We start from the raw sequence: 144,179 nt of genomic DNA on the forward strand, positions 1-144,179 counted from the left end.
AGAACTGGAGTGGCATGCTGGGAAGAGCAGCAGCCCATCCACGCCACACAAGCAGACTGAACGAGCCCTCCTTTTTTCCCTTCTAGTCCATGATTCTTTACAGTGATGAGCAGATAAAACTGGACCTCTCAACACTGGTCACAGGATGTAAAATACATCCAGCCCTCCTTTGGGTGGCCAGTGCTCAGTATATGGATAGGGCCTTTTGGCCCATCTGCCTAATGCATTGCAGGTCCAGCCTTTCTGAGCCACTTTTGACTAATGAAGTCTGCTAGACCAGGCATATAAGGGCTTCTAAAAATGTTTGCTGGAAGCACAGCATTTCTCTTGATGAAAGAGCTGGCACCATTCGTTGGCCAGAGAAGCAGCCAATCGAGGAAGACCTACTAAACCATTCCTTGCCTGATACCTGGAGACCATGACCTGGGGAATACTTCCCAGCCCAGGTGACTGGGCAGTCCTTTCCTCAGCCCTGCTCTTGAGCGGGCTGACAGCTTTTGCTGGCCAGTCCAAACAGCAGTATAGCTGCCCATCCTGTATGAAAGGGTAAGAGTGGTACTTTGGACTTACCCTGGGTTGGACTCCCAGTTCTGCACCTTACTCTGTGTCCTTGGGCAAGTCATTTACCTTCTCAGAGCCTCAGTTTCCTAATCTGTAAAAACAAGGACAGCAATAAGATTAAATTAATGCAGGTAATGCGCTTAACACAGGGCTTGGCTCATAGTAAGTACTCAACAGATGTTTGCTGTTCTATCACTTCCCAGCTCAAAAACTTTGAGGGGCTCCCCAGTGTTTAAAGTTCTGATTCCATCTTACCTTTCCAAGTTAGCCCGAGTTCTTACCAGCGCAGAGCAGAGGAGAAACTTGATCTTCTCACATTTTGTGCTACACACTGTACCTGCCTTGTGTTCCCAATACCTTCAGATGATAGGGAATGTCTAAGCTCATGGTACAGAACATCAGTCCCAGAAATTTCACGGATATAGACACCTTTTACAATTTCATGGCTAATGTAAGAAATAATTTATGAATTCTTAACAGGGCAGTTCAAGTGTCTTGAGTGGAGGCCCCCACGTGAGGATGATGGTAATGACAGCAACAATAAAGCACACTTCCACCGCTTCACAACTGGCAAACATGTTGGTGTTTGTTGGGACATCAGAGAGTCCCGTTCAAGAGTCCAGCTCATGGGAGGAGTTTCCTGCTCACATGGTAACGAAGAGTTCCCTCAACTGCAATGGCTGAGCAGGGATCATTCTGGTGCCACTGTCTGAAAGAATGGGGGCTGACCGGGAGACTGATGCCAGTAGCTGGTTCTGGGAATACAGTAGTAATTGAGTCTGGGATCAGATGGATTTGAGGGGAGAGGACTAGCGAATAAGATGTGGAATTCCAAGCGCCTGCTGCAGCACGAGGGAGAGAGGTTTGGGGAGGCCAAACGGAGAGGGAGTGAGCAGCGCTGACTCCCCAGCCTGAGGGCGAGTCCACAGTAGAGATGGAGGAAGAGTGAAACAAAGAGGAAACGGAGGAAGGAGAAACCCAAGGCTGGAAATCCCAGTTCCCAGTGAGGGAGTGTTGGGGTGAGGTCCGTCTTAACGAGAAGGTGGCTGCACTTGAATGAGGAGAAGCAGGCACTTGGGGGAGGAGGATTGGGGCCGCACCAGGGGACCCCACACAGTCTAGCAGTCGTCTAGAATGTTGCCCGTTTCCTTTTGTCTTAATATTTGAGGAAGCTGTCTGGTCCAGGGTCGTAGTAGCGAAGTGACTGGCAGGAAAAGCGAGGCTGCGCGACTGCGGCTGCTGGAAAGAACTGAAGGAATAAAGCGCTTCAGAACCTCCCTGTCCCGGCACAGAGCTCTGCTGTCACCTCCAGCCGAGCGGGGCGCAGTTTTCGGGGAGCGACGGTCCGATACCCCCGGCTATGGGGGCGTCTCCATCACGTTCCAAATGCCAAGGAAAAGTGCGGGAGGTGCGGGAGGAACGAGGATAAACCTGGTGTGAAAACGCAAGCCACTTTTGGGGTAGAGCTCCACAGAGGAGGGCGGGGGGCGGCAGAAGAGCAGGAAGGACCCGGGGCCCAGACCGCGTTCTCGGGAGGGGGGAGAAAACGCGCGCCAAGACGTCATCCGGGACCTGGCGGGACGCGCGGGGCGGGGCGCACCGCGGGGCGGGCTCTCTCTCCCTCCGGCAGGCCGAGGCGACGCCCGACTGGGTCCCTGTCGCGGAAGCTGGCCCGTCCGCTATGGCCGCGGGGAGCGCCGCGGGGTGGGCCGTGGGGGCCCTCGGAGTGGTCTGCCTGTTGCTCCGGTTGGGTGAGTGGAGGCCTCCCCCGGGAGCCCGCGGGGACCGGCAGCGCGGAGTGTCAGTGGCCCCGGGGCTCCGGGGCCGGGTGGACGGGCGCGGCCCGGGGCCGCTGCAGGGTGGGGTGGTGGGGTTGGCGTGGGGCACGCAGCCCGCGCGCGGTACTTGGTCGTGTCACCCACAGGTCTCCCTAGGGTGGTCAGCAGGAAACGTGGACCGCAGGCTCTGAAGCCTGTTTGGGAAAAAGAGGGACGCGATTCCTTCTCGTTCACCTCCCCTAGGCTCTTTCCTCCCTCTGGGGAGCCTTCTTAACCTCCACGATCCCCGATTCCCGCTCGTGTTCCTCCGGAAGGGGTGCCTTTTCAGTGCGACTCAAGTGACTAAGTTACTGCTTCCAGCCGGAGGTGCCGTAGCGCAGAACTTGAGGGGAACTTTGGGAGCTGGTCTCGGGCTGGCCTCCCTGGCCAAGGAAGGCGCTCTTTGCGCGTGCGCCGGCCTCCGCGCTGGGGGTGGGCGCGCTGCGGCCAAAGCCAAGTATGCCCGCGCCCGCGCGGAGGGCGGCAGTTCAGAGCTGCCCTGCGGCGGGAAGGCGAAGGTCTCAATTCAGAATTCCTAAGGAGTGTCGGCTGGTCCCCTTTCCCCTCCCTTCCGGACATGAAAGGACTAACATGTGAGTGTCTAGGACTGTGTTCATCCCTTTCACGCATCTTCAGCTAAATCGTCACGACAGCGCCATGAAATAGTTACCTTTGTCTCCATTTTTTACCTCCCCACCCTTATCAACCTCTCCCCACACAGGCCCCTAGTTAAGTCATAACCAAACCCCTAAAGCATAGTAACAACCCCCTTAACTAGTACTTCTTTTCTTGGAATTTCCTGCCACCGGCCCCTTAGCCCACACCCCTGATGAACCTCCCCTCTCCACTCTGCGTTCAGCGTTTATTGAGTGCCTTTGGGGTGCATGCATCTATGGCTTACAGCCTGCGGAATGGGGGGTTGAGATACGTTCAAAAGAACCTACAGCGTAAGGCACAGAAGTAAATGTTGTAAGAGAGGTAAAAGTAAAGTGCTGTGGGCGTGCAGAGGGAATACAGCAACATCTTTTGTGAAATCAGATATCTTTTGTGAAGCAGAAACTTCATGGAAGGGAGGGTGTTTGAACCTGGCCTCCGAGGACAGGCGGTATGTGAACATGCCGTGATGTGGGAAAAGATTCCAAGAGCAGGAAACCAGGAAAGAAAGACGGGAGCAGGGTGTAGAGGGTGACCCTGGGCAGTAGGGAGTCATCAGTGTCACTGGAGAGTTGCAGTGCCCACGGGAGCTTGAGGCCCCCTAGGGGAGCCCTGAATGTCCTCTTTGGGAGTTAGGATTCTCTTCTGCAGGCAAAGGAGACCTCTTTCTGGGCCTGACAGGATCAGAGCCATCCACTTAGGAAGAATTAATCTGGCAGCAGTAAAGAGAAATGATTGTAGTTGAGAGGAATTGGAGGTGGGGGACCAGGGCAGGTACCATCATAGACCCCAGAGAACTGTGAGGGTTTCATATGCTGGTGGCTGTGGGCAGGAGGGAGAGGCATATACAGAGGTTGAAGGGATAAGGTAACTCCTCCAGAGGCACAGGTCTCTCCCCGGTCCCAGAATGCACCTTTGGTCACTACTGCCTGCTCTATGCTCTCTCTTCAACTGAAAAGCCAGTTTACCCATCAAGCCACACCTCCTCTAGGAAGATCCTCTGAACTAGCTGGTTTCCCCCACCTAATTTATTTATTTATTCAGACGTCATTTCGTTCCGCAAGCATGAATATCGCCTTCTCTGAATAGGCTTTGCGCTAAGGGAAACCGTGTAGGTCTGCAGTGAGCCCTTTGGGGGCCAAGCCCACCTCACTAGGGAAAGCTGCCTAACAGTGATGAAGAGTATCTGCTCCCAGAGAGATGCCTGGCCTCTGACCTGGCCCCGCTCCTCGCAGTTAAAACTTCTGTAAGTTACCTTACTTCTGTGTGCCTCCATACCTTTGCCTTTAAAGAGAGCGCCACTCACATGAGAGAAAGGATAATAATAATATCTGGTTAATAGGGTGATTGTGAGCATCAGTCATTCAACACGTACTTATGGACTATCAACTACGTGTCAGCACTGGGAAACTTACATTATAGTGGGGGAGAGACAGTAAGGAAATAAAGCAGTAAATATGTAGTTGTTGGGTGGTGGTGAACATTTACTAATATAGAGATTACTAGTGCAGAGGCAAGGGAAATGGAAGTGGTTAATAGTTCCTTTTAATTTTCTAAAATTCTGGAAGATTTAAAATCTTTAGAATAGTTGCCAAAATAGTAAAGTGAACACTTACACACCTTTCTTCTTGAATCATCACTTATTAACATTTTATCACATTTGGGTTACATCTCTCTATATACACCCACACCCATCCAGTTAACTTTTTTTTGGTGTTGTTAAATCATTTGAGAATTGCAGTTCTTATGACAATTTAACCCTAAATATTTCAACATAGGTCTTTTTTTTTTTTTTTAATATTTGTTTATTTATTTTGGCTGTGCCACGTCTTAGTGGCGGCACGCGTGCAGGATCTAGTTCCCCAACCAGGGATTGAACCTGGGCCCCCTGCATTGGGAATGAGTAGTCTTACCCACTGGACCACCAGGAAACTTCCAACATAGGTCTTCTAAGAATAATATGTTTGCAGTTAAGCCCTGGCACCATTATCACAGTCAGGAAATATAGCTTGATACAATACTGTTTTCAGATAGGGTCCAGAAGCCGATCTTGGATCACACACCAGATTTGGTAGTCATTCCTCTTTAATCCCCTTAAATCTAAAAATCTAAACTGTTGCCAGCTCCTTTTTTTTTTTTTTTTTTTTTTTTTTTGCGGTACGCGGGCCTCTCACTGTTGTGGCCTCTCCCGTTGCGGAGCACAGGCTCCGGACGCTCAGACTCAGCGGCCGTGGCTCACGGGCCCAGCCGCTCCACGGCGTGTGGGATCTTCCCAGACCGGGGCACCAACCCGTGTCCCCCGCATCGGCAGGCGGACTCTCAACCACTGCACCACCAGGGAAGCCCAAGCCAGCTTCTTTTTTTCTTTTTCTCTTTTCTACTTTACGATATTGCCCTTTTTGAAGGGGTCTGGACTAGTTTTGTTTTTTTTTTAATAAAAATGTCCCTCGATGTTGAAGTACATGCTTAGATTCTGGTGTAAACATTCCTGGGCAGGAATTCTCACAGGTGTGCATCTCATCAGGCTGCAGATGCAGTCCATTTGTCTCATTATTGGAGACGTTAATGTTGATGATTGGTTAAGGTGAGGTCCACCAGATTTCTCCGTTGTAGAGGAGAAAATACAAGCGTGTGAGTACAGATTTTGCATGCTTGGTTCCAAACCACTGGAAATATCGCAATAAAGCAAGTCATAACGAGTTTTTTGATTTCCTAGTATATTTAAAAGTGATGTTTATACTATACTATAGTCTATTAAGTGCGCCATAGCATTATGTCTAAAAAAATGTACATACCTTAATTAAAAGATACTTTATTGCTAAAAAATGCTAACTACCATCTGACAGTGCAGAGTTGTCACAAAACTTTAATTTGTAAAAAAACACAATATCGGGCTTCCCTGGTGGCGCAGTGGTTGAGAGTCCACCTGCCGATGCAGGGGACGCGGGTTCGTGCCCCGGTCTGGGAAGATCCCACATGCCGTGGAGCGGCTGGGCCCGTGAGCCATGGCCGCTGAGCCTGCGCGTCCGGAGCCTGTGCTCCGCAACGGGAGAGGCCACAACAGTGAGAGGCCCGCGTACCGCAAAAAAAAAAACAAAAAAAAAACAATATCTACAAAGCACAGTAAAGCAAAGCACAATAAAATGGGTATGTCTGTAATACCTGATTCATTAAGTAACACTTTGAGATTGTGTGAATATCCTGTTTTCCAACAATCTTTCACCCAATGTTTTACAACCCAGTGGCGATTCTTCCTGCTAAAATGTTTGTAGATAGCAATTTTGTATCCCTATTTTGTTTATACTTTATTGACATTCTTCAGTAACAAAGGGCTTCTGCACCTCCCTTTTTAATTTTCTTTTTTTTTTTTTAATACTAGTAACGACTCGTGTATTATTTAAGATGGCATTCCTGTCATTTTTCATTTTGATGCTCAGTGATTCTGTATTTGGCAAGTGGGAACCCTTCCAAGTTTCAGTGTCCTTTTGCCATGTTTCCCTCAGTTTTGAGCACTTTCCTTACTTTCTGGTGTAGAAGGGTGTTCTGGACTCATTTTGTTCTTTTCCTGACTCAGCCTTGGAATCATTAGATTCCTTTTTTCCTTTTAGTGGGGGATGGTATTTAGAAATTAAGACCTGGGTGCTAGGTGTGCTCAAGACTCTTGGAGCCATAGCTTCTAGGCCCTGTCAGTTTTCAGTGCTAGGAAATAGTTTTCACAAAGTCAGGCATTTATCTTGTTACTGCAAAAGCTAATCCAACAATTCAGTTCTTCCTTTTCCTCCATTCCATATTAGTACCTCCCTTCCCCATGGCATGAATTCTATTCTTAGTAGCATTAGTATATTTTCCGAATCTACATTAAACACAAACTAATTCCATAATTGCTATGCCAATACTACTCCCAAGCACAAACTTTACTAAATACAGTTCAAGATTTCTTAGCAGTTCTTTTTATTCTTTCATATATCCCACTAAATATGTATAGAACACTGTATTTTCAAGTTATTTGAATTTTTCTTCTGTGTGGTTATGTTATCAAAGTGATACATAGTTGCATTAATTTGTTTCTCTTTCTATTCAGTTTTAGGGTTTCCCCCACCTTGATTTAATTTTTAAATATGTAAACTATTAACATGGTTCAAATCAAAACCATATACAGCTGGCCTTCCATATTTGCAGATTCAACCAGCTGCAGATTAAAAATATTCAGGAAAAAAAAAATTCCAGAAAGTCCCAGAAAGCAAAACTTGAATTTGCCACATTCTGACAACTATTTAAATAACATTTACATTGTATTAGGTATTATAAGTAATCTGGAGATGATTTACAGTATATGAGAGGATGTGCATAGGTTATATGCAAATATTATGCCATTTTATATGAAGGATTTGATCATCCTCAGATTTTGGTATCCACTGGGATCCTGGAACCAATTCCCTGTGGATACTGAGGGATGACCATAAAAAATATGCTCAGGGGCTTCCCTGGTGGCGCAGTGGTTGAGAGTCCGCCTAGTGATGCAGGGGACACGGGTTCGTGCCCCGGTCCGGGAAAATCCCACATGCGGGAAGATCCCACATGCCTCGGAGCGGCTGGGCCCGTGAGCCATGGCCGCTGATCCTGTGCGTCTGGAGCCTGTGCTCCACAACGGGAGTGGCCACAACAGTGAGAGGCCCGCGTACTGCAAAAAAAAAAAAAAAAAATATATATATATATATATATATATATATATGTGCTCAGAAATTCTATTCCCCCCCTTCCTCTCCCCCCATAACATATAATTTGTTTCAGTTTTATCTTTGTTTCTTTTTGCAGTTATAAACAGATACGTTTATTTCTAACTCCCTTTTTTAAACAACAGGTAACATATTCTGTGTACTCTTTTGTACCTTGTTTTTGTCAATTAACCATATGTCTGGAAAATCGTTCCATATCAGTTCATAGAGATCATCCTCATTTTTTTTTTTTTTAACAGCTTCATAGTGCTCCATGGGGTGGAGATATGATATTTCATTGTCACTCTCTGGTGGTTAGTATTTTATATAATGTGGTCAGGGGAGGGTCTCTTTAAAAGGGTAACAGTTGAGTGTAGACTTAAAAGGAAATGATGGAGCAGGCCAGGTTACCATCTGGGAGAGTAGTATTCCAGACAGAGAGGACAGCAGCAAAAACCCTGAGATAGGCTTCAGCCGTTTAAAGAACTTCGAGGAGGGCACTGTGCTGGAGAGTAAATAGGAAATGAAGTTGTACAAGTAGTCAGGGCTGGACCCTAGAAATAAAGTTTTGTGGGCCCTTTTTTTTTTTTTTTGGCAATATATTTATTTATTTTTTGCTGCGTTGGCTCTTCGTTGCTGTGCGTGGGCTTTCTCTAGTTGCAGAGAGCAGGGGGCTACTCTTCGTTGTGATGCACGGGCTTCTCATTGCAGTGGCTTCTCTTGTTTCGGAGCACAGGCTCTAGGCACCTGGGCTCAGTAGTTGTGGCTCGTGGGCTCTAGAGCTCCGCAGGCTCAGTAGTTGTGGCACACCGGCGTAGTTGCTTTGCGACATGTGGGATCTTCCCGGACCAGGGCTCAAACCCATGTCCCCTGCATTGGCAGGCGGATTCTTAACCACTGCGCCACCAGGGAAGTCCCTGTGGCCCTTTGAAAGACTACATTTTTTTTATTCCCAGTGAAATAGGAAGTCTCAGAGAGTTATGAACAGGAGTGAAATTGTGATGAGTGTTTAAATGAATGATTCTGGATGCTGGGTGGAGGATGGTCCTTGCTGATGAAAAAAGAGAAGCAGGGAGACCAGTTAGGAGGCTGCGGGAACAATGACTGGGTGGGGTGGGTAAGAAATGACTGGGGTTGGGGTGAGGAATTGAAGATAGCAGGGTGTGTTTTGAAGGTAGGGCTGGCAGGATTTGGCCCTGGTTTGCATCAGTGGGGTAACATGTGGAAAGGACCTAGGTAGCGCTGGGCAAGTAGCAAGATCAAAAATAGGAACTGTTGTATTAGTTAGCTCTCATTAGCAGCGCCTGCCTTATTCTGCTGTGGTTGACCTTTTATGGATCCTTTATCTTGCCAGTTGTCTCTCCAGCTAGATTTTAGATCCTTGTATGCAGGAACCAAGTCATATACCACTTCATATAAAGTTTCTTTCATTGATTTAAATGTATTTGTTTATTTATTTGGCTGTGTTGGGTCTTCATTTCTGTGCGAGGGCTTTCTCTAGTTGCGGCGAGCGGGGGCCACTCTTCATCGCGGTGCGCGGACCTTCTCACTGTCGCGGCCTCTCTTGTTGCGGAGCACAGGCTCCAGACACGCAGGCTCAGTAGCTGTGGCTCACAGGCCCAGTTGCTCCGCGGCATGTGGGATCTTCCCAGACCAGGGCTCGAACCCGCGTCCCCTGCACTGGCAGGCAGACTCTCAACCACTGCACCACCAGGAAAGCCCCTCTTTCATTGATCTCTTTTAATATTTTTAACAATACAAATTGTTAAATCTGGACATTAGATGATAAAGTATTGGTCAAACATTTCCCCATTTTAAATTATCATTATCTCACATTATTATGTGAGACTTGTTCATATGCTTTGCTTAATTAAGATTCAGAGAGCCTGTGAGGTTTTATTTATGAAAGGTAATCCAAATCAAAATAGTGTTGTGTTTTCCTCTCAAAAAACTAAATCCAGTATTATAATGGGGTGTATATAATAGTTGCCATGAATTAAGCACGTGCTCTGTGCCAAGTGCTGTGCTTAGAGTTTTAGATTTTTGTTTTCATTTAATTGTCACCAGTTTTATAAGGTAGAGACTGTTAAGGAGGAGAACAAAGTTGAGGTAGGTCAAGTACCTTGTCCAAGTTCACACAACAAATAAGTGGTAGAACCTGCTAGCACTTAGGTCTGTTTGACTCAAAGTCTATGTATTCTCAACCCAAGAATAGGTAAGCAACTTTTTGTTGATTGGTGCAGCCACAGTTAATCTCTTATATATAACATATATATTGTCCAACGTAATTTTGCTAAAGCATGTGAAATTATATGACAGCAAATTACCAATCACATAGATTGTATTCAATATTGTAATCTACAGTAGAGGGGTGGGGGAACCTTCTTTGGGCCATAGAATTCAGAATGGGGGTTTATTTATGTATTCATTTATTAACATTTTGCCATAATTATACTTTCTTTATACTCCCACACTTCACTCCTAAATGCTTTGGCATAAGCCCAATAACATAATATTTATAAAAATTAACAGTAATCTCGTAATATCACTTAACTTCTACTCTTACTCAAATTCCTCCAATTGTCAAAAGGATGTCTTTTTTTAAATACCAGGATCTAATGAAATTTCACATTTTTGCATTTGTTGCTGTTTTTGTTTATTTTTGACAGGTATCTTTTAGGAATTTTGAAAAAGACTTACAACTACTTTTAAAGAACTAGATCTAGGAATTTGTTTTATTGCTGTCTTTTTACTGTAATTAAAAAAAATGAATTGTACACTTCATTATTGTTATTTGTTTTTTCCCTTTTTAAATTGACTTACAGTATTATCGATACATTAGTTTCAGGTGTAAACATAGTGATTCAGCATTTTTTTACATTACAAAATGGTCACAATAAGTCTAGTTACCATCTGTCACCACAGAAAGTTATTACAGTATTATTGACCATATTCCCTATGCTATACATTACATCTCCATGACTTATTTATTTTATAACTGGAAGTTTGTACCTCTTAATCTCCCTCACCTATTTCACTCACCCTCTCTATCCATCTTCCCTCTGGTAACCACCAGTTTATTCTCTGTATCTGTGAGTCTGTTTCTGTTTTGAATGTTTGTTTTGTTTTTTAGATTCCACATATAAGTGAAATCATATGGTATTGGTCTTTCTCTGTCTCACTGATTTTACTTAGCCTGATACTTTCTATATCTATCCATGTTGTAAAAGGCAAGATTTCATTTTTTATGGATGAGTTATATTCCATTATATATAAATACCACATCTTCTTTATTCATTCATCTATCAGTAGACACATAGGTTGCGTCCATATCTTGGCTATTGTAAATAATGCTGCAATGAATATTGGTGTGCATATGTTTTTTTCCAATTAGTGTTTTTGTTTTCTTCAGGTACACAGAAGTGAATTTGCTGGATCATATGGCAGTTTCTATTAATTTTTTGAGGAACTGCCATACTGTTTTCCATAGTGGCTGCAACAATTTATGTTCCCACCAACAATGCATGAGGGTTCCCTTTTCTCCACATCCTCGCCAACACTTGTTATTTGTTGTCTTTTTTGATGATAGCCATTCTGACAAGTGTGAGGTAGCACCTCATTGTGGTTTTGATTTGCATTTCCCTGATGATTAGTGATGCTGAGCATCTTTTCATGTGCCTGTTGGGCATCTCTGTGGCTTCTTTGGACAATGTGTTTTCAGGTCCCCTTCCTATTTTCTAATCAGGTTTTTTTTGTTGTTGTTGTTGCTTTTACTATTGAGTTGTATGAGTTCTTTGTATATTTTGGATATTAACCCCTTATCAGATATATCATTTGCAAATAGCTTCTCCCATTCGGCAGGCTGCTGTTTCATTTCGTTGATAGTTTCCTTCCCTGTGCAGAACCTTTTTAGTTTGATATAGTCCCATTTGTTTATTTTTGCTTTTGTTTCCCTTGCCTGAGGAGGCAGATCCAAAAAAGTATTACTAAGATGGATGTAAAAAAAGCATACTACCTATGTTGATTTCTAGTCTTATAGCACTGTGGTTGGAAAAGATGCATCATGATTTTAGTCTTTTAAATTTATTGAGACTTGTTTTGTAGCCCAGCATGTTATCTGTCCTGGAGAATGTTCTATGTGTACTTGAAAAGGATGTGTATTCTACTGCTTTTGGATGTAATGTTCTATATATATGTATTAGGGTCATCTGCTCTCATGTATCATTTAAGGCCAATGTTTCCTAATTGATTTCCTGTCTGGATGATCTGTCCATTGATCTAAGTGGGACATTAAAGTCCCCTAATATTATTGTGTTACTGTCACAATTTTTCCCATTATGTTTGTTAATATTTGCATTATGTATTTAAGTGTTCCTATGTTGGGTACATAGATATTTACAATTGTTTTATCTTCTTGTTGGATTGGTCCCTTTATCATTATGTAATCTCTTTCTCTGTCTCTTATTACAGTCTTTGTTTAAATTTTTTAATTAATTAATTTATTTATTTATTTTTGGCTGTGTTGGGTCTTTGTTGCTGCATGTGGGCTTTCTCTAGTTGCGATGAGTGGGGGCTACTCTTCGTTGCAGTGAGTGGGCTTCTCATTGTCATGGCTTCTCTTGTTGCGGAGCACAGGCTCTGGGCACGCAGGCTTCAGTAGTTGTGGCCTGTGGGCTCTAGAGCTCAGGCTCAGTAGTTGTGGTGCTTGGGCTTAGTTGCTCCACAGCATGTGGGATCTTCCTGGGCCAGGGCTCGAACCCATGTCCCTTGCATTGGCAGGCAGATTGTTAACTACTGCGCCACCAGGGAAGCCCCACAGTCTTTATTTTAAAGTCTGTTTTGTCTGATGTAAGTATTGCTTCCCCAGCTTTCTTTTTATTTCTATTTGCATGAATACCTTTTTTCCGTCCACTCGCTTTTAGTCTATGTCTTTAGATCTGAAGTGATTCTCTTATAGGCAGCATATAGATGGGTCTTTTTTTTTTTTTTAAATCCATTCAGCCACTCTATGTCTTTTGGTTGGAACATTTAGTCCATTCATTGAAAGTAATTATTGATAGGTGTGTACTTATTGCCATTTTGTTCATTGTTTTCTGGTTGTTTTTACAATTCTTTTTTGTTCCTTTTTTCTCCTTTTGCTCTCTTTTCTTGTGACTTGATGACTATCTTTAGTGTTATGTTTGGATTCTTTTCTCTTTTTTGTGTATGTATCTATCGTAGGCTTTTGGTTCCCATGAGGTTCATATATAACTATATAATGAGTCAATTTTATGAGATTATTTTAAGTTGATGATCTCTTAAGTTTGAACACATTATAACAACCCTGCGTTTTTGCTGCCCACCCCACCCTCACATTTAATGTTTTTTGTTTTTTGTTTTTTTTGCAGTACGCAGGCCTCTCACTGTTGTGGCCTCTCCTGTTGCGGAGCACAAGCTCCGGACGCACAGGCTCAGCGGTCATGGCTCACGGGCCCAGCCGCTCCACGGCATGTGGGATCTTCCCGGACCGGGGCACGAACCCGTGTCCCCTGCATCGGCAGGCAGACTCTCAACCACTGCACCACCAGGGAAGCCCACATTTAATGTTTTTGATGTCATATTTTATATCTTTTTATTTTGTGTATTCCTTAACTTTTTACTATAGATATAGATGATTTTATCGCTTTTGTCTTTTAACCTTCCTACTAGCTTTTTGTGTGGTTGACCTTTACTGTATGTTTGCCTTTACCAATGAGATTTTTCCTTTTTTAGTTTTCATATTTCTAGTTGTGGTCTTTTCTGCTTAGAGAAGTCCCTTTAACATTCCTTGTAAAGCTGGTTTAGTGACACTGAACTCTTTTAGCTTTTGCTTGTCTCCTTCATATCTGAATGATAGCCTTTCTGGGTAGAATATTCTTGGTTGTAAGTTTTTTTCCTTTCATCACTTTAAGTACATCATGATTTACTTCTGGCCTGCAACGATTCTGCTGAAAAGTCAGCTGAAAGTCTTATGTGAGTTCCTTTGTGTGTACTGGTTGCTTTTCCCTTACTGCTTTTAAGATTCTCTTTTTATCTTTAACTTTTGCTGTTTTAATTGCAGTGTGTCTTGGTGTGACCTCTTTGGGTTCATCTTGTTTGGGACTTTCTGTACTTCCTAAACTTGGATGTCTGTTTCCTTTCTCAGGTTAGGGAAGTTTTTAGCTGTTAGCACTTCAAATAAGTTTTCTGTCCCTTTCTCTCTCTCTTCTCCTTCTGGCACCCCTATAATGTGAATGTTAGTATGCCTGCTGTTGTCTCAGAGGTCTCTTAAACTAGCCTTACCTTTTAAAGTTCTTTTTTTTCTGTTCAGCTTGGGTGAATTTCACTACTCTGTCTTCCAGTTCACTGATGCATTCCTCTGTGTCATCTAATCTACTGTTGATTCCTTCTAGTGTATTTTTTAAATTTCAGTTATTGTATTCTTCAGCTGTTTGAGTCTTCTTTATATTTTCTAACCCTTTGTTGAACTTCTCACAGTGTTCATTCATTCTTCTCTTGAGTTCACTGAGCATCTTTATGATCATTACCTGAAGTCTTTATTGGTTAGATTGCTTATCTCCACTCACTTAGTTCTTCTTTGGGGGTTTGTCTTGTTCCTTTCTTTGTCATATATTTCTGTCTCCTCACTTTGTCTGATTCTCTATGTTTATTTCTATATAGCGGATAGGTTGGTTACATTTCCTGGTCTTGGAGAAGTAGCCTTGTGTAAGAGATGTCCTGTGGGGCCCAGCAGGACTCTCCCCATCCCCTTTGGTGACTAGAGTTATATGCTTTAGGCTGCCCCCTATATGGGCTGCACACACTCTTCTGCTGTGGCAGACCCAAGTAGTGTGGGCAGCTGACTCCACTGACTCCCCTGACTCCACTGGCTGCCAGCCCTGCTGGCCTGCTGGGGGGTGGGGCTGGGTCCCAGCATGTCTCACTCTAATGTTTTTTAATTCATATAGGCTTTGATGGTAGGCATTGCTTTCTCTGTTTAAAAGCAGAAAGTTTGCCAGCATACATCAGCCCTTGTTTGCACAAGTTTTCTGTCTTTTGATTTCTTCTCATGTTGTTTTCTCTTGAGTACAGAAGGCTTTTTGAAGTTTTTACTTAAGGGCACACAGCACCTTAGATTCTGCAGTCACAGATAAAAGCTTCCATCTCAGGACTGAAGGTGAAACCTGGATACAGCCTTTTCCATTTGCTCAGACAAGTTGTTTTGTTTGTCTGTGTGGTACGTGGGCCTCACTGTTGTGGCCTCTCCCGTTGTGGAGCATAGGGTCCGGACGCACAGGCTCAGCGGCCATGGCTCACAGGCCCAGCCACTCCGCGGCATGTGGGATCTTCCCAGACTGGGACATGAGCCCATGTCCCCTATATCAGTAGGCGGACTCTCAACCACTACGCCACCAGGGAAGCCCCAGACAAGTTTTAATATGAAGTGTGACTAAAATAGTGATACTGTCCCCCAAAAAGCGTGGAAAACATTTTAGCAGTTCCTCTTTGGAGATAAGTTTCAGTGCCCATCTACCAGACTCAAAGGAAAATGTCTTTTAGCTACTTTATGGGCATGGGATTCTCTCCTTTGGCCTCTTTGTTTTCTTGTTTTCAGTCCCTTTCCCTTGTGCGCATTGGCCTTCTCCTTCTCAATGCTGCTCGTGCCTTTGCTGATGAGCTCTTAGCCCAAGGACTCTGGGGCTCAAAATGAAACCAGTGAAAGTGAGGGGACCTCTTGCCCAGAATCACTGTAAGAAATCATGTCTGCTCTCTGCCCCCATTTGAAAGTTATTAGTTCAGAGTTCTGTCCTTTGTGACCTTGATCTATTCTGTTTAGCAAGTATCCATCTCAGGGAACCAAATTATTTTGATAGGCTTGTTCTGAGGAAATGAACCTGTTTTGATTCCTAGTGACCTTCACTTTTCATAATGTTCCCCTGAATGTCTGTTAAGAACAGTGTCTGAATTTCCATCAGCCTCTCTGGTCTGTAGTTTCTGAATGTTTTTCCCGTGTAACAGTTAAAAACTAGAAAAAAAAAATGAAGTTTACTGTACACATTCAGAAAATAATAAGAAATTCATATTAATAAGAAACTAATGACTATGTCATCATAAATTAGTTGTAATAGAGTTTCTCAACTATGAACTGAGTAACTAGAAAATAATAGGGATTATAAAGAAATTTTTAATGAAATGATCAATAGCGCATTGAAATACCTTTAATCAGACTTTGGAGAATAGATTTAAAAAGACTGGCAGAGTATTAAATAGCTCTACTAAGAACCTTATTCTCCAAAGCATGCTGTAGGTCTCAGATATATCCTATCTAAGACAAGAACAGTCAAAGGCAAATGTGGCTTTTGAGCGTGATGTGATATGGGCATCTTGAAAGAGCCGGCCAGAGTAGTGCTGTTAAATAGAAATATAATATGAAACAGGTAAAATTAATTTTAATATATTTTATTTAACCTAATATACCCACAGTATTTTCATTTCGACATGTAGTTGATATAGAAAATGTTAATGAGAGATTTTACATTCCCCTTTTCATACTTGACCTTCAAAGTCTGGTGTGTATCTTATACTAACAACACATCTCAATTTGGACTAACCACGTGGCATGGGCTCACGAGCCACATTAGCTAGTGGCCACTGAATCGGACTGCACAGATTGAGAGGGAAATGTCTTGTGAAAGAAGGATTTTTAAGTGCAAGAATAAGGGGTTAAAAAGGCAAGTATTTTAGCATGACAGGAAACAGGGAACTTCAAAAGGAAGTTGATTTAAAGAACAAACGTCTTAATTCTGGATGCACTCATCCAGGAGACAAGGAATAGCTTGACAACTGAGAGCATATGTGAGGCGAGTTCTGTGGAGTTTCTGGGACTGGGGGACCAGGCGGTTTATTGTCTGTTGGGAGCCAGGGGGCTGCAGTTTCAGTCTGAAATAGATGAAGACAGGGAAGCCATGGTGGCATATCTGAGACCAGTAGATTTCTGCCTTCAGCACTCATGGAAACAGAAACCACTGACGGGGACTGGATGCAGGTGGAATCGACAAGGAAGGACCAAGGCATCTCACACTGTGGCTAACAGTGCAGGCTTTGGAGCTGGCCACATGTGTCTGGACACCAGCTCTGTCCTGGACCAGCTGAGTGACCACGGTCAGCTTCTGAACCTCTTTGAGCCCCAGTTTCCTCAACTGTAACTTAGTGGTTCTTACTCTTTGAATGCTCTTCCCCACACGCTCAAGCTCACTCCCTCGTTTTTTCTGGGCCCTGCTCACATGCCAGCTGGGACCACCTCACATATGATGGCAACCTCCCTTCTCATTATTAATCACCCTCCCCAATACACTGCTTTATTTTTCTCAGTAGCACTTAACATCACCTGTGATACTTTCCCATTTAATGTGTTCCTCCCTGCCCCGCGTCCCCACCTTCACCAATAATGTAAAGTCCAGGCGGGCAGGATTCTGTTCATGGGGGCTGACAAACAGAATGTTTGTAGACTTAATAGGACAGATTGTTTGACACCAGCACTGACGTAGACATGTGAGGAGAGTGGCTGCTCTCCGTACTGTGAGCATGTGTGTTTGTGACTCCAGAGACTTAGTTTCGCAGGCTGCCACCGCTCCAGTACCCCAAGTGGGTGTCAACTGAAAGCGTGCTGTGGTGCTGAAGTGAGAGGAACAAGGTCATGGTCACAAGCCCCTGTCTGCAGGAGAAATCCAGCTGCTCACTTGGGTACAAAAATGCCCAAGGCCCTCCTATCTCCCAGCTTGAATGAATCTTTAACCGAATTGTCGTTATGGTGTCATACACACAGGGGAAAATACCAAGATTTATGTATTTGGGTACTGAAACTTTCAGGGGATTTTTTTTTCTCTTTTCATCAAATGAATTTTTGCCTTAACTGCTAAAATCTGCAGCCATGTGGAACCTTGAAGAAATTTTAGGAAGAGAAGGAAGTATTTTAAAATCACATTGTTCATTTCTAAGAAAAAACTCCAGAAAAACCTTTCCTCCAAATCCCAGAAGAGTGGTTAGCTCGGCTCTCAGCAATGGCATCAGTGAAACAATTGCATCTCCTCAAACCTCAGACAGGGTGTTTAACATTGATGAAGGGCTGATATCCTGAGTGGGTGTAAGCTTATCTGGTGCAGAGCCCTGAAGCCCACAACATGTGGTAGGTGAAACCTCGCTAAACCTGAAGGGGATGGGGAGTGGGGAGCCAGCAGACCCTCCAGTCTTGCTTTGGTTCTGGAGGCAGGCAGTGAAGAGGAAAGAGTTCTCTTCTGACTGCATACGAGGGGTCCCAGGCCATTCTGCAGCTTCAGTTAAACGTCTCCACCTCTCCTTGCGGAGTCATGGTTCTCCAGCCAGGTTCCACAGCGATTTGAGGTATTGCAAAGCTCAGGGTTTGGGGTGACTATCAAATATTGTAATTCTGTCAGGAAGCCCTGCCTTTTAGACGACATTTAAGTTGTATTTAAATCAGTTTAGTTAATTCACTCAACAGATATTTATGGAATGTCCTTCATGTGCCGGCAGGGGATGCAGCAAAGATGGAGAACAACCCTGTCTTTGTCCTCATGGGGCTGGCCTGACTATGGGATACCCCTCCGCTCAGATTGGAATTAATTGCCCGCTAATTCCATAAAATTTGATTTTTGTGTTCCCGTAAAATTTGATTTTTGTGTTCCCATAAAATTTGATTTTTGTGTTCCCGTAAAATTTGATTTTTGTGTTCCCATAAAATTTGAACGTCCAGCATTTCTTGGAAACTTAGAAGATCCGGCAGTTTGCACGTGTCCACGTGGGTAGGAGCTGAGGGGCCTCTCCCTAGGCGAGCCAGCCTCCACTGCTCCCTTGTAGGTCACACCTGGCCCGTCTGTGGCTCCTCTGTTGGCTGAACGGCTGGTCTCTATCTCAGGGCTTCATTTGCTAGTTCTCACAGGCTTCTCAGCTGCTCCTGTGATTTTGTGTCCTTATTACTTCTTTGTTTGTCCCTTGTTTTCTCGCCACACACCCCGCTCCAGCTTTTCTTCCTTCCTGCCTTCGAGTCTCTTTTGTCCCCTTACCCTCTCTTACTTTTTCACATGTCACATATTCCTTGCCATCACACATGAGAAGTGCAAACTCTTAGACCTTACTTTCAACTTAGTTTCTTGGTCTTTAATTATGAAACCGTGTCTCGTTTTCCATTTAACATCTAAAATTATTTTTAAAAAACAACAGCATTATGAAACTTAGTTTTAAATTTGGGTTCCCATGTAACATTTTGGAGATTTGGGTTCATCACTATCTTGCTCAATCAGATCTTCTCAATTTCCTTATGTATATGAGGATGGGTGTGGGGTGGGCCAGGGTCCTCTGAGGACCTGTCCAGCCCTGACATTCAGTGATTTGTTGACCATTGAGCTTATGCTTCACTTCTAGGTTTCAGAGGTGTGCTTGACTCCCGACTAGAATGGTTTGACTTTTCTCATTCCCAACATCTGCTATTCCCATACGTTCTAGAAATTGCATTCTGACATACCCTGTATCACGTCACTGTCTTTAATAGCCATATACCACATAGCTGGCCAAATAAGAAGCAATGGTTAAAAGTCAGACTATCTGGGTTCAAAAGCAGTTTCACTACTTAATTAGCTAGTCAGTTAACGTTTGTGTGTCACAGTTACCTCATCTGCAAAATAGGGTTAAAAATAACAACTGCTTAATATGGTTTTTCTTTTTAAGTTTTTTTTTTTCTATCTATCCATCTATTTTTTTTTTTTTTTTTTGGCTGCGTTGTGTCTTTGTTGCTGCGTGCAGGCTTTCTCTAGTTGCAGCCAGTGGGGGCTACTCTTCGTTGTGGTGCACAGGCTTCTCATTGTGGTGGCTTCTCTTGTTGCAGAGCACGGGCTCTAGGAGCACAGTTTTCAGTAGTTGTGGCACGCGGTCTCAGTAGTTGTGGCTCACGGGCTCTAGAGCACGGACTCAGTAGTTGTGGCGCACGGGCTTAGTTGCTTCGCAGCATGTGGGATCTTCCCAGACCAGGGCTCGAACCTGTGTCCCCTTCATTGGCAGGCAGATTCTTAACCACTGTGCCACCAGGGAAGTCCTGATATGGTTTTTGAGAGGATTTGCTGAATACATATTTGTAGAGTTCTTCCAACTGCCTAGTAGATAGTAAGTGCTATATAAGTGTTTGATTAAATAAACTAAAAATAGCAGTCAATCTAAATCCCAGGACCCGGGACTTCCCTGGTGGTCCAGTGGATAAGAATCCACCTTCCAATGCAGGGGGCGCGGGTTTGATCTCCAGTTGGGGAGCTAAGATCCCACGTGCCGTGGGGCAACTAAGCCTGCGTGCTCTAGAGACCGTGCGCCACAACTAGAAAGCCCACGTGCCGCAACTACAGAACCTGCGCACTCTGGAGCCCGCATGCCACAACTAGAGAGCCTGTGCGCTGCAACTACTGAGCCTGCGTGCATGCTCTAGAGCCCACGCGCCATAACAAAGAGCCTGCACGCCGCAATGAAAGATCCTGCGTGCTGTAACTAAGACTCAACGCGGCCAAATAAATAAATAAATATTTTTTAAAAGAATCCCAGGACTCAAGTGAAAATGCGCAGAGGAATTTGTGGCTGGGAGTTGGGGGAGGTCCCATTTCATTAACCCAGTAGTTACGGTTACCATATTTTCTAAATCAAAAATCAGGTCACTTTGTCTGCAAAATATTTGAGTTCCACTTCGGACTTCAAGCCCTGTGAGAAGAACTATCAAAACTGGGTATAATGATGATGTTTTTTAAGACTGCAAGAGTCTTTGAAATTGGAAACAAACACAGTACACATAGGTATTAGGTACCCTCGTATCTTTCAAAAGAAAAGGTCATTCAGTATTCTTCCAAACAAATAAACCTCTAACAGTTAAAAAAATTCTGTCTAGCACAGAATATCTGTTTAGGCAATCACTGATATATTTTCCCCCTACCTCTATCTCTCTCTACTTCGAAACAGCAAAAACTCACTCTATGCCCAGTTCTCACACAGCCAGGGTCACCTACAGTGAATGCATTGATGGTGGCCTGAATCATTGAAAGAAAAAGAGGGAAAACCCTGTTGAAAGCCTACTTCATTTCAGCCATTGTGTAAAGACTCTCAGTCTTATTCAAACCTCAAAACAATCTTTTGTGGCAGGCATCATGATTTGTTTTTTAGGCTGAGGAAACCTAGTGTGGCGAGAACTTTTGAAGGTTCACCCTGGGCGCATCTGCCTTGAAAGTCGGTGCCCTTTTCATTCTGCCCTCTGGCATGGTAAGGTAGCATCCCTGTGGTCCCTTTTCTGACCATTCACTGTTATCAGCAAAGTAACCAACTCACTGCTGACTCCTTTCCTTAGCTGCTGTTTGTTTGCTCATTCTTTCATTCGTTCAGGGTGTGTGACCTTGAGAAAAAAAATCACTCTCCTTTCTCCTATTCTTTTTCATTGGAAACAGTCATATTGGTAACTTACCTTAGGATCAGTCTTGGAGGTGCAACAGAAAAGACTTTACTATAGGAAGGAAATGGTAGACATAGCATCTACAAATGTAATGAATCCCAAATCTGTATCTTTCCCTGGGAACCCACAGACCTGTGGACCCCGCAGCCTCCTGGACAGCTCCACGCAGATGTCTTACAGGTCGCTTATGCTTAGCATCCATCAGTCAGCTGACGTCTGGGTGAAGAGGGGGAGGAGAGATGGCCAAGCAGACAGAGGAAGAAGTGCCTCTGAGGAGGCAGGTCCTGAATCAGGAAGGCGCTTGGCGTGTCTGAGGAAATAAAAGCAGTTCCAAAAGGCTCGAAGGAAGAGAGCAAGGGGGGAACGGGTGGGGAATGAGGCTGGAGAGGCAGGCAGGGGCCAGACCACAGGGTCTGTGAGTGAGGGGCTGGGCCATGTCAGGTCTGTTCTGGTCCCTCAGCTACCATAAACTTGCTGAGTGACCTTGAGCAATTGATATGTCTCCCGGGGCCTGAGAGATGGAGTTAGCAACACCACTGCACAGGGATGTGGAGAGGATTAAAAAGGGACACAAGTACGTGAACACGTAACTGGCAGAGGGTAAGCATTCAGTAACATTTTCGTCCATTTTTCTTGGTGCCCTGTCCTTTCACCTGTGAAATGGGGGTAATTTGACTGACTAATTGTTGGAGTTTCTTCCAGCTCAAAATGACTATGATTTTTTCTGAACTGGTCTCCCCCTTTTTCCACCGTTAGCTCCATTCCAGTCTTTTCTTCTTCCTGTTCTCAAGCCCAGGAAACATCACCTTCCCCTGGGAAAGACAGAAGCCAGCTTTATGCAGCCAGGGAGGGGCAGTTCAACTGAGACCTCTCCTCTTCCTCCACCACCCTACTTACTCTCATCCGTTCATTCATCTATTCATTTACAAGACATTTCGAGCCGCCACTATTGTGTGTGGATAGACTCTCACCCCTCAAATCTTATTCCTCTTCATGCCTTTTCATGGGCTCTGGTTGATTGGGAGAAACAGTACATGGTCAGGAAAGCCACAGAAGGATGCTGGTGTATTGCAGGCAGCCTCCCTGGATTAAGGGAGGTGGGTTCTAAAAATCCTTGCACATAGACAAATGGGGCGTATTTGCTTCTTATTTGAAATTACTGGATACAATTGCCTGCAATTGGTCTATTTAATATTTTTGATTTTTCCTGTGCTCTGTCAATTACCCTGATTGCTTCTAGGTAAAAACTTCAATCATCAAGTTTTAATTTCTCTTTTATGTCTCTCCCCTAACAGCTGCTCTTCTCTCTTAACAAGAAAGTCAAGTCTGGAGCACGATGCGTTGAAGGCCATTTTGGGGTATCAAGAATATCCCAATCTAGTAGTAATAGTAAATGTTTAACAACCGGGTTGATGTGGAGGAGGTGGGAGGTTCCGCTTTGAAGCATGGGTCAGTTTCTCTGCTATAAATACTCCCACTGTGGTGCACTGCAAGCTCTCCAGGCTCCCCTGAACGGAGTCCGGCAGAGAGGCTAACAGTTGGTTCCAACACGCCACCGCACCCAGGCCTCGAGACCTTAATCTTCATCACACTCCCCGACTTCCTTCCTGGTCATTCTGATTTCAGTTAATGGCACCTCAGTCAGCCAGGAAAGAGGCCTGACAGTCACCATTAACACCTCTCATCCAATCACTAAATCCTGTTCATTTCCCTCTCAAATATAGAGTCTGTCCACTTATCCATCCCCACCGCCGGCGCCCTGGTCTGGTCTCCCGGTCCAGCCTTCTTTCACTGCTCCCGCACTGACTGCCCTTCTGGGTTTTCTCTGCCCTCCATCCTTACCCTGTTGACCAGTGTCCACCTTGCAGACAAAGTCAACCTACTGAAACTTAAATGTCATGCCGGTTTTCCCTGTCCGTGACCTTCCCTTTCCATTAGGATAAATTCCAAACGCTTAGCATATCTTACCGGACATGGCCCAGCCCCTCACTCACAGACCCTGTGGTCTGGCCCCTGCCTGCCTCTCCAGCCCTATTCCCCACCCGTTCCCCCCTTGCTCTCTTCCTTCGAGCCTTTTGGAACTGCTTTTATTTCCTCAGACACGCCCAGCGCCTTCCTGATTTAAGGCCTGCCTCTTCAGAGGGGCTGCTTCCTCTGTCTGCTTGGCCATCTCTCCTTCCCCTCCTCACCCTGCTGTCAGCTTGCAGACTCCTCTCACCTTCCGGCAGTTTGCTGTCCTGTGTCAGTTTCAGCGTGATTTGCTAGGAAAGGCCTTTGCCTGGGTGGCTCTCCTTGTCTGCTCAGTGTCTCCTCCCTTGAGGGCCTGGAGTGACACCTGTCTTGTTTGCCGCCATATTCCCAGCATTGCCCACAGTACCTGGCACGTAGTTGGTGCTCCATAAATGTTAAATCCATTTCTTGGATTTCTGCGGGCCCCAGTTCCCTATTAAAGAATAAACTCTTACAGGGTCAGGCATGTTCTCCTTCCTATACTTTTTATCAGCAGTTTATCAGCTTAGTACAAAAAGTAGCTAATGGATAATTTTACCACTAAATTTAATCATTTTCCCCCCACAAGGCATCTTGGAAGATAATTTTCTGCTTTTGATCGAGTCATGTTATCTTCCCTAACCAATTTCTTTTTTTTTCTCCTAGATTTCATTAGCTGTGATTCCCAAGTAATATATGGAGCTGTGAACAAGAATGTAACTTTATACACATCAAGTTTTAAACCCTTTAAGGAGATTGTGTGGAAAAGAGGAAAGGATAAAGTTGTAGAATGGGATGACCAATCTGAAGTCAGAGCTTTTCTGTCTTTTAAAGATAGAGTTTACTTAGACACTGTGTCGGGGAACCTCACGATCTGCAAGTTAACACCATCAGACGAAGACGAGTACGGAATTGAATCCCCAAGTGTTAGAAATAACAGCAAGTTCACCCTCAGAGTGATCGGTGAGTATGCCGTGAATTGGTTTGTTCAAATGGCAGATTTCTAACTATTTTAAGAGACTAATACTAATCATTGGTTTATGAGAAATAAAGATTAGTCATCACCTGTTGTCAGGGTTTTCCTCTCTTTCCGGTACACAGGAGCCACTTTCAGCTCCCTTGTCATCCTCTTGGTGAGGAGAGGATGTGACTGAGGTCCGGAGAACAGCACAAGTTGGGCAGAGCTGCTGGCAGCAGCATCCCTCGTCTTGCTGGGAATGGGAAAGGGATGTAGTGGCATCAGTGAGCTCAGAACTCTGAACCATGGATAGTTGGTGCTCTATAAATTACAGTTCCTGCTTCCCCTTGCAGCTCACACAGGAGGTGGGATTTTTTTTTTCCTCCTCTTACCACTTTAAACTGGAACTGGGGATAGGATACAGGTTCCTCTGTGCTTCTCGCTGATGTTTCCAGGTTATTCTCCTTCCCTCATCTCTAAAGCGCTTTCCTTGTTGCAGTCATCCAGAGGCTGATGGGTACACTTTAATGTTTCTTTTTTTCCCCAGTTTTATTGAGAAATAATTGACATCCATCACTGTACAAGTTGAAGGCGTACAGCGTGGTGGTTTGATTTACATGCATTGTGAAATGATTACCACAATAGGTTCAGCTAACATCCGTCTTCTCATATAGATACCATAAAAAGAAAAGAAAGAAAAAAGGAAAAAAATGTTCTTCCTGTGATGAGAACTTAGTATCTTCTCTCTTAACAACTTACCTACATACCATACAGCAGTGTTAGCTATAGTCACCATGTGGCACATTGTATCCCTAGTGTTCATATATTTTATAACTGGAAGTTTATACCTTTTGACCACCTTCCTCCAAATCCCCTTCCTCCCACCCTCCACCTCTGGTAACCACAAGTCTGATCTCTTTTTCTATGAGCTTGGTTTTTTTCTTTTTACATTCCACTAAATCTAAAAAGATTTCTAGAGATTTCTCTCTTTTTAGAGATCATACAGTATTTGCATTCTCAAGTCTGATTTATTTCACTTAGCATAATGCCTTCAGGGTCTATCTATGTTGTCACAAATGGTAGGATTCTCTCACTTTTCTTTTATGGCCGAATAATAGTCCATTTATATATACCACATCTTCTTTATCCATTCATCTGTTGATGGACACTTACAATGTTTCCATGTCTTGGCTATTGTAAATAGTGCTGCTAAGAACATCACCCCAATATTTCCTGATTATTTTAGTGCCTGGCTCCTTTTCACTGTTTCTGATGTTCCTGCTGTCATAATTCTTGGTGCTTTTGTAATATTTAAATAAAAGTTCTTTCTAATATCCTGACTTCTTAGTCCTTGCTCTCCTCTCCTGTAATGATCTTCTCCTTCACTCTGTCTTACCTCTCCCCACAGATATAATGTAGAACTTGTCTTTACCAGTGATTCCATTCCCTCCATCACCTCAGTATCTCAGTTCCACTTCCTCTGCTGGAAGCTCAGTTCCTCTGCTCTGACAACTCTGACAGTCCTTCCCCGACTGATGTCCTCCCTGCCCTCCTTCTGCAGCCCCAGTGCCGTGCTCACTCCCTGGGCTCACTCTGTTGCAGACACACCCAGCTTCTTTGCTCCTTTTCTGATTGGTCATGCTCAATGATTGAACTTTGACTGGACGAGCCCAGTCCAGCCAGGTTCAATCCAACGTTCTGTGCTCACGCCTTGTAGCTGCAGAAAAGCACATCACCTTGCAGAGTCCCACGCTTTAAAATTCTGATGATTTACTGCAGCTAAACCCAATATGTTCCTAGTGTCTTCACTCACCCACTCCCAGCAGTTTACCTTTTCTCTCCTCAAACCTTGAAGACCTCCTTCTCCAGACCCACTGCTCAGCTGAAGGCTTTGCTTCTTGTTTCACTGAGGAAAACGAGCAACCAGAGGAGAACTTCGACAAGCTCTCACCACCAGCCTATCTGCTTACCTGTGCCTGACCCTGTATCCCCTGTTCTCTACCATTCCTGTTCGGCAGTTCTTACTTTCAGCTTGCTGAGTTCTCATCTGGAGCCAAACCCTCTACTTGTGCCCTGGATCCCACCTCCTCTCATTATACTCAGGGATGTCACTTCTGTAATTCTACCCACTCTCTCCTTACAGTAATTTCCTCCAGGAGATAATGACTCATTCCCATCAGCATACAAATAAGCGATTATCTGTACCATCATTGCAAGCCCTCTTCTGGCCCCTCTACTCCTCCACCTACCACCCACTTTTCTGCCTTCAGTTTATAGAGAATCTACTGGAAGAGCTGTCTACCTACCCCCTTTCTCCTATTCACTTTTAAGCTACTCCAAACAGGCTTTCATCCCCACTGCTGTACCCAAACTCCTCATGACTTCCTCATGAATAAATCCAGTGACTCATTCTCCATCCACATCTTTCTCTCAGAAGTTTTTGAAACAGCTTATCACCCCCTCCTCTGTGAAACATCTTCACCTTAGCATCCAGGCACCACCCGACTCTAGTTTCCTTTTAAGTCACTAACAGTTCCTTCTCAGTTTCCTTTGTTGGTTCGTTCCCTTATCCCCTTGCATCCCCCAACCTCTTTGTTTTAATTTATTTTTGGCCGCGTCGGGTCTTCGTTGCTGCGCGCGGGCTTCCTCTAGTTGCAGCGGGCGGGGTCTACTCTTCCTTGCGGTGCGTGGGCTTCTCACTGCGGTGGCTTCTCATGTTGTGGAGCACAGACTCTAGGCACACGGGCTTCAGTAGTTGTGGCACGCGGGCTCTAGAGCGCAGGCTCCATAGTTGTGACACACGGGCTCAGTTCCGTGTCCCCTGCATTGGCAGGCAGACTGCTAACCACTGCACCACCAGGGAAGCCCCTCCCCCAACCTCTTAGCATTGGCGACTTCAAGGCTTAAGCCTTAGACCTCTTCCCTTCTCTGCCTGCATTCACACCCAGGTGGGTGGGCTTATCACATGTCAGGGCTTTAAATAGCATTCAGTGTTGATAATGCATAGATTTAGAGCTCTAGCCCAGACTTCCACTGAGCTCCTTAGGTGTTTATCTGACTGCCTACTCTGTCTCCACTCAGATATCTAAGTGGCCTCTCAAATCTCACATGTCCAGCAGTGAGCGCGTGACCTTTCCCTCAAAACCTATTCCTCCCCAAACCTTCCCCCTCTTGGTTAATGGCAGCTCCATCCTTGCAGTTGCTCAAGCTGAAACCTTGGTATCATCCTTGACACCTCTCTTTCTCTTGAACACCATATTCACTCCACCAGAAAATTTTGTTGGTTCTGCCTTCAAAATATAACCGGAATCTGACCACCTCTCATCATGTCCTCTGGTCTGATCCAGGACTGCTTCATTCTCACCTGGAGAACTGCAATAGCCTGCTAATTGGTCTCCCAGCCTCCACCCTTGCCCCTCTACAGTTTAATTTTAAACACAGAAGCCAGAGTGGTCTTCTTAAAACAGAAGTCAGATCACATCACTCCTCTGCTTAGAACTTTCTCGTGGCCCCGTCTGACTCTGAGTTACAGCTAAAGTCTTTACAGTGGCCTACAAGGCTATATGAGATCTGGCCCCTGTGACCTCCCCTTGCTTTTCTCAGATGTCCTAGTAATGCTTTTGCCTCATAGCTGCCTTTTCTGTGCCGCCACCCAGCACAGCTCAACCTGTACCCATCTGTCCCCTCTGCTGCGTCACAGTTTCACTTGTTTTATCCAAGATGTGGGTATAGTTCTAGGCCTACTTCCTCTATGTTAAAGGGTGTTTTAGGAAGATCCAACTGGTGGCAAACTGTGTAAGATGGTTTCCAGGGGATGGAGAAGACGCAGAGTGCAATATAGCAGTTCAAGTCTGAGCTGTTTGAGGTGGTCTCAGTGGAACAGGATATAGCTGGGTGAACAGCTGTCCCTCACCGGTTCAGCTACCCAGTATCGGAGACAGTGGGAGGAAGAGAGAATTTCTCTGTTGTTCACCGTTGTACCCCCGGAGCCCAGCAAAGGATTTGAATAGGTAATGGGCACTCAGCAGATACGGAAGCAATTGGTCAGGATGATTGGGAGGTGGGATGCACAATTTACAGTGATGGGGGGGGGGGCTCTCAGACTGTGTGACTGGTGTGTCCAGGAGATGATGAACTCCTTTTAGATAAGTGAAGCTTGTTAAGGTGTGCAGGCATCCTGTTAGAAGGATCAGTCAATGCCTTTGAAGAAGCAAAAATCCTTAAAACCTGCAAGCTGGAGATTTGGCAGTTGTAGGGCAAGCAAACAAAAAGATTGATTCAGAATTTAAATTAGAATAGAATGCATTTTACGAGCCCCTGTATAGAGTTTGTAAAACTGAATTGGAAACTTTTAAGTTTCTCTTTTTAAAACTTGATGAAATGTTTGAAAGTAATAATTTTTAAATAATTTAAATTTAAAACTTCCATGGTGACTCAACAAAGGTGCTTGATTTTGGTAGTGAGACTAAGTGGATAGTCCTTAGGAAGCTCAGCAAAGGCCTGCAGAGGAGCAAGGTGCAGGGGAGGCGAGTTTCAATCAGGGGGCACTGAGTGATATTGGCCGTTAATGTGTTGACTTCAAGTTCTGGTTTGGGAATCTGGGTTTTAGCCTGTGGGAGTGGAGAGCCACTGTATCTGATACTGGAGCAGAGAAGTGCCTTGATGAAATATATTTCTGGAAGGTTAATCAGATGGGAGGTATCTACGGTGGATTAGGAAGAGGAGACGCCAGGTTGGAAGCTACTGTGATCATCCAGGTAGACAGAGGTGTTAGTAGTAGATGTTTGGAAAGGAAAGAATCAGAAGACACTTCCAAGAAAGAGTTAATAAGATTTAGATTTTGGTTATAAAAATACATACGTGAATGTCAAAACGATTAGTCATACTTCTTTTTCTTTAGAAATGAGGAAGTCATACTTCCATGATGGTATGTTAAGACTAAACTAATAAGACTCAGTAACCTTCCGGAGACACCAGCCCCTTCAGAAAGGATACTTTAGACAGGGCATTTCCTGGTACCTCTAGGTTCAGAGCATCTACATCCTTCTGTGTAAGGGAACACCTGGCTTTCCTCCTTCCCTCAAAGTCCCCTTAAAAATTTCCACCATCAGCATTTAATAGTCCTTGCCCATCCTCTTATAACCTTTATTGCATGGAGGCTGGTAATGTTCATATAAGTACAATTAACTGCTCTATCCTTAAAAGGTGTGGACTGGCATATGACTTTTTATTAAAGTTTATGGACATATAGAAATGTCATCAGATATGTATAAGAAATTCTCATTTCTTACAGAATAGTGAGCTGAACTCATTAATTATAAATTGACTAAGTTGTCTTAGGGGTGAAGTAGGCACATTTCTTGCCAGTTGCTTAAGGCACAGATGTAACTAACATTTGTTAGATTATAGCTGTGGTAAGTCCCGTCATGGGCAGCGAGACTTTGGCTGAACTAGGTCCCGTCATGGGTAGCGGGACGTTGGCTGAACTAGATCGATAAACTAGAATCTGTAACAGAACAGGTGAACTTTTCATCTCCCAAACTGAAACTCTGTACCCATTAAACACGAACTCCCCATTCCCCCCTCCCCCAGTTCCCCGGCAACCACCATTCTATTTTCTGTCTCTAAGAATCTGGCTGCTGTTAAGAACCTCCTATCAGTGGAATCGTGTAAGATTTATTCTTTCGTGACTGCCTTATTTCACTTAGCATAACATCTTCAAGGTCCATCCGTGTTGTAGCATGTGTCTGAATTTCCTTTCTTTTAAGGCTGAGTACAAATGGGATTTTGAATGATCGTGGTTAGGATTATCTGTGGTGGGTTTCCAGTAGACCATGGGATTCTGAAGTGGTTAGTAGAAGAGGCTCCAAGTTGCTGCTTGAGCACTGGGTCCAGCAGTCATTTCTGCTCAGGACCTGTTCTTGGCCAAATCATGAAGCATGGCTTCTGGGCCTTCCAAGTGTCCCCTCACCTTCCTTATCCCTTTTCCCTTGAAACCAAGCTTCGTTGGTGCCTGCCTCTGCCACAACTCACCACTCGTCACCCTGCTTACTGAGAGCAGGTAGTCTACAGTGAATACACACTTGTGTGTGTGTATGTGTCTTAGAGTTCTTTTAACTAAAGAACACAACTTGAAGGCAACATGTAATGAATTATGTGAGCTAGATTAATCCTAATTTAGAAATATATATTTCTAATATATTTATATATATATAAAATATATATAAATATATATTATATTCTTCAGATATAAACTGTCTCCTCTTTGTGTGTTAAGAGGCACTTCACTTAGTTACGGAGAGCCGCTTACTCAAGCATGCAAATATTTTTAGTAAAACATGGCAAAAATCTTTTGGCTTTCGGAACTCTTTGGATTTCAGAATCGAGGATAAGGCATTTGGGGCCTGTATCTATGTTGAATTTGAGCAGATAGATCTGACCCAGAAGAAGAGAGAATTCCCTCCCCTTGGTGCTCAAGGGGGTGGACTGCTCGTCTTTTCAAGCTCATAAGGAAGTTGGGAGCTCTTTCTTTTCTTTTTTTTTTTTTTTTTTAAATTTTTGGCCGTGTTGGGTCTTTGTTGCTGCGCGCGGGCTTTCTCTAGTTGTAGCAAGCGGGGTCTAGTCTTCATTGTGGTGCACGGGCTTCTCATTGCAGTGGCTTCGCTTATTGTAGACCACAGACTCTAGGGTGTGGGCTTCAGTAGTTGTGGCGTGCAGGCTCAGTAGTTGTGGCGCATGGGCGCAGTTGCTCTGCGGCATGTGGGATCTTCTTGGACCAGGGCTTGAACCCGTGTCCCCTGCACTGGCAGGTGGATCCTTAACCACTGCGCCACCAGGGAAGCCCCTGGAAGCTCTTTCTGAATTTGCAGGTGAGGAGTCTATATTACTCTTTTCTGTACTAAACGTTACTTTTTTTTTTTCCCAGAGTCTCTTCCATCGTCAGCACTATCTTGCACATTGATTGATGGGAACATTACACTCCAGTGCGTGATCCTGGAAGATTACAACACCCATCTAGAACTCATACAGTACTCCTGGGACTGTCCTTCAACAATACAGTGTCAGAGTGGCTCAAAACCATCTGAAGTGTATGTTACGAAGGAAGGTGATCTATCACAGGAAATTCAGTGTATCATTAGCAATCCATTATTCAGAAGGACAACATCAATCATTTTGTCAACGTGTGTCCCAAGTGGTAAGTGACTATGTGTGTCACGGTAGAGATCCTATATACAAGTGGGGTTCATGGACCTACATACAAGTAGTGGTTCATGAATTTCATACCACAGATGCAGTAACTAACATACATTTCATAAATTTGAAACTTAAATTGACTTACAGTTTTCACAGACACTCTATTACAGATATAAAGCTAATATTTTTTAGTCCTTTCTGTGTCAAGTACCATTCTAATACATATGTTAATTAATTCCATCCCCACGCAGTCTAGTAATTATCCTTATTTCATGAGGAGAAACCAAGACATAGTTGGGAGTTTAAGTTGCTTGTCCAAGGTCAACAGCCAGTAAGTGGTAGAGCCTGGTTTTGAAATCAGGCCATCTGGCTTCAGAACCCATGCTCTTAATTATTCACAATACTACTTCCTGATATCCTTCATTACCATTGTGTTCTTCAAGGTTGCACACGTGCAACAGGAAGGTGCCTTCAGGGACTTCCCTGGTGGTCCGGTGGTTAAGACAGCAAGCTCCCAATGCAGGGGCCCCAGGTTCGATCCCTGGTCAGGGAAATAGATCCCGCATACATGCTACAACTAAGAGCCCGCGTGCCGCAACTAAGAGCCCTCGTGCAGCAACTAAAAGACCCCACACGCGGCAACGAAGATCCTGTGTGCCATAACTAAGACCCAGCACAGCCTAATTAATTAATTTTTTTAAAAAACTGCATTCAATACGTTTGTCTAGGCTAACGCTTGGTTAATAGCATGACAATCTGTCTCAGCTATGGTCTTTTTATGTTGCTTAAGTATCATGTATATTTGTAATTTACAATTCTTCTTATCTGTTTTATACATTATACCCCCAGTTTATAAACAGACGGATCAGTAATTTGAAAGTGGTTCACTAAAGCGTAAGAGATAAAAATAGTAAATACTGTATTTCAGGATAATATCACAATTGTGAGGTGTGAGCAGGATTCTAGGGCAGATAAAAGATGTGAGTCTCCTTGGGCTGGGGTAGGGTGATTCCGTGAATAAATGTTTTTCTTTTTTTTTTTAATATTTATTTAGGTCACTTAAGTAATGGAAATAGAATAGAAATTTAAGTCTCCCGATTTCTGGAGGTTTTTTCCCATGACACCACCCTGACTCTTTATATTATATTATCTCAAAATAAATCAAATCAAAAAAATTTTTTGGACTGATTCACAGGAATTGGCTAGTGAGAACCATACCATGTTAAATGAAAATACAGACTGTGGAAGATTTTGTAGGACTGAAGATCAAGTTTCTTCAATAAATAAATTATACGGGGAAGAAAAAGAGAGGTGATGGGGGGACTTAAAGTTTAAGGAAATTTAAGAAACATATCAATTAATTGCAATGTATGGACCTTATTAGGTCTTGATGCAAACAGAAAAGAGTAAAAAACAGGAGCAATTTAAACAGCGATTCCATGTTTGATGATGTTGAACACAATTTTTTAAGTCTGACGATGCCATGGTTATGTTTTACAAAGAATCCTTATCTTTCGGAAATACATACTGAAATGCTTATAGCTTAAAAATTGTGCTCTCTGGAGTCAAACGGGCTCGCACCTCTAATTGCTCCATAGCAAGTGGGAGGGGAGAAGGAGAGAGATGAAGCCTGATCCTCCCCTTTAAAGATCAAGTGTAGCATGCATCACTTCCATTCACACCCCCTTGACCAGTCTGAGTTCATGGCCACATCTAGCTGAGGGGGGCTGAGAAGTGCCATCTTTTGCTGGCCATGTGCCCAGTTAAAACACAGGGGTTCTCTTCCCAGAGTGAAAAAGAGAGATTGCTTATTGGGGAACAACAGATACTTCTACCACAATGTACTACAAAATGAATATAACTCATACCATTTTAAAACATATACAAAATCTAAAAAACTTAAAGAATGACATAAGTAGTAAAAATAGATAGAGGTTCTAATTTTTTTTGCACCTCATTGCTCATCTTATGTTCTCCCTGGGGTTATGTGCCTAACTTGGAAACTCTTGGTCTAAGCAAGAGAAGATGGTGTCTTGGACTAGTAGAGTTGGGAGAAGTGGTTCCGATTAGGCTACATTGGAAAATAGAAACAGGATTTTCTAATGGTTCAAGTGGAAGAAAGGTGTCTAAAAAGAAATACTCAGATGACGCCTAGATTTCTGGCACAAGCAACGGAATGAATTGTGTTGCTATTGGACTGGAAAGCAGGGCAACAGCAGGTGTGTGGAAGAAATAGAGTTTGGTTTGGGACATGTTGTTTGAGATTCCCGTTAGATTTCAAATGGAGACGTCAAATACGGTCCTGTGATTTATAAGTCTAGGTCTCTCGTGAGTGGTTAGGGCTGGAGATGGAGATTTGGGCATAATCAGAGTACAGGAGGCATTTAAAGCCTTGGGACTAGGAGAGATCATGTGGAGAAGCAGTCATCAGAGAGGGGTGCTGAGACTGAGTCCTGAGGACTCCCGCATGTAGGGGCTGTGAAGGGCAGAGGATCCAGCAAAGGAGACTGAAAAGGATCACTAGGGAGGAAGGCAGAAAACCCCAAGAACTTGGTATCTCCAAAGCCGAGTGAAGAGAGAGCGAGCGACTGTCAGTGCACCGGCCAGGTCAAGAAGGAAGAACGTCATTAAGAACTTGTATCATTGTTGTTTCATCTCCCCTAAATCTCTGCTGTCCCAAAGCGATGACGGCATCTGGCATCATCCCGTGGGAGAAAGGATTTTGGAAGGGACTGTATCAAGTAGCGTTAGATTCAGCTGTTTAAAAACATTTTTTTAAATATCAGTGACTTAAAAATGTAGATTACTTCTTTCATGCTAAAAAAAAAACATTGGGGAGGGAGGGATAAATTATGAGTTTGGGATTAAAAGATACACACTATTGGGCTTCCCTGGTGGCACAGTGGTTGAGAGTCCGCCTGCCGATGCAGGGGACACAGGTTCGTGCCCCGGTCCGGGAGGATCCCACGTCCCGCGGAGCGGCTGGGCCCGTGAGCCATGGCCGCTGAGCCTGCGCATCCGGAGCCTGTGCTCCGCAACGGGAGAGGCCACAGCAGTGAGAGGCCCGCGTACCGCAAAAAAAAAAAAAAAAAAGATACACACTACTATATATAAAATAGATAAACAAGGACCTACTGTATAGCCCAGGGAACTATATTCAATATCTTGTAATAACCTATAATGGAAAAGAATCTGAAAAAGAATGTATATATATGCGTGTGTGTGTATATATATGTGTATATGTGTATATGGTTGGCCAAAAAGTTTGTTCGGGTTTCTCCATAACATCTTACAGAAAAGGTAAAATACATCAGGTATATCACTGTGCTGTATACCTGAAACTAACACAACATTGTAAATCAACTATACTCCAGTTTTTTTTTAAAAAGGATAAATGATGAACTTTTCTCAACTAAAAAAAAAAATAATAATAACTGGAGGTAGGCAGCCCTGGGCACATTGCCACTTTATGCAGTTGTGTGGTCCAGCTCCTGCACCTTCCCTGCTATCTCAGGCAGTGGGACCCAGGGAGGGGAAGATGGTGTGTCTTACCCCTTTCAGGGAGACTTTTGAGAAATACCACACGACGCTTCTTGCATCTCACGGCCCAAAACTTGCCACATGGTTAAACCTTGCTACAAGAAAGGCTGAGAAACTAATCTTTTAGGGGAGTGGTGGTATGCCCAGCTGAAAATCTGAATTCTTTTATTAAAGAGGGGAGAATGGGTGTGGGGAGCAACTAGCGGTTTCTGGCCAGGGGCCTCTCAAATCAAACCAATGGATTATTGCCTATTTGCTCTAACCGACCTGTGTTCCTACTAAGAGGAAAGGGTGTGTGTTCATACTCTCATTCGTTCTTTCGTTTTCTCTCTCCCCTTCCCTCTCCTCCCCTCCCCTCCCCTCCCCTCCTCTCTCCTCCTCTCCCCTCTCTCTCATCCAGGCTGTACCTGCCGTGAGTGACCCCACCCTCTCGCTTAGCAATGTGTGGTGATTGTTTTGCCATGTCCTCAGTATTCTGCCCTTAGATTTTTAGTAGGTGGATAGAGTCCACCTCATGAACACACATCATTCTTTTCTATTGTGGACACTTCGGTTGTTTCAGCTTTTTGATATTGTAAGACTGTGGTAAATATCTTTGTGCCTTTTTTGGAGGGAGGAGAGGGGCACATAACTGATAGTTTCTGTAGGTTAATATCTTAGAAATGGAATTGCAGGACCAAAGGACGTTAGTAGAGATTCCAATAGCATCAACTCAGTAGGTTCATGGCAAGCGCTAATAGCTGTTCTTAAGTGTATTGACTCAATTAATGCTCACAATTACCCTAGGAGGCATATTTATCAGTTCCATTTATAGTGATCCCCAAGAGGAAACTGAGGCACTGAGAGGTTAGAGCACTAATCCAACGTTGTCGCAATGATTTGGTGAGCCTGTAGGCACATCATTTAGCACAGTGTCAGCGGCTGTATGATGAACATTTCTCAGGCTTGCAATGCATGGCTGCCACATTGCCCTGCCAAGCACACGATACCAAGCTGTGCTCCCACCGGCAGGACAGGACGGCTGAATAGTGGACTATTTGCTGCTTTTAATAAACAGCACTGGGCCTGATATGTATCAACCTTGTGCATATAAGTTTATTTAGAAACACAGTCGATTCTCTTTATTCACGATAGTTATGTTTTACGGTCACTGTAAACACAGAATTAGTGCATGTTGAACCACTGCTCCCAGGGGAGATAGAGGTTTAGGCTCCTGCAAGCCTCCGGTCACAACATTTTTGGCAAGGAGTCAATACAGAACCTTGCTTTATGTGTGCTTCTGTTTAAAGACACCTTATTTAATATATGTGGTTGATGCATGAACAGTGAATTCACAGCACCATAACTGATGCCTAAATGAAGCTTATCTAACACGTGTGTTTTCTCTGTAAGGCACACACAGCCTTCTTATGCTTGGGAACACGAGACAGCATTTCAGCACTGTGCTTGGGGGCTGTTTTAGACAGTGAAATAGACAACAAAAAAGTACAAAAATGGGAAACACATGGCACTAAATAGACCACAAATAGGGCACATGTCTACAGTACAAGGGCTAAAACACAGGGGCAGAGCATTGCCTTGAACCTCAGCCTGGGAATGTGGACATCAGGCAACGCAGGTTTCACCATTCTGTGGCCCATGTCAGCGCATGACCGTGAAAGCGCTGCAGGTATTGGTTTGGGGAGTACAAATAAATTTTAGCAAGTAGATAAATTGCAAATACGGAATCTACAAATAGGATCAACTGTATCTCTGTTTTGGTCAGTTCCAGCTAATTGTCTTTCTTTCTTTCTTTCTTTCTTTTTTCAGACAATACAAGGCACAGGACTGTGCTTTTCGCCATACTGCCAGCACTAATATGTGGTTTGCTGTTTTTAAAATGTACGTATACTTCCTTTTTTAAAAATAATAAGTTTTCAAACTGGAATTGGTTTTTCAAAGGCCAGAAAATGATTAATTTGAAGATGAAAACAAAGTTTGACATCTTAGGTGTTTCGAAAGAAACAGAACTTTTTTGTTGTACTTGTTGTCTGCGGTTGCTGAGTGTGTCGGGTTCCCCAAGATTCTGCGTTATCTTGAGGTGGCATGAATCCTTGGGCCATAGAGAGCTGTACAGGAGTGGGAACACAGCCGAATATACTTAGGACTGTTCCACAGCCTCATATCTGTGGCCCACCTCAACATATAGTTATACTTCTGGTCTCAAGCCAGATTTTGCAAAAAAAACCTCTTACTCTTGGCTGCCATGGTCATAATTTTCATGACTTATAGCCCAGAAGGAGGTCCCAGGTAGGAAGGAGCATTTGTTGAGTCAGGTGACATGGAGTGGGTAAAATGACCTGGTATTACCTGTGTTGCCTTCCTGAACCTTCCTCAGCCTCCAGAAAGGAACCCATATGCCCTGGAGAACTGGTAACCTCATCCCAGCCTGTTCTTTCCTGGTGTCAAGAAACCCCTCCTCAAGTCCCAGAGGATGTTGACTAGGCTGTAAATTTCAGAGTAGAGGTTCTTGAAGCCCCATCAGTTTCCATATCAGCCTTCGCCAAAAGGGAATTTCCGAGACTGATTTGTCACTCTCACAGGGAATGTTGAAGAGGAAGCTTTCTGCAAGGTGATGGCATCCGGGGTCCATGTCATTTCACAGTCATGTCTTGAATCAAGTTCACAGACTAGATTTAAGTTTCCCTAGACCTGCAATGTTCATTCAATACAGTGGGTACTAGCCACGTACAGTGATCTAAATATAAATTTTAATTAATGAAGATTAAATAAAATTTAAAATTTAGCTTCTCAGTCATACTAGCCACATTTCAAGGGCTCAGTAGCCACAGATGGCTAGTGGCTACCATGTGAGACCAAATAGAGAACAATTCCATCATTGCAGAAAGTTCTGTTGGTCAGTGCTGACCTAGGCTTTTTTGGGGTATTGGCACTAGAATATGATTTCCCGAAGGTTCCATTTCTATATTGTAGGTTTCAAATACCACGAAGATCCCTAAGTTATAGATTACCAGTCAACTGAATCTCCTCCAAACAAGTTATAAAAAAATCAGCTGAAGAAAGTTTTAAGCCATCATTACCAATACGTAAAACATTTGGGGAGCTCAGGTGTTCTTTTTAAAAAGTTATTTTTAATCCCCAGATAGCAGTATCATAGTTAATCATCTCCTTAACAGATTGGTCCCCAGAAACCAAAATAATTTTCCACTCATGTGTTTTTCTTGGGAGGGAGGGAGGGTGTCTACCACCAGAACTCCTGAACCGAAGAAAAGTAGCACTGAGGACTTTTCTGTCTGATTTAACTTACTAAAAAACAAAAAAGTTTGGGCTTCCCTGGTGGCGCAGTGGTTGAGAGTCCGCCTGCCGATGCAGGGGACACGGGTTTGTGCCCCGGTCCGGGAAGATCCCACGTGCCGCGGAGCGGCTGGGCCCGTGAGCCATGGCCGCTGAGCCTGCGCGTCCGGAGCCTGTGCTCCACAACGGGAGAGGCCACAACAGTGAGAGGCCCGCGTCCGTGTACCGCAAAAAAAAAAAAAAAAAAAAAAAGTTTATTCAGTGGAGGGAAACTTAACACCAGTGATCACTACTGGTAGCACCATATAACCTGGAAAAACAAATTGTTCTAAGAAATAATTACTTCAGCAAGCATCTCAACCCTAAAGTGGGAAAGTGAGGCATTTGGCATGGAGCCTTCAGAAGGGGAGAGAGCTGAATGTAAACAGCTCCATCGGCTAGCTGTAGTTGACACTTTTACAAGCTCGGTCAAGCCTGTGGACTTGGCTTCTGGACCATTAGCATGGCTCCAGGCTAGCTGATGCCTTCGATGGGGAGGAAACTGATGCACGCACGTGGGACCGTATCTTAACGTCCAAACCGGTGCTGTCCAAAATGGTAGCCACGAGCCACACGTGGCTGTTGAACCCTTGAAACAGGAGAGTCCAAATTGAGATGTGCCATCAGTATAAAATAGACAGCGGGTTTGTAAGACTTCTTATTAAAAAAAGGAATGTAAAGTATCTCATTAATAATGTTTATATTGATTACACGTTAAAATAGTATCTTTGATATGTTGGGCTAGTCAATAAAATGTATCATGAAAATTAATTTCATCCATTTCTTTTAAAATATAATTGCTCTACTACTAATTTTATTTTATTTATTTTACTTTATTTTATTTTATTAATGTTTTGGCTGTGCTGCGTGGCACGCGGGATCTTAGTTCCCCAACCAGGGATTGAACCCGTGCCGCCTGCAGTGGAAGCACAGAGTCTTAACCGCTGGACCGGGTTAGGGAAGTCCCCATCCATTTCTTTTTACTGTGTAACGTGGCTACTAAGCATTTTAAATTACTTACGCGGCTCACATGATATCCCTATCAGGCAGCACTGGTCCAAAACATTCCAGCCTTCCCTCCATCTTTAGCTTTATGCACAAGCTGCTATAGAAAAAAACATTCGTCAACAATTTTTGTTTTTCTATCATCTGATGACCAGTTTTTGAACAACTCTTTGGCCCAACTCTATGGCCAATTTGATGTAAGCCTTTAGGAGAGTAGGAAATACCAGCTCGACAGGGCTCTGCTTTAGAGTTTTCCCAGTTCAGGCCTCTAGCAAGCAACTCCAGATTCCAGCTTTTCTTTTCAGCTCTTTAACTGAGGTGAAAATGTCTTCGTTTGTAGGTTTTCTGGGACGCCCATAGCAGATAAACACGGAGAACTAGGTAAGTGTCCTGTAGACTGCTCAGTGGGTGCATTGTATATCGTGCACTAGAAGCAGAACAGCCCGGTGTAGAGGGCCTATTCCTTGGGGAGCCAGATTCTACTTATCTGTCAGTTAGTTGCCTTGAACAGTAATAAGTTACATCAGCAGATACCCTCACCACAGTTCATTAAGCACCAACTGGCCACTTTCCATGTAACATCTCATTGAACCCTCTCAGTGAGCTTTGCGAGGGGGTATCTTTACAGCTTGTTTAGAGACAGCAAACCTGAGACTCGGAGAAGTCAGGTCCCATCGCTCATAAATGTAGAGCTGGGATTCAAATCTAGGTCTTCAGACTCCAAGAGTTATCCTGTTACCCACCACAATCTGCTCCCTCCTTCTCCCATCCCAGGAAAACTGAGCCAAGGATAGGGTTCACTTCAGGAGCCAGGGTCAGAGCTGGGCCCGTATCGTGAACAAAAGAGAGGATCCAAACACAATGAACGGTGGCGGTGGGTGAAGTAAGTTGCCGTAAGGAGGCTCCAGAAGGCCCCGTCCTGGCAGAGTCCCCGTGGTCAGGAGGCAGGGGCCCACAAGCCGGGCTTTGAGGGATGAAGGGAAGAGTAAAGGCCCAGGGCTGTAAAAGGCAGGGTAGGGGGTGGCAAGTCATCCCTTTTGGGGGCAGCGTATGTTGGTGGGATAGAGGTTGAGCCAGGCCAAGATATTGAGAGAGAGTTGCCAAGAGGTTGGGTGATTTTTTTCTGGGAAACCACTGAGGATTGATTGATTGATTTTATTTATTTTTGGCTGTGTTGGGTCTCCGTTGCTGCGTGTGGGCTTTCTCTGGTTGCGGCAGGCGGGGGCTTCTCTTGTTGCGGAGCACGGGCTGTAGAGCGCAGGCTCGGTAGTTGCGGCTCATAGGCTCAGTTGCTCCGCGGGATGTGGGATCTTCCCCAACCAGGGGTCGAACCCGTGTCCCCTGCATTGGCAGGTGGATGGATTCTTAACCACTGTGCCACCAGGGAAGTCCCCACTGAGGATTTTTGAGCAGAGCTATGCTTTGGAAAGATCTCTCTGCTGGTAAAGCGTAGGGTGAATTAATAGACAAGAAGCTAGAGATGGGGACACTGGTTGGTGGATAAATAAAATAATCCAGCCAAGCAGAGGAGAGGTTGAATCGGGGTGGTCATGGCAGAAATGAAGGAGGGCTAGGTTTCAGAGAAAGTATGGATATCGTATGAACAAAGTCTCAGTGGAGAGTGTAGTCTGGTGCCAGACTCCCTGGGGTTAAATGGCAGCTCTGTCTCTCACAGCCCTCGGACAAGTCAGTTAAACTCTTTGCCACCTCACTTTTCTTCTGTGGAAAATGGGCATAACAATAGTATAGAAATCACAATGATAGTGTAGGTAATAATAGCAGAGAAATAATATGTACAAACAAGTTATTGTAAGCAAAATACTTAGAAGAGTGACGGGCTCATAATGGTGCTCAGTAAATGTTAGCTGTTATGGTTATGATTATTCTTCAAGAAAGGAGCCAAGGGGCTTCCCTGGCAGAGCAGTGGTTAAGAATCCACCTGCCACTGCAGGGGACGCGGGTTCGAGCCCTGGTCCGGGAAGATCCCACGTGCCGTGGAGTGAGTAAGCCTGTGCGCCACAACTACTGAAGCCCGCGTGCCTAGAGCCTGTGCTCTGCACCAAGAGAAGCCACCACAATGAGAAGCCCACGCACCACGATGAAGAGTAGCCCCCGCTCGCCACAACTAGAGAAAGCCCATGCACAGCAACGAAGACCCAACACAGCCAAAAATAAAAATTGATTGATTGATTAATTAATTAATTATTTTTTTAAAAGAAAGAAAGAAGCCAAAAGGGATAGGAATTCTGACCCTTGGCAGCATGGCAGGCACAGCGGAGGACTCAGGCGGGGCCCTTGTTTGGGAAGGTGAACTTGTGCTCTGACAAGCTGAGTTTGGGGTGCGGGCACACCACGTGGATAGGGGCGTCCAGCATATTGGAGAAGTGGCTTTAGGGGCTGGGGTTACAGGTTGGGGAGCATCTTTGTCAGAACAGTGATGGATTCCCTGAGCATTTGAGGTCACCAAGAAAGAGAAGCTGAAGGCCTTCGAGTGGTGGGCGAGGCAGAGGAGCCAGGAGGAGACCCAGGCGGCACCCTGTTAGGGGTCCGAGGGGGAGACCACGTGCTAGAGCTGTAAGGAGGCAAAGCGGGAGGCAGCGGTCAAGACCTTTGGCTTGGTTGAATGAGTTGCTGACTTTCATGAAAGCCCCTGGGTGAGTGGTTAGAGTGGAGGGATCGCAGCATAGCAGTGAGGGTCTGGGGGCAGTCAGACCAATGGGTGGGTTTGGGAGGCTTCCTTTCTCCCCAGCTGCCAGCCAGGACAGTGACCAGGTCACCCGGGAAGTCAGCTGCAGCAGAAGGTCTGGGGCGAGGGGTTCTAGGGGACAGCTCAGCCAGCTTCAGTGTGCAGGGTGGGCAGGGGTAGTGAGTCTGCGAGGGGTTGATGGTCCAGGAGGCCCCATGGAGAGGGGTTGGAGAGGAGTCAGGTAGCCATGGATGAGGTGAGGGGCAGGGGTGCTAGCAGTGTGGGGAGAGGTAGAAGACCTGGGGGTTATGGTCAGAGGTGGGGCGTTTCGGATTCGAAGTAATGTGTGTGAGGGCAGGTGACGGTGAGATCGGAGGAGTGCCTCTGCTGAGATCCACTTGGTGGCAGTGGAGGCATGGCCATCACAAACAGTGACGGGGAATGTTGTTCATGGGAGCGCTGTCATCCCGGGCCGCTGAGAAAGGTGATGGGGTGTCCCAGAACTCACTCCTTTACCTTGCTCCTTTATTTATTCAGCAGATAACTTATGGAGATTACTAGATGTCAGGCACTGTGTTAGCCCATGGCTTGAGATCGATGTACCCAGTGAGGCTAGACATTGTGTGGGATTCAGAGAAAGCATATATTAAGGCTCCTACCCTGAGAAGCTTATGGTCACAGTGGGGAGAATGGATGAGTGTGTAAGAAACAGAAAGACTTAGGCAAGAAGCACATGGTGATGGGCTGGAATGGATGGTCAGGGCTGGGCAACCAACAAGGGGGAGGTGAAGAGGCCAGAATAATCATGAAGACTTTGAAAGGAGTACGATGTGAGCTAGATCTTCAAAGCAAGAGCAGAGTGGAAAAGGCATTCCAGCTGGGAGAATCAGCAGAGACATGGAGGGGAACGAAACCTGTCGTGGTTGTTTGATAAAGACGTCAACCTGCTTAGCATCAAGTTGAAGAAATGGCAAAAGAGACAATATTTGCAGGAAAATTTTTGGAAGTCAAGGGCATTAAAGTCAAGTGATATGGGAGTAGGGGGTCATTGTAGGTTCTGGAGCAGGAGAGTTTTGCGTGAAAAACATTGCTTTGGAATGATGAGCTAGGAAGGTAAAACTGACTTCTTAAGGTAACATCCCAGGGAGAAACCTAGGTAGGATGGGGTTGGGTGTGGGAGAGGAGCTTACTTTTCTTAGCGTATTTTTGTTTGCTATTCAGATTTTGTACTTTGTGTGTTTCCTACCCTATTTAATAATACTTTTTAGATTTAAGGAGCCCACTGTGGCTTCAGGGAGGAGTTCCCTCAACTCAGTTATTAAAGGGTTACAGATATGATGGAGGGGCAGGGCTTGGGGGAGGAGCTGGGGAGGGGCAAGCACAACCAGGAAGAAATGTGAACTTGTCACATCTCCGTGAGACCAGTGTCAGGAAGAGCTAACCCCAATTAAAAACATACGAGGGGGCCTTCCCTGGTGGCGCAGTGGTTGAGAGTCCGCCTGCCGATGCAGGGGACACGGGTTCGTTCCCCGGTCTGGGAGGATCCCACATGCCGCGGAGCGGCTGGGCCCGTGAGGCATGGCCGCTGAGCCTGCGCTCCGCAATGGTAGAGGCCGCAGCAGTGAGAGGCGCGCGTACCGCAAAAAAGTATATGTATCTGAGGGCAACCAAGTAAATATCAGATATCTGAGGGAAGTTGGGTGTGATATTACACTTCTCACCAAGACAGTGCTGGTATTCTTCACTTTTGGTAAATGTCTGGAAAACAGAGCCAACCAAATTAAAAAGGGAGCCGAGTCCCCCAGCTCTCTGGGAAGAAAGACTTGCAGGTGCTACCTCAGTCTGAAGGAGAACTGGAGATGCAGGCCTGATTCTTTGGCAGTGGATGCACCTGGCTGTGGGAGAGGGTGAGAACGTCCCTGCGGAAGAGCCTGTTAGCTGGAGAGCCGCTGCCCACTTTATCCCCCTCAGAGATCCACAGCACCCACTTTCAAGTTCTACAGGGTTCTTCGTAAGGAAAACTCCTATTTCCTTTACCTAACCCGTGACTCCAGCACTAAAGTTTTATGAATTCCTGTTACCAAAGGAATGTAGATATTTTGGGAGCTGTGGTCTGATCTGGCCTATGGAAATATAGACCGTGGGGGAGACAAAAAAAGCCATGGAATGGAATCTCAGTTCGCAGGGACTTGGTCAGGCAAGGCTGGAGCTGGGTGTTTGGGCTGATTTCCTCTGAGTTACCCAAGGGTGCTCTGTCATCACCACAGAGATGAATAATCAGAAAGAGAAGCTGAAAGAAGAAAACCACGCCCAGGGATTCGTGTGGCAAAGAAGGAGATGACTGTTAGAAGGGGTGACAGTTTACATATGGCTCTTAAGGGCCCAGCTCTGTTGTTTGGAGATTTCAGTTATACTCAGAGACTGAGTTGGTTTGAGAAGATGGGACTGTGGATTAGTGCTGTGCACTGAGAGTAGCACTTCTGGTGGATCTCCAGCTACCATCTCGTGAGAGCCCAAGACCAATCTCCCTCCATCTCTGCTCCCTAGAACCCTTGCTTTTGATGGGTTTAGTACAAAAGGGCTACCCGCATTAGAATCGGAGGGTAATTTATAGACTCATAGACTGCAGCACAGGCTGACTGCAATCTATACTAATATGAGATATTTCTTTTATAGCACCTGTTGTTTGGTAACAGAAGATGAAGTCGAACGTGTGCTAATTACGTTATTTCAGTCACTTTGAGAAGGCATCTGATTTACCATTTGAGTATTACCTCATCCTTGAGGAAACTTTGGAAGTCTAACCTGAATGGACCCTTTATAAGAAGCAATGTTTCAGGACTTCCCTGGTGGCGCAGTGGTTAAGAATCCACCTGCCAATGCAGGGCACATGGGTTTGAACCCTGTTCCGCGAAGATCCCACATGCCGCGGAGCAGCTAAGCCTGTGCGCCACAACTACTGAGCCGGCGCTCTAGAGCCTGCGAGCCACAACTACTGAGCCTGCGTGCCACAACTGCTGAAGCCTGCATGCCTGGAGCAACAAGAGAAGCCACTGCAATGAGAAGCCCGCACATTGCAACGAAGAGTAGTCCCCACTCACCACAACTAGAGAAAGCCCGTGCACAGCAATGAAGACCCAACACAGCCAAAAATAAAACAAATGAATAAATTTATAACAACAAAAAATAATGTTTCATGGAAGAAACAAGGACTAACAAACAACAGGCATTAGTTTCTACTCTGTCACCAACACTGAGTATCACCAGATACTATCTTGTCCCATAATTGTTTATTATAAATTGTATTTTTGGAGAAATGTAAATCTTTGTAAATAATGTAAGTATGTATATATATATATGTGACCAAGTGGCTCTTTTTTTCTTGTTAGGGTTGTAAAACAAAATAGTCACATGACTCAGGAGGTGAAGGTTTTTTACTAAAATCTATAATCCACTCTTTGGTTTTAGAGGAAAAACAGTTCATTGCAGGATCAGTAGCACGGTAGTTTATCATGTTAGTTAGCTGTCACATTGGCAGGTAAACAGCAGAGAACTCTTAAACCAACTATACTCCAATAAAAATTAATTAAAAAAAGAAAATTAAAATTTTAATTGTATATTTAGAGAATTTGTTTCAGAAGCGTAAGTTTGTCATTCATCAAAAAATACATTTTTGTTGTACAATGGGCATTATTTGTAAATTATGAGGCTATAACAATTTCATGTTCTTCCCAAATGTTTAAATTTTAAGTAACCAATATATGTACTATTGTATATGTTTGAAATAACTTCTTCAATCTTACTTGCACTGTCTCCTCTCAATAGAAAATACTAACCTGAAAAAATTCTTCATCTATTTTTTTCCTCTTTCCTAACTGCAATCAGTCTTAAGTGAGAAATGAATTATTCTTGGAATTCATACTTTAAAGTGGCAAAAATGGGAAAAGTTGTAAGATACTTTGGGTGTTAAAATCTGTATCTTGATCAGCACCCAAAACAAACAAACGAACGAAAAAACAAACTGTAAAGTGATATACACCAGGGGTCCCCGACCCCTGGGCCTCGGGCCCGTAGCGGTCCTCAGCCTCTTAGGAATGGGGCCGCCCAGCAGGAGGTGAGTGGTGAGCGAAGCTTCACCTGCCGCTCCCCATCGCTCTCATTACCGCCTGAACCGTACGCCCCGCCAACCCACTGCCCGCAGCACCGGTCTGTAGAAAAATTGTCTTCCAGGAAGCCAGTCCCCGGTGCCAAAAAGGTTGGGGACCGTTGCTGTACGCATGCAGAACAGCAGCTTCTCCTGGATAAAGAGGTGAATTGCCCCAGCTCTCCCCTGGGCGGCCATCATAGAAACCCGAGATCCCTGGAGTCACCGTGCAAAGGCCTTTGCTCCTGAGCCCGCACTCTCCCTGCAGTTCCTGTCACGTGAGAGCCTTCAGCCTGGAAGAGGAGATGTTTCTTCCCTCCAAGGTGCGTGTTTGCAAAGGGGCCCCGGGACACAGTGACATCCAGCTCCCCACAGCGTCAGTAAGAGGGAGACCGAGGCCTGGAAGCCCTGCGCACCCCAGAGAAGAGCCCCGCTTGGCCTCCAGGTGGCTTAGCTGTCTAACGAAATGTGTCTTCTGTACTTTGGTCCCCATATGCTCTCTCTGGCCCTTTCTGACCCCATCAGTCAACAGTAAAATTCCTAGTATCCTCTTCAACGAATGTTCATGTCCCCTTTCTGTTGTCATGACCCCTGGCTCTCCCCTAGGTTGCTGCTTCCCGCAACCCTCTCAAGGGGAAGCTCTCCTCTCCTGTGCGCCTTGTATGCTGGTCCCAGAGGGAGGGGGGCGTCCTCGCGGCTCGTTCCTGCTTTCAGACCATTGCTCCTTGCCCAGCTTTGATGCTCACACCAGCAGATCACCACCACCTGATAGCCTTTTTCCGAGTTATCCTTTTTATTCCTCGTGGCGTAAAGATGTTTAGTACCAGGTGGAAATCACTCTCCCTTAACGCTGCTCCTTTCGGAATCTTGAGTGTTTTCAAAACCTGCGAATCATGGTCCCCCAGGGCTCTTCCTTTCCCAGCACCGCCCTGGCCCTGCTCCTGACCTTTTTATCAGTAAAGCCCGCAGTCTCTCACCATCTCAGCTACAAGCATGCCCTCTCTGCTTGTTATCTTCCACACCACACCCTTGAGGGCCCCAAATCCCAAACTCCTGCAACCCCACCAGGACCTGCAAGCCAGCCATCCTGCCTCTTCCCTGGCCCTCAGCTGCTCGGGGTCCTCGTTCTCCTCACTGTTTGGGGTCTTCAGTGTGCATCAGTGTAATCACTCCTCTAACCCTCACTCTTTACCCCCTCACTTGGCCAAACCCCAACTGTGGTTATAGTTGCATCTACTAGTTCCCTCCCTGCATCCAAACTGCTGAACACCCTGGAGAAAAACACACCACCCAGCTGACAAGTTTGATTTCAATGACCGCAGACCTCAAAGGGACTCACAGTGTTTCTCAGTTGTCCTCGCTGCATTGCCCTGGTCCGTTCACTGCCTCCTCATTGCTCTTCTTAGACCTGCAATGCTAACAACTCTCAACTGCTCAGCTTGCTTCCCATATCACTGAAAACAAAAGCACTGAGGAGAACCCTTCTGCCGCCTAGCTCCCACCTTCCCACCACACACCTCCTCACCCAGCTGCATCGGCACCCATGTGCTTTGCCTCTTGTTACCGTGGATGAAATCTCCTTGCTCCTAAAACCAATCTCTCCACTTGTCTTAGTGTGCTCGGGTTGCCATAACAAATACCATAGACTGGTTGGCTTAAAACACAGAAATGTATTTGTCTCAGTTCTAGAGGCTGGGAAGTCCCACATCAGGTGCCGGCCAGTGTGGTTCCTGGTGAGAACTCTTCTTGTCTGCCTGTGTCCTCACATGGCAGGGAGAAGAGCTGTGGTGTCTCTTCCTCTTAGAAGGGCACCAATCTACTGGATTGGGGACCTCCCCTTATGACCTCATTTAACATTTATCACCTCCTCGAAGGCCTTATCTCCAAATACAGCCACAGTAGGGGTGAGGGTTTCAACGTGAATTTTAGGGGACGAGTCATTCACGCTGATTAGGCACAGGACACCATCTCCCCTCGTCTGCGCAGGGACATGACTCTTGTCTTTATCCTCCTGTCTCCACATCATCAGCTTTTACTTTTCAACGACGTCATACAAACATACTGTCATTTCTCATATCTTCAAAAAACCAAAATGCTCTTGACTACACTTCCCCGTCCAGCTCTTGTCTCATTTTTCTGCTCTCTTTTACGAAAAGTTCCTCAAAAGAATGATCTGTACTTCATTTTTCTGACTCCTCTCTCCCCATTCTTTCTTTTTTTTTTTTAAGATTTGTTTATTATTTATTGACTTTATTTTTAGTTTTGGCTGCATCGGGTCCTAGTTGCGGCACGCGGGATCTTCGTTGAGGCATGCGGGATCTTTCATTGGGGCGCGCAGCCTCCTCTCTAGTTGTGGTGTGCCGGTTTCCTCCTCTCTAGTTGTGGCGCGGGCTCGAGGGCACGTGGGCTCTGTAGTGTGTGGCGCACAGCCTCTCTCGCTGAGGTGCGCGAGCTCAGTAGTTGAGGCGGGCGGGCTTAGTTGCCCCACGGCACGTGGGATCTTAGTTCCCCGACCAGGGATCGAACCCCGCATCCCCTGCATTGGAAGGCGGATTCTTTACCACTGGACCACCGGGGAAGTCCCCCCCATTCTTTCTTGAACACACTTCAATCAGCCTTTCACCCCCACTATTTGCCAAGCTTACCGATGACCCCCTCATTGTAAGATCCGAAGGTCAGTTCCCAGGCCTCATCTTACTCTGTAAGCAACATCTGAAGCAGTGGAAGACCCCACACACTTTTGTTTAGTGCTTTCTAGGTGCTAGTGTCCATGGGGTATTCGAAGGAAGCTCATAGCATGACAGGGCAAGCAGACCTGTGAGCACTTGTGAGGAGTATACCATATCCTAAAATGGAAGTGTATGCAAAGAATGAAGGAAGTATAACCACATGACCCAGCAATTCCACCCCTTGGTATATACCCAAGAAAAATATACACATATGTCCACAGAAAAACTTGTACACGGATGTTCATAGATCATTATTGACAATAGCCAAATAATGGAAATAATCCAAATATACATCCACTGATGAACAGATCAATAAAATGTGGTCTATCCATACAATGGAATAATATTCAGTGTAAAAAGTAATGAAGGTCTTTAGTGATGCAGACTATACTGTTTGGTGATATATGGTAAAGAAAAGGTCATTCGTACTCTAAATGATGGGGGAGGAGGGAATACTGACTGTGAAGGGTCATGAGGGCTTCAGGGGAGTTGACATTGTTATTTCTTGACCCACATAGTGTTTATGAGAGAATATACTCTATGGTGTGTTCGTATAATATTTAAAAACATTTTTCGGGCTTCCCTGGTGCTGGCGCACCGCAACGAAGAGTAGCCCCCGCTCGCCGCAACTAGAGAAAGCCTGTGCGCAGCACAGCAACAAAGACCCAACTCAGCTAAAAATTAAAATTAAAACAAACAAACATTTTTCATGCCACGGAGCAACTAAGCCCATGCACCACAACTACTGAGCCTGTGCTCTAGAGCCCGTGAGCCACAACTACTGAGCCGGCATGCCGCAACTACTGAAGCCCACATGCATGGAGCCTGTGCTCCACAACAAGAGAAGCCGCCGCAATGAGAAGCCCGCTCACCACAACGAAGAGTAGCCCCCGCTCGCCGCAACTAGAGAAAGCCCGCGTGCAGCAACGAAGACCCAACGCAGCCAAAAATAAATAAGTAAATTAATTAATTAAAGAAAAAAGAAAATTAGAGGTGATTCTCAAGTTGGACATTGTGTCCAGGCTCCCATGAGGTGCCATTAAAAAAAAAAAAAACAACAAAACTGAAAAAATATTGGGAGAGTTATCATTTAGCTTAATGTTCTACTTTTAGGATTTCAAACCTAATTAGATTTGCATTTGGATAACAGAAACCTACCTATATCTGCGTAGAATGAGTTTCCCACTGAATTTATAAGTAGCTAGCATTTAATTATTTAAGGCAACGATAGAAGATAGGTCATATTTGAACACCTATCTTTCACCAGTAAATATTCTTAGATCCTGTTCTTCAGCAGTTTCTGGGTCAGAGTTTATTGTAATTTGTTACTGTTTCCACCAAGACGGTAATTTGTTCAACCTTCAGTGTCACTTGCCCTTCAGATGGTTTTCCTGTTATCGGAGGAGGGTTTATGTGCAGATTTGGACTCAGTTATGTAAGCTCTCTTGGTCTCATGTATAAAACAGGGCTAATAGCATCTACCACATGGGATTGTTGAAGATGACAATTACAAATCGTTAAGCACAAGGCCTAGTTTACAAACAGTAGCTACTACTATTGCCCATTCTATTCTGCGAATAAGGTTGAAGGTTTTCCTGAGTTTGGTGCTCACTGGCCAAAAGTTAGAGAACAGACCAATCTTTTAGGATGTCAGCCAATCTCTACTGGTATTCTAAACCTGGAATAGATCTTGAATGCAAAGTTCCTATTTTACTAATCCAGATTTTTTTCTCTCTCCCTTGAAAATATTGTGGGATTCCCCCCCATTATATAAATAATATATGCTTTTATTTTAAAAAGTATAAGATAAAAAATTTTAATAAATAAATAAAATAAAAAACATTTTTTAAAACTAAAAAAAAAGGTAATGAAGGTCTGACTCATGCTACTACATGGATGAACCTTGAAAACATGCTAAGTAAAAGAAGCCAATTTAAAAAGACTACATATTATACAATTTTATTTATACAAAATTTCCAGAATAGGGCTGGGAGGGTGATGTTGGGTGGGGGGGGGGGGGGGGGAGTGACTGCTCATGAGTACAAGTTTTCTTTTGGGGATGATGAAAATGTTCTAGAATTGATTGCAGTGATTGCACAACTCTGAATACACTAAAACTATTGAATTGTACACTTTGAATGGGTGGATTCTATAGTATATGGATTGTCCTAATAAAACTGTTATTACTGAAAAAGAAACTAAGGAATTGGGACTTCCCTGGTTGTCCAGTGGTTAAGACTGTGAGCTTCCACTGCAGGGGGCACAGGTTCAATCCCTGGTGGGGGAACTAAGATCCCGCAAGCTGCGCGGCGTGGCCAAAAAAGAATTATAGAGGAGGCTGGCATCTCATCCTGAAGTAGGCCTTCCCCATCAGCTTCTCAGCCCAGGCTCAGGTCTCAGCTCTTTGGAGGCTGAAAGGCTATGTATGCAACTTCCTTCCCCTCAGTACTCTGACTTCATTTCTCCTCTCTACCCGGGGCTGAAAGTTAGCAGGTCAAAAAGCAACTTTCTGTTTGGAAGTCTGAGCAAAGAATTAGCTTCAGACGCTAGCTAGTGAGTCTATGAAAGCCCTTTAAACCAGAGTTTAATTTAGAATCTTGAGACAGATTGTCCCATTGTGTTTCTCCCTCCTCCCCTCTTAGCCAGGCTCTGCCCAGTGTACACATCCCCCGGTCATCTGCCTTCTTCTGCCCACCCATATCTACACTGCCCCATGCTTCCTGCCCCTCTCCTCCTTCTGTGGGTGTCCTCGTGCAAAGCCACTGGAACCTCCTTTCCACCGTCAACAGTCTACCCTGCAGCCTCAGCCTTGTGTTTTAATCACACCCATCTCTGCATCCCCTGGCCCTTCTCCCCAAAACTCTGTCTCCACTGGCAGCCCTCTCCAAGGGACAAGCAGGCACTATCACTCTCCTTGTTTCACAAATGAGAAAACTGACGTGTACTTGTTCAAGGTCAGTCAGTTATAAGTGTCAGAACCAGGATTCAAACCCAGGCAGTGTGGCCCCAGTGGCCTCTCGACCACCAAGCCATACTGTGATAATATAGATGTGTGTGGTCTATTTTTCCACATACAGTTAGGAGTCCTCAGAAATGCTTTTCCAAGTTTTGTTTTATGTTTACTCAAAAGAAGAGTGTATCTTTAGGTATTCTCTAGAGAGAGGGCTTGCTTTTAACCACTTGTGTTGACCGTGGATCAAAGGCACCAATATTATGCTGAATTCTACCTTCTAGACTCAAAGCTGGAGGGGTTTTCAGAGGTCTCGTTAGACAGATGAGGAGACTGGGGCTTAGAGAGGGAAGAGAACTGGACCAAGCACTCACAGGTAGTCCAGTGAAAGGCCCAGAAGCAGGAGCCCTAAAATCTTGGCCTCGTCTCCAATGCCTTCCTTTGACACCAGGGTGCCTCCCAACATCCACCCTCAGTTTTGTTTTGTTTTTTTAATTTTTATTTTCAGTACATTAAATTTACTCATAAAAACATTCTAAAGATGTATAATTTTTCCTTTTTAACAAAGCCTAATAAAACATAAAACCCCCCCAAACAGAATACTTGACATTTACAATTCAAAATCAAATTAGCAGAATATTAAATACTTACAAAACTATATCTTTTAAAAATATTTATAAAGTTACATGCAATTTTGTAGAATTGACTTAAAAGAATAGCTCAAACATGGGAGAATTTCCCTTCATTCCTAAAAAGAAAATATGTCCAATAGAAACTGTGAAGATTCTTTTGCTTTTTTAAAAAAATTAATTTATTTTATTATTTATTTTTGGCTGCGTTGGGTCTTTGTTGCTATGCATGGGCTTTCTCTAGTTGCAGTGAGCTGGGGGCTACTCTTCGTTGTGGTGCGCGGGCTTCTCGTTGCAGTGGTTTCACTTGTTGCAGAGCACGGGCTCTAGGCACACGGGCTTCAGTAGTTGTGGCACACGGGCTCATTAGATGTGGCTCACGGGCTCTAGAGTGCAGGCTCAGTAGTTGTGGCTCATGGGCTTAGTTGCTCTGCCGCATGTGGGATCTTCCCGGACCAGGGCTCGAACCTGTGTCCCCTGCATTGGCAGGCGGATTCTTAACCACTGCGGCACCAGGGAAGTCCCTGTGAAGATTCTTGAGTGCACGAGGTCTTCAGTTTCAGTACCAGAGTCTGTCTTTGTGCATCTAAGACCTTTACGTATGTGAGGGGCTTCTTACAACCCCAAGATGGACTGGCTGCCGCTCCCCTCCCTCCGAAAACAGTGTAGTAACATTGACCTTTGGCCTCAGCCAGCATGGTGCATAATTTGTGATGTTGAGTAAAAATACTCAGTTTGCTTCAGAACCTCAGGACTTTTCAGTGATTGAGCCTCTTCGGTTTTAACCCCCGACCAAGTGTCAGATTTGTACACCAGCCCGAGGAAGCACAGCACTGGCTATTGGGACCACGTAGTGGGAGGCCTGGCTCAGCTCAGCCCCCCTTGAGGGGTTGTGGTGCGAGCCGTCTTGGGTGGTACCCATTCCCCTGGGTCGGAATGGCAGAAGTGAGAGCAAAGTGAACCAGTGTGTGGGTTGCCCGGGCTGCCTGTGTTAATGTCTGATGCCTGGGGAATAAGAAAGCCCTTCCTCTTTTGCCAGGCTCTTCCTCTTCTTGATCTCTTTTTCTTCCTTCTCAAGATCCTTTCCTGCAGAGGGAAAGCTAGTGATCAAATAGGCCTATGTGTCTTGATTTGGGAATCATTGAAAAGTGCGCCAATCATGACCACCTTGCTCACCAGCTGCCTGAAATCCCCTCACCTCTTCCTCCTTTATCTTTTTAATATTTATTCTTTTTAAATGTGTTTTTTATTGAGGTAATATCAGTTTATAACATTACATAAGTTTCATGAGTACATTATATTTCTACTTCTGTAAACACTACAGCATGCTCAGCACCAAAAATTTCATTTCCATCCATCACTATACAGTTGATCCCCATTACCTGTTTTGCCCTCCCCCCTCGCCTCAACCCTGTCGCCCCTGGTAACCATTACTCTAGTCTCTGTATCTTCGTGTTTAGTTTGGTTTGGTTTGTTCATTTGTTTTTTTTTTTATATTCCACATAGGAGTGAAATTATAGGTTATTTTCTTTCTCTGACTTATTTCACTTAACATAATAACCTCAAGGTCCATCCACGCTATTGCAGATGGCAAGATTTCAACTTTTTCCATTTATATATATATATATATATATATATGCGCATATATTTTCTTAATAGGACATATTTTTCCAGAACATTAAAATAGCTTAAAAAGTGAAAAATTGAGAAGTAGGTATATTAAAAGTCAACCTTATTTTACATTTAAACATTTTATTTATACCAAAAAACCAGAATTTATTAGACTGTTCTTTCCTATTAGACTGTAACTTTATTAATAAAAGAAATTCATTAATAAAGTTTCAAAGTCTGCTTCTTTACTTACCTTATTTTCAGTTCAGAACATTGCCATATTTGAGAATTTCCCTTGACCAAGTGACAATCTTAAATAATTTTCAATTAATTTTAGCTCACTGCAATTTCTTTAGGATCATGCCTTTATTTAAAAGTTTGAGATTTTGTTCATCACAGATTTTTTGGCATTAATTTTGATTTTTTAAACTATTGCATTAAATATCATTTATCTTGATTACTGAGTTTTCTTGGTGCCCCCTTAAATTTTGCACCCAAGGTGAGTGCCTCACTGACCTCACCCTAGTTGCAGCCCAGACGAGAATCTTCTGAAAGCACAAGTATCAGGGAAGAAAGGAAACCAATTCATCCATTCAACAGCGAAGTCACTCAATCACCCATCCATCCATCCGTCCATCCATCCAGCAATCCATCCATCCATTTTTTCATTCAACACATTTATCGAGTGCCTATTATGTGCCAGGCACCGTTCTGGGCACTTGGGATGTAACAATAAAACAGATGAAAAACCTGTCTTCACGGGCCTGCATTCTAGTGGGTGGAAATAGACACTAAACAAGATAAATAAGGAAAGTACAGTACTAAGGGCTATAGAGAAGAATAAAGTGAGGAAGGGGTAGGGAACACCAGAAGTGGGAAGGAAGAGCCTTGCTGGTAGAGCTCTGAGAATATGAAAAATGGATCCCTGGGGATCAGCGTTCCCAGCAGAGGTGGAGGTGAGGGGATGCCGATTGTGGCCACAGAGCAGTCAAGAGGCCCATTTGCCCATAGGTGTGTTTTGTTTGGCACTCACAGTGTTAAACATTTGTTTTGGATTTGGATGCTTTTAGATGGGCATGGCTTTATCCACAGGCCCTACTCTTCCCTATTGTTTGCACTCATTTGTGCGCCAAGCCACAAAGATAATTATGTGCTCTAACTATGTCCTAGAAGCAATAGAGAGCCACAGGACAAATGGACAGGGCAAAGGACATCCAGCCCAACCTGTGTGCGTGAAAGATCAAGGTCAAGCACCCTCCACCCCCAGGTCCTTCACCACATCAAATCACAGTCCACAGCGCCAAAGTGGGGGGTGGTCCCCAGGAAGGACTGGGGTTGAAGTTTTCCACCAACAAAGAGAAATGAGAACTCAGAGTCAGAAATGAGTTGAGTTGTAGAAACTAGAGGACATGGCATTTCTTTCAGATCTTAGCTTGTAGACTAAGAGTCACGTCCACAAGAGTGGTATCTACCTGGCCTCTCCTATGTTCCAGACAACTCTGGACTCTAACCTCTATTTAATTCTCACCGTAACTGCTCAAGCTCAGTGTGATTTTCCCACTCCTGTTCTCCGTGTCTCAGATGACAAAGCTGATGACTTGCCCAAGGATGTGCAGTGAATTCCTGGTGAAAGTGCCTCCAGATCCCATACATCCGCCTCCAAAGGGTATGTTCCTTGTTGTAAGCCTTGCTGCCTGTTGTAGGGATGGAGTCCCTCACCCCACGCCATTGTTACAAATGTTATCTGGGGTGTACACATATGAAAATAATCTGGATGATCCTGCCGTTGTGGCGAATACTTTTAAGAACATTCCTCTCATGTGAGCCTCAAAAGAACTCTGTGAATTAGACAGTGTCACCCCATTTTGCAGACAAGAGAACAGATGTAGTGATGTAAGATGACATTCCCAAAGTTATGCAGGAGGTTAGGGGATTTGAAGCGGGGCCAGAGTCCTTAACCAGCCCTGCATCACCTGTTCCGAGACAGGATTATAAGCATGAGGTCTGCCCTCCTCAGCCAGGCTACTTGCCCCAGACTTTTTGCCATGTTAGCCGAAATGCCACGTGATGTATTGAAAAAGAAGGCTGTAATCCTCCATGCTCCCTCACTCTCACATCCACTTGCAACCTTAGATATTTCGATCATAGAATAATCGACAGAGTCACATGATCCGAGAGCTGGATGTGATCCAACAGGGGTTACCAATTCACAGCACATAAGGGTTTTCAATGAAGTTCTACCTCTTGTAACTGACCGGCCAGGATCCGTGACCGTGTGCATTCTCTCTGTGAAACATACTGCCTGCTGCTCCCTTGCGGGGAGTGGGGGGCACTGAATGTGCCACCAGAGGGTGCCCACACCTTCCGGGATGCCATATACAGTGGCATCTACCTGTTGACATGAATGTCACCCGCACTGAGATGTATTTATTCCCAAGCCTGTTTAGTGCCAGTTGTACCTTAACAAAATGTCACATAAACTGAGGAAATGTGAATGTAAGAGAAAAAGAATTGTTTCTGTAAGAACCAAGTTGACAGTTTTGGAAAGACAGTAAAGGAGAGATCCTAAAATAAGATTGTTGAATTGGGTGTAGGCAAGACAACTGAATAAGTTGGGGTGGGGGAAGCATAATATCTGAAAGATTCCTGTACAAAGTTGTTTTCCAAGTGTCTAAGTCCTCACTTCACTCTACAGAAACTAAAATTAGAAATTGCAGACAAAGGCCTTCCCTGGTGGCGCAGTGGTTGAGAATCTGCCTGCCAATGCAGGGGACACAGGTTTGAGCCCTGGTCCGGGAAGATCCCACATACCGCGGAGCAACTAGGCCTGTGAGCCACAACTACTGAGCCTGCGCGTCTGGAGCCTGTGCTCCGCAACAAGAGAGGCCGCGATGGCGAGAGGCCCGCGCACCGCGATGAAGAGTGGCCCCCGCTTGCCACAACTGGAGAAAGCCCTTGCACAGAAACGAAGACCCAGCACAGCCATAAATAAATAAATAATTTAAAAAAAAAATTGCAGACAAAGCATTAAAGGTGTGATTTTTGTACAAAAAGCAGAGTGGGGCAGAACCAGTCCACCCAAACAGACTTATTCTCAGTGAAAAGATCTTGGCTGTCTGTCAAACTATTGGTGAAGGAATGTACATTTGGATGCTTTAGGTTAACAAAAATGTTTAAGATATGTATATATAATTTAGAATTTTCTTCTTACATCTGCTTACACAGATACTTTTATGTTACTACATAAATATATATATTATACATATATATGTATTAATTTCAATGCAGTCTTTTTTTCTTTTCCTTTTTCTTCTGATTGGGTTCTCCCTCCCTTTCTCCCATCCCTCTCCTGCCACAGGACAGTCCTTCCCTCAAAAACCATGACGACCACTGGGTCGAGATGCTGCCATGTTTTTCTCCATGCTCATGTGTGTTGGCTCACATGCACATTGGGGACCGGGGGTGGGGAGGGTGGCATTATTTCTTCTTTAAAATGGAATGATTTAAAATTTTATAACCAATTTCCTGCACTTCGCTTTTTCTCATCAATTATTCATGGCAATCCCTGTGAGGCACCTGATATAGCTCCAATTTATTCTTTTTAATGGCTGTAGAATATTCCCTGGCATGTCATAGTATACTCATGGCATGTCATAATATACTCAACAATACCTCTTTTGAAGGACATTTTTTCTGTTTCTAGGTTTTGTTTTTTTTCCACCATAAACAATTCATTCTACATATTTGTGCACATAGCCATACATTCAGGTATTTTTATTTCTATAGGGTAGATTTTCAGGAGTGGAACTGCTAGGTCAACAGGTTTATGTATTTTATTTTTTTTAATAATAATTTTTTAAAATTTATTTTATTTATTTATTTTTGGCTGCATTGGGTCTTCGTTGCTGCGCACGGGCTTCCACTAGTTACGGCAAGTGGGGGCCACTCTTTGTTGCGGTGCAGAGGCTTCTCACTGCGGTGGCTTCTCTTGTTGCGGAGCTTGGGCTCTAGACGTGCGGGCTTCAGTAGTTGTGGCGCACGGGCCTAGCTGCTCCACGGCATGTGGGATCCTCCCAGACCAGGGCTCAACCCCCGTTCCCTGCCTTGGCAGGCAGATTCTTAGCCACTGCGCCACCAGGGAAGCCCAAGGATGTGCATATTTAAGGAACATTTGTGTGTGTGTGTGTGTGTGTGTGTGTGTGTGTGTGTGTGTGTTACGCGGGCCTCTCACTGTTGTGGCCTCTCCCGTTGCGGAGCACAGGCTCCAGACGCGCAGGCTCAGCGGCCATGGCTCACGGGCCCAGCCGCTCCACGGCATGTGGGATCTTCCCAGACCGGGGCACGAACCCGCGTCCCCTGCATCAGCAGGCGGACTCTCAACCACTGCGCCACCAGGGAAGACCAAGGAACTATTATTGACTCAATCCCTTGTTACCACTGAATTCACAGGTGCTTTGACTGTGTGCCCTTCCCTCACTTCAGCCTCTGGGTGACAAGAACCCCTTAGCCCTTGGCAAGGAGCCACCTTGGCAAGACGCAGAGCACAGTGATGCGGGGGAAGAGACTCAGCAGTGGGCGCGGGCGGCGTGGCCTCCAGCAAATCAGGGAAGGTCCTGAGCCTGCTCCCACCCGAAAAAATAAGGATAATGATACTCTCCCTCACCTCACAGCAGGTGAGTGAAATCAGTGTAAAACATCAAGGCACTATGTAAACAGTAACTTTTACGAGGAGCTGGAGTGTCAATACCAGAAAAGCCTTGACTAACTGTAGGAAGCGGTTGAGAGATCCCCTTGCCCCAGGTGGACGTGAGGCTGGCTCCATTCCAGCCGTGACCAAGGGCGAGAGGGCCCTTGTTCCAGCGCCTCCTCACACCACCAAGAATATGAGGATGTTACATACAACTGTGTAACACTGGGGCTTCCCAGAGCAACCCCCAAGCTAAATCCTCTCCCAGTGGACTTGTGCCCCAGAGATCTGTCCCAGAGGTGTCTCTGCGAATCTGTGAAAAGACTCTTTGGGGTTGGATCCAGCAGACAGACATTCAGGTCTCAGTTCTGTTTATGAGCTGAAGCCCTCCCTGACCGTCAGTGTCTTCTTCTGTACAGTAGTAGAGTGGCACTAGATATTCACCTCGTTGTGAATACATGAATGTATGAAAGAGTAGGGGCAAAACACATTTGAGGCTCAACAAACACTTGCTGAGTTTGAATTCAGTTTAATTCCATTCTCCACTTTCATTTTTTTCCCTCCCCAGTGGGAGGAGGGGGGAGGAGGACAGATGATTTGTAGGAAGTCTACCAGGTCCTATGCTAGATGCTCTCTCTATGGAAACTCATCTAACCTCTCGGCCACCCTGTGAGGTGTGCATCTTTCACAAACGAGGCATCTGGGGCTCAGAGAGGGTCATCCGTCTACCCAAGCCCTGACTTTTGAACCTGGGCCTGACACCCAAACCTATACCATTTAGATAACACAGCACCCACAATCTATTCAAATCTACAATCATTTTTCTCACCGACAATGAGAAAACCTCAAGGTTCAAAACAAAGGCTGAGAAGTTTCAAACCCCATCTCTAGCTGTTCAATGGCTCTGCGGTCACTGATTAAATCTTCTCATGGATGACTCTCGCTCACTGCATTTTCCTTTGAACTGGACAGCCAGGCCACTGGACAGCCACTTTCTTCTTCCAGATCTAGGACATCTGATTGCTGAGGAATTAATGTTTCCATAGACAGTGGAAATAAAAAACGCTTTTGCTAAGAAGTCTGGGGGGTAAATGCAGGGCACAGCCTGGAGAAGTAGGACAGCGCATTGAGCTCGAGGCTCATCATCTCAGTCCTTCTCTGCCCAGCCCCAGTTCCTTCCCGACTTGTACATTCTGTGCTTCTTGTCCCCCAGCCAGCCCTTCCCCCTTGGGTCCTAGGTCCTGCTCTCTCATTCTTCTCGCGTTGATTTCTCATATTCTGAACAGGAATAAGGTCTGTTCTTCTTCAAGGCTGTGATGCATCATGATGTTAGGAATTTGCTCAGGAATTTCACACATTCAGTCTAAAAACCATTCTTGCACTGATTGGCTGTGTGACTTTTGGAAGCTCAGTCTCTGGACCTGATTCTTCATCTGTCAATGGAGAGAATAACATTTCTTTGGCAGAGCTCGTGTCAGAATCAACTAAATAGTGTCCCTTACAGGGTTTTGCACGTTCTAAGAGCACGGCAGACGGTCACTTTTCTTCTTCCAGCATGTTGATTATCCCGGGTCTTACATGCCCACTAAATGCAGCCATAGTGCCCCAGTAGCCCACCTGGAGGGGGCCCAGAGGCCTGCTCTGCCCCTGCATATGACAAAGGGACCCAGCTGCAGCCTGATTCTATTTCACCACCTCTGTCTGGAGCCAGGCCGGGCATGCCTCCAAAGCCATAATTTTCAGGGTGCAATTATCCATCTCAGCGCAAAGAGGCCCGCAGAGGCCCCAGAGCAAAGAATGATAGAGTGGGAAAAAATGTGCCTTGGAAACTTGGGTCCAACTTTCTGCTGCGTCACTAGCTGGTTCTGTGAATTTGAGCAAAAGCCACTTAGGTTCTCTCTGGTTCAACTGTAGAAAGTCATTTGTAATTCTTCCCTTCCCTCTCCCCCTGGCTACCACTTTCCTTCAATAAATATGAATTAGGCATCTAGGCACCAGGGATATAAAAATGAATAGGAACAGATAAAATACCTCCATGATGGCATCATTGAACTCACCGTCCAATGAGGCACAAGTACCGTAAATCAATACGTGCAGAATTCCATCCCTGAGGAATGCGTTCTGTGCTGGAGAAGGTCACGGTACCTGCATGAGTCTAATGGTGGGATTGACCTAGTTGGGGAGGTCAGGGGATGCTTTCTAATGAGGTCATGGCTGAATGGATATCTGAAGGACAGGAGGCAGCCACTGACCAAGATGGGGTGGAAGAGATTTCCAGGCAGAGGACAGGATCAGTGTAAAGACCCAGCAGTAGTGGGGAACTAAGGTGTGTGGGAGGAACTGGGAGAAGGTGGGGGGAATGCCGGATGGAGAGTGGGGTGGGGGAGTGGCCGGTGGACAGAAGGGCCTTTTGGGTCTTGCTGAGGATTTTGTCTTCAGTCTCCAAAGAGCAATGGGAAGCCCTGGGATGGTTTTAAAAGGAGTTTTTGGAAGAGTGACTAAGTCCCTTAGCACCTCATCTTCCCATTCATTTATCAGATTAAGCAATCAGTCATTTAGAAGGGGCTGAACATTTGGGACACAGAAGAGGATGTTTTGATGGAGGACATTTTGCTAGACAAAGGGCATAGGGAAAATCTGGAAGGTGAGGTGACGTCTCAGAGTTCAGGCCTCGACACTGTGTTACAGCAGGGTCTCCAGGCCCCTTGTCAGGACCTCAGGGCACTGGGCACATGGCATCAGAGGAGGGTCAAGACAGGTATCCTGAGGAAGAGAGGGGGAAGAGTCCGGTGTCTTTAACACCAGAGATACGTAGCCTGCTTCATAATTGGGATCAGGGCTAGCCATTCTTGAATACATTATGGGTAGAGAAAGAGAAAAACCTAGTGATTGTTTGGGGCCTTGCTGAGCCAGACACACCCCCTAAACCAATGGGAGGAGCCGTTATCTGACAAGGTAAACTGCCTATGTCCATAACTGAACTTCAGTTCAACCCTATGGCTCATAAAGATATTTTATATCTGTTTAACCTAACTTTCTACTATCTCATGGAATCAAATCCAGTCTGCCTGCTTGCCTGACCACAGCAGTTAATTGCATGGGGAAGATACTTGCTGTTTGATCCTGGGCAAGTCTCTTAGGGGAGGGTGAAGCCCAGTTTCTGCATCTGTGAGTTGAGAACAATGATACTAATGCACTGGGTTAGATGAGAGAATGTACGTGCCATGCTTAGCATAGTGTCCGGTCCTGTGGCAACAGTTATTATTGTGGCAGTTATTCCGTATATGTGATATAACTATAACACTTCCATGGAGACAAGGAAGGCAATGTAATCAACAGCAGGGCAGGCAATAATAGGTAATAGGGAGGAGTGAGGACTGTGGCAAACTGGAGAACCCTTCTAAGGGGGCGGCAGCTCCTCAGCTTCAACCACTGGCTCCAACACTTAGAACCAGTGTTGTCTGACTTTTCCAGAAATGCTAGGAATCCTAATTTATGACTGTGGTATTTAATTCCAATTTTAAAAAAACCCCACAAGCAATAGCAACATCTAACAACCTTATGAGACACACTAAACAGGTCCTGGAGCAAAGTTAGACTGAAGGAAGCATAAACAAAGCTTCACAGAGGCCAACTGTTCTCAGGAGTCAGATGTGCCCCACAGATAAAACTCTAAAAGCACAGGAAAGGCCATGAAAGCAGGCCTAGGAAGCACTCCTAACACGTCCTGTGAAATGACAGCACTGTGAGCGCATGCAGACACCAACCTCCCTCAGGGAGGGTTTTGAGGAGGACAACACTCATTTAGTTTCATGTGCTGGGACAATTACTCAAAGATGACACCAGCCTTTTACACTCCCAGCCCAGGAAGTGAGCTCCTGGAATCCTGCGGGTGTTTCTAGACTCTTAAGAGCTGCGATACCACTAATTTCCACTGGGGGTCTCTCTCACACCAGTGATGGCGCTGCCTTCCTCAGGTCTGCGGGATGCAAGGTCCTCCAGATCTCTGTGGGAGGATTGCTGTGGCTCCCTGATCTTCACAGTTATGTGACTACCTGTTTAATCTTTACAGAAGCCAAACATGGATTTGAAAGGACCTCTTTCCTGCCAGTCAGTCAGCCAGTAGCCTTTCCTGTGCACAGAAAGCCCTTGGAGATATTCTGCACACAAGGATTTCACGAGAATCTTAGGAGTGCCTGTACAGGTCAGCCTGGTTGCTTTCCATACCCGGTGTCTCTCTCTGATGCTGCAGCAAGGGACCTGCTTGCTGCCTCCTTCCCTGATGGGGCTGAACAAGAGGTAGACTCCAGGCTTCAGGGATTGCCCTTTCCAGAGCAGCTTTGCCTGGTCCAAAATCCCTATTAGCTGTGTGACCTTGGGTAAGCCTTAACCTTTTGGTCCTCAGTTTCCTCATCTGTAAAATGGGACAAATACTAATCTCCAAAAGTGTTTCCAGTATGAAATAGGAAGGTGGTGCAGCACTAAAAGCTGGAATGCCAGTGAGTCGTTTATATTAGTACTTTGAAGCAGGGCTTGGTGAATGTTCTCTGTAAAAGGCCAGATAGTAACTATCTCAGGCTTTGCTGGTGTCTGTGGCAAGTGTTCAATCCTGCTATTGCAGCCTGAAAGCAGCCACAGACAGTACATAGCATGGCTGTGTTCCCATACAACTTCATTTTACAAAAACAGACAGTGGACTGGATTTGGCCCATGGGCTGTACCTTGCCCACCTTTACAGTCTGTTTTTGTAAGGCCTGTGAGCTAAGAAAGGTTTTTACACTTCTAAAGGATTGTAGGAAACAAACAAAAAATAGGTGACAGGAACCAGACTGTAGATGGCTCAGAAAGACTAAAGTGTTTGCTATCTGGCTCTTTATAGAAGGTGTCCAACCCCTGCTCTTGAGTGTCTCAGGCTTGTCTTAGCCCAGGAGACAGCAGCTCTGTCCCTGAGGATGATGGGACCTGGTGATATGTCACAGTAAGACAGGCAGGAGCCAGGGCCTGGGACTCTGAGTCACTCCCACAAGGGAAGCTCTGGGGCTGGAGGAGGGAGGGGAAACGAGGCCACTTAGTTCTCTTTTCCGATGTCTATTTTAGATGGGTTTTATGCAAGAGGCTCAGAAAAGATTCCTTCAGAAAATGATCAAGTTCAAGGTGCTTTCATTTCCTGAATTGTTTCTAGTGTGCGAGGCTGTGCTGTCATCTGGAACTGCTGAGCTCTTGTGAACAGGAACTCTGAGTCATGGGAGAGCCCGGGATTTCCACCCACTTGGGGAGGCAGGGGCTCTGACACAGAGACCAGATGAGGGGCTGCATCAGGCCTGAGACCTGCCCCTGGAGCCGTGATGTTGCTTCTTTGTTTTAGATTCAGTCACTCAACTGAGCAGAGCCAGGAGGTACCAGGCCCAGAGACAGTACCCAAAGAAAAGAGAGGGAAAACCTGAGGGAGGAAAGCTGGTTGTGCCCGTGAAACCATAGCCCACAGCAGCAGGGCCTTCTCTGGAGGAGAGCCCTGGGATCCCGGATCCTTGGGAGTGCTTATGTTTGCGTGTGTACCAGGCAGAGGAGAACAGGGTGAATGTCACAGCTATTGCTGTTTCTGTTTTCACTTCTGTCTCCCCTCCTCAGCGCTCCCCACCACTGATCCCAAGACAAGGTGCTGGTGGCTAAACAGGGGCTTCTTGTCATCACTGAGTTCGCCATCCACCATCAGAAACTGGAGGTTCCTCCCAGTATCCTTATGGCTCCAAGCAGCTCAGGACAGACCTGGTGCCACTCAGACCCCAGAGGGTCTCCCAGAGAATGGTCCTGGAGAAGACTTCATTTATTGCTTTTTGTGACTAAAAGTGATATATAGCTACTGCAGAAAATTTGGAAAATATAGACATGTGTAAAGAAGAAAATGTACAGAATGATTTTAGATGGAAAACCAACCTGATTAATTCAGGACACAAGTATTTAATGGTGCATCTACTATATGCCAGGCACTGTTCTCAGTGCTGGGGATACTGCATGAACAAAACAAAGTGCTTTTCCTCCTGGAGCTTCTATGCTAGTAGAGGAGACACTCAGCAGAGTAGAGGAAGGGACTAGAGGCTGATGGAATGGGGCACCATTTTGGGTAGGTGGTCAGGAAAAGAGGAAGCAGCTAGGCGGGCATCTGGGGAAGAGCATTTCAGGCCAAAGGAACGGAATGTGGCAGGAGCCTGCCTGGTGTGTGTAGGGCATGTAGGAGACAGTGTGGCTGGAGCTGATGAGCGAGGGGGAAGCCGGGCGAGGACATGTGGGGACTCCTAGGCTGTGGTGAGGACCTCAGATAGATAGTGGGTGAGTGAAATGGAAATCTAATGCAGGCTCTTGAATAAAAGAGCTACCTGACTGGCATTATGCTTTGAAATAATCATTCTGTACACTGGATGAAAAATAGACAAGGGCTGGGACTGGAGGTTGGCAAGGGTGGAAACTGGGAAGCCAGAGAGGTGATTGCACTAGTGTAGGGAGGGGAAAGTTTTCCTTCTCCCTCTTAGGGTCCCTGGCTGAAAATTAAACTGACAAAGACAGATCAATGAGAGAAAAGCATATACATTTTATTTATTTTTTTACATGTGCATGGAAGTCTTCACAGGAGAATGAAGACCCGAAGAAGTGACCAGAGCAGGAAGCTTCTATACCTTTTAGACAAAGAAACAATACATTTGTGAAGAATTGACAAGACAAGGGAGTAAATGTGAAGAGGTAACAGGGTTTGTTTTTACTGCCTTCCGGGGCCTAAATTTCCTGTGATAAGGAAATTTAAATTTCTGGTGATAAGGATGCCTTCCTTCCTCCTGATGTAAGGAGGGTCCTTTTGCATGGGAGATTCATCTCTTGCTTTCAGGAGGACAAAGGAGGGTCAGGGTGTTTTTTACACCAGCTATTTCATAAGTCCCTTTCATTCAAAATGACCAATAGGTCAAGGTGGCATATTTTGAGGTGACATTTTCTCCTCTATAAGGGTAACACAAAGTTGTACAAGGGGAGGGGGCTGCCCTGAGTGAAGGGGAGAGGTGGACGGGAGCCTGAAACCCCTCCCCACGGAACCCCAGGGTGCCTAGGAGCACAGTTTGCAAACCACTGGACCGGAGAGTCTCTGGGCTCCCGTGCTCTTGTGCAGGCCGGGTCTCTACCATCCAGGCTTCTGAAAATGGGACCTCGAAAACTGGATGCGGCCAGCCCTGTGCAGGGGTTATAAAGATGAGTAAACGAAGTATCTGCCCCAAGAAACTCACCCGCTGGGATGGGAGCTAGGAAGTCACACAAATGACCTAAGAACACTGTAAAGGGTCTGTGGCCCCCTTCCCTTGCCTTTCTTCCTTGTGCCCCTGGGCCAGTGGTTCCCAAACTGGGCTGGTCTTGAGGTCACCTTGGGAACTTTATACAGACTCCCAGAGGACTCCTCCAGAGATTCGAATTCACTTGGCCCTGGGTGGCGCCTGGGAGTCTATATGTTAAATGCTCCCTGCAGAGGGGGTGGGGTGGGGGGGGTGGGGGGAACCGATTTGCTGCTGGGTTGGGGAGGCTTGGGAACCCCCTGCCCCAGTCTCCTCCGCCGGCTACCCATACTTGGGTTAACTCTTTTTTTTTTTTTTTACATCTTTATTGGAGTATAATTGCTTTACAATGGTGTGTTAGTTTCTGCTTTATAACAAAGTGAATCAGTTATACATATACATATGTTCCCCTATCTCTTCCCTCTTGCATCTCCCTCCCTCCCACCCTCCCTATCCCACCCCTCCAGGCGGTCACAAAGCACTGAGCTGATCTCCCTGTGCCATGCGGCTGCTTCCCACTAGCTATCTACCTTACGTTTGGTAGTGTATATATGTCCATGCCTCTCTCTCGCTTTGTCACAGCTCACCCTTCCCCCTCCCCATATCCTCAAGTCCGTTCTCCAGTAGGTCTGTGTCTTTATTCCTGTCTTACCCCTAGGTTCTTCATGATATTTTTTTTCTTAAATTCCATATATATGTGTTAGCATACGGTATTTGTCTTTCTCTTTCTGACTTACTTCACTCTGTATAACAGACTCTAGGTCTATCCACCTTATTACAAATAGCTCAATTTCATTTCTTTTTATGGCTGAGTAATATTCCATTGTATATATGTGCCACATCTTCTTTATCCATTCATCCGATGATGGACACTTAGGTTGTTTCCATCTCCTGGCTATTGTAAATAGAGCTGCAGTGAACATTGTGGTACATGACTCTTTTTGAATTATGGCTTTCTCAGGGTATATGCCCAGTAGTGGGATTGCTGGGTCATATGGTAATTCTATTTGTAGTTTTTTAAGGAACCTCCATACTGTTCTCCACAGTGGCTGGATCAATTTACATTCCCACCAGCAGTGCAAGAGTGTTCCCTTTTCTCCACACCCTCTCCAGCATTTACTGTTTGTAGATTTTTTGATGGTGGCCATTCTGACTGGTGTGAGGTGATACCTCATTGTAGTTTTGATTTGCATTTCTCTAATGATTAATGATGTTGAGCATCCTTTCACGTGTTTGTTGGCAGTCTGTATATCTTCTTTGGAGAAATGTCTATTTAGGTCTTCTGCCCATTTTTAGATTGAGTTGTTTGTTTTTTTGTTATTGAGCTGCATGAGCTGCTTATAAATTTTGGAGATTAATCCTTTGTCAGTTGCTTCATTTGCGAATATTTTCTCCCATTCTGAGGGTAATTATCTTATCTCAGAACATCTCTCCTGGGCTGAGCCATTGATCCGTGAAACCACTTACTGGCCTGAAATATCCCCAGAATACAACCAACACTGAAGAAAATATTCTTATAGAGCATCACAAATCTCACTGAGGGGAAAACTTACAGGTGGGGTATGGCATGCTGAACAGGTGGGACCCTAAAATTCACTCCAGAACCTGAAGAAAATCAGACATTCCCAAACAGAAAGAGAGAAGAAAGGGGAGGGTAGGGGAGGGAAAGGGAGAGTGAATCACATGTGAATGAATGGTCATTTTCTCTCAGTTACCGGGAAGACAAAAATAGATCAGCAAAATCAGATCAAGAGTCATCAACGAAAAAGATTTCTCTGAGTCAGACTTCTTCCCTGGAAGCTGTGAACTTTATCCTCCAGCAGCCATTAATATAATATTAAGCCCCTTAACCTTCCTAATTGTTCTCTTTCAGCATCGGCTGGTTTCATATTAACCTTTCAATCTTTCCTATAATGCAGTCACCTCCAACTCCAGCCAGACCTGGTCCAGGTGCTCCTGTCGGCCCCGTCCTTTTCCTCTCCTGGCTGTGTGTCCCCCTTTCTACCAGCCTCTATGCCCTTTCTTTCTTTCTTTTCTTTCTCCCTTTCTTTCTTTCCTTTCTTTTTCCTCTTTTTCTTTCTCTCTTTCCCTTCCTTCCTCCCTTTCTTTCTTTCTCTCTCCCTCTCTCTCTCTCTTCCTCCCTCCCTCCCTTCCCTCCTTCCTTTCCTGTGAAGCAGCCATCTGGCGTGGTGCCTGACTCCTGGATCTGGGCTGACAGAGCATAAGGAACATATTTTGCAAACGGGCTGTGATGGCTCCTCTATTACTTCAGACGAGGCTGTCAGTGGGAGACCACAGCTACCGGCCAGTCAGGGCTGATCAGCCTCAGGATATTCCTGTGACTCTGGTGTTTGAGTTTTGTTTTTCCTCTCTCCTGGGAAGAACTCATTGAGATTATTTCTTTGGAAAAGACCAAGCACGTCACCCAGCTGCTCAAGGAACATGTGGAAGCTGGCTGTCTCGGGTTCCCCCTTGTGCCCCATGAGGGCTGAGGGCCACTGGGCTCTAAAGCTGGACTGTGGTTCTGTCTCCAGAGCAGCCAACTCAGAAGGAGCCCTCTGTGGCCGCCACACAGCCTGAGTTTGAATTCTGGCGTCTCCTTCGAGCAGTGAGTGAGTTTTGGACAGGGCCCTTGACTCCTTGAGTAACGGTAATAAATGTGAACAGTGAGCGCTGGGGGAAGGTCTTCTGTCCCACGGGTGATGCCACTGGGGCACTTCCTCTTCTCTTTCACAGTCAGGGCAGAGCTAGAAGGAACCTCAGCATCACTCTCCAAATCCTCAATCCATGGGGAGCAGAGGGCTTGCCTCAAGCTGGGGCTGTGGAAGGGCTGAGACTGGTGAGGGGCCTTCACCACACCTACTCTGGGAAGGGCAGGGACAAGCTTCCCAACAGGCACTGCGCTGACAAGGCTGGGGCAAGGGCGTGCCCCCGACTGAGGCCCGTCTCCCGGCCGCCATGGACCAAAGCCAGCTCTTCCACGGCCCCCCTGCCAGGGGCATCCAGGCTTGGTGTTTGTTTTGGGCCTTTGCCTGGTGAGGACGCCCTGCCAGTACCTCCTCAGGCCTCAGGGCGCCACCCCCCACCCCCCGCCAAATGAAAGCAGCTCTGAGGGTGGGAAAAGGCAGGCCCCTTGCACATCCGGGTCCTCTCTCTCAGCTCGGCACGTGCCCACACACAGCCCACCCCCTGTCCCCACAGCAGACCCGCTTTCTCTGGTGTGTCAGGCTTCCCAGGCACAGGGCCCCTTTCCATAAGCGGACCAGCCCTGGGCTGAGTGCTGGGGGGAGCCGCACTCTCGCTGCTGGGCCCAGCATGCCTTCCCCGGGCAGCTCTGGCCTGCGTGCCCGGGGCTTCCTGCAGAGAGTCTCCGGGAAATGGCGTCCAGCTCCAAGGTTGATTCTCCCCTGGAGGCACCCTGACCTCTATGCCCTTCTCACCTGAGTGGGATACTTCTACCAGTTTACTCACACCTTGGGGGACTGGAGGGCAGGTTCCAGAAAAAGGAGGTTGGGACCCCCAAACCAACATTGCCTCCTTCACCCTGTGGCCCAGCACAGCTCGGCTTGCTTACAGCCACACACAGCAAGACGGGACTTCACCGGCCCTGCACTCCCAGGCTCTATGAGACGTTGCCCATTGGACAAAGGGAAGGCCCCAAATCTACACCTCATGTTTGTAAGTTTAACCTTGCCCCAGAGAGCACTCTGGAAGGGCTTCAGCCTCTCCCAGGCACGAGGAGCTGCCCTTAGGTTGGGCGGTCTCGCATAGCCCTTCATGTGAAAATGCAGAAGAGGGTCTCTGGGCCACGTTAACTGAAGGGGGTCATGGGCCTTGGGGGTAAACGCTTCCCTGGGTTTGTCCCAAGTGACAGGCAAATGAGACTAAAGAAAAACTTGAAACAGGAAACTGATTTAATACCCACAAAAATAAAACACTTCTAAATAACAAAGCACGGCTTTTTCATTCTTTATCAGCTGAGGGTATTTCAGGCAACTGAAGCTTTAGAGTTCTTCCCTCTTTCGGTTGTCAAATGTTCAAAATGATATCCAGAGCTATACAATTTGCCTGTCACTCCAGGCTTTTGATCCTTAGGAAGTAAGATTGAGTAGGTTTAATTGGACAGGCTTGGAGGTTGAGTCTGTCATCTCTGGGAGTCAGGGAGTAGCATTTACCAAGGACCTGTGGTCAGCAGAGTCCGGCCTGGGATCTGTGGGACGATGCAACCAACTGGCCCAGGTGTGCACTCATGGGGCCGCAGCACTATTGAGAAGAGAAAGTATAGGAGCTTGATAAGAAGGGAAAAAAAAAAAATAGCATAATGAGAAACCAAACAAGTGATTCCACTCAAATACATTACATGCAAATTCATTAGAATTGGGAGGTTTCGATTGGAGAAGGGATTGACCAGGTGTGGTTCACCCAGAGCGGGAAGCGAGCTCTAAGCTGAACTTGGAGGTGGAAGGGAGAAGGTAGGGGAAGGTTTTCCTCTTTGGGTGGAGTGGTTAGTGGCTAGTGACGGTGGCAGGAGGGAAGGGTGTGGATAAGAGAAGTCACATACACATACAGTTTGGGGAGGAAAAGGAACAGAGGGACCACGCTGGCCTAGAGAAATCAGTCACTAGTCTAACAGGTCACAGCCGGGATTCTGCGACCCCTCCTCCCTCCTCCACCGCCGCTCCCTGCATGCAGTGCTCAGCTTCTCTGCAGGCAGGCCTGTGCCCAGGGTGGTACAGTCATTTCCATAGCAACCAATTGTTCTGTCACAGAGACACGATTCTGACTCCAGGTGGGTTCTGAACAGAAGGGACATATGAAACCACTAAGCGACAGAGATCTAGTTTTCCAGTAAGTGCCCCTGCTAATAACAAAGAAGAGAAAATGTGCAAACCGCAAGATGAATGGAACAGGGAAGAGCAAATGCTAAATTTTCCGGGAGGCATCAGCTGTTTGCTGCAAACGATAATAACTACCTAATGGGTTCAACAAAAACGATGTTGGGTGGGGAATGGGGGGAGAGGGAGCCAGAACAGCCTCTATCAAGCTGCAGATTAAGGGTGGCAGCAGGGCGGGGATTCACAGTGCCAGATCTGGGAGGTGGAGAGCAACACCTTAGGTGTGTTGTCTCAACCTGGCACACGTTCCTAGTGCTTTTGCTGGGAAAGCGGAACTGTTGCGGTTGTGAATCCAGCAGGATCTAACAGGATCCCAGGATCCCTGACTGCCTACAGGTGTACTTCCGAGGAGGATTCATCAATGCTAGATACGGTTAGCAGCCCAAGAACAAACCTTACTAATTAGAAATCACTGGGAGAAATTAAGTCTGAATTACAGGGTCCTTTAGGAGCAAAGCAAGCGTACTATTACTCTGAAGTCATGACTGAGACGGTGCCTTTGTCATGGAATCAGAGAGTCTGGGTCAGTCTGATCTGCAACTCACACCGCATGACCTTGGGCAAGTCACTTCCCTGTCTGTGTTCTCATCCGGTCAGTGACTTAAGGCCCTCCAGATGCAGCACCTATGCTAGTCCATGCTTCCAAGTCCTGTCTAGTGCAGGGACCTTCTGGCAGGGACTGAACTGTGAGTGTAAGATGGATCTGCTGCACTGAGTGCTTTCATAGAGCAGAACCAAGACCATTTATTCATTTGCCATTCATTTCCACCTTCAGTTAACACTGACTGAGCACCTTCTACGTGGCGATCACAGGGCCAGGCATCAGGAATCAAGGTAAGGGGTGGCGATGCCTTTGGGGTCCTCCCAGCTGAGTGGGGGAGACAGGCAGGTGCACGCTCAGGCCCAGGGGCAGGGCTGGCCTCTGCGTGTGGATGGGGCCCAAGGGGGCCCCGGGGAAGGGCGTCTGTGGGTGCGGCTGCAGTGCTCTCCATGCCCCACGTGTGGCTGGAAGGAGAGGCGGGAGGCTGCGTGGAGGGGGGTAAGTAAGCTGCGTGGAGGGGTAGTGCTGACCCCAAAGGACCAGGGACCTGGGGCGGGGAGAGAGGTGGGAACAGGCATGCCACGTGGGCGTCGGTGCTCAGACCTCATCGTTCTTCTGACAGAGCTGGAGATAAACGGGCCGCTCAGAGAGGGAACAGTAAGTTAAGGGGAAAGAAAACAGGTAGAATCCCAGGGGGGAAGAAAATGAGATCTGGGGTTTGTGCCGGCGGATGTGTCCCTAGAGGAGAGGTGAGGCGTTGTTGGTGGCCAGTGTGGTTAGGCCGTCATCACGGAGTCCCTGGGGAGGGGCTAGGCGTGAGCACCCAGACGTGGGAAAAGACCAAGGGAACAGGCAAGGCTGCCGGAAAGCCTGGACCACTCCCGCCGAGCTCCCTGGACCCAGTGGGCAGGGTGCTCCCCACGACCCCGTACCCCCCGTGCAGATGGTCGAAGGCATGGATTTTGTGCAGGGCAATGGCAGTCTCCTCTGAGACCCCCAGAAAGTTGGGGAGAGGATTATGGACTCTGGTGCAAAGGTGAATCTTGGCTAAAGAGCCAGAGATAGCAACCACCTGCCTGAGTTTTCCGTGCTTCTCTACTTAAAAGAATCACAGGGACTTCCATAGCCTCTCCTAAAAATTCACCAGGAATCATTCAGTACCTGTTATTATTTGTTATGCTAAGCCTTCTCAGGGCTCCGCAAGGCCAGTGTCCACGCCCTTGAGGAGTTTAGAGCCCACCTGGGAGTTTACAAATGCATGTGCAAGTTTAAAGGAGCTGAGCTCTAGTCTCTGTGAGGGCTGAGCATGGATCACAGGCTGAGAGGGTCAGAGGGCAAGAGAGAAGGAGGGAGAGATCTCTTGGAACTGTGTGCTCAGGAACTGTTCATGGGGAAAGCGGCATTTGCAAGCGTCTTGAAGGGTAAAGAGATGGAGAGAAAGAGGTCAGAACAAAGCTGTGTTTGGAAGGCAGCGGAGAGACAAAGCTTCCAGAAGCATCCGGTCAGTGACTGCCCTTACTTGTCTCAGAGGACGTGTTGACGAAAATAATCAATAAACCATCAATAATAAGAATAGAAAAGAGTTTTATTTGAGCCAAACTGAGGACTAGCCCGGAAGCCAGGTTTCCAGATTATTCTGAGAAACTGCTCCAGAGAAGCAGGGTTTTCAGCACAGTTTTACATCTGAACAGGAAAAAGAACATTAAACAAGTCAGGGCTACATTTCTTCAAGGTTTCAAAAAACAGCAGACCAACACGTACACGTACAGCCCGTACAGTGTGGCCTTGGCGCCTGGGAAGGGAGTCTTATCATCACATGAAGGGGGGCATTTAATCTTTAACATGGACATTCTTCACTTCTGGTCAGTGTGCCCTTTTCTTTAACAATTAAAGCACATGTACAATATAGGTTTGATAGGCCACGAAGAGGCTATTGTAGCTAGCATCAAATGCAAGTTAACTCATGTATAAAGTCAGAATGACTTCTCTATAGCTCAATACGTGAAAATTTCTTCTATCAAAAGTCTGGGCACCAGCATGGAAAGGACCCTGTTTTCTGGCATTGGAAATACCCTTCAATGTCAACCTAGACCCAGGTTTGATTGCTGGGTCCGCCATTTAGTAGCTGGCTGGGCCTGGCCACCCACCTCCTAAATTTCCTCATCTGTAAAGCGGGAATGGCCATAATGATTATTTCAAAGGGCTGTTGGGGGGATGGAATTGAATGTGGCAACAGATAAAGCACCCAGCATTTAGCAGGCTTCCAGGAACACTGGTCCCTTCCTTTCCTGGCCCATTGAGAGGCTGCATTTGAGACTGAAGGGAATAAACATTCCGGAAGTCCTCTGAGTGCCCTTGCAGAGGTAGATACACAGATTGATCAGTGGGGAAAAATACGTTCTCTTCCAGCCTGTGGGGCAAGTTGTCCATGCACACTTGTCTCCGGATGTTTGACTTCCTGAGGCTTCTCTGAACAATGCCATCTCTGTCTTGGCACCGCTGACAAGCAGTCCCATGAGAGCCAGGTCCTTGTCACATGTCCTTTTCCTGGAGTGAGTCACTAGGGAATTGGGCCGTAGTCATAACCTTCGCGGGCTAAGGGAGGTGAAAGTGGGTTGGAATGAACATAAGCACAGAACAACTTGGTGCTTAATGTTCTCTTCCATCCACATGTTGCCCCGGGCCTCAACCTGGCAACTCAAAAGTCGGGTCGCATAATGAATGAGATAAACTGAGTGACCCTCCTTGTAATCCACGAACAAAGGGCCTTTCAATAGCCTGTGGTCCCAAGTCTTATCTATTGCACTAAAATCTAGGCAGTTACAAACTGGACTGACAGTGGGTGCTCCTGGTAAGACTTCTCGGCCCCAACGGAAAATCAGAAAAGCCATTAAAAAAAATTTTAACTGAAGTATAGTTGATTTACAATGTTGTATTAGTTTCTCCTGTAGAGCAAAGTGACTCAGTTTTATATATATATATATATATATATATACACATATATATATATATCCTTTTTCAAATTCTTTTCCATTATGGTTTATTACAGGATATTGAATATAGTTCCCTGTGCTATACAGTAGGACCTCGTTGTTTATTTTGTATATAGTAGGTTTTAAGGAAAAGCCATTTTGATACTTTCCCGAGGAAAAAAGGTGACAATGAACAGAGAAGGGGAAAATCTAAATACCGGATGTAAAGACATATAGAATTTAAACTTTGAAAATTGACTGCACATCTTCCTTCTTTGATTGTATAAGCATAAAATAATTTTATGATGGCTAGCATAAAAATAAACACACAAATCTATGTGTAATCGCTACAACCTCGTATTTGCCCAAACTTGAGGTTTCCTTGGGAATCGATGGTGTCTTTAACCTGGACGACTCGTGCAGTAGAGCAGAAGAATAGTAGCCAGGGAACTGGGACAGTCGAAGTGCCACCCTACACTCTGGCCATGTGATGTCGAGCAAGCCACCTTGCTGCTCTGGGACTGAGAAATGAAAGCTTTGTCTAGATAACTTAAAGTTTCCTGTCAATGCCTCATTCCCCCAGAAAGCTTTGATGTTCATGGCTACTCATACTTTGATCCTTCTGAAAAAAAAAAAAAGGGAGTAATGCCAGGCATCTTTACCAGCCCCGCTCCATTCCCTCACATGGCCTCTCAAACACAAGCCCAGAAGGGGCTCCCCTTTTGTGGAAGGTCTGTACCGACATTTGTAAATTCAGATGGAGGCAAAATGTTGGCTCCCCAAGTGGTGTAAATGGTCACCCTGGCTTTCTGGCTTCCAGCAGGCTCACAGGTCATTGTGTGAGCTGTTCACATTCACACCCAGTCCCCACGTGCCCCTCTTCCATGGAGCACTAACCCTGCTCTGCAAATCCATTCTACAAACATTTATTCTGAGTCACCGACATGGCAGGCTCTAGTGCCAGATGCCAGCAAGCATGGCCCCAGCCCCGTGGAAGCTTACGCCCTAGTAGGGAATGCAGAAATACTTTCAGGTCAAGTGTAATAGAAGCATAAACTCCTATGACAGTGCTTGGGAGGGTGGGAGTAGCTCAAGCTTGGGTAAGGCTCCATGGAAGAGGAAAGCTTTGACCTGAGCTTTGCGAGATAGGTAAGATTTAGACAGGCTGAGGAGGGAAGAGATGCCAGCAGAGCGGAGCCCAGGCAGAGGGGCAGAAGGGCACAGTCATATCCCAGGAAGGGTGAGCAGCCCTTTCTTGCTGGAGCTTCAGGTGTGTGAGGGAAATTCAGACAAAGACGTATTCATAGAAAGTCTTCAGAATTCTAAGGAATTTGGACTTTGGGGAAGGAACTGGGAAATTGTTCTGGGACGTTCTTGAGCAGGGATGTGTCATGGTGGGACTTGTGCTTTAGGAAGAGTGATCTGTCGGCTGCAGGGCTTGAAGGAGAGCAAGAGTGGAGGCAGAAAGAACAAAGTGATTATTACAATCACCCAGATTGGTGGTCAGGGAGACCCGAACTCCAGTGGGGAGACCGGAGCCGGAAAGGAGGGAAACTCTGGGAAGGAGCTGTAGAGGCAACAGAGTGGAGCTCCGTGCCTGATGGGATGTGGGAGTTGTAGTCTCACCGAGGACCACAGAGAGAACGTTCCAGAGGGAATCTAGCCACCTGCCCAGTCTGGGCTCACGGCAGCTTATCCTGGGGGCTGTCATGCAGAAGTGCCCTGATGTCAAGAAGTGAACAGACTTAGAGAAACTGACCTACTGTGGTAGAGTCTGTGGGTTCCCCCCCCCAATATCTGTTCTTCCTTTCCTAAAAATAGAGCCCCTAATTTTTAGTTAGACACATGCCTCCTACCCCCACTTTGAACAGAGACCCTTTCCACCTTTCCTGCAGCTAGCTGTGGTCGCATCTGATCTGTAATCAGAGGCGTTAGACTTTTGCTTTCCTGCTGGCCAGAAGGCGATACGACTTAGGAGGGTTCGGGTCTTGTTGTTACAATCAGATTTGAATCCTGCCCTTTCTGAACTTACATACTGGATGCCTTAACTGGGCAGGAATCCATTTACAGAGAATCTTCTGCACTTCTGCTGGTGTCCATTGTTTGTATCTTTAATGCTTTTACATTCACCTTACCACCACCTTATTTCTACATTCTAGGGGATCCCTTGTCTTATGTACTAACTGCAGGGGACAGGTACAAATGAATAGCCAAAAGTGAGTCTGATGTCAAAATGTAGCTGCCGCGGGGGATGGAGGAACCAATTCCCACCTCCCAACCCCGTGAAGGACACCTAGAGGTGAAAATGATTTTAGTAGGGAGATGGCAGGATCAGTTCCAGGCCTGCTGAGTTGTGATTCTAATCAATAACTGATCATATTTAACATGTATTGAGCACTTACTTTGTGCCGGGCAACGTTCTAAGCACTTAGAACTGCATCACCTCACAACTACCATTTGAGGAGCTGTTAATATTACCCCCTGCTCAAGACAGAGAAACTGGGAGCTAAAGAGGTGAAGCCGTTTGCTTCATTGTCCTACAGTTCACAAGTAGAAGAGCTGTCACTTGAATCCAGGTGTTTCTGATGCCTGGGCCATTAACTATTAAGTAATTGTTCTTAGGGAGTTGTTAAAAAAATGTCTTTCCCACAACCTCCCTCTTATCGGAATATATCTCTTTTCTCTGATACTGATTTCATACTAGGTGGTTTATCTGAGAAAACCCCTGCTAACGGGCTGATATGGTCCATCTCCCAGGTGACAATATTTGAAGCTTGACAGGGGCTTTGCAGTGGCGTGCTGACTGATGCACTGGAGGGGGTGGGAGAGCTCTAATTTGTAGCATTTGCCAATTTCCGTATTGTAAATGTTCCCACCACCTATTGCAGCTTTTACTTTTTATTTTATTTTATTTTTTTAACATCTTTATTGGAGTATAATTGCTTTACAACGGTGTGTTAGTTTCTGCTTTATAACAAAGTGAATCAGTTATACATTTACATATGTTCCCATATCTCTTTCCTCTTGCGTCTCCCTCCCTCCCACCCTCCCTATCCCACCCCTCTAGGTGGTCACAAAGCACCGAGCTGATCTCCCTGTGCTATGCGGCTGCTTCCCACTAGCTGTCTATTTTACATTTGGTAGTGTATATATGTCCATGCCACTCTCTCACTTCATCCCAGCTTACCCTTCCCCCTCCCCATATCCTCAAGTCCATTCTCTAGTAGGTCTGTGTCTTTATTCCCGTCTTACCCCTAGGTTCTTCATGACCTTTTTTTTTTCTTTCTTTCTTAGATTCCATATATATGTGTTAGCATATGGTATATGTTTTTCTCTTTCTGACTTACTTCACTCTGTATGACAGACTCTAGGTCCATCCACCTCACTACAAATAACTCAATTTCCTTTCTTTTTATGGCTGAGTAATATTCCATTGTATATATGTGCCACATCTTCTTTATCCATTCGTCTGTCGATGGACACTTAGGTTGCTTCCATGCCCTGGCTATTGTAAATAGAGCTGCAGTGAACATTTTGGTACATGACTCTTCTTGAATTATGGCTTTCTCAGGGTGTATGCCCAGTAGTGGGATTGCTGGGTCATATGGTAATTCTATTTGTAGTTTTTTAAGGAGCCTCCATACTGTTCTCCATAGTGGCTGAACCAATTCACATTCCCACCAGCAGTGCAAGAGTGTTCCCTTTTCTCCAAACCCTCTCCAGCATTTATTGTTTCTAGATTTTTTGATGGTGGCCATTCTGACTGGTGTGAGATGATATCTCATTGTAGTTTTGATTTGCATTTCTCTAATGATCAATGATGTTGAGCATTCTTTCACGTGTTTGTTGGCAATCTGTATATCTTCTTTGGAGAAGTGTCTGTGTAGGTCTTCTGCCCATTTTTGGATTGGGTTGTTTGTTTTTTTGTTATTGAGCTGCATGAGCTGCTTGTATATTTTGGAGATCAATCCTTTGTCAGTTGCTTCATTTGCAAATATTTTCTCCCATTCTGAGGGTTGTCTTTTGGTCTTGTTTATGGTTTCCTTTGCTGTGCAAAAGCTTTGAAGTTTCATTAGGTCCCATTTGTTTATTTTTGTTTTTATCTCCATTTCTCTAGGAGGTGGGTCAAAAAGGATCTTGCTGTGATTTATGTCGTAGAGTGTTCTGCCTATGTTTTCCTCTAAGAATTTTATAGTTTCTGGCCTTACATTTAGGTCTTTAATCCGTTTTGAGCTTATTTTTGTGTATGGTGTTAGGGCGTGTTCTAATCTCATACTTTTACATTTAGCTGTCCAGTTTTCCCAGCACCACTTATTGAAGAGGCTGTCTTTGCTCCACTGTATATTCTTGCCCCCTTTGGCCATATGTGCATGGGTTTATCTCTGGGCTTTCTATCCTGCAGCTTTAAAAATTCCTGAATATTTAATTATGGACTCTGGTGCAGCCCGCTCCAGCCCACCCCTGGGGCCCAGAGGATTGTATTGTAGCTAAAAGAGCGCCCATGCTAGCTGGGAATTCTTGGAATCCACAGCCGGACTGATAGAGTGCAGGCACTGAGGGGGCTTCCAGTGCTCTTCCAGGTGTACCTTTGAGGGGCTCCCTGGCTGCTTCTCGCTGGAGGTCTGGCCCTGGGCGCTCCGGGAGGCCTTGCTGTGGCCGGTGGGCTTAGCAGCCCCTGGCTTGCCCGTCAGCTTTCCTCTGGAGGCTTCAGCTCACCTCCTGAAAACAGGCCCTGTGGCCAGCAGATGGCAGCACTCTGGCATGCAATACTGGGTCCCCTAGCAAAACGAGGGGCCTTTGTTCTGAACCAGAGGCGGTGTCACCAAGAGAAAGGCCCAAAGGGGCAAGCTAATCGCTTGTCCTTAACTGACCTTCGCCTAAAGAGCCAGTGGACAGGCTCCCGCAGCTTCATATAATGAGAGTCACCTTAGCAAACGACAGAGACAGCCCAGTCTCAGCACCACCGCCTGCCCATCCCAGGGGCTTAGGCTCCGCCTGGGCTGGCATCATGGAAACAGGCACTGGGGTCCTTTCAGGAAGGGAGCTAAGTGCCAAGAAGGTGTTTCCAGTTCTATGGGGGAAACTTTTTATTCCTACCTGTCACTGCCCACAGGCCACACTGTGCTGTGATTTAACTACTAGATCATTGACTGCAGGATGGTCAACTCCTACTTAGGTGACCAGCTGTCCCAGTTTGCCTGGGACTGTCCTGGGTTTAATACTGAAAGTCTCAAGTCCTGGGAAGCTCCCAGTACCAGCAAATATGACGGTCGGCCACCAGAACTCCCAGGCCCAGTCCATGCAGAGTGCCAAGCTGGCACACAGTAGGCGCTTTATTTTGTGGTTACACTGCAGACGGTGGTCCTGAAAGAGAGGGGCAGAGCGGCAGTTGAGTGGGATCACAGGGGCCGACCAAATCCAACAGACAGAATTAGATTTCATTTCATTTAAAAAACCTCTTCCCTTTGCTTTCTATCAAAGGAAAGGTCTGGAATGTGTGAGGGGGAAACTCCAGAAAAGTCCCTTTCTTCTCCCCTCTCCCCTTCCATCTTTGACCTCCCTCCCCGTTTCCTTCCTCCTGCCCCCCCTCACTGCAGCACGGCTTGCATCTTGTACCTGGTCCAGGGCCCTCCCATAGTCCACAGCAGAGAACTCCATGTTCCAGCGGAGGGTGGGGCCGCTTCTGAGGAAAGGGGCAGGGGTGGTGAAGCGGGCAGGCCGGAGGAGGGGTGAGGCAGGCAGAGGATCTTCCACCCTAGAAACGGAGGAACAGGTGAAAGCTGCCCAAAGGAGCCCAAGGTTCCCTGGAGCCCTCGGCTGGTCCCCTCAACTCCGGGCAGGGCTGTGGGCATTCCTCTCTCCTCCTATGGCTCAAGCCTCGTTGTAATGCGGCTGATCTGCTTTGTCTCGCTGAATCCTCTAGATGGTTCGCTTCTACTCCAGGTGGCTAGCTCAGGAGAGTCAGGCTCCGCAAACACCAAGCTGCACTACCGCTTGAATCAGGGCAGAAAGCTTTGCTGAAACCGATGTAAGACATTTTCAGATTCTTCTTCCCTGCTCTGGACATCGGGATAAAGGGCAAGCCTTTCACCGTGGCCCCCAAGTTCTGCACAGATTGGTCCCTGTCAATTCTCCAACCTTATCTGGTGCCGCTTTCCCCAACGCTCACAGTGGCAGTCACCCTGGCCATCCGCCAGTGCCTAAAAATGCCACGCTTTGTCCTGCCTCAGCAGGGGGAATCTGGCTTCGATGGGGTGGTCCTAGAAGCCACTGTGAGAGGGTGGAATTGAAGTTTTGATGGGAAGGCTGAGAAGGGAGCACATTGTCAAACTGGGGAACAGGGAGAGCAGTGAGGACGCTTTCAACGTGGCAGGTATCAGCTCTTCCGGCCCCTTGGTGCTGAGAAATACAGACTTCTTATGGGGTTTTTGTTTCAAAATTTCTGAATAACCCACCACTCCTCATGTCAAAATCTATCATTCTCGGTGGGTTCATGTTTATTTTCCACTGGTGACAAATTAATGCAGGCGTAGCCCTGTTCTAGATAAAAATTGGCCACGCAGGTGAAATCCTGCTGGCTTCTGTCTCCCAGCCAATATTTGGATTTGCTGGAGCCTGAATTAACGCCGGGGTCTCAATAGGGACTCTTAGGACTTGGTGATTGTTATTAATAGGCGTAATCTTTCACCTTAAAGAACAAAGGGCAGGATTTTGAGTTATTTTCAGCCACAAGATAGTGGCAAATGAATATGGGGTTTATTGAAGAAATGCTGGGTCTGTGACAGGGCGTTTACCAGGTAAACCAAAGCCTAGATAGCGAGCACAGCAACTCTGGTTATTAAGGCATGGACATCTCTAAATCTCCAAAGTTTTGAGGGAGTTGGTGAGAGCCCTTACTGGTGTCAAAGAAGGGCCTCCCCTTCATCTGCAGGGCTAGAGGAATCTTAACGCTTCCACAGGAACCATAGCAGCTGAACCCAACGTAAGGTACATGAAGAGTACCTGGAAGGGATGCAGGCACAGAGGAGATGCTTGTGCCAGCTCCTCACTGATGCTATATTGAGCCATGAAATGATTCCCATGGAAACTGGTGTGACTTGTCCATCTATGAACCAGTCACCTTTGGGAACCTGGGGGTGGACTGAAACCTTGGGTTTAAATGGCCTTTATCCTTTTCAAAGAGGCAGTGTCTACCACTTCTTCCTTTCCAGGCTAGCTCCAACCACTTTCCCCTTATCCTCCTCAAAGGGGGAAGCTGAGCTTCTGGGAAGAGGTCCAGGGTCTGGGGCCTCAAGGCAGTTTCAGAGACATTGGGTCATGGCTGCTCTTTGCCTCCATCTACTACCTAAAAATGTAGACTTTCCAGGTTGCCCAGGGTGAGCAGTCAAAAGCTGGGAAGTGAAGGTATGGCGGCAGGGAGGGGAAAATGGAGGGAAAGGCTCCTCCATCCTGTGTTGGTCCCCACCATCCCCTCGGGCAGTCTTAATCCTGCCTTCCTGTCTGTGCCTGAAGAGTCCCCAGACAGCCTGCCCTTTTCACCTCCCCTGCCACTGGCTTTTCTGTAAGAGGAAGCCTCACCCTGAGCAGAACACGGAGTTCTGTCCCAGAGTCTGGGAGGCAGCCGGTGGGTGTGGAGGGGGAGGGCAGTCAGAGTTGGAAGTGAAGAGGAAAAAGGAAAAGGGACTCTTGGATTCCTCCCTTATGAACCCTGGCTCCAACCTGTTGTCAGAGAGCTGACGTGGCAGGGCGGTTAAATGACATCTCGTTCGCCACATTTGGTGACCCTCTGTATCTGTAATCCCCCCGACTTGGCTTCTCTGCTTCGAGACCACTACCACCTACAGTGCATTTACTGAGCGCCAGTGGATACCAGGCACTGTGCTAGGCGCACGGGCTGGGAGTTTGTGCTCTGCTGGGATCCACCATCAGGGAAACAGCTAACAGCTATTGTGGGCGTGCTACAGTGGGTGATGGAAATATAAAATCTCCCTTCTGAGAACTGGAAACACGGCATCTTTAAACAACGGTTACCTTCCTCCTTAGAGGAGCCCCAGCTGCCTGTTCCCATGATGCCACCCAGGCACGTGGGGTGGGGAAGGGGGGCTGTTGAGACTGTGCCTTCTCTGTTGACTGACGGTGTTCCCATCATATCATCCTGCCTGTCCACTTGGGTCCCCACAGGTGAAGGTCAGCAGGCTGGACAACTTGCCCTGCAGGACCTCTTTCTTTAAGGAAACACAGTCTGGGACCCACACAAAGAGGCAGGGTCTACAAAGGCCCCTAGGTGGGTGGGTGAGGGCTCAGTACCCACTGGTGAGCCCCTCCTGGGATGACCGCTCCTGTAGTGGCCGTGTTGGAGTCAAGTCCACTTACCGATGGTCTTAATGTGGACGAAGAACTGATCAGATAATTAATATTAGGTGTAAAAATATAATCAGAAATAAAATTTGTGAATCAGCTCGTTCTTCCCTACGCTGGGTACGTAAACCAGCGTTTGTAGTGGAGCTTTGTACTATTTTCCAATCGCAGAGATAATGTAACCATTATGGGGCATCCAGACCTGATTTTCTCCCCTCTGCTTTTAGGGAAGCAACTATGTGTGACGGTCCCCAGGATAGCACATGGGGTTCCATAAACTTGAATCACCTGGCACATTATGTGATTTACAGGAATAGATTAAGGAACAGGAAAGAGACTTCAGAGACCTGTTGAAACTGACAGGTGATTTCAATAAAGGCGATGGTGTTTTTCAAGGAGCCAGCTCTTGATTATACAGAATATGAAATTATTATAATACATCCTGATAAAAATAATGAGCAGGAGAGGCAAAAGCCTGGCTCTGGAGGGCTTATTTGCGTTGCAGATATCTTTCCCATTGGCGGTTTGGCCACCATCCCTCAGCCCATCTGTGTGCTGGTCTCAAGGGGCCGGAGCGCGAATATGCACAGGGTGGACACCCCTTCTTGTGGGGACATCTGGATGGCCTAGCTTGGGCGAGAGGACCCAGCGAGTGAGGCCCCCTGGGGGATTGCATCAGCCATGGGCATGAGGGTGGGAGGAGGGGGTCCTAGTCTTGTAGGGCAAAGAGGAGGCTCAGCAGAGAGGAAGCACACGACTGATGCCACTGTCACCTTCCCAAACCTGTTTCCAGAAGCTCCCACCCCCCATTGCAGAGGGGTGCTGAGAGACATGACAGTCCCAGCTGCTGAAACACCATCAGCTTGATGCAGGGCTGTTTTGTTTTGGTCTTTTATGATGGTTAGAGGTTTAGTGAGCCCCTGGACACTACTGTACAGTTTCTCTTTGTGTATGTTGTTCTGGGGAGAAAACATGTCCTCCAATCGTCAAGGGCCCATGACTCCCCATAATACAACATAAGCAGAACCTTCTGCTAATAATCACTCCCAGGAGACCTCTCCTTAGGAACTGACTCAACCCAACTTTCCACCAATGTGGCCCAGGGCAGGAGGAGCCCCCGCTAAATGTGCTCAGGCCTGTTTGAGCAAACACAGCCCGTGGGAGAAAGGCCCGTCAGCCACCTGCCCCCTTTCTCCCGACCCTTCCCTTTCTTCTTTTTCTTCTCTTTTCCTTCTCTGGTTTTGCCTCCTCTCTTCCCTTCCCACCTCCCACTGACCCCATGCTCACTCCGACATCACTTTCCTGATCACCTCTCCTGCGATATTGATTTGATATATTAATCATTACAACAGCAGCTAAGAATTCCACTGCGCTTCATTAATCCAGAGGAAAATACCATGTTACCTGATGAGTGCTCTAGGGTACACTCATACATTCTTCCCGGGGTCCAAGATAGTGGAAATTTCTCACTTTCCATTTGTCACAAAACAGGAGGCCATTATGGAAAGCCACAGTGAGCCCGGGTTGGGGATTGGCAAGGGGAGTGTGGGAACGTGGTGGGCTGCAGTCCATGAAGACATTAGTCACCCATCACGGACTCTGGCAGACCTTGGGCTGTTCAAGGACTCTCGTTGTAGAGGCTGAGTTGTAAAATCCCATTAGGGTGGCCAAGACGAGAACAGTGTGACTTTAATAAGGTTAAAGTTTGGCATTTTTACAGCTTTTATTATGATAAGGTTCTTAGTCACAGGAGGGGGAAAGAACGAGAGTGGGTCTGTCCAAACTTAGCTGGTTAGACCTCAGGTATGGTCAGGCACCGCTTCCTGACAGGTGCCCCAGGTTGTCCTTTGTCATGCTGCGGGTCCCGCTTTCCAGCTACAAGTTCTTCCCTACATGTCAGAAAGCCTGTTTATCCAACTCTAGCTGCTGGGACTGGTAGGAGAAATGGGTCCAGGCAGTGATTTTCAGACAGGTAGAGTCCTTGAGACAAGCGGACTTACTAGAGAGAAGCAAGTGCCCCATTCCCTAACCAAAGGTGTCACCTGAACTTGCATTGTCGTCAAGCCGTCACCCATAATCGCAGCGGGGGAGACGATTCCATCCCCAGATCACGGTCAGGTTTGGATGCCTTTAATATCCTCCAGCCTAGAGCACTCTATTGTCCATCTGGATCTATCCAACCTTCAAACGGCCCCTCCTTTGGGAGACCTTCTCAAGCTCCATCCTCCCTTTCTGACCCCAGGAAGAATCCTCATTCCAGAGAGCTTAGGCCATAATTCTCAGCAGCGCCCATCCCAGTGTAATGTGTTCATTGTAAATACACCTTTGGTCCCACTAGACTAGGAGCCCTCCCTGCAGGGCCCACCTGTGCCTTGTTTAATTTGAGTACCCAGCCTGGTACACAGTAGGTGCCCGTAAATGTTGAATGAAGGTGTGATTTAGCAGGAGGCCCTGCCCTTTTATTGGGAAAACAGCCTAAATGCTATGTCTTCCATATACGGATCATCTTTGCTCACAAAGAATAGTAAGAAGTACAATTTCTTTAAAAAAATTTTTTTAAATTGAAGTATAGTTGATTTACAATGCTGTGTCAGTTCCTGGCATACAGCAAAGTGATTCAGTTTATATATATATATATATATATATATAAAACTCTTTGATTCTTTTCCATTATAGTTTATTCAAGATATTGAATATAGTTCCCTGTGCTATACAGTAGGACCATGTTGTTTTTGTTTGTTTGTTTGTTTTTGTTTTTTTCTTTTTGCGGTACGCGGGCCTCTCACTGCTGTGGCCTCTCCCGTTGCGGAGCACAGGCTCCGGACGCGCAGACTCAGTGGCCATGGCTCACGGGCCCAGCCGCTCCGCGGCGTGTGGGATCTTCCCGGACCGGGGCACGAACCGTGTCCCCTGCATCTGCAGGTGGACTCTCAACCACTGCGCCACCAGGGAAGCCCAGACCATGTTGTTTTATCTATTTTATATATAGTAGTGTGTATCTGCTAATCCCAAACTCCTAATATATCGCTCCCCCCCCCTTTCCCCTTTGGTAACCATAAATTTGTTTTCTATGTCTGTGAGTCTGTTTTGTAAATAAGTTCATTTGTATAATTTTTTTTAGATTCCACATATAAGTGATATCAGATGATATTTAGGACCAGAGGGTGACCTCTCCAGGGTGGCCGGGGCTAAGGATGGGGAAGAATCACCCACACCTCAGCTCACACAGAGACTCGCACCCAACCTCAGCTCTGTAGTCCGCAGCACATGAGCTTGTAATATGGTGGCCGGAGCAGGTGGCACTGGGGGCTCAGTGTGACATCTGGGAACTGCCCTTCCGTGGTTGCTCCACTGGGCTTTCCTATCCAAGATGTTAGAGCGCAGCCTGAGCCACCTGGTGGGGGCCTTGGCCTCCTTGCAGGGTGGGAGGTGCTGTGGATGGTCTCCTGTGTTTGCTTTGGAGCCTGGACAAAGGTGGCCATTAGGAAGGGTCCAAGGACACATGACTCCCATGTGGAGAGGAATCAGGCTGATATTACTACTACTAAATGCATGCTGTGGATCCTAAGTCCTCCTGCAGGGGCAGGAGATATCCCTGGAAACGCCCCTCCTGGCCCCTGGAGTGCCCTCAGCTGCCCTGGAGAGGCAGGTCCCCTTTGCCTCAGGCCACTCCCTGCTCGTGAATGAGGCTTGTGACTCACGTCTGTGGGCCAAGCAGCCACAATTAAGGGAGCCTAACTCAAATGCCAGGCAGACACAAATAGCACACTTCGCTTTCCTATGAATAGCCTCCCCAGCTGTTCCGCGGGAGGCCGAGCCATGTTCTCATCCAAAGTACATTTGTTCTTATTTACGAGCCGCATCAGGCACCATTGGCTGCCTACCTTTGGCCCCTCAAGGCCAGCTTCGTGTTCTTTGTTCCCTCAAGTCTCACCAAAGTGAAATATTAACCGGTGGTGGGACGGACAAAAGGGCCTGGGAGCCTCTGCAGGCAGGGCTGACGAAGAAGGATACCTGGAGGGAGGGTTGTTCACTGACCTGGAATTTTCCATTCCTCTGAAGCTCACATGACCAGGGCAGGGTTTTCTGCAAGCCACACAGCGAAGATGGGTGCCAGGGTGGCAGGTGCTTAGGAACTGGACAGTGGGTGATCACAGCTGTTTGTAGCATCCCGGTCACTGGTGATACTAATCTCAGCCATGCAGGGGTTGATGGGAAGTATCAGACCCGAGAGCTAAGAGACCCCGGGGCCAGGCCGTGGCTCTGTCTTCGGGATAGCCTGGGGAGCCCTGGGGGAGACACTCGTCATCTCAGGGCTTCTGTTCCCTTGGCTGTAAAAGGAGGGACTGGATGAAGCCATAGAGGTCCTTTCTGGGAACTTCCCTGGTGGTCCAGTGGTTAAGTCTCCATGCTCCCGGTTCAGGGGGCCCGGGTTCGTTTCCATGTCAGTGAATTAGATCCCGTATTCCGCAATTGAGACCCGGTGCAGCCAAATAAATAATTTGAAAACAGAAGCAACCCCCAAAAAACCCAAAGGTCCTTTCCCGCTCGGACATTTTCTGCCCTGGATACTGAGACCAGTGAATTCCATTTGTAGCTACTTGTAATAACGTATTGCTTTCTCTTCTATGAGAAGTTGTTAGGGCCTGCCCTCTGCTACCTTTGCTTCTCTCTTCTTTCCCTTCTCTCCATTGGCCTCACTGCTGCTTGGCCTCATTCCCTTTATCTCACTTCCCTTATCTTTATATCAGGGCTGAGGACAACTCCTTCGAAGCTGGAACACAGCTTAATCAGGTGTCTTTGAGTCAAGTGGACCCTCATTTGCCACTTTCTAGCTCTACTTCCTGGCTACGTGACCTTGGCCAAATGATTTCTCTGGGTGTCAGTTCCTCATCTATCAAAAGGGAACCATATCAGGGTTTTTGGAAGAATTACAATATCTCATACATGAAGGTTCCTTAAATATAAACCCTTATATGATTATAACTGAAAAGTTGGCACACGCTTTAGCCTCTGTTTCTGCTAATAGAGATACTCTCCTCCAATTACTGGGCTTTGGACTGCATGTCACCTTGACCTTTCTTCGCATTTGTTCCCTGCAAAAAGTATCTCTGGAAGACTTCCTTACAGCTCCCCTGGGCCTGACAGTTGTGGGCAGAAGGTCTGTAGGTCCAGGGCCAAGCAAGTGTTCAGTCCTCTGCAGAGGTGGAGGTACTATCTTTGGGAATTGTGCGAAGATTTCCTCATCCAGGCACTTTTCTTGGGGGAATTAATTCAAGTCATGGTTGATTAGCCAGGATTCCCTGAACGTAGGTGTGGGCTTCATTGGTGGGGGTCACGTGGATCAGGCTACATTTTCTTTGGATTTTCTATTGACCTCCTTACTGTCCAGAGCCTGGCCTGGGGCAGATTCACGTTCCCTGGGCACTGAAGGTTGTCATGGGGCTCTTTTAGAGAGACATGACCTTGAAACGGGTAGGGAAGGTGGGCACTTCCAGATAGCCCATATAATGCTTTGGGAATATAGTTAAAAATTGCTTCCTCTGGAAGATGCAGTTCTGTGGGCATGTAGAGGAATGTAAACTGGGTTTCAGTACCCACTCACCCCCCTTGGCCAAGAGCCTTTGTGCAGGGCCGAACCTGTCCAACCTTAAGTGCAGTCCTGACACTCACCCATTAGATTTCAAGTTCCACGAAGGTATGGTCCCTGTCTCTTTCATCAGCAAAGCCTGAATACTTAGCAAAAGGCCTGGCACGATGTAGATGCTCACTAAGTATTGTTGAATATTGAATGAATGAAGGAAAGGCGACTTCTGGCCAGGGATGCTTGGTGTATTTGGGGCCCAAGAGCCCTGATGCCAACGGAGCTGGGTAGTTAAGTGCATTTGCTTTGGAGTCAGACAAAACTGAGTTTGGATTTTGCCCTGCCTCTTAATAGATGCATGATCGTAATTTCTTTGAGTCTCAGTTTCTGCATTTTTAGGGGCATAATAGCACCCGCCCCAGTAGTGTGGTGGTGAGGATTCAGCGAGACGACATATGGAAAGCACCTATTTCAGTGTTTGAGAAAATGTTGTGCTGTAATTGATGCCACCCGGAGAACACCGAGGACGGCATTCCCCAGGCCCTCCCAAATCTGAATGGCTTTAGGGCTGCCAGAGCCTGGAACCTTTCCAGTCATTCTCAGTGGGAATCTCAGATATGGATTGAGGTGGCTTGTGGTCACAATGATTGCTTGCTTCTGGCATCCACCCCCACACATTTACTGGGACCTCAAAACCCATTAGGCTCGTAAGCAATCAGTACTTCAATTTCCCAGGAAAGGCATGACTTATGTTGGTTAGATTACAAATATCTTCTACAATTTACGGCTTCCCGTTACTGTACCCCTAGTTGCTCTTTCACTTGGTCTTGGAGATCAGCCATCATCATTTAGCTGATCTCATGCTATCAGCAAAGGCAAGGAAAACAATGGCCTCTCTACAGGACTCTGCCCTCCCACCAGCTCAGGGACCACAGAGCATGCAGGCTGGAGTGGAAAAGTAACCTCCCCAGCTTCTGAGGATGTTCAGCTGAGAAATATGATACATGCACATACTCACTGGTGTCATGTCTGTGTTTTTAAAGCTCACAGCACCACCTGAGAGAGTGCATCAATACATTTCATCCTTCAGCAGTGTTGCAAGTGGGAATTTGTAAAAGGCTCTGTAGAAGAGCTGGAGAAAAGTTGGTTAAGAAACTCAGACTAGAGGGGAAAAGTGGGAGAGAATTTTTCTATCAGTGGGTGCATGTGTCTATGGGGACCTGAAGAGTGCCTTGAACTTATCAAGCCTAAAATTTGCTATTTACAAACATCACTATTGGCCCACCCACGCCAACTGATCAGGGGCTGAAGTGACTTTTCAGGGGGTGGGTGTGAGGGGGTCAGGGGCAGTAAAGGGTGGAGTTCATGGAATAATGGAACGAATGCAGGACCGCGGGTCAAAAAACTTAGGTTTAAACCTCTGTTTTGTCCCTGATTGATTATGTGTTTGATTGATCTGACATCATTTGCCATTGCCTCTGTTTCTCTGTCGTATGTGAGCAGCACAGAGATGGGTGTGTGGCAATCATCAGAGCTTGTGACTTTGAGTGTGCGCCCAACACGCGGTGGGTGGGAAGCCTCGAGGGATGGGACCGTCTGAGCCCTGCGGTCAGCTGGGGCAGGCAACCCATATTCTTGTTCTACAGCCTCTTTGCGGGGTCCAGGGGACCCTTTTGAGAGAAGGAAACAGAAAAGAGAGCTCTAGGGGATTTGGGACCTTTTTCCATGGGGGTGCTGTGTTGATGATTCAGCCAATGAGCATGTCCTTCCCTGCCCAGATGACAGGATCTCACAGGTGTTAAAGAGCTTCTTCCATTGTAAAACAAGGCAGCTGTGAGTGGAGGGGAGGGAGGAGGGAGACGAGCAGACTGCAGAGAACGCAGCCCAAGGGTGGATGTTGGGGGTGAGATGGTGTCGAGGAGAGAGAGAGAGAGATCAGAGAGGAGCAGCGGTGAGGGCAGTATGCAGGGCGCTCCAACTGCTAGAGAGGGAGGGGAAGGCAAAACTGGAAAGGCAGGAGAACCGGGGAAGCAGAGTGAGCCCTAAGGATCAGCAGTTACTCAGCCCAGATGATAACCGATGTCAAGTTGCTGCAGAGGGACTCTGAGTATCCCCTGCAACACAGGTACTGGAAGACAGACCCTGCCCTCCCAGGGCCTCTGGCAATAGGAGTAGGCATAAAATTTTGGGGGGCGGGTAGCAAAAAAAAAAACAAAAACAAAAGAAGCTTCAGTAATCAAAATAAATGATATCCCATAACAATTTTTTAAATAGATTTTATTTTTTAGAGCAATTTTAGGTTCACAGCACAAGTGAACAGAAGGCATAGAGATTTCCCATATATGCCCTGACCCTACCCATGCCTAGCTTCCCCCATAATCAACATCCCCCGCCAGAGTGGTACACTTGCTACAACTGATGCACCTACACTGATACATCCTCATCACCCAAAGTCTATAATTTACATTAGGGTTTGCTCTTGGTGTTGTATATTCTAGGGGTTTTGACTAATACATAATGACATGTATCCACCACCATAGTATCATACAGAGTCGTTTCATGACCCTAGAAATCCTCTGTGCTCCACCTGTACATCCCTCCCTTCTCCCTAATGCCTGGCGACCTCTATCTTTTTACCGTCTTCATAGTTTTGACTTTGCCAGATGTCGTATAGTTGGAATCATACAGTATGTAGCATTTTCAAATTGGCCTCTTTCACTTAATAATATGCATTTAATGTTCCTCCATGTCTTTTCATGCTTTGATAACTTAGTTCTTTTTAGGGCTGAATAATATTGCATTGTCTGGTTGTACCACAGTTTATTTGTCCATCACCTACTGAAGGCCATCTTTGTTGCTTCCAAGTTTTGTCAGTTATGAATAAAGTGGCTATAAACGTTTGTGTACGGGGTTTTGTGTGACATACGTTTTCAACTCCTTTCGGTAAATGCTAAGGAGAGCAACTTCAGGATTAATGCAATATTTAAAAAAAATAAAAATTCATGAAAAATAAGTACAAATGATCACAAATTTAAATAAAGACACAATCTGACCTTGCACTTGTGTGACTTGACCTCCTCGCCTTCCTCTAATCCTGGCTTCGTGGGTTTTACCCCAGCAACTGAGCAGCTTTTTGAGGGAAACTTTCCTACTCAATCCACATGTCTGAGAGACTCTACACATAGTAACTCCATAATGATTTAGTCTTTGTTGGGGTGGAGTAATACTATTAGCGGTCCTAAGTAATTCTCGGTTACTTTTCTCATCAGAGAAGATTAAACACACACCACATGTACACACATTTTATGCCTGGTGAGGGCAGTCTGTGACCCTCAGGAGTATGTGTGCTGGGAAAAGGAGGTGTAAATATCTAGGGGGCAGGAGCGCTGCATGATTTTATGCACTGAAATACTGACTTGGGCCTAATTGTTTGCAAATGGTTTTTTTTTTTTTATATGTTCAACTTCCTACTTCCTCACCAACCGGATATTGAAGGTTAGGGGCACTCCCTCATTTGTGCGTTCAGTACATATTTGTCAAGCTCCTATGTGAAGGGCATTGCTTGGTGCAGGGGACTCAGAGTTACACAGGCCTGACCTAGAAGTGCTTGCAGCCGGATGGGGGACATGTAAGGGACAGTGAGGGGGATGAGGACAATAAAGAATTACGATTATTAACTGGAGTCACAGTTGTATAAAAAAAAGAGATTTGGATAGTAATCCTACAGGATGCGAAATTGCTAGATTTCTAGAACATGGTGGTGGCAGTGAAATCCACCCTTCATGCTTTCCTGCCCTTCAACCCAGAACCTGAGGAGCAGGGAAATGGGAGAAACCTCTAGAACTTAAACGGGTAAAATCTGTCTCTAACGGATATGCTTAGCTATCTGCAGTTGTAAACCAAAATGATGTATTTGACTGAAGGGTTTAGGAATACTCAAACACTAATCAAAGCGATCTTGGTGTAACCTAAGGAAGGTAGGCTTGAATGAGATTGCAAATCAGAAAGCAGGAACCTAATGGCTTATACGTCACGTTACTGTATCAACTATGATGTGACACTGCTTACAAGGGGGCGTCTACAGGGAACACATCAAAATTACCTGGAGATTGTGTAAGGGGAGGTATGGGTGGTTAAAATGCGCATTCCAGGGTCCCATATCCCAGAACCATGAATCAGAATCATTGGCAATGAGGTCAGGGAATCTGTACCTTTAAGACATACCCCAGGTTCCAGAACAACTATTTTTTAGCGTCTGTTTGATAACAGTCCACTTAGAGGCATCTCCTTAAGGCAAAAGCAACTTTGGAAAGATTTCAGAAGAAATAAATGATGTAGGGAAACTAGGGCTTGTTTATAAAGGAAAATTAAATATGTATAGGATTGGACTATATGAAGTCATGACTGTGGTTTGTAAATATTTGAAAGGAACAGATTCAAGTGGTGGGATCTAGATGTTTATTCAGGTACCAGACGGCGTAAGTAGGAGTAATGGAATGACATAGGCAAAAAGAGCCTGGGCTGGACATCAAGGAAAACATCCGACAGTGTAAAAAAAACTGTTATAGAATCTCTTCACATGGTTAAGTCAACCAAAATCTCAGTCCATTCAGTGGAAAAAAACAGTTGGGCAGCATTTGAAAAAACAACCAATTGAGAGCTTAAATCTTCTCTCTCTCTTTTTTTTAAATGGTTGTTTTGATGTCTGAAGCTTTGTTATTCCTAAGTCACAGGAATCAAGATGATTCTTAATAAGTGAAAATATGGCTCGTGAAAAATGTTTGGGACGGGAAGTGCCTGCTGGTTCTGGCTGAGAGCTAGAACGAGGAGAAGCAGAAAGTTAGCATAAAACTGCCTCCAGTGAGCATCTTTATGTTACCTTAGACCCCCTGCGGGAAATGGTATGAGCATCAAAAAAAATGACTATGTGTCAGGCCCTGTCTCATTTAATCTGCACAGCTCCGTCAGATAGGTGTTATTATTCCCATTTCATGGCTGAGGAAAGTCAGGCTTAAAGAGTATGAATAACTAGGAAATGAAAGCCTGGAATCTGAACTCTCATCTATATGACTCCAAAGTCCATGCTTTTTCTCTGCCAGCAGGTATTGGGTACAAAGCTCTGTAGTCCTCCTTGGTCTTTCTTTCTTTCTGTCTTTTTTTTTTTTAACTTTTTATTTTATATTGGAGTACAGTTGATTAACAATGTTGTGTTAGTTTCAGGTGTACAGCAGGGTGATTCAGTTATACATATACATGTCTCTATTCTTTTTCAAATTCTTTTCCCAGTTTGGTTGTTACAGAATATTGAGCAGAGTTCCCTGTGCTGTACAGTAGGTCCTTGTTGGTTATTCCTTTTAAATATAGTTGTGTGTACATGTCAATCCCCAACTCCCTAGCTATGCCTCCCCTGCACCCTTCCCCCCGGTAACCATAAGTTAGTTCTCTAAGTCTGTGAGTCTGTTTCTGCTTTGTAAATCAGCTTACAAACTCTGTAGTCCTTGGTATTTCTTTCTGTACCTAAAGTTGACAAAGTGTGCTAAAGAGTAATGATACCTACAGATGATCTAACTCTCTCCGAGTGACCTTGTTACTAAGAGGCTCTGTGAGAAATTACTGTATTTGTCTCATTTCAGATCCAGCCACTGTCCACAAAAACTTGATAATTTTGAATGCTAGTAAAATCAGAGTTGATGGGGCAGCTAGTGGAAGGGAATGCTCTTTGGGCAAACTTCAAGTCAAGATCTCAGAATCAGAAGCAATAATGACAGAAACGTGTCCTTCCCTCTACCCCCGCCCCCCATTTTCCTCATCATTCTCATTTTCCACTTCTTCCTCCACCACCAACCTCATCCCCATCAGTACCAGCACCAGGACCACTACCACCACCATCACTTGTTTATGGAGAGAAATTGAATATTATCTATTCAATGTTTGTGAACGTTACTCCTCACTACTCCCAACCCAAGGAACCCAAATCAAGGTCCTGTGCTAGATACTTTTCCCTTTCATACCAGCCACACTTTGGAAGCATGAAGTAGACCCATTATGCCCACAGAAAAACAAAAACAGAATTACAATTCCTTACTGCAACCTTTGCAAAAGAACAAGCCGGGTGCCAAGTTGCTACGGCTTCAGAATCCCTTTAAACAGATACAAAGAGAGCTCAGCTTTCTTCATGCACCCTCGGGGCAGCTACAGAATCACTGGGTTAAAGAAAGCAGTGTCTGGTGAGCCCCAGACATTATGGTGCCAATCTGTCTCTTCACATCTGGCTCTGAGTGGGAGCTCAGAGATGTGGTCTAAGAGGGTGCCTCAGAACCTGCCTCACTCATAGACACATGACAGAGTTCTGCAGCGAAGGCTCTAGCCCCACCGGGAAATCTCCGACTCGAGAACCTGCTGACATAAACAAGGGGAAAGGCTTCGTAGCATGTCAGAAGGCTTGTTTTTGGAAGCTGCAAACTGACTTGGGCAACCATGGTTCTCCACAGCGCCCTAACTGGGGAGGCCTAGGATGCCCTCAGGGGGCCCCTGGGATTTGTAACCAGCTCTGCTTAGGTCAGAGCTCTGTGCAAATAAGCCCCCTTGGGCCTGCAGACATGTAAACAGCTCTGCACTGACATTCAGACGTAAACTCAGCATTCACGTGACCAGATCTCAGATCCAGGAGTGCAGAAGAGGGGCTGGGCCTCCACCTGTGCCGGAGGAGTGGGACCCAGAGATGGGCTGCAGGACGTTGGCTGATTTATTAGTGAGCCAAGGATGAATGATATGAAAGAGGGGGTCCAGTGAGAAGATGGAACCAGCTCGGACATGCCTTGGAAAGGGAATGTGTAGTCCACTGGGGTTGCTCTGGTAAAGACAAGTTTTGCTGACGAAGTATGAGAGTGAAAAAGAAAGAGATTGGAGAGGCAGGCAGAAGAAAAGAGGGAAAGGGTAAGTTTCAGTGAAAAGCCAAGTGAGACAGTCCAGTGCCTTGCCAGGAACTTACTGTCATAAGGGGCGAGGGGGAAATGTTCTTCTTTGTCTGCCAGGTCAAAATTACAATACAAAATTAAGTAGATTTAGGGTGCAATCCCAAAGCACTGGGGTGTTTTGATCGATTAAAAAAAAAAAAAAAGAGGTTGAAGGCAAAATCTGACTGGGAAAGCACATACTGAAAAAACCTGGCCGTCACTGAGGCCACATCTCCACATCTTGATGCTTTAGGCAACTGGTAAGTCAGTGAAGGGAGAAGTAGTTTAAATATGATCGATAGGAATTTCTCTCTCCTATGGACTGCTTCGGCTTTGTGTCTTGACTTCCCATTCTGGGCATGGCTGGCATGTCACTTGCTCCTAAGTATTCCCCCCAGTCTCTGATGCCTTCAGTCTTGCAAGAAATAACACTAAGTCCTGTTTTCCCCACACCGTGGTTGCCCTCAAAGGGAGGGATTCTTCCTTCCTGAGTGGGACCTCCAACTAGGATTCCTTGTGTCGCTAAAATGGACACTGACTTCTGAGTGTCACCCTCTAAAACATCTCTTTTTCCAGCTCTGCAGCCTTCCTGCCCATCATTTTATTTTCTGCTTTCACTAGTCGATCTCCTAAGCAGAAAGGAGCAAGAGGCCTTCCTGGTTTCATTAGAAAACAGGGAGGGGTGTGTGGTGAGGATAGAACGGGACATGAGAGAAGCACGTAAAGAATCCATAGTTCTTTAATTTCCTGCCAGCCACCCAAAAGGATTATGTTATTTTCTGATTTTAACATTTTACAATTATCTGTCATTTAATGCAAAAGAGGCATATCAGTGAGGTTGACAGTAAAGTGAGTTTCAAAACTTCCAAATCCATTTCTCACTGACCTCACATGAGACTGTAGCTGTGTTCCCACAGGAAAAGGAAATCCTCCAATAATTGGAGATGAAAACTCTTCAGGTGAAGAGGTTAAGAAGAGGCCAGTTCTGTGGCGAACAAGATAATGTGTTATTCTAGTGGGATTATGCCTGCCTGGAATCCAGTGATGTGGGACAGGATGATACAGAGAAAAGAGTACAGGATTTGGAGTTAAGCAGGTTTGGGGCTCAGCTCTGCCTCCTATGTAACGTTACCTGTAACATTAATTTAAATTTAAATTAAATCTCTGAGCTTCAGTGTCCATACCCTTGAAAAGGTGATCATCGTACTTATTTTGTAGGGTTATTATGAGGCTGAAATGAGAAAATGTTATAAAGTACTTGGTATATAGTAGGTACCCATAAATGATGCTTATGCTTACCTATCAGCTCTCTTTGCTTTAGAGATAAGAACTAACTCGTATTGAGGGCCTACTGTGTGCTGCTCACTGGCTACAGACCCTCTGCATGCCGTAACAGCTACTATTTGCTGAATACATAAAAGTGACAGTCAGGTGCCTTGTGACTCCACTGATGATACTTAACAAACAACTCCGCACAGCAAGTGTCCATCTCCCCATTCTACAGATGAGAAAACGGGGACCCAGATTTTCATACAACACCCTCACAGAACTTGAGCCACTCCAGGATGCCCTTCTGTTTGTCTCCCAGCTACTCTTCTGGGTCGTGGGGGTTACTTGCATATCTTGGATTTAGGGTTGCTAAACTGAGCAAAAAATACAGGATGCCTAGTTAAATTTGTATTTCAGGTAAACAGCAAAGACAATTTTGGTATAAGTATGTCCCATGCAATATTTGGGACATATTTAAACTGAAAAGAGACTTTGTTGTCCTCCGGCAGCCCTACTTGAATTCCACGTACTGCGTTCTCCTTGTCCTATCAGGACCGACCACGTCTGGAAACACTGGGCCGTGCTAGCCCACTTCTGAACAATGGTGCCTCTCCTACGTATGCTCCGGGCATGGTCTCAAAGCATCAAGCATCCACCAGGGTGGATTTAAAGTGACCATATGTGCATTTTCCTTAGAAATGAGACTTTCTGCATTTACTTCTGCTGAGACCTGTAAATATTTTATTTGCTGCTGCTACTGTTAGAACCCCCAATTTCACCATGCTCGGATTGGCAAATAGTTGAAGTGTTTAATTTTAAAACAGTTCCAGTTCTGTTTTAATTAGATATTTAACTTAATTGACTGCTAGTCAGTGGTTTCAGGGTATTTATTTTTGGCTTGGTGAGAATGGCAAAGGGACCAGTTTTGTGTATAATAGCTCACTGGTTGTCCTCGTTTCTGAGGGTGGCTTTGCTCTTACTGTTCCTCCTTAATGCCGTGAATACTGGTCCTCAGAAAGTTAAATATCAGGCCTGACTAGAAGCTGCTCTGATAAGACCCCTTCTATATTGAAAATGCCCATAGGGACTTCCCTGGTGGCACAGTGGTTAAGAATCCCCCTGCCAATGCAGGGGACACGGGTTCAAGCTCTGGTCCGGGAAGATCCCACACGCCGTGGAGCAACGAAGCCCGTGCGCCACAACTACTGAGCCTGCACTCTAGAGCCCGTGAGCCATAACTACTGAGCCCGCGTGCCACAACTACTGAAGCCCATGTGCCTAGAGCCCACGCTCTGCAACGAGAAGCCACCGCAGTGAGAAGCCTGTGCACTGCAACGAAGAGCAGCCCCTGCTCGCCGCAACTAGAGAAAGCCCGCATGCAGGAACGAAGGCCCAATGCAGCCAAAAATAAATAAATAAATTTATTAAAAAAGAAAGAAAGAAAATGCCCATAGAAACACTGAAGGTAGGAGAGCAGAGGGTAAGGCAGGGCAGGGGATTCAGGAAAACTGAAGCCCGTTATAGAACAATCAAACTAGAACTTGACAGTCTGAGAGCGGGTTCCTGAACTACCTTGGGCATGTGGGAAGCTGGGGAGGAGGGTCGGACTGACTCTTTGGCTGTGTCAGGGGAAAGGATATGAAATGTTTTAGCTCAGGATACTTCATCATGGGACCCTCAAATGCTCCCATTTGCTTTCTTCCCTGGGGGAAAAAAAAAAAAGAAAAAAAATGTGTAAAGGAAAAAAGTTGCCTGCCATTCCAATTCTACAAGGATCAAGCCATTAGCTACTGTAGTCAACACCGACAATGCAAGTGCACCCTGAGAGGAATTTAGGGTGGAGAAAAACAGGAACCATTCTGTACTTTGGATATACTGGCCCTTAGATAGTTAAGATGTGTATGTAAGGAAAAATTTCAAACGACCCCAGATTTTTGCATCTTCCTATCCATAGAAAAACGCTAAAATCATTAACTTGAGATGTCTGTTCTTTGTGATGAGTGGTAATCTTTTGATGCTTGACTACATGTTTTCCTCAGCAAAAAAGTTTATGTATATCCTGGCTCCTTCCTTACGGCTCGGGAGCAGTTCCTCAGAGCTGTCTGAGGGGCTGTCTCCCAGGCTATAGTCCTCCATAAGTTCTCTGAATAAAACTTAACTCACAATTCTTAAGCTGTGCGTTTTCTTTCGGTTGACATCCCAACTCCCACCAAGCATTGTACTTAAGCTGAGCAGATCCTTTGCATTCACAAAGCTTATATCCCCAGATCTTGGTAACTTCTCAAACTTGCAAAGATATCCATAGCATATCATTTCTATCAGGTCTCCTGTTCCCTTTACCTTTTCTCACACCTCAAGGCTACACCTTTTCATCTTTCACACAATTTTCCAGACAGATATTTGTAGAGATTCACAAATTGCTTATTCTTAGGTTTTATACAGAGCTTATGGTGAACTTGTTCATGGCACAGACCCGAGTCACTGACAACTTGATTTTCTACTCCTTAATTTGTTCATAGCTCCTATTTTGAGGAAGGAATGATAATTTTTAAAAATCTCTTTGTCTCCATCACTGGCACCAGCAGTTGTAACTCTCGCGGCATCCACTTTCCAGAGAGAAACATCAGTTTTTGTTATCACAAGAGGCTCTATGTGAAAAACAGCAGATAAAGGATGATAAACCCGTGATGTGATGCGGGTACCAAGCAGGTGGCTCAGCTCACTCCCTCACTGAGAGACCAGTGCCCATAAACTCACTTCCGAATAGTATCTATGATTCAGATTTGTGCCTCAGCGAAATTAGAAATTACTATCTGTTATGGGTCTTTAGACAGACCAGCCCGTATGAAATACAGGAATGCCAAAGGTCAGGCACTCAGAATCACTTTGTGTAGTTCTGTAACCCTGACTTGACTAGAACTGACCATGTGACTAGAACTGGCCAATCACTTTGTGTAGTGCTGTATCCCTGACTTGACTACAACTGGCCATTTACCAAGTGACCTCTTTTTTACAGTCCAAAGTTACATAGTATAAAGGTAGAAGAGTTGAGGCTATGCTGAGGTAATATATTAATCCTGCTACCATTTGCCAAACACCTATTATATGCCAGGTGTTTTCCATTAGACTCTGCATAGTGGCTAAATTTCCTGGGTTTGAATCCTGACTGCAACTTACCAGTTGGATGGTCTTGGAAAAGTTACTTTATTTCTCTGTGGCTCAGCGTCCTCATCTATAAAATAAGGATATGAGCAGTGTCTGCCTCATAGGGCTGTTATGAGGGTTAAAGGAGCTTATATGTGTCCAGTGCTTAAAAGAGAGGCTGGCACATGGGAAGCACTAAGGGTCTGGAGTATGTATTCTCTGGCTGCTGAGGGATCAGGAGGAGAAAGGGAGCCTGCCTTTCCCTGAGAGGGGCCTGGAAGGGAAGGAGTGTATCAACCAAAGAGAAACACACAACCTAAAACTTGCAAGTTAAGTTTTATTTGGGGCCCTTAACTGAGGACTATAGCCCAGGAGGCAGCCTCTCAGATAGCTCTGAGGTACTGAGCTCAGAGGTAAGGGAGGAGACAGACAGGATATATAGGAATTTTTGCTGAAAAAAAAAAAAAAACAAAAAAAAGAAAACCATGTGGTCAAACATCAAAAGATTACTGCTAATCCCAGAAAACAGACATCCCAAAGTAATGATTTTAGTGCTTTTCTTTGTATGGGAAGATGCAAGAGTCTGAGCTCACTGAAATTATTCCTTAGATATGCATCATAACTAGCTTGGGCCAGTATCCAGAGCACAGAATATTTCCTGCTTTTCTGCATCCTGAATTCCCCTCCGGGTACACTGTGGTGGGTGGGTGGGTGGGTAGGGTAATTGCAGAGGCTGATGGCTTGATGCTGGGCAACATTTGTTGTTTACTGGAGTGGCAGGCAACTTTCCCTTTCCACAAGTGTGACACACAGAGGCAGGGAACCACACAGAGGGATGCCATCACGGACATCATGAATTTTTCACTGCAGAGCTAAGAGTCCAACTTAGCCCTGATCTTAGAGCCTCTTGAGATCTGAAGGTCCAGGAGTGTGCTCTGAGGATGGGTCAGGAAGCCCATCCCTCCAGGCTTGGTTTCTTCAGGATCTGATGCTCCCCTTCTACCCTGTAGCGTGGGGTCCTGTTATTGAATGAAACTTGGGTCCTCTCCATAGTGTGGAGCCGATGTACTGACCCCAGGTTGTAGTGAAGGAAAGTACAGTGTTTATTGCAGTTGCCAAGCAAGGAGAACAGGCAGCTCATACTCAAAAGACATGAACTCCCCAGTGGCTTTCAAGGAAAGGCTTTCAAAGGCAACATTTGGGGTGAGGGTTGCAGCGGGCATGACTTTCTTCTGATTGCTTGATAGTGAGGTAACAGGTTGATATTTCAGGAATCTTAATGACCAATCTTCTGGTTCCAACCAGTCTGATGTCTCCATGCTTGTGGTCAGCATGTAGTCACCATCACCTGCCTGGGTGTGGGGGGTGTTAGCTCCTGAAGAACAACTCAAAGACCTGCGTCAGAGTGTTAGGTATATCCCTTGAGGACGCTGAGCTATTTTCTTGAATGCTTTCCCTTTGTTTCTGCATTCCCTCACTTCCCTAATTAGTAACTGCTTGAATCTACTCTTTGGAACTCAGGGAAGGTCTAGGAGACTAAAGCCTTTTTCTACAAACAAGAAACAGGGGACAAGGAGGGGCTTTTGTATCTGGGAAGGCCCTGCAGGGTCCTGCTCAGTTTTAATTTCCTCCTTTTCTTTGATACTTCTCAATCAGGAGGGGAACTGGGGGCAGGACAAGAAAGAGAATAAAGTTTTGGATAGGGAGGTTAATCATAAATTTAGCAGGGGCACTCGGTGTTAGGAGCACTCGGTTTCAGACCCAGTGTTCCAACATCTCAGTGCACAGGTCTCATCTACAAAAGACCTGAGAGTGGACCCCCCCATCTGCCTCTTTTGGGGAGGGGCATCAGGGGAGCCGAGCTGTCGGGGTGGGATGCTGTCCTTCATTTCTGGGGGCTGGAATGGGGAATGCTGTGGGTTAAGCTGAGATCTTTTAAGTCCAAAAGGCTAGAATTGGGTGGTTTGCTAAATCAAAGGATCCAGGAGCAGATAAAAGATCCTGGGTACAAAATCAGGAATTTAAGAACCAGGAGATGAGAGCAAACACCAAGTGGGCTGAGAGTCAAGAGAGGGGTGCCCTTCTCGGCTGGTGTCGTTCATGGTTGGGTCAGCTGAGCTCTCAGCAAAGAGCCTAAAACCAGGGATCTCCTGAGGCCAGTCCCTCAGCTCCCGAGCTGCACTCTTCCATCCATGGGGCCCAGCCTGGGAAGAAAGAGATGTTGCTACCTGGGCTTTCCATCCTGACTGTAACTGCTTGAATCCTCAAGTCACATTTCTATCTCCCAAGGCTGTCACACCTGAAGGAGTGGGGATTTTAAACACCGCCCTCCCTTCCCGGGCTATAGCCGCCATCACCATTGTCAGCCATGTTCCAGATGTAGCAATGATGGTTTCTTTTTCTTTCTATTTATTTATTTATTTAGGCTGCTCCAGGTCTCAGTTGCGACATGTGAGATCTTTGTTGCAGCAGGCAGGAGTTCACACGCATGTGGGATCTAGTTCCCCAACCAGGGGTCGAACCCAGGCCTCCTGCATTGGTAGCACAGAGTCTTGCCCACTGGACCACCAGGGATGTCCCAATGATGGTTTCTTTTTAGTTTCTTTTTTAGGCTGAAAGCCTCTGTAACTAATCAATTCCTGTGGGTGATGGGCAAATCACCCCATGAAACCTTGCGATGGGCTAGGGTCAGGAGGAAGAGTAGGACCAATGGAAGGTGGGATCCATTGGCTACCTTTTCTTCACAGCTTCCAGGCTTATTGCAAGTGCCTGAGCGAGACTCCTGGCTGCCTGAGTTAAGATGGGCAGATCTGAACAAGGGGCATGACTGCTCTTAATAATTTGTTTTGTTTCGTGTTTACAATGGAGGATGACCCTAAAATTTTAAAAATAGCATTGGCCTGATTCAATAGTTGAATCAGTGACAAAATGTGGGCATAAAATTGGTCTTCTGAGTTTTCCAAGAGGGAGGCCTATTCTGGAGTGTACTTGCCTGTTTCTGATGGATCTCACCCGTGTACTTCCGTGCTGCAGTGGGAATTTGCCACTTCCTGCTGTGTTCCTGGGCTCTGCAAGCCTTAAAAGAACCTCAGAGATGGAGGTACCTGCCGGTGATGCCTCAGGGCCATCTGTACCCTCATGAGCTGCAGACTCTGGTCATGGAACTGTTCTTTCTGTTGTTGTTTTTGTTGTTGTTTTGACTGCACTGTGTGGCATGCGGGGTCATAGTTCCCTGATCAGGGATCGAACGGGCGCCCCCTGCAGTGGAAGCATGGAGTCTTAACCACTGGACTACCAGGGAAGTCCCGGAACTGTTCTTTATTCTCTCAGGAGCACATAGGGTGACTTCAAGGCTGTTTGGGCGTCAGGCTGTTTCTGGGAAGGGATGAGGTGACAGAGGGTTGGGATTCCACTGGTCTTGCCCTGGCTGCACCCTGAATGCCATCTGCTCAAGTGCCCAAGCAACACTGACGGGAGCTCAGCAGGTGACATGCAGCTGTGAGGCATTTATAGTGGAAAGAGAGTCGCAGATGGCCCAGCGGCCCATCCTGCTGAGTTGTTCTCTTCACACAATTTTCACAGGGGTGAGGGTAAGAGTAGCTTGTGCTATAAATAAGCTAAGTCCCCTGGCAGCCGCTGTCCAAGTTACTGGCTTTGTCTGTGAGTGTTAACATACTGGCTGAGAGAAATGAGGAATGGCAGGGTCTCCCTGGAGAGAAGGGCTGAGGCTCTTTTCTTCTGGCCCTGGGGTCTGGAGGCCCTCTCCCCCACTCCCTTGGCTTATGGAGGCACATCTGGTACAGCTACCAACCTTACCCATTCACATATTATCATTCAAATTATTAATGTTAATATTGTTATTAATCATCTCACAACTCAAAGGTAGATCGTAAAAGTCTACTGACTCCAGGCAGCCCTGGATAGGTGGGGGTTTAGAAATGTTTCTGCACGCTAGATGTCTCACATCAGGGCCCTTCCCAATCTGCCATCACGTGACCCTGAGATGCTCCCTCTTCTTTGACTTGTCCCTAGATACTGGCAACTCTAGGGGGAGTCATTGGGCCACACTTCTGGGCAGTGCGTGAAGAAGCAGCAGATAGGGGGAGAGGCTGGTATTAGGAGAGACCTTTAACTACAGGCCCTGTGGAAGAGAACTCAACAGTATCCAACAAAATTCCATATGCATTGACCCTTTGGCCCAGCAGTAGTTCTTCTAGGATGCTATCCCAAAGATACGTTGGCAAAAAATTTAAATATGATGCTCAGGGCCACTCACTGAATCCCCATTAAGAGAGTAAAAGACTGGAAATGAATCAAATGTCTGTTGGTAGAGAAATGGTTGAATAAACTATGGTAGATCCACTAAATGGAGCATTATGCCGCTGTGAAAAGGAATGAAGGTGATTCTACGTACTGATGTGCAGTTATCTCCAGGATACAATGTTAACTCAAGTTAGAGCAATGTACAGCATTTTCTCTTTTATTTAAGAAAGGGAGGATATGAATATTTACACATATTTGCTTACCTTTTACTGGAAACATAAATCATTAAATAAATTAAAAGATTACTAATGGAGGAGAGAGTGGACAGGGAAGAGGGGACTGAATCAGGAGTGGATTGACTGAAAAGATAATAAAACTTAAGCTTCAGGACCCCTTGTGTGTAAACACCTTTTTCAAGGCCCTAAGAGAAGTCCAAGCAACTTCTTACTCCTTTTCTTAAAGAGGCATAAAAATTTACAAACAATTCCTTCTTTAGACAGCTTCTATTGTGCCTCAGTTGCAGGTGACACCCAAAAGTGCTTGTTGAATGTATGCACAGAATAGAATATGCTATCAGCCACATCATAGTACCACTTTTGATCCTAATTCTAATGGCCTGGAGAAACACGGAACAACAACCCACTTCCTCTTCCATGTACCCTCTACCCAGCCTTCAAATATTTAAACACCAAGTATTCTCCTCTCTGGTAGTCTCAATGACTCTTACTCGTGATAAGTCATTGGGATCTCCTTTCAATCCTGACATTTTCCTCTGAACGAGCTTCAGTTTTTCTAGAAATGTTAAGAAAGGCACACACTAAAATGGGGCCATTGCTTCAGAGCTGTCTTCAGAATCCAAATGCATAAGGATGTTATCTGAGAAGACTAACCCATTAGTTTATGGCCATCAAAGTTCATTTCAATTTCTTTCATTCATTCACCTATTTATTTATTCAATAACATTTATTTGGTGCCTGTTACTTGCTGGCACTAAGTCAGCTCTGGGACATACAACCGTGGATAAAGTCTGTCCCCCTCTAGCTTTAGAATACTAAAAATGAGAGCAGCCAAGTGAAAAAAGGCTTTGAGATGTTGGCACTTGTACTTTTTGCCGTGTAACCTTGGGCATGTTATTTAACCTCTGAGCTTCAGGTTCTTATTTACAAAATGGTGGTACCAACAACTACCCCGGAGGGTTGTTATAAGGTGGATGATATGCCGTTTGTTAAGTGCTTATTACAGTGACTGGAATGTAGTTGATCAGTTAATATTCTTTCCCTTCTGAAGGACTCACAGTTTGGCTGTTGAAATATGTATAATGGTGTTGCAGGAAAATGAGGCGAAAGAGGACGGCTGTGGCCCAGGTCTTGGGTGAGTCCCTGGGACAGGCCACCGAGTGAGGGTCCTTGGCTTTGCGGAGGAAAGAATTCAAGAGTGAGCCATAGTAAAGTGAAAGTAGTTTATTGAGAGAGAGAGACACATTCCGTAGACAGAATGCGGTCCATCTCAGAAGGCGAGAGTGGCCCAAAATATGGGGTGGTTAGTTTTTATGGGCTGGGTAATTTCATAGGCTAACAAGTGGGAGGATTACTGCAACTATTTTAGGGGAGGGGTGGGGATTTCCAGGAATTGAGCCACTGCCCACTTTTTTGGCCCCTTATGGTCAGGACCGTCCTGGCACCTGTGGGTGTGTCATGTAGCGTATGCTAATGTATTGCAGTGAGCATATGAGGCTACTGGGAGTCACGTCTTCCGCCATCTTGAGCCTAATCAGTTCTAACCAGTTTATGGCGTATCCTCAAGGGCTACGTCATGCTTTTAATGGTTGTGCCCCGCCCCCCTTCCCTCCTCTCTCAGCGGGAGTGGGGGAAGGGAAGTATGGGTTAATTTTGGAGGGAGCGGGTAGGGATTTAGGAAATTTGGAACATGGGGCACTGTGCAGGGTGAGGCACCTTAGACAGCTAGAGCAGCATGTGGGTTTGGGGCACTTGCCAGCATGAAGGTCAAATATGGGGGTCACCAAGGGTGTGTCTGTGTATTGAGGTTGAGTGGGAGGGAAAGAGGCTGAAGACCACCGTCGCCATTTTGCTCAAAACCAGGCCATGTTCTGTGAGCAGTAAACGAGGATTGTTTGTTTTGACCTAAATAGTCAGTCTCTGGTACTCTGAGACTCTGCTTTTGTTTGTTTTCCCATCACTTGAGAACTTATTTTATTTGTTTGATTGAGCATGGGTAGATCTAAAGTACGACATCCTTCCTAGTGGAGTGGCCATAGAAGCATGGTTCTAGATGTCCCTTTGGGGCAGGTTTAGGGCAGCTCACAGGCCAGCTCTGGAGGTCTGACAGTCCACAGTGGGCCTGGGACCAGAGAAGAAACCTCTTCGGGACCTTCATGCACAATGGATGAGAGGGGCTGAAGGGTGGGGAGGAAGGATGGAGACTGCTTTGGTGCTGGCCTCAGGCAGGCCCACCCTGAGGAGGAAGAGGCCGGAGCAGGGTGGGGACAGTGAAAGAAGATGCTGGCTCCCCACTTAAGGCACATCCCTGCTCAGCCCCGTAGGAAGAGTTCCTCGGGGAAGGTCTCTGACTTGGCCTTGCTAGCTAACCACCCTCTCCCGACCCTCCCCACTTCTCCCCAGAGAGCGCTCCGAATCTGGACAGTCCCAGCTTCTGAGCTTGGCTGGAGCCTCTTCTCCTGCTCTGTCTGGACCTGGTGTTTGGTCCAGGGCTGCCTATTTCATATCTGACTATATTAAAGACTCACCCCTCTGGAATTGCCTCTAGTTTCCATCCCCAAACTGGGCCCACGCATTCTCAAGCCCAGCCTGGGCCTCAGAGACGCACGGCAGGCAGACTGAACATCTATCTTCATCTGGTGTCTGTCTGTGCTGCCTGCACCCTTCTCTTCTGACCCCTTCTGAAGCCCTCTCCCCTCTTCTCCTGTCCCTCCTGTCCTCTCTGTCCCTCCTCCCTCCCCCTTTGGTATCTCCTGCCCGGGTTGCCCACACTGAGGGCTGGGCCCAAGCAAGCAGCCAAGACAGTGAGCGCAGTGGCCTCGGCTGAGATGGGCACCTTCGGTGAGGGGTGAGGCGTACCCTTGGGCAGTCTTTGCCTCCCAACAAAGCCCCACGTGGAATCTTACGAATCTGCTGCTGAGGGAGTCTGTCCCGACAGAAAAGATGCTCCTCTGGCCTGAAGGCAGGTTATGGGGCCTCCAGGTCTACACAGCCTCAAGTCATTCCTCCCCACTCCCCGGTGGCAGAAAACCATCTCTCCTCCTTTTCCACTGCTGTGCCCCCCACCGCCATAACCACACCAGGGGGAGGGATCCAAATTCAGCTCATCTCAAGCAATTGAAAAGACCAACACAGGTCCAAAGTACGCTGCAGGCTGCCAGAGGTGAGTTTGCAGAAACCAGCTCTCTTGCAAGGTTATTAGCCTTGGCGCTGGGGGTGACACAGGCAACGTTTACATAATCCCTGGACTCGAGTCTCAAGAGAAAGCAGCAGAAACAAGAGGGGTCATGAGGCTTTCTAGTGTAAGACTTGGAGAGTGGAGTTTCCATCAATCTTGTTTACCCAGTTGTAAAGTGGGGAAGTTTTACAGCAGGACAGACAGGTTAAATGAGATGGGGGTAAGTAGTAGTAACTGCTCCATAAATATGGCTGCTGGAATCATAATTACCCTTCTTTAGCCTGCCGCCCGGCTAGCACTGAGCCACGGCATTCACAAAGCTTTGGTTTTTCTCCACTCCCTTCTGGCAAGGCTGCTAGGAAGAGAGGTGCTTTAGCGTTCCTCCCTTTATGGCCTAGGAAAGTCACACTGGTTCAGAATTAGCCATCCTCCTGCCCTTGTCTTCAGAACCAGTGCTCGCCCTGTGGAAAATTTAGCTCTGGATCCAAATCCTGTCTCTGCCCCTAGCTTTGTGACCAATTTTGATGGATAACTCCCCTCTCTCTTTCCTTCTTTATCTGTAAAATTCCTATCTGATAGGAATGGTTTGAGGATTCCATGAGATAATACCTATAGAGAGGGTAACACAGAGCTAATCTGGCCAGAGCAAGGGTTCAATAAGCAGTATTAGTAATTAGCAGCATAATTAGAATTAATGCTCATTTGAGAGAGCTCGAGGTTCTAAGAAATAAGGAATATTCAACTCTCAAAAAAAGAAAAAAGAAAAGAAAAGCAGATTTCTTAATGTGTGCTAACCTTATTCTAGATCTGCGGTCTTCGGCCTGCAAATTCACTGTCTAAATCCTCCTTGGGCAGATTTCTATTGTCTGAAAAAGAATTTCATGGTGTTTGAGTCTCTGGCCCATCTTGTCAGAGTAGATATTAATACTCCCATTTTGAAGACAAGAAAATTGAGATTCACGAAGGTGAAGTGATTTATCTAAAGCCTCATGTCTGGTATTCTAGAGAGCCAGGACCCCAATCCAGGTCCTCTACTGCAAACCCCAGCCCTCCCTCTGTCACTGACAGTGCCTCATAGCTGCTCTGCCCCTCCGTCTCCTGGGCCACTGCAGTACTCCCCGACCCATAGCAGCCCCTAGCTGATGAGATCATGTCTTCGAAAGGCTCCTCTTTGGTTCCATTTTGCCATCAGACTAACACTTTGGGAACCTCAAAATTTACAAGTCCCAGACTTTATGATTATGAAAAATCAGAATCCTGTTGGAATTTTCTTGTATTAAGTCATCAAACTATTCCATTTGTATAACAGGAAAACTGTCTACTCCTGGGCACTGTGTCTCTTGAGAAAATCCCTGATGCCAATATATATCACCTTTATCTTTTGCCTTCTGGTCTCTCTCTCTCTCTGTTCTGTTTCATAGGCAGAGCAAAAGAATCTCCCAAATCGACAAGATCGCGATCTAATAAACGGGGAAAAATATTCGTCACGATAGGGCTCAGAAGTGAACTGATTTTCCGGCAGGCTGAGACTCCTAAGATCCACTTAGGGCGGTATTAGCGGAGCCTGTAAGATGCTGGCTTTGTAAAGTGGCGTGACATGTTGGCAACACTGGAGAATCAATGGTTGGCCTGAATTCAGTGGAGAAATGCAGAGATGAGAATGCTGGGAGGGACCAGACACCTGATTTCTTGGGCCCACTGCAGAGCCTCAGGTGAGGGTCTGCAGTGGGCAGATGAGTGCAAATGAGGAATGGGCCAAAGGACACTGCCTTGCAGACTGTGTCAGGAGCCCAGCAGTTCACCTTTTGTTATCGTTCATCATATGTATCAGACTTCACGTACCCACATATTATTGATTGTCTGCTCTGTGCTGGGCAACCACTCTCCCTCTGAGCTTCCATAGCGCTTCACTTGAAGCTCATCTAAAGTACCTATTTCATTCTTCCTGGTATTATAGTCAGCTTTTTATAATCTTCCACTGGGTTTTAAGTTTCTTCATATCAGGAGTTGTGTCTTACTCATCTCTGGCCTTTGAGCCTTGCGGGAGTGAGGCTCACTTGTATACATTTGCTGAATAAATGAATTAAGGAATCAATGAACCAGTCGGTTGCTTAGTAAATATTTATGGACTATGTACTATAATAGGGTTTTGGCCGAATAATCCCTTTTCTGGACTGGAAGCTCCTTAGCAGAGTCCACTTTATAAAGAGACTGTCCTTTGTTATCAATACTTGACTGTTCCTTAAAGTAGTAGAAACTTCTAGGCATAACTATGAAACTGGCTGATGCAAAGTGATTATACCCCCAATAATTTGGTAGGTGGGGTTAAGTGACTATGCTGTGGTTGAAATGTTAAGAGCCTAATTTCTTTTAGCTAAATGTTTTTGAAAGTTTGGGGAGTTATTTGTGCATGGGCAGCCCAGTCCTTGAATGGATGGTCATTCTCATTAAGAATCCAGATGATAGGGCTTCCCTGGTGGCGCAGTGGTTGAGAATCTGCCTGCCAATGCAGGGGACACGGGTTCGAGCCCTGGTCTGGGAAGATCCCACATGCCGCGGAGCAACTGGGCCCGTGAGCCACAATTACTGAGCCTGCGCGTCTGGAGCCTGTGCTCTGCAACAAGAGAGGCTGCGATAGTGAGAGGCCCGCGCACCGCGATGAAGAGTGGACCCCGCTTGCCACAACTAGAGAAAGCCCTCGCCTAGAAACAAAGACCCAACACAGCCATAACTAAATAAATAAATAAATTTAAATCATATGGGGTTCTAAGAAGACCTCTGCTTAAAAAAAAAAAAAAGAAGAAGAGGGGCTTCCCTGGTGGCACAGTGATTGAGAGTCCATCTGCCGATGCAGGGGACACGGGTTCGTGCCCCGGTCCGAGAGGATCCCGCATGCTGCAGAGCGCCTGGGCCCGTGGGCCATGGCCGCTGAGCCTGTGCGTCCGGAGCCTGTGCTCCGCAGCGGCAGAGGTCACAGCAGTGAGAGACCCGCGTATCCCCCCCCCCCCAAAAAAGAAAAGAATCCAGATGATAACCAGCTGGCCGCATGAGAGATGGCCAGTGTGACTGCTTCTTGGGACAGGCTGAAGCCTCTGACACCTCTCTACCTGGTATGGGCTGCTTAGGTTGGATGAATCTTTGGAAGTTCTGTTCTTCCCCCACTTGGAAAGATAGTTTCCTGGGGTGGGACTCTTAGGCTATTGGAATGAACCCCCTATTGGAATACACACTTTTCACCTCAGATTGTACCACACCCTGAATGGATGATAGGAGACCATATCCCTTAATTCACCTATTGTCTGGATATCCTGTCTCTCTTTCCTAATGGATCTTGGGAGGATGAAAAGAGAATGCAACTATGCTTGTGTTTTACCAATGTCTGAGTCTTCATGTAAAGGACCATTTGCTAGAAAATTAGTTCTGAAGCAGAATTTTAAAATAACTGGCATTACCATAGAACTCAGGAGAGAACATAGGCAAAACATTCTCAGACATAAATTGTAGCAATATTTTCTTAGACCAGTCTCCCAAGGCAAAAGAAACAAAAGCAAAAATAAACAAATGGGACCTAATCAAACTTAAAAGCTTTTTCACAGCAAAGGAGATCATCAACAAAATGAAAAGACAACCTGCAGAATGGGAGAAGATATTTGCAAACGATGCGACTGACAAGGGCTTAATTTCCAAAATATACAAACAGCTCATACAACTCAATATCAAAAAAACAACCTAATCAAAAAATGGGCAGAAGACCTAAATAGACATTTCTCCAAAGAAATACAGATGGCCAACAGGCACATGAGAAGGTGCTCAACATCGCTAATTATTAAAGAAATGCAAATCAAAACCACAATGAGGTATCACCTCACACCAGTCAGAATGGCCTGTCATTAAAAAGTCTACAAACAATAAATGCTGAAAAGGGTGTGGAGAAAAAGGAACCCTCCTACACTGTTGGTGGGAATGTAAATTGGTGCAACTACTATGGAAAACAGTATGGAAGGTCCTTAAAAAACTAAAAATAGAGCTGTAATATGATCCAGCAATCCCACTCCTGGACATATATCCAGAAAAGACGAGAACTCTAATTTGAAAAGATACATGCACCCCCAGTGTTCATAGCAGCACTATTTACAAGACATGGAAGTAACCTAAGTGTCCAACAACAGATGAATGGATAAAGAAGATGTGGTATGTATGTATATACAATTGAATACTGTTCAGCCACAAAAAGAATGAAATATTGCCATTTACAGCAACATAGATGGACCTAGAGAATATCATAGTAAGTGAATTAAGTCAGACAGAGAAAGGCAAATATTATATGATATCACTTACATGTGGAATCTAAAAAAATAAATTTATTTACAAAACAGAAACAGACGTACAGACGTAGAAAACAAACTTATGGTTACCAAGGGAAAAGGGGAGGGCATAAATTAGGATTATGGAATTAACAGATACACACTACTATATGTAAAATAGATAAGCAGCAAGGATTTACTGTATAGCATAGGGAATTTTATTCAACATCTTGTAATAACCTATAACGGAAAATAATATGAAAAGATGTAAATATAACTGAATCACTTTGCCGTACACTTGAAACTAACACAGTATTGTAAGTCAACTATACTCCATTAAAGATAACCCGTCATTTGTTGAGCTTTTACCTGCCAGCCACTGACAAACACTTTGCATGCACCATCTTCCTTTAATTCACAAAGCACCATTAGGAGGTAGGCATTTTAATTCCTATTTTGCAGATGAAGAAATGGTTCATGAGTTCATGGTACTTGACTGGTTAACTTTCCCAGAGTCACATGGTGATTAAATGGCTGAACCAGGACTCCATCCTAAGCCTCTCGTCATAACCCCTGTTTTACTGGGTGCCGTGTCAATGGCCTTGAGTATCCAAGGATGAGCATCTTCTGCTTCTCTGGATGCTTAAGGGACAAATAGGCTAGTTTCACAGGAATGGATCTTAGTCCTCACACCATCAGATATTCTTACTTGATTGCACTATGAGTTTACATGCGGTTCCTCGGACACACCCTATACACACTCTGTAATGGTTAATTCAGAGGGAAGCTCAGAGTATCCTTTGTTGAGACTGTTTTAAAAATTAGGTGCTGGGTTGTTTTTGTTTTCCTCTTTGATGAGCTGAAGGCCCTTAGCTATGAATGGCCTTTTGAGGTATGTGTTTTCCTGCCCATCTGGCTTTGCCTGAGCTCCTGTGGAATAGATGTTTGCAGGGAACTGCACCAGTTCTCCCAAAGGGACAGCAGGCAGGGCCAGGCCCTCAGTGGCATCCACTAAATGAGACTGGAGCTTCAATTAATCTTTGGGGAATAGGCCTTCCTACATAGGAAAGGGGTCCTCTGACCTCAGGTTTGAATATATTGAAAGCCAGTGAGGCAGGATGCTCCAGATGTGGAAATATAGTCCCCTGAAGGAGGTGAGTGACCTTTCACATACTACCGTCCTTTGGTCCTGGAGCGCTCTTGCTAGAAAGTCCCCTGACCTCCACCTGCGCTTACCCCCGCCAGCTTGGTCAGTGGTGTCTGAAATTCCTTTAAGATATAAGGTTTAAAATGCAGCTGCTCCTTGAAAATGTGGACTCCTATTCACACTGCTATGACTACTCCTCACATTTATGTGGAACTTTACAGTGTGTAAATCATTTGCGTTACCTTATGTCATTGTGAATGCTCACAGCAATCTGTGGGGTATGCCCTGCTCATGTCTCAGTTTATATAAAGAAAGCAAGAGAAGTAGAGTTGTATGTGTCACCAAAGACAGTAGGTGACAGAGATAGAATTAAGACCTGGATTTTATGGTTCTAAGTCCAGAACTCTTTCACTATAGCAGAACTGTTTCTTACTTATATACATACACTGAGCTATAAGTGGCCGTTATCCCCAAAGCTAGAATTGCTGGTAGGAAGAGACGTCCACGGCCTTAGAAATTAGGTACCTGCAGGTAGCGGGTCTCCTGAAAGATGCAGGGGAGGAGTGGAGCTAGAGAAGATGCAAGAAGTGTAGGAAGCATCCTAGGAGAGGTCTGCCAGCTTTACAGCCCTGCCAAGGAACGAGTCTGCTGGTATCTCAGAAGTGGCCACAGAACCCCACCCCCCCAGTCCTAAAAGACTTTTAAAAATGTTGTTTTGGGGGACTTCCCTGGTGGTGCAGTGGTTAAGAATCTGCCTGCCAATGTAAGGGACATGGGTTCGAGCCCCTGGTCCGGGAAGATCCCACATGCCATGGAGCAACTAAGCCTATGTGCCACAACTACTGAGCCCGCGTGCCACAACTACTGAAGCCCGCACACTCTAGGGCCCATGTGCTGCAACGACTGAGCCCACGTGCTGCAACTACTGAAGCCTGCGCGCCTAGAGCCCGTGCTCCGCAACAAGAGAAGCCACTGCAATGAGAAGCCTGCGCACCGCAATGAAGAGTAGTGCCTGCTCGCCGCAACTAGCAAAAGCCTGCATGCAGCAACGAAGACCCAACACAGCCAAATATAAATAAATTAATTAATTTAAAATTAAAATGGTGTTGTTGTTATTTTATGACTTGCCTGGAGCATTTTCTCCAGATATGCAGTAATGGAAGACAGTGAGCAAATGCCAACTTGGTGATCCCCTGGGAGCCCTTCTAGGCAGTGGCGTTTACATGGGATGAGATCGGAAGAGCTGCTACCGGCCGGCGGGCACTGGGAGTGCAGAGTGCATGCGGGAGCTGCAGAGTCTGGAGCCCCGGCTGCAGGGCACAGGCAGTCTTCCTCAGCAACCAGAGGCATGGTGAGAGTCATTTAAATTTCTTGCCTTGGTTACTTCAAAGCAGATTAATAGCAGAGCACTTTGTATTCTCAGCAGGAAAAAAGGTAGAAGGAGTAACCGCCACTGCACTGATGCTCACTTTCTCTTCATTCATTCTGTCCGTAGATGTTTCTCCATATAACTGCACTGGGAAGGTGCTGGGGATTCTCTAATCTCATCCACAAGTAGCTCACAGTCTAGGTGGGGAGACAGATATGTCAATAAAGGAATGATAATTCAGAGGGTTAAACACCAAAAAAAGCAGATTGAACCAGGCAGAGTGGCAACAGGAAAGGCGCAGAATTAACTCTAAGGGAGGGTATCCACAAAGGCTTCCTGGAGCTGAGCTCCCATGTGAGTTTCAGCATACAAAAAAACTGTACACGTCGTTACTATACAATTTGATGAGTTTTCACAATTGGAATAAACCTGTGGAACTAGCACCCAGACCAAGAAACACGACCAGGGCTTCCCTGGTGGTGCAGTGGTTGAGAGTCCGCCTGCCGATGCAGGGGACACGGGTTCGTGCCCCGGTCCGGGAAGATCCCACATGCCGCGGAGCACCTGGGCCCGTGAGCCATGGCCGCCGAGCCTGCGCGTCCGGAGCCTGTGCTCCGCAACAGGAGAGGCCACAACAGTGAGAGCCCCGCATACAGCAAAAAAAAAAAAGAAAGAAAGAAACACGACCAGCATCCCAGAAGGCCCTCTCTTGTCCCCTCCCCGTTGGTAGCCGCCTCCCTCCCTGGCCCCCAAGGAGTAGCCTCTTTCCTGACCCTAAAGCATAGATTTGTTTTGCCTGTTTTGAGCTTTATGTAAATCGAGCCATTTTACATAAGCTCCTTGATGACTGAGACAGAGCTAAAAGGACAAATAGGAATTCATCAGGGGGCAGGGTAGAGTAGAGCATTGTGGGAAGAAGGGGTAGTGTGCTCAAAGCAGAGGTGGAATAACAGCATGTGTGAGAACTGTCAGCTTTCAGCAGTGCTGGAGCATAACATTCAAGAGGGGGAAGGGGCACGAAAGGTTACCAGAGAGGAAGGCAGGGGGAGATACATCATGGACAGCCTTCCATACCATGCAAAGGCATTGGGATTTTAGCCTGGAAACCTGTGGTTCCCAAAGCTGACTGATCATCAAGGTCACCTGGGCAACTTTTAAGGCACACAGATCCTAGGACCCACCATCAGAGAGTTGAGTTTTGTAAAGTTCTTCCCAAAGGGTTCTCATAATTAGCTGAGTTTGGAAACCATTTTATAGAGAGATTGGAGAGCCACTGAAGGATTATAAGCAAGGGAGTGGGAGGATCTGACTTGAGTTGTTTTTTTTTTTTTTTTACATCTTTATTGGAGTATAATTGCTTTACAATGGTGTGTTAGTTTCTGCTTTATAACAAAGTGAGTCAGTTATACATATACATATGTTCCCATATCTCTTCCCTCTTGCGTCTCCCTCCCTCCCACCCTCCCTATCCCACCCCTCTAGGTGGTCACAAAGCACCCAGCTGATCTCCCTGTGCTATGCGGCTGCTCCCCACTAGCTATCTACTTTACATTTGGTAGTGTATATATCTCCATGCCTCTCTCTCGCTTTGTCACAGCTCACCCTTCCCCCTCCCCATATCCTCAAGTCCATGCTCTAGTAGGTCTGTGTCTTTATTCCTGTCTTACCCCTAGGTTCTTCATGACATTTTTTTTTCTTAAATTCCATATGTATGTGTTAGCATACGGTATTTGTCTTTCTCTTTCTGACTTACTTCACTCTGTATGACAGACTCTAGGTCCATCCACCTCGTTACAAATAGCTCAATTTCGTTTCTTTTCATGGCTGAGTAATATTCCATTGTATATATGTGCCACATCTTCTTTATTCATTCATCCAATGATGGACACTTAGGTTGTTTCCATCTCTGGGCTATTGTAAATAGAGCTGCAATGAACATTGTGGTACATGACTCTTTTTGAATTATGGTTTTCTCAGGGTATATGCCCAGTAGTGGGATTGCTGGGTCATATGGTAGTTCTATTTGTAGTTTTTTAAGGAACCTCCATACTGTTCTCCATAGTGGCTGTATCAATTTGCCTTCCCACCAACAGTGCAGGAGGGTTCCCTTTTCTCCACACCCTCTCCAGCATTTATTGTTTCTAGATTTTTTGATGATGGCCATTCTGACCAGTGTGAGATATCTCATTGTAGTTTTGATTTGCATTTCTCTAATGACTAGTCATGTTGAGCATCCTTTCATATGTTTGTTGGCAGTCTGTATATCTTCTTTGGAGAAATGTCTATTTAGCTGACTTGAGTTTTGAAGGATGATGTAGGTTGTTTAATGAGGAGGCTGTGGCAGTAGACACGAGATGCCCCAGCCTGATCTGGGATGTGGCACAGGGTGTGGAGTGGGGAGGACAATCTTGAGAGATAATTAGAAGGCAGAAGGAACCAAATGTGTTGATCAGTTGGCCATGGAAGGCGGTGGAGAGGGAGGGCCCGAGGAAGATACCCAGGTTTCCGGCTTGTGCCTATTCCACAGGCATGAGCAAACTTTGGGGGCAGAAAAAGTAACATCATATTTTTGTTTAATTAACTTATCTATAATAACTTCACCCCAATTTCTCTACATATCTTTGTTAAACCATTTATTCATTCAGCAAATGTTTTTTTTGTTTGTTTGTTTGTTTGTTTGTTTGTTTTTGTGGTACACAGGCCTCTCACTGTTGTGGCCCCTCCCGTTGCGGAGCACAGGCTCCGGACGTGCAGGCTCAGCGGCCATGGCTCACAGGCCCAGCCGCTCCGCGGCATGTGGGATCTTCCCGGACCGGGGCACGAACCCATGTCCCCTGCATCGGCAGGCGGACTCCCAACCACTGCGCCACCAGGGAAGCCCCAGCAAATGTTTTTTAAACGCCAAATATATATCTGACACTGTTCCAAGCACTGAATCATATGTAAGAGACAGAATCAAAAGGATACAAAATATTGAGAGTTCACTGTTAGTGTTTGAGAAAAAATATTGGCCTTTTTATTCCTTTCAATTCACTAAATATATGCCAAGAAACAGTCATATGTCAAGTTAGATCCAAGAGGAGCATATATGGGTTAGTGATGTGGGCTGGGGAGACAGAAGAGGGCTAGAACCACCCAGAGGTGGGTAACAGTGGTTATTTCAACCTTGTGTTTAGAGCCTACAATACTATTCTACTCCTTATAGCAACTCTGTATTTATTGTATTTATTTTCTACATTTGTACAGACGAGGAAATGAATAATTCATCCTCAGGTGCACAGCTAATAAGTAATAATGCTAAGATTCAAACAGGATTATGTGCCTCACTGCAAACCAGAATGTAGGGAGAAAAGTTCCCTCGTTTTCATATGAGGAAACTGAAGCTGTGAGTGGTTTGGTTTTTGACCCAAGGTTGAATAGCAAACTAATGGCAAAGCCCAGCTGAGTAGACATAGGCCTTGATCTGTAGCCCTGGCCTGTGACCACATTCAGCTCAGTCACTACAGGAAGCTCAGCCCATCCTGAGCATGACCCAGGGTTCTGTAAGCCGCAGTTCAGGGTTCTGAACGTTTTATTGTTGGGAGAAGGCTGGAGGTCAGCTTTAGGACTGGGCTGAGTTTGGGGTGTCTCTTTGCTGGAGAGTCTTCCACAAGCCAAGGACATGACACAGTGGGTCAGGAAAGCACCGCCTATCCTTTCTAGAACTTTTGCCAAAATATACTCCAGGTGGTTAGGGGCACAGCCTTGACCCCAGATTCTGGGTAACCCTCTCATGTGTTGAGTTAGACTGGGGCCAATCTAGAAAAGGAGTCCACAATTAGCACAGATTTCTTTAGCCATCTGCAATCAAGAAAGTAAGAGAGCTCTGCTCTGAGTTGGGAAGTAGGGGAATCAAAGAACAACTCAAGACACACATTGTAGTCAGAGGAACTTCAGCCTGCCCTTCCCTCAGTTTGCTCTTTCCTACAGCCTGGCTCTTCCCCGGAAAGAAGTACTTGGACATCGAGGACACAAAGTTTCCTGAAGGAACTTATTACAGGTGTTGTTGGAACAGGTGCTGAGGAGGAGACAAGAGACTGGATTATCCAAAACTCAGGGATTGAGGTCAGGCAGGATGGCAGACACATAGGGCAGGTTTTATTTAATTAATTAATTAATTAATGTATTTATTTATTTTTGGCCGTGTTGGGTCTTCATTGCTGCTCACGGGCTTTCTCTAGTTGCAGTGAGTGGGGGCTACTCTTCGTTGCGGTGCACGGGCTTCTCACTGTTGTGGCTTCTTTTGTTGCAGAGCACGGGCTCTAGGCGCGCAGGCTTCAGTAGTTGTGGCATGTGGGCTCAGTAGTTGTGGCTTGCAGGCTCTAGAGCTCAGGCTCAGTAGTTGTGGCGCACAGGCTTAGTTGCTCCGCGGCATGTGAGATCCTCCTGGGCCAGGGCTTGAACCTGTGTCCCTTGCATTGGCAGGCAGATTCTTAACCACTGTGCCATCAGGGAAGTCCAACACAGGGCAGTTTTTAATAGTACTGACCTCCCGTTTTCAAAAGGGCCAGGTCTCTTCATCCAAACTTACAGGCTGGGGGCCACCTTGCAGAGGAGCAGGAGGGCACAGTGGCCTCACACGCACCCTCCCAGTGTGCTCTTTCATGCTTCTGCCCACTTCTGGGCGAGGTCTCCTGCTGGTCACCATCATTGAGGACACACTCTCAACCTCCATCCTCCACTCCCAACTGGCTCCTGGAAAGATGATTTCTCTCAGAGCACTCTGAATGGTTAGGATGTTTCAAGGGAACTTATCCTAAAGAAAATCCTAACCAAATGATCAGAAGACAAAAGGATGTTAGGACAAATGTCTACATCATCTGAACTGGACAAATCTGACATCAAGCCATGGGGGTGGGGCTGCAATAGCCTCCACTTTAAAATGGCTGTTGCTAGAGAGGCCGCGATAGTGAGAGGTCCGCGCACCACGATGAAGAGTGGCCCCTGCTTGCCACAACTAGAGAAAGCCCTCACACAGAAACGAAGACCCAACACCGCCATAAATAAATAAATAAATAAATAAATAAAATGGTTGTTGCTGAGAAGTGACTCAGGAAAGCAATGGAGAGTGGAGGGAGAAAGAGGTAAATCCAGCCAGGATCTGGTTTGTTGGCATGTTGCCTCCCTTCTCTGCAAAAATCCAGGTGTATATTATAAAAAAGGCTCCAACATCAGGCTAATAGGAGTTTCTGAAAGAGAGAAGAGTTAAATCAGATGAGAGGAGATGTTAAAAAACAATAGTACAAGAACAGTTCTGCAAACTGAAGCACATGTCTTCAGAATGAAAGAGGCCTTGGAGTGTCTGCTACAATGAATGAATAAAATCCCAGATCAATGCACTTTATTGTTGAATTTCAGAACACAGCAGGTAAAGAGAAGCTCATGTATTATTCTGGAGAGAAAAAGAGGTCCATGCAATCAAGAATCAGAAAGTTATCAGACATCTCAACAACAACACTAGAAGCGAGAATACAATGAAGAAATGCATTAAAAATTGGAGGGAAAATTATTTTCAATCTAGGTTTCTATATCCAGCTAAACTATTAATCAAATATGAGAAAAGAATAATTCATTTTGGGACATCAATGGATTTGAAAACAACTTGACACATATTCTTTTTTAAAAAGGTACCAGAGAATGCACTCCAGAAAAATGAAGAGTAAATTAAAAAGAAGAAAACTTGGTACCTAGGAACCTGGGCTATAACATAGGGGAGCATTGAAAGGAAGTCCTAGAATCACAACCATGTCACAGTCCTGGAGAGCAACTAGTCCAGTTGGACAAGAATATAGAGGACTTTCCTTAGGTTTAGGAAATATCCAGGAAAAAAAATGGAGCTTTTGAGCATATGAAATTTTGATAGGAATTTAGTATAATTGTTAGAGAATTTAATTAAAAGAGACAATATGGAAATAGATAGACCAAAAAAATTTTAAAGGCAATTAACTCCAGGGGAAGTTTTTAACAAGAAAGGAAATATAGGGATTTCCCTGGTAGCTCAGTGGATAGGATTCCATGCTCTCAATGAAGGGGGCTTGGGTTCAATCCCTGATCAGGGAACTAGATCCCACGTGCATGCTACAACTAAGAGTTCAAATGCCGCAACTAAGGAGCTGGCTAGCTGCAGCTAAGGAGCCCTTGAGCTGCAACTAAGAAGCCCACTTGCCTCAAAAAGACCTGGTCAAACAAAATAAATAAATATTTTTTTAAAAAAAGAAAGGAAATGTAAAAATAAGCATGGCACAGGAATCTACTATATTCTAGACTTTATTCTGAACGCAACATGACTCCATGAACAATTTCTGTTTTATTGTATTCTCAGGACAGAGCACAGTGCCTGACACATAATGGGAACTAAATAAATATTATTTGAATGAATGAAGAAAAGTGCTAGGTTCTAGGAAGAAAGCAAAATGAAGTAGACATACTCCCTGCTATCTAGGAGATCACAACTGAAACCAAGTACTCATCAAATGTCCAAGCCCAGTGTCCTACTTTATTGGATTTTGTGAGTCATGAAGAGAATGGGGCATGGGAAGAGACACCACTTTTTTGAATGTGAACTTTAAGTGGGCTGTGACTTCTGTTGGTGGAAGGAAATAGTCCTAATGTGGCCATGTTTGAGCTCAGGAGGAGTACTTAGCAGGCAGAAAGCTATGGTGTAACAGCTGTATTAGATTGCTTTATTCCTCTCTTCTTTCTCTCTCTTTGCTTTAGTTTTATAATATTCAAAAGTTGTTATGGTAGTCAGGATATATAAAAAAATACTCAAAATTCAACAGGAAAAAAACAAACAGGCCAGTGGAAAAAATGGGCAAAAGACTTGAACAGAAAGTTCACTGAAGAGGATGTGTTGATGGCAATTAAGCTCATGAAAAGAGTGTCAAGTGTTATTAGCTATTAGGGAAATGCAAATTAAACCACAATGAGATACCATTACCCACCTATTAGAATGGCTAAAATAAAAATAATAAAAACACCGAGTGTGGGTGAGGATGTGGAGTGACAGGAACTGTCATATACTACTGGTGAGAATGCAAATGGTACAGCCATTCTGGAAAACAGGTTAGCAGTATCTTTTTTTAAATTTTATTTATTTATTTTTGGCTGTGTTGGGTCTTCGTTGCTGCGTATGGGCTTTCTTTAGTTGCGATGAGTGGGGGCTACTCTTCGTTGCAGTGTGCGGGCTTCTCATTGCAGTGGCTCGTTGCAGAGCACAGGCTCTAGGCGCGTGGGCTTCAGGAGTTGCGGCACGCAGGCTCAGTAGTTGTGACTCACGGGCTCTAGAGCACAGGCTCAGTAGTCGTCATGCGTGGGCTTAGTTGCTCCGCGGCATGTGGGATCTTCCCGGACCAGGGCTCAAACCCGTGTCCCCTGTATTGGCAGGCGGATTCTCAACCACTGCGCCACCAGGGAAACGCAGCAGTTTCTTATAAAGTTTAACATACAATCCAGCAATTCTACTCCTGGGTGTTTGCCATAGAAAAATAAAAACTTGTGTTCATGCAAAACTCTGTGCATGAATATTTATAGCAGCTCTTTTCATAAGCCCCCAAACTAGAAAAAACCAAAATTTCCTTCAAAAGATGAATGTATAGACAAACTGGTACATGTAATAGAATACTCAGCAATTTAAAAAAGAAAAAAAGAGAGAGAGAACAAGATATTGATACACAGAACAGCATAGATGAATCCCAAGGGGCTTATGTTGAGTAGAAGAAGCCGGTCTCAAAGGCTACACAGCAACTTCTGCTTCTGGGAAGATGGAGTACTTTCCCCTATTCCTCTAAGAAGTAGCCTGGAAATTATATATAAAAGAAACATAAAAAGATTCTCTGAGAGTTGAGAGAAGGGATTTTTCCCCCTGATATATCTACGAATGCTGGCACCCTGGATATGCCAGTGGGTGCAGACCAAACAAGCTCTAAGAAAAGTCTGCTCTCTTAGCCAAATGACCAGGGAAAGGGCAACCTTGCAAGAGAGAAGACTTTTAGGAATTAATTGCTCTACTTCAGACATCCTGGCAAAAACTGTAGTTCCCACAAGAGCAAATGTCAGATGTGGAGCCTAAACTCTCACATCCAACAGGTTGTAACGAGGTGCCCCTCCTGCTTCCCAGTGCAGTAGTGTCAGAACTAGTGGAGTGTCTGGACTTTCATCACTATTCAATGGTAAAGACGCCACCCACCCCCAAGGGATCTGTGGTGGCCATGTGGGGAGCAGTAATGAAATAATCTAGTCTCTCCCAGCCAGGAAGATATCAGTGGAGACATAGTGAGGAGCTGGAGCTCCCATCTCTGCCCAGCACTGATGAGGAACCCCTGCCCTCAAGTGTCAGCAGAGGCCAAGCAGGGGACCATCTTCTATACCCACCTATAGGTGACTGTAATGAAGTGGCCCACTCACCCTCTCTTTCCATGCTGCAGCAGTGTCAGAGAAAGCCAGTTAAAACAGAAAGCTTCAATAAGATTCAGAATTTCCCAACTCTATACCCCAAATGCCCATGTTTCAATAGAAAAATCACTCATTATACCAAGAGCCATGAGGATCTCACACTGAATGAAAGAAGACAACAGATGCCAACACTAAGGTGACAGAAATTTTTAATTTTATATAGCAAAGATTTTAAAACAGCCATCATAAAAAAGCAATTATGAACATGCTTGAAACAAATGAAAATACAAAGAGTCTCAGTGAAGAAATAGAAAGTCTCAGCAAAGGAACAGAAGGTATAAAGAAGAATCAAATAGAAATTTTAGAACTGAAAAATACAATAACTAAAATAAAAAGCTCATTGAATGGGCTCAACAAGAAAATGGAAGGGAAAGAGGAAAGGATCAGTGAGCTTGAACATGGAACAACAGAAATTACCCAAATTAGTGTCACTCTAAATAAAAAAGGTAAAATACACTGAGAAAAAAAATGTATAAACAGAACCTTGGTACTAGTGGGACCATAATAAAGGATCAAACATTTGTGTCACTGGAGTACGAATGGGAGAGGAGAAAAAGGTTAAGCCTGAAAAAGTACTCAAAGAACTAATGACTGAAAATTCCCCAAATTTGGCAAAATACAAAACCCTACAGATTCAAAAAGGTAAGTGAATCCCAAACAGGTTAAAACCAAAAAAAGTCATGCCCAGATATATCTTAGTAAAACTTCAGAAAACTAAAAATGAAGAAAAAAAATCTTAAAAGCACAGATAGGAACAATGCTTTATCTCTAGGGGAAAAACAATTCAAATGACAGTGGATTTCTCATTAGAAGCCATGGAGATCAGAAGGAAGTGACACATTTCTCACGTGCTGAAAGATGTCCTGTAGACATCTTTCCAGAATCCCGTATCCGAGGAAAATATCCTTCAGGAATCAAGGGAAAATGAAGACATTCTTATATGAAGTAAAACTAAGGTAACTTGTCACCAGCAGACCTACCCTAAAAGAATGGCTAAAAGAGGTTTTTTTAACAGAAGGAAACAATAAATGGAGGAATCTTGAAACATCAGGAAGAACAAAAGAACATGATAAGAAAAATATGGGCAAAGACTCCTCTTGAGTCTTCTAGATTAGGTTTGATGATTGAAGCACAAATTATAACACTCCTGATGTGGTTCTAAGTATGTAGAGAAAATATCTAAGAAAAGAAGGGGGGAGGGTAAAAAGACATAAAAGGAGGTAAGGTTTCTACACTTGCTTGAACTGGTAAAATTATGGCACCAGTAGACTGTGGTGTTACATATGTATAGTATAATACCAAGAGCAAACCATTAAAAAAGCTACATAAGGAGATACGCTTGAGGACAAGGTAGGTAAATAAAAGTGGAAATCTAAAAAATGGTTAAGTAACCCACAGGAAGGCAGGAAAAAGAAAACAGAGAAATGAAAATCAGAGAGAAGAAACAGACAACAAAAAATAAAATGGAAGACTTAAGTCCTAACATACTAATTACATTAAATGTAAATGTATTGAATACATCAATTAAAAGATAGATTGGCAGAGTGGAGTAAAAAAAAATCAATTACGTGCTGTTGACAGGACACTCACTTCAAATATAACAATACAGACAGGCTGAAAGCAAAATGATATGAAAATATTTATCATGCAAACATTAATTTAAAAAAAAGCAGGAATGACTGTATCAATATAGGATAAAGTAGACTTCAGAGGAAATAAAATTACCAGAATCAGAGAGGGACATTACAATAAGAGGGCCAATCTACCAAGGAAGGAAACATGGAAATCCTAAATGTATATGCACCGAACAATGTAGATGCAAATTATGCAAAGCAAGAACTGATAGAACTAAAAGGAGAAATGGACAAATCCACAAATATAGTTGGAGATTTCAGCACCCTTCTCTCAACAATTGATAGAACAACTAGACATAAAATCAGAAAGGATATAGAACTCAGCAACGCCATCAAAAAACAGGACCTAATCAGTGTTTGTAGAAAACTCCACCCAGTAACAGCAAAATACGTATTCTTTTCAATTGTCCGTGGGACAAAAGTAGGTCTTATCCTGGTCCATAAAATAAATATCAACAGACTAAAAAGAATTGAAATAATGCAGAGTGTATTCCATGACCACAGGGAACTCAAACTGGTAATCAATGACGGAAAGATAAAAGGAACATGCCCAAAAGTTGTAAATTAAATAACACACTTCTAAATAATTCATAAGTCAAAGAGGATTTTTTAAAATACTTGAGTATTTTTAAAAATACTTGAAAGGATTTTTAAAAATACTTGAAACTAAATGTAAATTAAAATTCAACATAGCGAAGCAGAAACAGACTTACAGATACACAGAACAGACTGGTGGTTACCAGTGGGAAGAGGTGAGATGGGGGTAGGGGATTGAGAGGTACAAACTACTATGTATAAAGTGAATAGGCTACAGGGATGTATTGTACAGCAAAAAGAAATATAACCATTATTTTGCAGTGACTTTAAATGGAGCATAATCTATAAAAATGTTGAGTTGCTATGTTGTATACCTGAAACAAATATGGTGTTGTAAATCAACTATACTTCAGTAAAAGCACTTAAGACAAACAAACAAAAATAATAAAATGAAATGCAACAAAGTGTTTTGTGGGATACAGCTAAAGCAATGTTGACAGGGAAATTTATAACACTAATGCATACATTAGAAAAGAAGAAGAGCCTCAAATCAATCATCTAAGCTGAAGACGTGCTTAACTCTTTATAGGTTTAGAAGACGTTCGGTGTGGTGCAGTGGAAAGGGGACAAAATTTGGAGTGAGTGTGTTATTGTATCTTGGCTCTACCATTTCCTAAGTGTATGATCTTGCTGATCCTCATTATTTTCATTTGTAAAATGGGAAAACTACCCACATCACAGGGTTATTTTGAGGCTTCAATTGCATGAGAGAACGTAGAGTTCTTGCAGAAGGCCTGTAAATCCAGAAGGATGCCAAGCGTTTTTGGATAGAAAATAAATTGTACCCTGTGAACATTTTAAAATGTATTTAAACACTGTTGTAACCAATAAAATAAAAATATATAATTTAAAATTAGTTTTATCTTTTATATATTTTCCAGTATAAAGAGTCTTTATACTGGAAAATACTGGAAATCAGTGAGAGATGTCTGGCACATGAAGCAGCTGCTCTAGTCGTGCTTGGCCGCTGCTGTTGGCAGTAGCAGTAGCAATGGTCGTAGTAGTGATAACAGTAGCAGTTGTAATCACTGTCCCCCTCCTAATAGTATTTCACTATTGCATTGTTTTATTTCATCCGCACAGTGGTCTGTGAGGGACCAAGGGCAGAGATCATAAGCTCCATTTGACGGCGAGAACATGAAGGGTGGAGAGGGTGTCTTCTTTTCCAAGACCTTACAGTTTGAAGTTGCCATACCTGGGAGTAGAACCCAGGTCTTCCAACTCTGAAAGCATGGGCTAGAGAAGCAGGGAAGGCGGTTGTCGTAATCTGCTTGGGCTGCTGTAACAGAATACCACAGGCTGGGTGGCTTAAACCACAGACATTTATTTCTCACAGTTCTGGAGGCTAGAAGTCTAAGAGCGAGGCTCCTGCAGTTTCAGTATCTGATGAGGGAGATCTTTTCCTGACTTGCAGACGGCCACTTTCTCACTTTGTCTTCACCTGGTAGAGAGAGAGAGAGCTCTGTTCTCTATCTCTTCTTCTTTTTTTTTTTTTTTTAAATAAGTGTATTTATTTATTTATTTTTGGCTGCATTGGGTCTTCTTTGTTGGGTTTTTGTTGCTACGCGCAGGCTTTCTCTAGTTGCGGCGAGCGGGGGCTGCTCTTTGTTGTGGTTCACAGGTTTCTCACTGCGGTGGCTTCTCTTGTTTCGGGCTTCAGTAGTTGTGGCACACGGGCTCAGTAGTTGTGGCTTGCGGGCTTAGTTGCTCCGCGGCATGTGGGATCTTCCCCGACCAGGGCTCGAACCCGTGTCCCCTGCATTGGCAGGCGGATTCTTAACCACTGCGCCACCGGAGAAGTCCCTCCATCTCTTCTTACAAGGGTACTAATCCCATGATGGGGACCCTACCCTCATGACCTCATCTAAACCTAATCACCTCCCAAAGGCCCCATCTCCAAATGTCATCACATTGGAGGTTAAGGCTTCCGTATATAAATTTGGGGGAGACACAAACATTCAGTCTGTAGCAGTAGCCATATTAGTATTTCAGGGATGTATTTTACATCCAGAGAGCATGCATTTTACAGGTAACTGATCCCTCAGTAGACTCAGAGTATAGTTAAGCAGGACAAGCAACATCCTGGGGTGCTTCCTGTTTCCTGCACTTGGCTTTGGGCAAGTAAAGCCACTCGCTTTGGAAAGCAATCGGCAGGACTGGGAGTCAACCTAGAGTCAAGTGTATCTTCATGAAGAACCCCTCCCCCTCGGGCTTCTCTGGGAGGTGGTCTGGGCCCTGAGGTGGGGCTGCTGTAACCACCAGGGTCCTGGGGCAGCTTAGCCCTGGTACCAGAAAGGACACTGCTCTGGGGGCAGGGACCCTAGGTCTGAGTGTGGCTGCATCTCTGACTCCATCACCTTTCTCTTTTTTAATTTTATTATTTTTTTATTATTTTTTGCGGTACTCAGGCCTCTCACTGTTGTGGCCTCTCCCGTTACGGAGCACAGGCTCCAGACGCGCAGGCTCAGTGGCCACGGCTCACGGGCCCAGCCGCTCCGCGGCATGTGGGATCTTCCCGGACCGGGGCACGAACCCGTGTCCCCTGCATCAGCAGGCGGACTCTCAACCACTGCGCCACCAGGGAAGCCCATCCATCACCTTAAAACCTGGGGTTGGACTTGCTCTCGGGTCCATCCAGCTCCTGTGTTCCAAGATTCCCATGCCTGAGGTCATGAGGTCTACCTCTGTGCAGGGAGCTCTGTAAGCAGACCAAGGGCAGGGCTGGGGTTGGCCACCGGTTCTGTGCTCAAGACAACAAAGAGAAGGTGCAGCCTGAGCAAAGAGGGGGTAGTGGAGGGAATGCCGTGTCATCTGATCCATAGCTGATTAAGCCTTTGAAAATGCGCTCTGGGAACATGTCCGTGAAGGACGTCACTGAGGTGGGGGAAGAATGCCGCCTGTTGTCTGGGCCCAGGACACAAAGGCCTATCTGTGCGCACGTGGGCACTCCCGATCCAGGCTGGATCAGCTGCTCTTGTTTCCTCCTTCGCCATCACAATACAACTACAGAGTTACAGTCTGCCCTTCCACCCCAACCCAGGAGAGCTGGGCAATGGGATCTCTGCCCACTGGGTGCCCACTGAGCACAGCCGGTGACACCAGCCTCCCGGCCCAGTTGGCTGCTGGCAAGTTTAGAATTTCAATAGCCTGCTTCTCCCTGCCCTCATTTACTGCCCTCTCTCGTCTTCTCTTTCTCTCACCCTCCCCTGCACACGTGTGAGTGGCAGATCCAGGGTGATCTGGACCCAGTTGATTGCCTAGGGAGCCAAGCCTGGACACTTGACAGATAAGCAGCTGGGCAGTGGCCAGCCGTGGCGCAGCGGAACACTTTCCTCGGGCGGTGGAGTGGCAGCTGCCCTGGTCCCCCACCCTGATCCATAGGAAACTGGGCTAGGAGCATTCTCTCCCAGATGGAGTCCCCTGGCAATACTCAGCGGAGAGCCCGTGCAGCATCAGAGTCAGAAGGCCTGGGATGTGAACATGGGCTCCAACGCTCTGGCTTGTACTAGCATAGGCAAGGCTCTTAACCCCTGTGAGTCTTCGTTTCCTCATTTATGTAAAATGAGGACCATAGTTCTTACCCCATGGGTTGTTGAGAACCTTCCATGGGCATCAAGCAGTGTTTAGCACAGGGTAGACTTATTACCAAGCATGGAAACACACACACACACACGCGCGCGCGCGCACACACACACACACACACACACACACACACACACACATTGATTTCCTTAGAAGGAATGAGAATCCTCAGGGAAGATACACCCACAGAAGGAAGAGGTATCTTTCCCTTACTGCCATATAATCTGCAAGTCCTTTATTGCCCACAGTGGAGTTGGCACGTCACACAATCCAGCCCATCGCTGTCAGAGAGAACAACTGGCATTTGCATAGAAAACACACAGATTGCATGTCACACGTCCGTGAGAGGAACAGAGTTTCCTAGGCTGTATTGTTGTTGGTGATTGAGGAGAGCCAGTGGCCCTTGTGTTGTAGGGACCAGCCTGTAGCACCGCTGCCTGCAGTTGTTTTGGTTGTTTTTATTTATCTCCCTTTTCCCCACCTCTCCTTCCAAATTATACCCTTTGGCCTGCAAATGAGTCCTTTCTTGTTCTTCTGAGTGAGTTTCTGGAGGCAACCCTGCTGAGGTTGACTTGTCCTGTCAGGCTGCCAGCCTGAGGATGAAGCCATGAGAGCAGGTTGGGAAAGCAGAGTCCAGCCCCAGGCTGGAGTCGCCCCCAGGCCCACCCGTCGCCCCTGGGGCTGCAGTCTCCTGGGACGGGAGGCTGGGACAGGAAGGTGTGGGACCAGCCAAGGTTCTTGCTTTATTCTCCCAGATCCCGTTTTGTGGTTTGGGGAAGGGGGTATCTTTTCTTGAGGGTCTGAGATTTTCTGCTCGGGTGATAAGATTCCTCCCATCATTCTGAGGACTGGTCCCAGGACTCTGGAACTCCCCCTTTTACTGTCCCCCCAGGGCTCTGTCTCCGGTGCTCTCCTACCCCTAGGTGCCCCTCCAAGCTCCAGTGCTCAGGGCCATATCATAAAACGATACCATCCAATATGGCTTGGGCCTCCTTTATGTGGGTCAAGCCACACAGGCCTTCTGGAAACATGGCCTGTTTTCTGACCTGGTAGTATCCATGGAATGCATATTTCAGGGGGTTGTTTGGGGCCATTGTTAGTGCAGGTCCTCTGAGAAGCAGAGGGCAAGATGGGATTAAATTGCAAGGATTGTAGCAGGGGAAATGCCTTTGTGAAATAAATAGATAGGAAGTCAGATAAGGCTGGAGGGCCATCAGACACTGCATGCCTGACCCCAAGTGATGGAGAGAGAGAAAGAAGATTGAGTGGAAAAACCCTGGACAACCCTACAGTCTAAGGAAGGTTCAGCAAGGCCACCAGCAGGTCCTCGGGCCAAAGTCAGCTGTCAGAGGAGTCTGGGTGTCCCAGGATTGGGTCTGCCTTAGTATCCCCAGTGTGCTCAGTCACTGCCAGGGAGCAGCCCATGAGAAAAGTGATTTGGTGCAAATGTAGCTGTTGGTTCCAAATGTACCACTGGGGCCCTTGGTTAATTATGCTCTAGTAGTTGGAAGTCTGCAAGCTACATTCTTAGGGCCAGTCATAAACATACCTCTTCAGATCGCTGCATGGCACTGAGTCTTTGGAAATGGCCAGGTCCCTCCTAGGAGCTCCACATCAGGCGTATGTGAGTGTCTAACTCACATTTTAGGGTCGTCAGCCTATCCAGCGGTCTCACAGAGACCAAACACACAGCACGAATGACTATCAAAGTGCAGCCTGTTGACTACTTATAGCAGAATCATCAGGAATGTTTGTTTAAGGCACAGGTCTCTGGACTTCACTCAGACCTACCCAAACGCATCTCTGAGGGATGGCCTAGGAATTGGCATTTAACCAAGAACATATGCCAATACACGCATGTGATTCTCGTGCCTCCTAAATTTTGAAAATCACTTCTGTTGCCAAAAACTCAGCCTCTGTGCACCAGTGCTGAACTGAATCTCAGAGACAGAGTTTTGGATGAAGTGGAGAAGAACAGCTTTATTGCTTTGCCAGGGAAAGGGGGCCACAGCAGGCTCCTCCCCTCAAAAACTCTGTGTCCCACCCAGAAAGATTTGGTGAGGAGTTTTATAGCAATGGTTCAAGGGTGGGGTTGCTGATAAGATAAGGGTGTGTGCAGGGCCTGCACTCCTTTAATCTGGTCTCAGGTAATCTCTTGATGAGCTTCTCTGGTTCCTTTTAATCTGTCTTCAGATGGTCTTTTCCGGAATGAAGAATGCTGACATCTTCCACTTATTGGGGGTTTTAGTTCTATAAAGAGCTCAAAAGATACCCTTATATGTATCCCTTGAGGTGGAACCAGGACCCTGCTCCAAGGCTGCACTATTGTTTCCTGACTGCTCCTCCCTTGTCTCTGCATCCCCTCCCTTCCCTGATTAGCAACTGTTCGAATCTGCTCTTTGGGACTCAGGGAAGTTCACAGAGGCTGGGGTCTATTCCCTACAAACAAGAAACGGGGACAGAAAGGCTTCCATGCCCAGGAGCCCCACAGGGTCCTGCTGTTTCGCCTCCTCACACCATGAGTAGGTGACTGACTCCAGGTCCCCCATTTCCTGGTCAGTTCCAATTTTAAATGCTTTGTACTAATTCTCTAAGAATGCGCCTACATATCAGAACTTGAATCGCAGTGTCTGGATTAGAAACGATGTGTGAGGACCACAGACTTCTGAACCAATGGGAACTCTGGGAGACCTGTGCTTTCTGGCCTAGCTAAGCACAGGTGCCTATACATCACCTTTCCCAAAACAGTATACCAGGTGTAGAATTTCTTGGGACCTCCAAGTTAGGAATTTCAGTCTCTTGCTTTCTCTCTCTACACACCATATAGCACTACATCTTTTCAATCTTGGGATTGTCTCCTCCTTATAAGGATATTGGCATTCTAAATCTCCAAAGAGGTGTCTTCTAAATTCCCCATGGAAAGGTTTGCTTTGGGGACCCTTCCTTTTATCAATCTTACACCCACTGACTGTCAGGGTCCACGGGCTGGGCTTCCATGTGCTTTCCCCACCTGTCACCTGCTCTTCCTTTCTTCCACCAGCACCAGCTAGTTGCTCAAGCCTCAGAGATTTCTTGTCTTATCAATGCTTTATCTGCAGCACGCCTGGAGGTTCAAAGTGCATTCTGCAGCCCCACTTCTTGCAGCGTGAGCACCTGGGAACACTTATGCTTTTGTTGGTTTCCTTATCTCTGCCCTCCTTGACCTTAGATGTCCTTTCTTGCCTTTGGGTTCATTCAGCCAAGTTGCTTGGCCCTGCCCTGTTCCCAGCTAAACCCAGCCCACTCATTCTCTGGATGAATATTTGTAGAAGGATAAACTCTAAAAACCAGTCCAATTGTTATAAAACCCAATAATACTCAGTGCTAGCGATGGTACTGAAAATCTGGTCTCCTTGTGTCTGGTTGTGGTAGATACTGTTATAATTCCTTAGGAATATACTTTGGCAATACACGTGAAGTATGAAGAGATCTAAGGGTGTTTATACCCTTTGATTTGGGAATCTAACTTTTGGGAATTTAGCTAAAGAAAATAAACCTAAATGGGAAAATATTTCACATAAAGGAAAACACAGAAATTTATAATAAGGAAGAACTGAAAATAATAACAATGACTCATATTCATTAAGTGCTTATTATGTACTAGGCACCATTAAATTCTTTATATTTATTATTTTATCGAATCCTCACCATCTCTCTATAAGATAGGAACAACTATGATCTGGTAAGAACTGCAATTACCTCCACATAACTTCTGTAATTTCCTCCAGATACCTAGTAAAAGGGAGGTGTACTGTAGTTTGGACCCTGGCCTAAGACTGCCCTACAGCTAGGTTCATTCCCTTACATTTGGACATGACCATTTCCTGTCCCTCCTTCTCTTCAGTAATTAGAATACAACAGGGCAAGTGTCATCACATAGCCAATTAATTACACGAATCACTAAGAAGAAAGTTCTCCCTCTCCTCCTTATAAAGTTGGATTTATGAATCTGAGAAGACTTTAAATGAATTGGCTTAACTTGAATAAATGGGGGAGGTCATCATTTTAGATCTAGTCCCTCATTTAAACCCTCAAGATCTTCTGGATCCTGATCCTTTCATTTAGTATAGTAACTCTCTCAAGTTTTTTTTTTTTTTTAACTACAGATCCTATGACACACTCTCTAAGTCTCCATTCCAGATGTTGATTAGCTTAGGGCCAGGAGGGCAGTGCCAAGAGACCCTCTCTAGTTCAAGATAATCATGTCATCCACTCCAGCCTTTAAAAAACAAATCTTAAATTACTTATAAACTCCTTATATGTAAAGCCACAAATTGAGCTTCTAACAACCATCTGTTAGCTCCACACCGTGATCTGAGTACTGGACCAGTCCTTTGGCGGCAAACTGCCTCCATTTCCTCACCTCGAATAAGACTGGTCATTCCAGCGTCACAGCATTGCTGTGAAGATGATGGAGAAATGGGTAACAGTGCCTCCTGCAGTCCTTGGCAGGTAGATGGCTCTCAGTACACATTCATTCATTCAAGCCAGCTTCTCCTCCTTCTTCATTCATTCAGCATGTTGGGAATGTGGACGCAGAGCTGAACCAGCCCTGAGCCCTGCCCACCCCGTGGGGAGCTACTGGTTACTGTGGAAACCTCAGCAGGGAAGAAGAGCCCAGATTTGAGCGCTTTCAGCACCTGATTTTTCTATCAAAAAAGGCAGGCTCCTTTATACCCTGCAAGTCAAGGAGGGAGGCACGGGTGAGAGATAAAGGAAGTGGTGAAGAAAGAAGTGCTATCCTGATGAAGAGAATATCTTGTCCTGTATGGTGATTTTTGGCTTTGAGTTAGTCAATAACTTTTTTTTTTTGGTAGGGATGGGAAAATGATCTTTATTGAATATATGTACTTCAAAGGCAAGGAGTGTTTTACAATTCAAATTAATAGTCCTTTTTAGGAGTAGTTACTGCCCATGGAGACTTAGAACATGCTAAGATCACAATCTCTTCAGCAGTTACATTTTTTGAAAAATGGAGTGGGTTGTTTCCTAAAGGAAGATGCTCTTGTACCCATGTAGGTAAATTCTTCTTCCAGTGGTACCCCCTCCTTCCCCGCTTCTTGCCACCAACATGCCTGAGTAATACTTATTGTCCTTGAAGTGGTTGGAGGGACAGGGACAAAGCAGAATCCCTAGAGGTGGTGTCTTTAGGAAATGCCAGAATCACTCATTCACTCAACAAAGACCTTGAAGGTAGACATTTTTCTTTGTCTTAGAGAGCTTTGTCTTTGTCTTAATGAACAACACCACCTATAACCTTGCACTCACTAGGAACCCACCTTCCGGTGGGAAGAGGCCAACAACAAACACATGATAAAGAGGACGATTTCAGAAGGTAAAAAATCCCATGAAGGGGAGAAAATGAGGCTTTGATGGATTAAATAATGTGCTCAAGTTCATGTATTAGTAGGGGACAAAGTCAGGACACAACATCATATTTATCTGTACCAAAATTCACGTTTCTGATTCTGTGCTACACAGGCTGTCCTGCATAGCTAGTCCTTCCATCACAACTGTGAACGAGGATTAGAGCTCACCTTTGCATAGCATTTTATCCTCTTCCAAGCTATTTCTAGCACATCACCTCATTTCACCTTGGGACATTATTATTTCCAGCTTCTCCTCTGAGGCCTGCCACGAATGCAAAGGAAAATGGCAGGAGCCGATCCTCTAGCAGAGGAGCCAATTAAGCTTCCCGCAAATGTAGAACAGTGAAATTCCCATGATGTGTAGGACCAAGAAAAGCCTTGAGTTGGCCATGTGTAGAGCAAACCCTTGTGGACCTGGATTTAAATAGGAGAAGGCCTTTCATTTCTCCTCCTGCAACTCACAGAAACTGGATCTTATGCAGTCTCCTCAATGTTGAAAGAAGGTGCTAATGGGAAGTTTGGGCAGAGGTTCTCAGGTGCTGTGGGAACAGGAGACAATGGCAGACATGCTCCACTTTTCCCTGCATCTCCAGGGAATTACACCTTCCACTCTCAGTGGAGCTGTGCTTATTCCTTCAAGCTCCCAGTCTTAGCAGTAAGGTCAGCAGTTGACTGTTTACAAAGTACTTGATCTTGATTGAGGTTCACACGAACCCTCCTGGGTGGGTTCTAATATTCCTCTTAATTACGAAGGAGGAAAGTGAGGGCCAGAGAAGGCAACTGAATCAGTGTGTTTCTGTGGGGTTTGCAGGTGACGTGGGCCTTGAGACTTCTGATGCCACTTGCTCCACTGTGCCGCCACTTGCTTTGGTGAAGGCTTTGGAAGGAACTCTTTCTAAAACGTATTACATACTTGCCTGCCTTTTGAAGCAGAGGACGCTGGGGGTGGGGAATGTGTGCTGTGGTGTAACATTTTCTTGATGAATAAAGGCACCTTGGTGAGCACATGTCTTTCTGTTCCGCTCCGCAATGGACCTGTGTTATCAGTTTTTCTTACTCTGCCTTTTGATGTCACTGGGCCTTCTCATTGCAGTCCTTGTCTTCTTTTTGTATCTTGAAGCTTCCAATCAGAAGTCAAGCTTATTACAAGTTGCTGTAGGCAAATCTAGTAGGAGTGTAAGCTGATATAACCCTCCTGAGGGACAATTATGCAACGAGTTAAAGAAGCTTTTAAAATGTTCATAATTTTTGATTCTTTCTAGACATGTAGCCTAAGAAAATATTCAGGAATGTGCAAAAATATTTCTGTACAAGATTATTTATCATGGAATTCCCTGGTGGTCCAGTGGTTAGGCCTCAGCGTTTTCACTGTGGAGGGCCCTGGGTTCCATCCCTGGTCGGGGAACTAAGATCCCACAAGCTGCGTGTCGCGTCCAAAAAAAAAAAATTATTTATCATGACACCACTTTATAAATTTACAAATTGAAAGTAGTTGATAGAAGGAAGAATTGGGCATTAATTAAATAAAATATATTAAGTCCATGTGATAGACTATTATACGTACAAGCCATTGAAATTGCAAAAAATTATCTCATGGCATTACGATATATTCATAACATGTTAAGCAGGTTGTAAAACAACATGTACATTGTGATGACAATCTTGAAAAAAGTAATAAACATAAACAGAAAAATAACAGGAGAATATATATCAACATTTCTCAGGAGTTACTTACTTCTGGGTGTGGGTTATATATGGGTTTTTTATTTCTGTATGATTTTCTTATTTTCTACATTGAGCAAGTGTTGTTTTTAAAATAAAACACTTAAATTCTATTTCCGCCTGAAATATTGGCTACATGTTAAATATCCAGGGAGGCCCTGAGTAAGGGCCAGGCTTGTGGATATGATATTAGACATGACCATGATTTCATAAGGCAGAGAAAATATTTCTGCTGATTTCTGAATCGTGGGCTGTGTTCTGAAGGTTTCAGGAAAGCTGTTATGGAAAAAGAAATACTCTCTTCCTCAAGCATTTTCATCTGACTGGGGAGAAAAGACCACATCGAAGCATGAGAGAACAGGGAAAAAGGAGGGCGTGTCGGCGTGAGTCCAACAGTGATGAGGTGGCAAGATGCCGCCAGTGGGCAGCTGGGCCTTGAAGCGTCGTCAGAAAGCCAGGGGGAGGCAGGAAGGGGTGAGCAGATAGCCTAGGTGGGAAGAGGTGTTTCCTCCTGCTTCTGTCCTAGATAGCCAAGCCGCCTGTTGTAACTCTGCTCAGACCAGTGAACCCTGTACAGCTGTGTCCTTGGTTGTGAGACCACCTGTGAGAAACCTGACCTGGGCGGGCGTGCTATCGGGGCACCCTGCAGGAGAGCACGGCCCTGCCTAGCACCAGCTGGGAGGGCACCTGCCCACCGGCCCACTGCCCTTCACGAATCTGGGTTATACCTGCCAAAGCAGTTGGCCCTGTACTTGTGCTGTTGGCTGAGCTGCCCAGTGCCAGCCAGGGCAAGAGCGTGGGTGGTGCACGAGGTATGGGTGGAGGCGGAGGCCTCAGACGCTGAGGCCTCTGACATCAGGATGAGAGCTCCAAATCCCTGCGTGGCTCTTTATTACCGACAATACACTCGGGTTACGGGCAACATGTTCATTGGAATACTAAGTGCACATGGGATGCATGAGCCCCAGGCTACCACCCCACACCTGCCTGCCCCCCAATACATTTACATTCAGGCCCTGTACTCCTCACTGCCGAGCATCCCTTAGATTGATGTGTCAATGGAATGCAGCCCCTCTCCCCTCCCACCCCCCGGTTGGTTCTGCAGCCGAGCTCACAGGAGCCGTCCTTGTGAGGCCCCATCTTGTCTGATGGGCTCCTGGCAGCTCCATCTTCTGGAGTGAGTCAGCCAGACTGTAGGGCCTTCACTGCTCTGAGAATCTACAGAGTCAAGATAAGCCTTTTTTTCTTGGATGACTTGGGGAGGCGCACACTCATTCTGTCCGCCCACCCCAGCTTCCTCAGCTTCCCAGGAAGGTTGGGACGGGTGAGCTGATGGACCCTACGCTTATCTCAACCTAAATAAGCCACCAAGAGAACTGTGGTCAGGTTTAACTGCCAGTAGTGGTTGTTAAATTTGGTGTATTTTGTAGTAACCCGGAAAACACCTTCTAAGAAAATGAGATGCTTTTATTCATTCAATTTTTCAACGAATATTCATTCAACAGATAATTATTCATTTTAGTTGCTAGGAGAAACGGAGATGAATAGTAAAAGATTTAGCTATTTCACATCTTGGTATATACCCAAGGTAACTGAAAACACACATCCATACAAAAAGTTGTAACAAACCAAATGTCCTACATGTGTTGAATGTATAGCTAAAATGGGGTATATCTGTAATGGAATATTATTGGGCCATAAAAAAGGAATGAAGTACTGATAATACTACAGAATGGACGAACCTTGAAGATATTATGCTAAGTGAAAGAATGAGACAAAATGTCTCACTCATTGCATGACTCCATTTACATGTGATGCCCAGACAGGCAAATCTCTAAAGATTTCTATAGGCAGAAAGTAGATTAGTGGTTGCCTAGGGTTGAAGAGGTAATAGGAAGGGCTGGAAGGTGATGGCTAAGGGGAGCAGAATTTCTTTTTGGGGGTGATAAAATGTTCTAAACTTAATCATGGTGCAGAGGTGAATGGGGTTCTACCTCTAAGAGCCCAGCTCCAGATTAGGGGGTGGGGAGGGGGAGGTAGTAGGAGCATCACTCGGTTGGCTGGGCTCTGACTTTATTGTTCCCTTTGGTGGTCCAGGGGGTGGCCTGACTCCAAGCAGGCTCATTGCAGTGGTTGCTGGACCACAACAAAACCTTGGTTCCTGAAGACGAAGGCTAAAACTTAAGGTCAGACCACACACAGGGCAACGATTCCTCTAATTGTTAGAAAACCAGGCTACAACAGGCATTCGTTCCTCCCTCTGCAGGGTCCTTGAAGTATGGGACTAGAGGCAAGGACAGACGATGTGATCTGATAGGATATCCCTCTGCTTCACAGCTACCCAGAGCCCACAGTGCTGCAGCAACATCTGGGCCCCCATCTCAACCCAGCCCCAGCCTCCCTTTTCCTAGCACTATAATTCCAAGCAACTCACCCTTCCTCCAAACACCCCGTTTTTTTCTGGTCTTCATCCATTTGCTCATACTCTTTCCTCTGCCCTGATGCCCCTGCTCCATCATTCCCTGTTAAGACCCCACTCCTCCTTCAAGATGGGGACCAAATGCATCTTCCTCCACCTACCGTGTGTTCCTACACTGTTTGCTTCCCTCCTGCCGTCAAGCATCAGAGCGTATCTCCCCCTCTTCTGTGACTCCCACCCAACCCCATGATCCTCTGTGGCTGGGTGACAGCACCACCCCATCTGCCTGTCATGGACATTTCAGGAAGGTGATGCCAATTTGTATCCTCCCTGGTGCCCAATGCAATGTCTTGCCCATAGTATGCCTTCAGGAAACGTCTGCTGGTATGGCATTTTTCTAACTGGATGGGCTGTGCTCTGCAGAAACTCAGTGTACAGGAATTCACTGTTAGCGAGTCTGACACTCAGGGAACTGATTTCACAGATGGAAACTGTTTGCAGAATTTTCAGCTCCCTCAGCCCATTTGTTGACTTAGGGCTATGTTCAGTGGTCACTTCTGCGTCTCCGTATCTCCCTGTACCTTCCCTCAGATCAGCAAGTACGTTGCAAAATGCCAGCAGCTTCTGCAGAGCGCCCTGGGAACAGGGTTTGTGCAGCGCTGAGTGTTCTGTAAGAACTGGCGAGAGAGTTGCTAAAGCTGAGGGATGTTCAGTTCATTACGTTCTGTTCAGTTAAGCCACCACGGTATTTCTTCTTTAGACCTTTATGCTTTTCTGCCAAACACAAAAATATTTCAACCATTTGCATCCATATTGGTGAATTGCAGAGAGTAACACAACGAATCTTTCAGCAGAAAACTGTTGTTTTTCCTCTGTGTGATTTTCAAAGGTCTGTTGTCCCTTTGCACAGAATTTTATCATGTGTTGGTGCCAATTTGTTTTCCAGAGGAGCACATCTCCAAATTTATAATGAAAGTCAAGCAAAGTGGGACTTCACGGCCTTGGCTGGACACCAAGTATTTGCTAATTTTTGCAGCAAGGAAGACAAAATAACAAGTCCCTGAATTGCAATTTGAGTTTCTCCTTCTGTTCCCAAACAAAATGCTTTAACTAACAAACGCCTGCCTTAATCATACTGATTAGTTACTGAAAGTATGTCTGTATTTCAAAAGTATAGTTTTGTTTTTTAGATCTTAAATGCCATTCTGGGATGGGCAAATCCTTGGGGGCTGTTACCTTTGATTAAGGCAGAGGACTCTGGTTAAATGAATTAACAGTTCATTTAACTTAATGGGCTGGAACAGCAAACAGATACCCAGTTTACTAATTTTCACTCTTTACGGTTGATATCAGCTGTCATTTAGCCTTTAGCCAGTACACAAAAATGACAGTATGTCCATTTTATAGAATGAAGGAGTAAGATTTATGCTTGAAACTATATATTTTATACTCACTTGATTACTTACAGACTCTGAAATAAGGAATGTCATTGTAACACAAACCCTATGAATCATTTTGGAATCTTATTTGCTTCTAAGAACAAATGAAGATATTAATTTACTTAATTTCTTATGTCAGGGTAGAAACTTTATATAGCCCTAGAGAACCCCTCCGTGCCCCCATCCCCTTGCCTCTCATGGTTGTTCTTGGTTGCTCAGGCCCCTCTGCATACTGTGGAGACTACCTTGCACACACACGTACACACACATGTGCACACACATGCACACATGCACACAAACTCCTATTTATACACACAGAGTCTTTCCTGTTCTTCTCTCCCTTAACTAAGTTCCTCTCTGAAGTGGTCTATTCTTTGTGCATTCTGATCTCTGCTTCAGCCTCCAAGAGGACTAATGGCCTAATTTATTTTGCATCTTCCAAGTCCCATACCATATTTGTTCAAATCTAAGATGTCATTGATTGCAAGATGCTCCATTAGTTTGTGTGCCGTTAAGAAAAAACAATCATACTTGCAAGACTCTAGAGATCTGAAGTTATGTCCTGATTTTAAAGATGTTTAAATATGGCACTATCTGAGCCTTAGACTCAATGATATATGGTAATTGAATTTTTTTTTTTTTGGCCCCGTTGTGTCTTTGTTGCTGCGCACGGGCTTTCTCTAGTTGCGGCGAGCGGGGGCTACTCTTTGTTGTGGTGCACGGGCTTCTCATTGCGGTGGCTTCTCTTGTTGCAGAGCACAGACTCTAGGCGCACAGGCTTCAGTAGTTGTGGCTCGTGGGCTCTAGAGCACGGGCTCAGTAGTTGTGGTGCACAGGCTTAGCTGCTCCGCGGCATCTGGGATCTTCCCGGACGAGGGATCGAACCTGTGTCCCCTGCATTGGCAGGTGGATTCTTAACCGCTGCGCTACCAGAGAAACCCCTGGTAATTGAATTTTGAAGGGAGCCTTCCTGAGGCAATGCCGTGGTGACTCCCATGGTGGAGTGTCAGGCTCCTTGGCAGGTGGGGGGAGAAAGGTTGGAGTCAGTTGGTACTTTTGTTGCCCACATGAATCACACCATGTAGTAAGCTGCCTGTCCCATGTACAGAGTGGCCATGAGTGAGAAGACCCGGTACATAACAACAAAAGAAAACATGAACCAAACTATGAAAATAAAGAGGTAGATCTGCCTGTAGGAAATTCACAGATGTTCTGCTACGTAAACCTCATTGGTTGGAGGCAGCAGGGAAAGTCTGTCCATACGGAATATTCTTAGAAGGGCTCACAGTAAATTTCTCTGCTTAGGCTTCAGACCTGAGTTCTTGTTTTTGCTTTGCTGCTCTCAGGGGCCCAGTGACCTAGGTCTGTGGCTTCCAAACTTCATCCTCATTTCTGGAGCCCCTCAGGTGAGGGGAAAGAAAAGGAACCTTGGACTTCAATCAGAACAGCTCCACTTTTACCTGACTTGGATATTAAATGTCATTATTTCCTACTTGAGAAAAGAAGAGTTCCTCTGATAAAAGCAAGCTTGAAAATGATTCAGAGAGATGAACCCTACACTCTCCTCTACTGCTAAAGTTCTCAGATTTAGTATTTCACTCCAAGAAGTAGGTTATAGAGAAATACTAAAATCTCTCTCCTTGGATAATAGTACCAAGACAAGAACGCTGTCTCAATCAGTTTGGGCTGCTATAACAAAGTACCATAAACTGGGTGGCTTTATTTCTTACAGTTTTGGAGGCTGGAAGTTCAAGGTCAGGGTACCAGCATGGTCAGGTTCTGGTGAGACTTGCTGACTGCCATCTTCTCATACATTCACATGGCAGGAAGAGGATGAGGGATCTCTCTGGAATCTCTTTTATAAGAACACTAATCCCATTCATGAGGGCTCTACCTTCGTGGTCTAATAACCTCCCAAAGGCCCCACGTCCAAGGCTTCCCTGGTGGCGCAGTGGTTGAGAGTCCGCCTGCCGATGCAGGGGACACGGGTTCGTGCCCCGGTCCGGGAAGATCCCACATGCCGCGGAGTGGCTGGGCCCGTGAGCCATGGCCGCTGAGCATGCGCGTCCGGAGCCTGTGCTCCGCAACGGCAGAGGCCACAACAGTGAGAGGCCCGCGTACCGCAAAAAAACAAACAAACAAACAAAAAAAACCCCCAAAGGTCCCACGTCCAAATACCATCACATTGGAGCTTAGGATTTCAACATATGAATGGGGGGTGGGAGGGACACAAACATTCAATCTATAAGAAGGACCGAGGGTAATTCCTGTGAGAATTGTACCAGCTGCTTTCTTCTCATTGGTCCTGCTGAGGCCTCCTTCCCCTGTAAGTGACCCCTTGGGATCACTAAAGACGTGGAATTGCTTAGTGTGTTAGTTTCCCATTGTTGCTGTAACAAATTACTGCAAATGTAATGGCTTAAAACAGTACAAATTGATTATTTGACCGTTTTGTAGGCTGGAAATCTGACCCAGGCCTCACTGGGCTAAAAATAAGGTACGGCAGGGCTGGATTCCTTTCAGGAGGCTCTATGGGAGAAGCCATTTGCTTACCTTTTCCAGTTTCTGGAGGCCATCTGTATTCCTGGGCTTGCAGCCCCTTCCTTCATCTTCAGAGCCAGCTGTGGTGAATAGAGTACTTCTCAAATTGCATCTTTCTGACCCTCTTCTGTAGTCATATCTCACTCTGACTCTCTTCTTCTGCCTCCCTATTCTACTTTAAAGGATCCTTGTGATTACATTAAGCCCAGTATAATTTTCATGTTTTTAGATCACCTAATTATCAACCTTAATTCCATCTGCAATCTTAATTCCCCTTTGCTATGTAATTAACATATTCACAGGTCCTAGGTATTAGCACACAGACATCTTTGGGGGCCATTATTCTGTCTACCATACCTAGAAACAGGTATCACAACGTGGCAGGTCATGGCAGAAAAGAGAAGTGACACAAAAGAAGCTACAGAGACATAAGTAAGCCTATTTTTATTTATGACTTATCCTCATATTATTTCTAGATAATGTTAACTGAAGAGGGACCTAGAGAGTAGTAAGTGAATATTTCATGTGGGATTCGGTCACAGGTTGGATTCCCCCAGATGATGGTGATTTCCATGCAGGATATTTATTAGGTAGCACTCTTGGGATCAGCCTTTGGAAGGGACGGGAAAAGAGAAAGGTGGTTTGGGCAGTGAACGATGTTGGACTACAAAGCAATCTCAACAAAGGCCACAGCTGATCCCCTGGAGAGCTGTGAAGCTGAGGTAAGGGTACCAGAGCTTTATACCCACGTTGGGTGTGGACTGCCCTAGGAAGAGGGTGTGACCTTGAAGAGGCCTCTCACTCTGCAGAGAGACTTCCTAGAGAACACCGACAACCTAGGGCTATCTGCCAGGCACCCCCAGTAGCTAGGGGGTAAATCCATCAGTTCTGGAGTGGTGCATTCTTCCCATGCAAAGCCATTTGGCAAGAATACTGAAAAAGCCCTTACAAACGTTCATACCCTCTGACCTAGTAATTCTACTCCTGTGTATATAACCTAAGAAAATTGGTCTAAATACTGAGAGGACTTTGTTCCAAGAACGTTTATCACAAAATAATTCATAATGGTGTAACTCTGGAAACCACTTGAATGTTAAACGTTTGGAAAACGCTCAGGTAAATACTAGCATATGCACCCAATGAAAAAATATCCTGTCGTTAAATATTATAGTTAGAGTCTGTAATAATATAACAAAAACATTTGTTATAAAAGTGAAAACAAGCCTTGATTCACATTAGTAGGTGCATTATCACAGCTGTGTAAAAATAAATCCATATACATAGAATGAAGCGAAAATATATGTAAACGGCAACAGTGATTTGCTTAGTGGTAGAATTAGGTGAGCTCGTAAAATCATTTTATTGTTCTCAGTATTTTCCAAGATGTGATGAGTGGAATGCTTCTGTGCTGCACTATGGTTTTAAGCCTGGTGCATAAGCACACAGAACTCTCCCGCCAGTCGGTTCCCAGCACGACTCCTGGAGCGGGTAACAGATTCTCTAGGGGGAGGCGACCAAAGTCAAGTGGCGGCCGTGGGCGCAGGAGCCCTGGCGAGGGATCTGAGGGCCCGGAGCGGGGACAAAGGACCCTTTGCATTCCCCGCTGGCCGAGGCCGGGGTGGCTTTGGAGACCTAGGTCGGCGTTCCCGCGGCCATGGCCAGGGCCGGAGGAGCCGCCGCGAAGCTCTGGGCTCTGCGGCAGGACCCTCGGCGGCCGCCGTAGCGCGGAGCCGACCCCGCGCATCCCGAGCGCTGCTGTTGCTACGCTGTCGGACCAACCCGGGGAACTCGGGTGCATCGTTAGAGCCTAGGGACCTTGCTTTCCTCACCTGTAAAATGGCTTCCTACTTCATGGGCCGTGTGAGGACTGAATGAGGTAATGCATATGCAGTAGTAAAGTGCTTTTCACAGTGCCCAAGCCCGATGTGGGCAGCCAGCCTAAAGAGGAGCTTCCAGATGCACCCCTGTTAGGGACACTCCCGGCACTAGCCCAGGGGATAGTGTGGGCTCTCCAAAGAAACACCAAATTCCTTTACCCTAGAGTAAGGATGATACTTCTGGAGTGTGAAAAGGAATAAACGAGATTATATCTAAAGGGGTTAGCCCCGTGGCTGATGCTAAAATTAA

The 144,179-nt window shown here is 45.7% G+C and overlaps 1 protein-coding gene across 1 annotated transcript; it reads left to right on the forward strand.

Moving 5' to 3' along the window:
* The first annotated feature begins 1,921 nt into the window (after positions 1-1,921).
* Positions 1,922-47,136, forward strand: CD58 (CD58 molecule). Its single transcript, XM_029226962.1, has 7 exons — positions 1,922-1,969; positions 2,192-2,312; positions 23,892-24,188; positions 31,109-31,378; positions 36,727-36,798; positions 39,596-39,636; positions 44,618-47,136. The coding sequence occupies exons 1-6, from the start codon at positions 1,922-1,924 to the stop codon at positions 39,613-39,615; spliced, it is 828 nt and encodes a 275-aa protein (XP_029082795.1). The 3' UTR covers positions 39,616-39,636; positions 44,618-47,136.
* Positions 47,137-144,179: the final 97,043 nt, after the last annotated feature.

This window comes from Monodon monoceros, unplaced genomic scaffold (genome assembly GCF_005190385.1).
Source record: "Monodon monoceros isolate NGI ecotype Baffin Bay Population unplaced genomic scaffold, NGI_Narwhal_1 Super_Scaffold_18, whole genome shotgun sequence".
In the NCBI taxonomy this organism is placed as follows: Eukaryota; Metazoa; Chordata; class Mammalia; order Artiodactyla; family Monodontidae; genus Monodon; species Monodon monoceros.

Bases quoted from the DNA above. Each gene is read 5' to 3' on its own strand.
- CD58 (XM_029226962.1), top strand. From the start codon at position 1,922: ATGGGGGCGTCTCCATCACGTTCCAAATGCCAAGGAAAAGTGCGGGAG. The intron at 24,189-31,108 runs GTGAGTATGCCG...TTTTTTTCCCAG, and splicing joins GTTCACCCTCAGAGTGATCG to AGTCTCTTCCATCGTCAGCA. The intron at 31,379-36,726 runs GTAAGTGACTAT...TTCTTTTTTCAG, and splicing joins GTCAACGTGTGTCCCAAGTG to ACAATACAAGGCACAGGACT.